At 33.4% G+C, this 141663-nt stretch overlaps 16 protein-coding genes across 21 annotated transcripts in view; 6 read left to right on the top strand and 10 right to left on the bottom strand.

Moving 5' to 3' along the window:
* Positions 1-791, top strand: part of LOC129884610 (protein TIFY 3-like) — a 1481-nt gene extending 690 nt beyond the window's left edge. The window contains exons 4-5 of the mRNA XM_055958894.1: positions 267-324; positions 563-791. Coding sequence (XP_055814869.1) covers positions 267-324; positions 563-662 — 158 coding nt within the window. The 3' untranslated portion in view covers positions 663-791. The remainder of the gene's footprint in view (positions 1-266; positions 325-562) is intronic.
* Positions 792-1206: 415 nt separating this feature from the next.
* LOC129888012 (probable sodium/metabolite cotransporter BASS1, chloroplastic) lies at positions 1207-5357 on the bottom strand. Its single transcript, XM_055963269.1, has 7 exons — positions 5328-5357; positions 4269-4409; positions 3425-3580; positions 3181-3302; positions 2931-3092; positions 2784-2844; positions 1207-2317 (listed from the first exon to the last, which is right to left on the bottom strand). The coding sequence occupies exons 1-7, from the start codon at positions 5355-5357 to the stop codon at positions 2111-2113; spliced, it is 879 nt and encodes a 292-aa protein (XP_055819244.1). The 3' UTR covers positions 1207-2110.
* An 868-nt stretch (positions 5358-6225) lies between these two features.
* LOC129884609 (glyoxylase I 4-like) lies at positions 6226-7695 on the bottom strand. Its single transcript, XM_055958893.1, has 3 exons — positions 7461-7695; positions 7039-7373; positions 6226-6491 (listed from the first exon to the last, which is right to left on the bottom strand). The coding sequence occupies exons 1-3, from the start codon at positions 7655-7657 to the stop codon at positions 6400-6402; spliced, it is 624 nt and encodes a 207-aa protein (XP_055814868.1). The 5' UTR covers positions 7658-7695; the 3' UTR covers positions 6226-6399.
* An 835-nt stretch (positions 7696-8530) lies between these two features.
* On the bottom strand, positions 8531-10371 carry LOC129884608 (glyoxylase I 4-like). Its single transcript, XM_055958892.1, has 3 exons — positions 10112-10371; positions 9592-9923; positions 8531-8788 (listed from the first exon to the last, which is right to left on the bottom strand). Exons 1-3 carry the CDS (start codon positions 10303-10305, stop codon positions 8697-8699), a joined length of 618 nt encoding a protein of 205 aa, XP_055814867.1. The 5' UTR covers positions 10306-10371; the 3' UTR covers positions 8531-8696.
* A 12401-nt stretch (positions 10372-22772) lies between these two features.
* LOC129884607 (uncharacterized) lies at positions 22773-24258 on the bottom strand. Its single transcript, XM_055958891.1, has 2 exons — positions 24161-24258; positions 22773-24047 (listed from the first exon to the last, which is right to left on the bottom strand). Exon 2 carries the CDS (start codon positions 24011-24013, stop codon positions 22940-22942), a length of 1074 nt encoding a protein of 357 aa, XP_055814866.1. The 5' UTR covers positions 24014-24047; positions 24161-24258; the 3' UTR covers positions 22773-22939.
* Positions 24259-25289: 1031 nt separating this feature from the next.
* Positions 25290-27959, bottom strand: LOC129885890 (F-box protein At1g30790-like). 2 transcript variants are annotated; one of them, XM_055960357.1, is made up of 2 exons: positions 27828-27959; positions 25290-26771 (listed from the first exon to the last, which is right to left on the bottom strand). In XM_055960357.1, exons 1-2 carry the CDS (start codon positions 27957-27959, stop codon positions 25650-25652), a joined length of 1254 nt encoding a protein of 417 aa, XP_055816332.1. In that variant the 3' UTR covers positions 25290-25649. The 2 variants fall into 2 exon arrangements, with proteins under 2 accessions (XP_055816332.1, XP_055816333.1); XM_055960358.1 differs by lacking the exon at positions 27828-27959 and adding an exon at positions 26956-27194.
* Positions 27960-28058: 99 nt separating this feature from the next.
* Positions 28059-29350, bottom strand: LOC129885891 (protein WHAT'S THIS FACTOR 9, mitochondrial). Its single transcript, XM_055960360.1, has one exon. The coding sequence runs from the start codon at positions 29271-29273 to the stop codon at positions 28059-28061; it is 1215 nt and encodes a 404-aa protein (XP_055816335.1). The 5' UTR covers positions 29274-29350.
* An 881-nt stretch (positions 29351-30231) lies between these two features.
* On the top strand, positions 30232-37900 carry LOC129885889 (uncharacterized). The gene is given in 15 exon segments (XM_055960356.1): positions 30232-30647; positions 30768-30857; positions 30992-31053; positions 32517-32617; positions 32899-32988; positions 33935-34057; positions 34545-34622; positions 34996-35081; positions 35220-35268; positions 35762-35818; positions 35906-36036; positions 36986-37069; positions 37398-37464; positions 37641-37701; positions 37704-37900. Coding segments are annotated over 15 exon segments (1383 nt in total). The 5' UTR covers positions 30232-30396; the 3' UTR covers positions 37757-37900.
* A 5971-nt stretch (positions 37901-43871) lies between these two features.
* Positions 43872-60927, top strand: LOC129885887 (embryogenesis-associated protein EMB8-like). Its single transcript, XM_055960355.1, has 14 exons — positions 43872-44240; positions 44335-44424; positions 44559-44620; positions 45988-46088; positions 46367-46456; positions 56102-56224; positions 56763-56840; positions 57197-57282; positions 57421-57469; positions 58495-58551; positions 58638-58768; positions 59560-59643; positions 59993-60059; positions 60252-60927. The coding sequence occupies exons 1-14, from the start codon at positions 43990-43992 to the stop codon at positions 60642-60644; spliced, it is 1662 nt and encodes a 553-aa protein (XP_055816330.1). The 5' UTR covers positions 43872-43989; the 3' UTR covers positions 60645-60927.
* Positions 60928-63298: 2371 nt separating this feature from the next.
* Positions 63299-71607, top strand: LOC129885885 (embryogenesis-associated protein EMB8). 3 transcript variants are annotated; one of them, XM_055960352.1, is made up of 14 exons: positions 63299-63722; positions 64379-64468; positions 64711-64772; positions 65983-66083; positions 66410-66499; positions 67066-67188; positions 67765-67842; positions 68242-68327; positions 68508-68556; positions 69607-69663; positions 69746-69876; positions 70293-70376; positions 70723-70789; positions 71001-71607. In XM_055960352.1, the coding sequence occupies exons 1-14, from the start codon at positions 63472-63474 to the stop codon at positions 71409-71411; spliced, it is 1680 nt and encodes a 559-aa protein (XP_055816327.1). In that variant the 5' UTR covers positions 63299-63471; the 3' UTR covers positions 71412-71607. The 3 variants fall into 3 exon arrangements, with proteins under 3 accessions (XP_055816327.1, XP_055816326.1, XP_055816328.1); XM_055960351.1 differs by having other exon boundaries at positions 63300-63722; positions 70995-71607; XM_055960353.1 differs by having other exon boundaries at positions 63584-63722; positions 64715-64772; positions 70995-71607.
* Positions 71608-72149: 542 nt separating this feature from the next.
* Positions 72150-77384, bottom strand: LOC129885886 (uncharacterized protein At5g49945-like). Its single transcript, XM_055960354.1, has 3 exons — positions 76249-77384; positions 72752-72955; positions 72150-72669 (listed from the first exon to the last, which is right to left on the bottom strand). The coding sequence occupies exons 1-3, from the start codon at positions 77311-77313 to the stop codon at positions 72439-72441; spliced, it is 1500 nt and encodes a 499-aa protein (XP_055816329.1). The 5' UTR covers positions 77314-77384; the 3' UTR covers positions 72150-72438.
* An 844-nt stretch (positions 77385-78228) lies between these two features.
* LOC129885884 (DExH-box ATP-dependent RNA helicase DExH7, chloroplastic-like) lies at positions 78229-107281 on the bottom strand. Of its 2 annotated transcripts, XM_055960349.1 has the most exons (34): positions 106941-107281; positions 106310-106412; positions 106014-106207; positions 105313-105366; positions 104727-104880; positions 104269-104657; positions 103306-103524; positions 101100-101211; positions 100387-100569; positions 99079-99158; positions 98240-98362; positions 97731-97817; positions 96456-96556; positions 95667-95724; positions 95428-95493; positions 93983-94065; positions 93686-93869; positions 93203-93349; positions 93003-93104; positions 92745-92897; positions 91302-91406; positions 90327-90467; positions 90128-90217; positions 89976-90032; positions 88876-88959; positions 88487-88585; positions 88271-88411; positions 86593-86663; positions 85740-85809; positions 84199-84291; positions 82001-82213; positions 80908-81000; positions 79749-79871; positions 78229-78814 (listed from the first exon to the last, which is right to left on the bottom strand). In XM_055960349.1, exons 1-34 carry the CDS (start codon positions 107208-107210, stop codon positions 78737-78739), a joined length of 4320 nt encoding a protein of 1439 aa, XP_055816324.1. In that variant the 5' UTR covers positions 107211-107281; the 3' UTR covers positions 78229-78736. The 2 variants fall into 2 exon arrangements, with proteins under 2 accessions (XP_055816324.1, XP_055816325.1); XM_055960350.1 differs by lacking the exons at positions 78229-78814; positions 79749-79871; positions 80908-81000 and having other exon boundaries at positions 82005-82197.
* A 6799-nt stretch (positions 107282-114080) lies between these two features.
* On the top strand, positions 114081-115542 carry LOC129885883 (WEB family protein At3g51220). 2 transcript variants are annotated; one of them, XM_055960348.1, is made up of 2 exons: positions 114081-114754; positions 115165-115542. In XM_055960348.1, exons 1-2 carry the CDS (start codon positions 114238-114240, stop codon positions 115425-115427), a joined length of 780 nt encoding a protein of 259 aa, XP_055816323.1. In that variant the 5' UTR covers positions 114081-114237; the 3' UTR covers positions 115428-115542. The 2 variants fall into 2 exon arrangements, with proteins under 2 accessions (XP_055816323.1, XP_055816322.1); XM_055960347.1 differs by having other exon boundaries at positions 115153-115542.
* Positions 115543-116661: 1119 nt separating this feature from the next.
* On the top strand, positions 116662-120370 carry LOC129885882 (nifU-like protein 2, chloroplastic). Its single transcript, XM_055960345.1, has 4 exons — positions 116662-116904; positions 116996-117083; positions 117843-118171; positions 119826-120370. The coding sequence occupies exons 1-4, from the start codon at positions 116761-116763 to the stop codon at positions 120015-120017; spliced, it is 753 nt and encodes a 250-aa protein (XP_055816320.1). The 5' UTR covers positions 116662-116760; the 3' UTR covers positions 120018-120370.
* Positions 120371-120736: 366 nt separating this feature from the next.
* LOC129885881 (ribosome biogenesis protein BOP1 homolog) lies at positions 120737-129556 on the bottom strand. The gene is made up of 18 exons (XM_055960344.1): positions 129253-129556; positions 127790-127858; positions 127496-127669; positions 126654-126808; positions 126173-126290; positions 125967-126068; positions 125115-125271; positions 124887-124995; positions 124694-124796; positions 124442-124592; positions 124215-124347; positions 124029-124135; positions 123879-123949; positions 123709-123769; positions 122875-123102; positions 122706-122790; positions 121972-122150; positions 120737-121311 (listed from the first exon to the last, which is right to left on the bottom strand). Exons 1-18 carry the CDS (start codon positions 129424-129426, stop codon positions 121226-121228), a joined length of 2262 nt encoding a protein of 753 aa, XP_055816319.1. The 5' UTR covers positions 129427-129556; the 3' UTR covers positions 120737-121225.
* A 548-nt stretch (positions 129557-130104) lies between these two features.
* LOC129885880 (ATP phosphoribosyltransferase 2, chloroplastic-like) lies at positions 130105-135248 on the bottom strand. Its single transcript, XM_055960343.1, has 11 exons — positions 134823-135248; positions 134649-134708; positions 134082-134195; positions 132673-132738; positions 132463-132570; positions 132279-132362; positions 132034-132135; positions 131814-131927; positions 131662-131742; positions 131183-131302; positions 130105-130510 (listed from the first exon to the last, which is right to left on the bottom strand). The coding sequence occupies exons 1-11, from the start codon at positions 135060-135062 to the stop codon at positions 130415-130417; spliced, it is 1185 nt and encodes a 394-aa protein (XP_055816318.1). The 5' UTR covers positions 135063-135248; the 3' UTR covers positions 130105-130414.
* Between the last annotated feature and the right edge of the window lie 6415 nt (positions 135249-141663).

The following is a 141663-nucleotide window of genomic DNA, read 5'->3' as shown; positions in this document are numbered from 1 at the left end:
AGTTCCCTTTTCAAAATCATGCAATCTGAAATGCATTGATTTGACTAATTTGAATTCACGGCATGTTAGACACACTTATAAAGGGGAGAAAAATTACATTCTTAGGGCTCGAAAGTGAAATCTTTGAATAATAGTAGAAGTGTTTCAATCATTATACCACACTTTTTGCATCTTTAGTTGTTAGACATTGTTTTTTTAAAAAAAAGTTGGATGGACATTAGTTGATGATCTGAAGTTTTGATGGATTTTGTTGTATTCTATTTTAGACTTGCCAATTGCAAGAAGGAAATCCCTCAAGAGATTCTTCGATAAACGCCATAACAGGTGAATTAATTAACTTCCAGCTTTAAAACGCATGCACACTACTAGAAAATAGGAAATTAGTGACGGATAAAATTTCATAGCTAAACAATAAAATTTCATACTAATCTCATTTGGCTATGGATTAGCGATGAATTAGCTAAGAATTGCCAACAAATTCTATAACTAATTTCATATTTTCTAATAGTAATGCTTAATTTTTTCTCTTGGATATTAATTAATATAGTTGTTGAATTTTCAGGATTATTAGTAAACATCCTTATGCCTCTCCTGAATGTGATGATCAGAGTGGAAATGATAATTTGAAGGGGGAAAAAAAGTTGTTTCCTAGCTCTATGTGAAACAAATTAAACAAGGGCTAGGTTTTATTGATGTCCACAAGGGTAAAATTGTGTTTCTCCTTGAACGTATTTTACTCTCTAATTTAAACTTTAAGAATTATGCGAATTCAAACTACTGAAATATCTTAATGATCTGTCTAACAATGTTGACATACCTGCGAAATACAATCAAAAGAATATCAATTATTTATATTGTCGATGTATATAAGTTAATTTTTCGAAAAAAATATATAGAAAAAATAACCTGCCGGCAAATTCAATATTTTTCCCCAGCCAATATACTACATAAATTATATATTGATTATACACGGTACTTATATACATATTATACGTATATTGTATATATGTCGATTATTTAAGCTGGTAGACGAATGGCTATTAAAAGTTAGGGGAACTTTCAAAAATAGCAAAGACTTGAAATATAATGAGGCTCCTTAACTACAGTTTGCAAAATTACTTACTGTAGCCATAATTTCAGTTACTATGGATATTTCCGTTTGTATATTTCACTTGCATTTAATATTTTATGCAATTCCGTTTTCAATTTTTTTTAATGAAAATGGGCGTTAATTTCAATTGAAAAAAAGAAAAAACAATTCCATGAATTACAGTATTGTCAAATGCATTGATTCATGGTTGGTACAGACACCATATTGTCCAATTTGTCGAACAATTGCCCTGAAACAGTCCTGCTAAGCGTCTTGGTGGAAAAAGATTGGATTCTTTAGCATATAATATGAATATTTCAGGCCAATCAATCTCATTTGCTGCTCCTCTGCAACCTAATATCCAGAAATGCACACTCATTTTGACATTTCTAGCATTCATCTTCTTTGACTTATCACGAAATTTCGTTCATTGAATTAAGCTCGCTACATATAATGTAACTAGAAGATCATACTTAATGGGGGTAAAAGTACCTTCACAAACTGTCTCTACTCTATTGTGTATTTTGTGCATTAGACATGCTTTCACTTCTTCAAGGGGAGTCTTCACGCGAGCAGCCAGCGTTTGACCATGAGGTTAAAGGTTCAAGCTATGGAAACAACCTCTTGCATTTATGCAAGGTAAGGCCGGAGACAACAGCCTTAATATGGTCCGGCCTTCTTCAGGTGCTTACCTGATGACCTCTCCCTCCCTGACAAAGTAAGATTGGAGAAGAACTGGAATCCAGTAGCCAGAATAAAAGGCTAAGTTAGGGAGAATTTGTCGATCATGGAAGTTCAAATGTGAATTCCGGCACTTTATGAAGGTTCTATAATTGCAGACCTTAGTTATAAAACCATAGTTAGGTGAGTTACAAAGACTTGTCCAGTATGCAATTGATGAGTTTTCAACATTGCTACTTGCTAGGGCCTCAAAAGTGAACTCAGAGAATGACAAAAGCAAAAATTTATGATAGTTGTACAAATAGGAAGAAACAGAATACTATAGTTCAACATGGATATTCAAGATTTATCAGTCACTTCAAGACTACTTTTTGGTTGAGTAGGGTTAATACATCTCCAAAAGAAACCTAAGCAACTACCCATTATGCTCATAATGATAGCTGAAGTTGCAGCAGGTAATGCAACTGCTGGTGAAGAGAAATGGGAGGTCGCTAAAACAACACCCAAGGCGGAATTTTGCATGCCAACCGGCAAAAAATACAGAAACTTTAACATCATTCGCTGCCTATATCAGTGGAAAGAACAAGCGGACAGAGAGGGAGAAGCTGTTCTTCTGTTTAAGGCTCCATTTGGCTGGATGTAACAACTAGTTCAATATAAAATACATTTCATAAGATTTGATGTACAAGGAATGATAATTATCTAAACCATTAGTTGAAATTGTACAAGGTTGTGGAATAGGGAGGCAATCTTCCATTCCGTTGGGTAAAATATTTTTGAATCAAAAAAATCAGTTCTTAACTTTAGAAATTAGAGCTAACAAAAGTGGAAATCATATCCGGGAATATATTGGCTTAATCCATGAGTGTGTCATTCAGAAGATCGAACAAAGCACTTATTAAAAGGTCTCGGGCTACTAAGAACATAATAGGAACTTGTTATTACCAATGTGATCTTTTCCATGCTTGACAAAGTAGTAAGTGTGGAAGTCTTACTCCCGTCAAGAATGTACCTCGATGGATACAGCTCGTCTTTGAGGTTCGCTAAAACCGGCCAAAGAAGCAGAAAGATACCTGATGAAGATCTCATCATATGACATAATCACTTGGATGCTAAATCTGGCCAATAGATTGAAACAAAGAAACAAAGATAATCTTACCCAACAAAGAAACCAGCAAAATGAAGCGATGTGACAGACACCGCAACAAGTCCAAATTCGCTAGTTAGCACATTCTGAGCACGACTGATTAGAGGCAAATCAGAAGAGAATGACATGCCAACCACGGAAGATCTTAGACGACCAACATTTTCAGAGAATATACTGAGCAGAAAAGAAAAGAAAAGATAGTGTGAGAAAGGGCAGTTGAGGAAACAATCAATCGAAAGTGATTTAGGATCAACAATTAAACCTGGCAGAAACAAGAGATGTAGCTAAGACAGCGAGAAGGGGAGCAAATGGTGTAAAAAATTTCACAGCTTTCGGAAATTTGTGCTGCATATAAGAACCCAGGAGAATTGGAGCAACCACAACCTAAAAATGAAGCAACAAAAGAAAAAACAAATTATTAAAATCAGTAAACACATACAGATAATACGATGAGTCAAAAACTCAAAAATATCATTATATTACACATAATAGTGAAATAACATAACCTGGAGCGTGCTGATAGAAAGTTTAACAGCATCCACAGGAACATAAGTTTCTGCTAGAATCGTTGTCAAGAAGGGAGTCAGAACCACTGCACCAATTGTAGTGCATGCTGTCATCACTATTGATAACGGGACATCTCCTTGTGCAATTAAGGTTACCTGTAAATCAATTAGAAAGCAAAAAGGAGGCTTTGCATTGAGCTTTATGCTATAAGATCATATATATTCATGATATCAAGAAGCTGGTATCCGAGTACAAGAGAGTGCATTCAATAAAAGCAGATATTTCATTAAAATCTTTTGTTCCAATCAGTAGAAAGAAACTGGCAGACAGGAAATATTGCAACAGAAGTGGACTTCTAGTCGGATGTGAAGGATACACAGAATTAACCAACTTTGAATGCTTGCTAAAAGCCTTGGCGAAAGTGAGAATTACACCTTTCTGTAAAGCATGATAATTGTATGATTCGCCCAAATTACTTGCATTCCTCAATAATGAAAAGGAGGACAAAATCTTTGTAAGGGATTGCTTCCAACATACAACTATTTTCTCCTCGCAATACCATACCTTTCTGTTTTATTCTCCTATTTGGGCTTGTCAATTTGAATTTGTAATTTGACAATGAAGACCATAAATAACATATACATGTATCCTAAAAACACCAAAAGAATTTCAACTAAAATTCAGCGGAGAAACCACAAGAAAAGCAAACCTACCGTGGGTTCATAACATTGTTGAAATATGATGCAAAGATTGGACCTCTACAATCTAAACATGTCAATTTGGAAGTTAAACCTGATTAACTAGCTCCACTAAGAAGAAAAATATAGAAGAAAGTCATCTTACCACGTTAGACGTTGTACCTCCAGGGAAACAAGCAAGCAATATTAGACCAACTGAAATTGAAGGAGGCAGACCCAAGATTTTGCTGAGAATCATTCCCAAGGCTGGCATAATAGTACATTGAGCAGTACAACCAAACAGAATCTAGAAAGATGAGGGAAAACCAAAGATTTTGTCCTATAAGAGTTTACCTTATATGCAAATATATTGTCCAATTAAAACTTAAGTAACAAAGTTAAAATACTCGTTCTCTTCATTAAATCAAGAAATCAAGCAGTCACTATATCTTTAAACCAAATGTTTGGACCAAATGGACACATATACATTCTTTCTTTCAAAGCTTAAATTGAATGTTATAGCTTGTGCATGTTATATTTGTAGTCCAAATGTGGGACCAAGTGGATATGCCTATGCTTCTTTCCTGTGGATATACCTACATTTCTTTCTTTTGAAAGCTCAAATTCAATGTTCCATGATGCGAGTCCTACATATGTTCGAACGAGGGGAAAAGGTAATCATGTTAGTAGTGAATAACACACATGTTGCTATCCTATTGCTTGAACTTTCCCAGAGAGCTAATGAAGTTGGCTATGGAAGATTAGGTAACATCTCTTATGAAAAGATTAGAGAATAAAGACAATCTGTTAGCAATTGGCATCATTTAAGTACAGATTATGGCCTGACCCATGAAAACATTCAGAAAGAAAAATACAATATTTTTGGGAGTTAGATTCAGTTATATTTACAGTTAGTAAGAAAATAAAAGCCAGGGCAAGGAAATTGTGGCCATCTTTCAAAAGAAGTGTTTTACTCCGCCCTTTCCAATTTATTTGTCTTACTTTCCTTTTTTTAGTTTGTTTCAAAAAGAATGTATTTTCTTTTCGGAGAACTCTTTAATTCTAACTTTCCACATAATATGTTTAATACCACAAGATTAAAAAAAAAATTGGTACATTCTACGTATCGTTAGTTTAAGATCACAAGCTTCAAAAGTATTTCTTTATTTTCTTAAAGATTGAGTCTTTTTCACTAATCACATAATAACCATGACCTATAACATACATTCCACTCTAAACAGCAATTGACAATCATTAACCATTCAGACTCCGTGCCCCGAAGGCCTAGACATGAAATCTCCCGTTAATCTACATTATATTAAGCAATGAGAACGAATTTATAACTACTCAATTGAGAAAATCTATCCTAGTGGACTCTAAGCGGTTGTAAAAGATTATTACACGATCCTTGACTTCCAGAAGGAGGAACTATGGAGACGGGCGTGAAATCCATGGGTTGTAGCCTTCAACGCGTTAGAATTCCCTTTCTCCCTTCTCTCCAAGCCTAGAACAACATTTTAGGGGTTTTTAGGATAATCCTCATCTATTTTGCAACTTAAGGGAAGAAGAAGATAATAAAAATTCGCCACTTTTAAGTTCTGGCCCGTCAGAGCCCTCCACAACGGCTTAAATCCCGCTCTGGCAGCCCAGCACGGATAGTGCTTAGTAAAATAGGCATAACTTTTTACTTCGAACTCCAAATGAGGCAATTTCGATGGCGTTGGAAAGAAGACCCATAGACCTTTAATTTAATAGGTCATGGACCACCTAATTCATTATAGTCTGAGAGATATTGTCATTTGAAGTTGTCACTAGTTTGAACTCAAGTCCAAAACTAAATCGGAAAGACACTTTCAACTCAACCTTGAGATAGGAGCATATTATGACCTTAATTCACAACTAATGCACTCACATACCAAGGTATTTATCTTAACCTTATGATGAATGAGATTCGTATATCTTTAACGCAAATATTTTTTAGACAACGTCGGGCTAGATCGTTACAATTGCACGCACCTCTTATCTTATATTATTCTTCAATCTTGAGCTTTATATTGTTATTCTTGATCTTGATTTTAAAACACAACGGACCATTTTGTATATGCACATAGTTTGCAAGAAATAATAGTAATAGAAACATTCGACCCCTTGTATCCTCTAGAAAAAACTGAAGTGGCAATAGTACACATGAGCCTCTATGATGTAAACATATGAAAATTCTGTATTTTTTTTCCAGTAAATAATTAGATTAAAAAAAAAAAGACTCGTTTTTTAGTACAAGATAGTATATTTTATATTCAAAATAAAATGTCTATCATGTTCATGGCTAAGTTCTTCATCATTAGATATTCCATTTCTCCTAAGCAATTCTTCTTATTGCTTTCTTTCCCTGCATTTTTCAAACACGCAAAATTAGAATAATATAATATATATTAATTGTACTACGACAATATTACGTTGAATTAATCAAATTTAATTGGTCGTTTGGAAAAGGGAAACAAAACTTGTCGTCATTTTAAAGTTAAAGTTTCTTAAAGGACATAACATATATACATTGATAGTGAAAGAATTTTCACATTATATATCAATGAAATTTAAAGTATTTCAGCATGTACTTTTTCCAGTGACTGATTCAATTTATTATGCATCATATATATTGCCTGCAATTATATATATTTTGGGCGACTTAACTATGAATATATAAAAATTCATTTATATTGATTTAAAGTGTATGAAATTAATTATGTTTAAAAAATATAAATAGGATCATATCATGCGAGGGCGAAGCTAGGTAGATGTTAATCAACCCCTTTTAACTTTTCCATGTATTTTTTTCTTCATATTTCAAACCCGATTAGTGAAAATCACTCAATGTCATGGATTCGAATCAACCACAAAAGTAGGAATGTGAAACAAGAAGATGTAAACGTGCGTACCGTAAGAAGAATTAGTCATTGCTGTTTGGTTAAAGGTTGGAAGATTGTTGATAGGGCAAGAGGAAAGTGGAATAATTGGTATATTTTGGCAATTGCATATCTCAATCATGTTGCCATCCGGATCATGAAAGAATAGTTGATCCACTGTGATTCCACCATCTTTTACTGTAGCAGTGACATATTCAATTTCCATCTCATTCAATCTATGAATAATAAGGTCCATATCTGTGCATTGAAATGAAATGTGATTGTCTTTTGGATTTATTTTTTTCCCCTTCTTTGATTGGACATCTTCTTTTCCTAACAAATGTATTCCAATTCCATGGTTGAACAACCTGTAAAATATAATAATAATTATATATATATATATATATATATGTAGAATATTGATATAGTAGATTATGAATGCAAGAATATAATACCAAGCTCCTTGAAATTGAAAAGAAGAGGGCCTCTGAATGAGAGCAAAGCCAAGAAGTTGCTGGTAGAATTGGACACTTTTTGGAACAGATTTACAAATATAAGAAACATGGTTCAGTGCCAACAAAGGCATCCTATTATCATTTGAAGAAGACCAGTTGAAGCTTGATGGTTCTGCTCTCACTATCTCTTTTCCCATTCCTTATATTCTGATTACTTCTTTTAGTTGTGTATGGAGTGGAGTGCACAAAAATATATATAAGCGCTCTTTCAAACTTGTATATAGGCCGGGTCAGCCTCTCTTGTGTGTTGGGTGGGAACGTACGGTAGGTACTCTTAATTTATCCACCGAACAACAAACGTAGACTTTATCCCCCTCAAAATATACAATATTCTTTCTCTTCTAACTTGGGCTTGTTTTGAATTTAAATTGATTTATTTTAAGTGTTTTTAAATTAAAATAATTTTTAAATAGTTTTATACTGCGGTATAGGTTTTCATTCTATGACTATTTAGTATTATGTTATGTATAATTAATATATGATAATTTATGATATGTTAGATCACAATTGCTCATTGTTCTCTATCTCAAGCATTTTCTTCGATGAATCCAAGTTTACCTTTGCACATAAGAAATTATTGATAAATCAGCTAGCTAGCGCTCTAGTCTTTCATTAATCTTTTCTATCTCCCACTTTGTGAGGATGTGTGCCTATCCCTTTTTTTTTTTTTTATCCATTGTTGAATTTGAAATATTAAAAGTAACAAGCATTATAATTATTTTTTAAAAAAATACCGGACATTCTATAGATGTGTACACAGGATACTGTTCACAACTGTACCCCATCAAATAACACGTTTTTAATTTGTGAAAGCACATGGACTCATGTCATGCCTCCCTATATTTCTCTACTTGTAGACGCTTCAAAAAAAGATAAAAGTTATCTTATATTATACATTCCTCTTATCTTATATTATTCTTCAATCTTCAGCTTTATATTGTTATTCTTGATCTTGATTTTGCAACACAACAAACCATTTGTATATACACATAGTTTGCAAGAAATAAAAGTAATAGAAGCATTCGAACCGTTGTATTCTCTAGAAACAACTGAAGTGGCAATAGTACACATGAACCTCTATGATGTAAACAAATGAAAATTCTATATATTTTTTTCAGTGAATAATTAGATAGAAAAAAAGACTCGTTCTTTAGTACAAGATGGTATATTTTATACTCAAAATGAAATGTCTATCATGTTCATGGCTAAGTTCTCCATCATTAGATATTCCATTTCTCCTAAGCAATTCTTCTTACTGCTTCCTTTCCCTGCATTTTTTCAAACACTCAATATTAGAATAATACAATATATATATATATATATTAATTGTACTACGACAATATTACGTTGAATTAATCAAACTTAATTGGTCGTTTGGAAAAGGAAAAAAGAAACTTGTCCTCATTTTAAAGTTAACAGTTTCTTAAAGGACATAACATATATACTTTTATAGTGAAAGAATTTTCACATTATATATCAATGGAATTTAAAGTATTTCAGCATTTACTTGTCAAGTGACTGATTCAATTTATTATGAATCATATATATTACCTGCAATTATATATATTTTGGGTGACTTAACTATGTATACATAAAAATTCATTTATATTGATTTATAGTGTATACAATTATTATTTTTAAAATATAAATAGGATCACATCATGCAAGGGTGATTTCGCGGATTCTTGCCATCACTGCTGGAAAATCCAATTTTCTGTAGGCATCTATCGGGTCCGAGATTATATACTGGGTGGAGCTAGGTAGGGCCAATTTTTTTTAACAGTTTATGTATATACACTACACCAAAAATGATCTTTAGCGGCAATTAATTAATGAAAATAGCTTAATTGCCACTAAAAATATCTTTTTAGAGATAATTAATACTCTTTGTAAATATCGCTAAAGCCTATAGCGACATTAGATCTAATGAAAATTAACTAATGCGATAAAAGTTTTAGTATTTTTTATTAATGTGCATAGTTATTACCGCTAAAAATTATTTTTGTTGTAGTGATATAGTAGATGTTAATCAAAGTAGGAATGTGAACCAAGAAGATCTAAACGTGCGTACCGTAAAAAGAATTAGTCATTGCTGTTTGGTGAAAGGTTGGAAGATTGTTGATAGGGCAAGAGGAAAGTGGAATAATTGGTATGTTTTGGCAATTGCAAATCTCAATCATGTTGCCATCTGGGTCATGAAAGAATAGTTGATCTACAGTAACTCCACCTTCTTTTACAGTAGCAGTAACATATTCAATTTCCATGTCATTCAATCTCTGAATAATAAGGTCCATATCTGTGCATTGGAACGAAATGTGATTGTCTTTTGGATTAATTTTCCCCTTGTTTGATTGCACATCCTCTTTTCCTAACAAATGGATTCCAATTCCGTGGTTGAACAGCCTATAATTAAAAAAAGTATAACAAGATGAAGAAATTAATTAGATATGTACAATATTAACTGTTTTGTCATAATTAAGTCAAATAACATAATTAGCTAGCTTGATGAACTATATAATTTATAGAGTATGAATGCACAAGGAGAGGAGGGATGATATATATTATAAGTAATAATTAATAGACATATATACCAAGCTCCTTCAAATTGGAAAGAAGATGGCCTCTGTATGAGAGCAAATCCAAGAACTTGCTCATAGAATTCGACACTTTTGGGAACAGACTTGCAGACATAGGAAACATGGTTCAAAGCCAACAGAGGCATTCTATTATCATCTGAAGACCAGTTGAAGGTTGATGATTCTGCTCTCACTATCTCTTTTCCCATTCTGTATTTTCCTTACTCTTAAGTAATTAATGAGCTAAGTAGATGGATATGAATGTAATGAATGAATACTCCTTTAATTTTATTTGTGTGTGGAGCTTTACACACATATATATAAGCACGAGTGAGCTTGTATATGGGCTGCATTCACTTGTGTTAGGTGGGAACGTACGCCGGTCCTTTAATTCCTCTTAATTATAGTAATCCTCAAAAATAATATAACATTTTATGTATTCGTACATTCAAATTTACCTTCGCAAATAAAAAATCAAGAACCAGTCGATTGATCAGTTAGCTAGTGCTCTAATCTTTCATTGATTTTTTCTGTCTCCCACTCTCTGAGTATGTGTGCCTACCCCTTATCCATTGTTGAATTTGAAATTAAAAATAACAAGCATTAAGAAAAAAAAAAGTTAAAAATAATAAATACTCCTTTGTTTAGAAAATACCGGACATTCAATAGATGTATACACATTGAGAGATACTGTTCACGACAGTACGTTCCTTCAAATAACACGTTTTTCTTCTTCTTCTTTTTCTGTTCTTGTGAGAAACTAAATTAATTTGTGAAAGCACGTGGACTCATGTCATGCCTCTCTATTTGACTATTCAGTGTCACGTGTCATGGGTCCTATAACAAACCTTACTCGGTTTCACACTTAGGATTATTTTTGTTGTTAATTGTTCAGAGCTTATCTTAAGTAATAATGTGGAATTGAGGATCAAAGTGGTGACACTCACTCCATGATAATAAAAGACCTATTTTGTTGCAGAATAAAACAAAATAAAAAGTAAATGAGTTAATGAGAAATGTGGCACATATTAATAAATGACATTAAAAAAATAGACAGAAGTCTGAATTAAAGTCTCGCTGTTGAAAATTATTAGAGACCATGTTACACTCTTCGTATTAAGCTCACAGCCTAAAGTGTAACTCAACACGTAGTAAAGCCAAAAAAATTAACCAGGAAACGGTCAAATTTATAGATATTGAGCAATTTTATGTTCTGATAGACTAATTTTGATCTAAATTAGATTAATGTACATGTTTTGCACATTTGTAAATATTAATTAATAAAAAACTAAGTGTACAAAGAAGAAAATTATGATCAAATTATTTATCCGGTCGTTAAGAAAAAAGTCTCATTTTTGCTCTGAGTCTAATGAACCTTCAACTTGAAGGTAATTTAAACGCTAATCAAAGGTTTTGACGGGTAAACTTATAAAACCTTTTTTATCAGAAAATTTCGGTATCTAAAGTCCACTTATTTCACGTTGGAATCCGTCAATAGCAAGGACAAACAAGAGTAAATTATATTTGTCATATAAAATGCGTGTATTTACTTATTTAATTTGATGGAATTCGTCAATAGCAAGGACAAACAAAAGCAAATTATATTTGTCATATAAGATGTGTGTATTTACTTATTTAATTTGATGATTATTTTGATGTTTACTTGTACACATTAAAAATTAAAGTGTATTTAAATTAAATTAAATGACACGTTTATATATTATGCCTTTTATATTCTCGGATAATACACCAATTAAGTTTTACTAGATGAGAAGCAACTTAATTAGTACTCCTTTAACGTGTAGTATAACTATCTTATATATGTTGCTTTGGGACGTCTGTGTGGGGTCCCTTCATAAGCAAACGATAATAATATAAAATTTAATAAAACGATAGAGTACTTGAAACAACTTGGTGCATTTTATAATTTCTTCCTTTGACTCGTTTGATTATTTCTGTCTTTTTCTCTTGAAAAGAAAGCTAAAGCATTACTCTATTATGGATGCATGGATTAGGGTAAGAAGGACGCAAGATTAGAAATTGTCAAACAATGACTAATTCTGATTTAAGTTTAAATTTAGACATCCATAATTTCGTAGTTAGATATATCCAACAATGTGCACAAATAAATTAAGTACTTATATTTTATATTGACGTTGAGATTTTGGATCCTACGAAGCTGACTTAATAAATTTAAAATTAATTGAAATTCAAAGTAAGGATGGACGAAAGATTAAAAGAAGTCCCTTAAACTCTTTATCCTATGTTTCTTCACAAGTTCTTACAAAAAGAAGTGAAAAATATTACCTCTAATTGTATTACTTAATTAACATTTTTTTGCAATGATGAGACTATGAAATTTCAATTACTTGAGCTTTACAGTACTTGTAGACTTGTAGTGATGTGTTAATTAGTCCATCAGGCAATTTTAATTTCCACCTAAACCGTACTTGTTATCTATAAATATGTTGGATTCTTAAAATAATAATAATAAAAAAGCTATAGTTAAAGTCTCTCAAGGGTCAAGTATCCAATTATTTAATTTGGTTCTCACACATGAGTTAACGACTGTGATATAATTATAATATTTTTTAATATTTTTATATTGGAGAGTTAGGTTAGTTGGCAATTGAATGGCCAACTATTTTGAAGAAATATTTTGTGTAATGAATAATTAGTACGTACTTGCAAATAGCCTTGTTTAATACTTCAGAGAAAATATACAATTAATTGTAGGTCAGCATTGTGAAAGGGATTAGTCTTCAATTTTTGTCCACGTTTTTTTTCTTTCTCAATATACATTAATTAACGGCGATGTTCCTACTGCACTTTGCAGAGAAGAAGAAAGCAAGTAGATAATGAGTCAATGACGTTTGTCCAGCTAGTTAATTAATGACATGATAATAATCTAATTATAACAACCCTATATATATATATATATATGTGGGGAGGGGGGGGGGATATCCGAATTAAAGTGATTGATTGGTAGATGATAAACACTTAGCTAATGTTTGGCTCCAAATTCTCAAATATTATTGACAAATTATTTTTTGGTGAAGTTTTACCATGCGTTCGGCCATAAATTTTTTCAAAAATATTTGACTGTTTTAGAAAATATTATTTTGTATCCGTAAGTTCTAAAAATTATTTAAAATATTCATAAGTTTATGTTATCATTTTATAATAAACATGTTCCGTTAAAAAGAACCTTATAACATAATTGATAATAATCAACAACGGGCAGGAACAATATATTAATCGAATTAAAAATAAATTGATCTTGTTTTTCAATCTTATCACTCAAAAATATATAGAGATGTTATTTAATGATGTTGATTAGCCACGTTAATTTAGTAAGTTGGTAGATAAATATTAGCTGTAATTAATAAATGATGAATATTTTTATAAAATATAAAAATTTGAGATAATTTTTAAATTTTTTAAATTTCTTTTTTCTAGAATTTGAAAACTTGAGATATTTATTAAATATATTGCTAAGTAATAGCCACAAGTTTCCAAAAATTATTTGGGTGAAACGGCACCTTAATTTGTTGTCTTGTGGGTACTTGTTAATTATCCAATTTAAAATTATCCAGGTGTCACACTCTAAACACACTGGAAGAATAGCTATTTCTGAACGTTCCAAACAAACAAAACAAAAAGTTAGTTGCCCTGCTCTTATTTACTTATTAAATATTTTTTAAGTGATTTTTCTTTTTATTTATTAATTTAGATAAATTTAAAATAAATAATTTTTTTTATTATATTTTTAATTTATTAATTTTGAGTTAATATCTTTGAAAAATGTAATGAGTAAATATATTTAAAACTCTATCAATTAATAAGAATAAAATAATAAACTCACTATACCAATTATTGTTATCTAAATGTATCAATTATTTTTTTTTTAATAGGTGTGCCAAATTAAAATTTGATAATTAAAAAAAACAAAGGCAGTAACAATCTTCCTTTACATTTTGAATCTTTCTAACGAATGTACGGGGAAGTTTCTATTTACAGATTAGAGATTTTTTGTTCTTTATTTGCATAAGAGCTAAAAAAATTGAAGTGGAGTGAAAAGGTGGAAGTTGACATCCACACACCCTTGCATAATACTCCTCCTTTGATGTCCACGTGTAATGTGGCTCATTAAAAATTTTACAAAAAATAATATATATAGTTATCGTAAACATCCATAAATATTGTGCCTCATTAAAACCTTACTAAGAAAAATCTAATAAGAAAAAGCCTAGTGAAGAAAAAAAAGTACACATATTTGTTTATACACCTTGAGTGTTGCCTTATTAAAAACCTTACCAAGAAAATTCAGTGGAAAAAAACCTTGGTTAAGGAAAAAAGAGTGCAATGCGTAATTTACTCCCCCTGATGAAAACTTTATTTGATATTTTGGAGACGGCGCAATCCAATTTTATATCTTAACTTCTCAAAAGTTGATGTCGATAATTCTTTTGTGAATAAATCTGCAAGATTATCACTTGAACGAACTTGTTGTACATTAATATCACCATTCTTCTGAAGATCATGTGTGAAGAATAATTTTAGTGAAATATGTTCGTTATGTCTCCTTTTATTAAGTTACCTTTCAATTGAGCTATGCACGTGACATTGTCTTCGAATATATTGTGGGTACTTTGACATCATTTTCTAGGCCTCATCTTTCTTTAATGAACCGTATCATCGATCTCAACCACACACATTCTCTTCTTGCTTCATGAATTGATATTATTTCAGCATGATTTGTAAAAGTAGCAACAATAGACTGCTTTGTAGATCGCCATGATATAGTAGTTCCTCCGTGTGTAAATAGATAGCCTGTCTGAGATCGAGCTTTATGTGGGTCTGATAAATAATCTGTATCTGCATAACCAATAAGGTTTGCACAACCTTTGTTAGAATAAAACAAATTTATATCAATAGTACCATTTAGGTATCGTAAAATATGTTTGATACCGTTTCAATGCCTTCGCGTTGGGGATGAATTATACCTTGCTAACAAATTAACAGAAAATGTTATATCAAGTCTGGTCGTGTTAGCAAGATATATAAGTTCACCAATAGCACTGAGATATGGTACTTCAGGACCAAGAAGTTCTTTATTCTCTTCTGGAGGTCGAAATGGATTTTTTTTCATTTCAAGTGATCGAACTCGCTTTAGGATATTTTAATCCTTCTGAATTTTCATGTAAATTTCATTATCAAGTGAACCATAAAGGTAAGCTGTAACTACGTCCATTAGATGTATTTCAAGATTTTTATGTACAGCTAAATTGATGAGATATCGAAAAGTTATTCCATCCATAACAGGTGATTATGTTTCTTCATAGTTGACCCAAGGTTTTAAAAAAAAATCCTTATGTAACAAGGCGTGCCTTGTATCTTACAATTTCATTTCTCTAATTTAGTTTTCGCACAAAAATTCATTTATAGCCAACTTGTTTTACACCTTCAGGGATTTGGACTACATGTCCAAAAACCTCACGTTTAGCAAGTGAGTCTAATTCTAATTGAATTGCCCTTTTTCATTATGGACAATCACATCTACGTCGATATTTCGATGGATTTAGTCTCAAAACTTTCACTATATTGTATGATGTTAAGTGCAACATTATATGCAAAAACATTATCCACCATAATTTTCAATCGATCTAAATTTACCTTATCACCGGTAGAACTTATTGACAGTTCTTCATTCACTTGAGTCTCGGGTTCACTGATTTCTTTAGGTATATCAATATTACTCAAATTTTGACCTTCTTTAGGGTTTCTTTTGTAGTATCATTTTTGTTATTCCTTACGCTTCTCTTTCTAAGATTTTTATCCCTTGAACTCAATGGTCTATCACGCTTCAGGCGTGTTTGATATTTAGAAGCTATGATACTAGTAGATAGTCTTTTTGGGACATCAATCTGGATATGCACATTCACTACAGGGATATGTAACATAGTTATCCGTTTCAAATCAGTAAATGCATCTCGCATTTGATTTGCTATATTTTGTAAGTTGATGATCTTTTGGACCTCCTACTCATATGTGCGGGTACGTAAATCAAAATGAGATATTGATGAAACCTTCTACGTAATTTCTCTTATGGGGTCCTTTTTCTTTTTCCTTAATGACGAGAAAATTATTCATCAAATCGACAATCTGCAAATCGAGCAGTAAATAAGTCTCTTGTCAATGGTTCAAGATAGCGAATTATGGAGGGTGAGTCAAACCCAACATATATGCCCAATCTTCGTTGAGGGCCCATCTTTATACGTTGTGGTGGTGCTACAGGCACATATACCGCACAATCAAAACTTCGCAGATGGACTATATTTGGCTCATGACCAAAACTAATTGTGACGGAGAGTATTTATTATAATATATCGGTCTGACACGTACAAGGGCTACTACATGTAAGATAGCATGACCCCAAATAGTAATTGACAATTTTATTTTCATTAGTAGAGGTCTGGCTATCAATTGTAGGCGCTTAATAAGTGACTCTGCAAGGACATTTTGAGTATGAACATGAGCAACACGATGCTCAATTTTTATCCCAATTGATAAGCAATAATCATCAAAAGCTTGAGATGTAAATTCTCCAACATTATCAAAGTGAATAGCCTTAATTGGATAATCTAGGAATTGCGCCCTTAATCTTATTATTTGTGCCAACAACTTCGCAAATACCAGGTTGCGAGATGATAAGAGGCACGAATGAGACCATCTAGATGATGCATCTATTAGAACCATAAAATATCGAAACAATCCATTTGGTGGATGAATATATGTCCACATATATCTACATGTATCGCTCTAAAAAGCTAGGAGATTCGATGCCAACCTTCAGGATCGATGGTCTGGCAATTAATTTGCCTTGATAACAAGCAGCACATGAAAATTCATCATTCATAAGAATCTTTTGATTCTTTAATGGATGTCCAGTTGAATTTTCAAAGATTCATCTCATCATTATTGATCCAGGATGACTTATTCGATCATGTCATAGCACAAATTTACGATCATATGTGCTTCAATTGCACTAATTTTTGCATAATATAGGTCAGACGATAAAGTTGGTAATTTTTTCAAAATATATTTCTCACCTGAGACACTTTTGGTTATACCAAGGTATTCAGTATTCATTTCATATAATGTCTCAATATGATATCCATTTCTGTGGATATCTTTAAAACTTAATAAGTTTTTTGGGAATTTAGAACAGAATAGTTCATCTTCTATAACAATTTTGTCCCCTTAGGCAGAAATATAGAGCTCTTCCAGAGACTTCAATCATTTTCGAATTACCAGAAATTGTAGTAACATTTGCTTTTCTTCTAAGCAAGTTGGAAAAATATTTCTCATCTTTAAAAATGACATGAGTTATTCCACTATCAATTACACAAATATCCTCATGATTGATCATTGATCCAAATAAAATTTTAGGCATATCCATATTTTTCTTCAAAAAGAAATAAGGTAAATATTATAATTAATACATGACTCATTATTCAACTTTTATTTATTTACGTAGACTAGAAATACAAATAAAAAGGGAATTATTTAAATATTATTAAGTTTATCAATATTCATATTTTCTTCTGGAAAATTAAAAAAAATCAGTTACATTCATATGCATAAGCTCAATATTATCTTTAGAGATAAAGTTTGTCTTTGAATTATTTTCTTTCCTCTTCAAGGATGCCTGATATAGTTGAACGAGACGTTTTGATGACCGTCATGTGTGTGACCAGTGCCCCATACCTCTACATTTATGACATATACTTTCTGAATTTTTCTTTGGTAAAGCTTTTGGCTTTTCATTTTCTTTTTGTAGTCCTGATCATTTCTCGGTGTCAGCCGAGTATCTTGATTATAATTTCTTTTTCGACCATGATCACGATCACGATCATGACTGGGGCCATGACCTCTTTTTCATTGGTTATAATTTATCTGATTTACTTCATGGAGTGGCAAAGAACCAACATGTCAACTATCATGATTTTTCATTAATAATTCATTATGACGTTCAGCAATCAGAAGGTGATAAAGTATTCAGAATATTTCTTAAAACCTTTTTCGCGATATTGCTGCTACATGAGCATATTCGCGGGTGGAAATGTGGAGTATATTTTTTCAAGTTTATCTTGCTTAGTGATTTTTTCTCCGCATAAATTTAACTGAGCTATAATTCTAAACAAGGCAGAATTATATTCAGTTATATTTTTAAAATCCATTAATCTCAAATTTAGCCAATCATGACTTGCATGTGGAAGGATGACCAACTTCAGGTGGTCATATCTATCATTGAGATTCTTCCACAGTTTAAGAGAGTCTTTTAATGTGAGGTATTGTAATTTTAATCTCTCGTCAAGATGGCGGCGGAGAAATATAATGGCTTTGGCACAGTCTTGACTAGATGCCGTATTGTTATCTTTGATGGTGTCTGTCAGACCCATCGATTCTAGATGTATTTCGGCATCTAGTGCCCATGATGAGTAGCATTTTCCAGATATGTCAAGAGCAACAAATTCAAGTTTAAAAATATTAGGCATTTTTAGAAAATAAAATCCTTTTTAAGAAAATAAAATCCTTACCCCTTTTGTTACCTTCTTAAAAATATAGCTCAAAGCGATGGAAGCTCATGCTGATAACGTGTTATAAATAAACTAATTTAGTAAAATAAGAAACAGATAGTAAAAGAAAATAAGGAGCAGATCAGAGATTTCTTGTCCTCTATTTGCATAATAGCAGTGGCTGCAAATGATGAAATAACAAGTTGGTTGGGGACTAATAAAAGATAAATTGAACTGGAGTGAAAAGGTCGAAGTTGACATCCACACATCCACTTGCATAACATCTGTCTAATATTCTTTTAAATCTTTTTGCTTTATCTAATCATCAATGCAAACATATTCATGATGTACCAATTCAGTGTGCTAATTGTGGCTTCATGTTTCCACACTATAAAATTGTCGTTGCATAGGGACATTTTATGTTTAAACACTACTCCACGATTGAATCCGATTTTGAAACGGACTAAAAAAAAAAGAATGTTACGATAAAATGAGACAGATAAAATATATCATAAATATATCAGTTAAACTCGATTTAAAAATATTGGGTTCTACCAAAGCTGTCCATGATTTGAATCCGACTTTTTCTATGAGTCTAACGTTGCTATTATCAGTGGGGCTACTAACTCCTTGATATAAATGGGAAAGAAAGAAAAAAGCTAAGACAGATTATCGTGTCCTTTTCAATTTCAAACAATCAGCTGTGATTACTGATTATTGTTTTCTTTTTCTTTTAAAATTGTTACTTTAATAATTTAGTTTAGCGTTTGGGTCAATGCTTTCACATGGAACTTTTGTACTTGGGAACTCTCTTTAGACCAACATAAAAAAATAAATTCACACCATGCTGCAAGTAATTAGACACTTTTTCTTTTTGTTGTGGTGTCAAAGCCATGTTTTCATTTTTACTTCTCGCAATATAAACCAAATGAAAATTTACAATTTTTACATTACATATTTAAATCTTAATTTTAAATTTTAAATTAATCATTGTCCAATTTTAATTTGAAATCTGATCAAATTTTTATAAGGAAATGAGATGGTTTGAAATGAAACAGCATGAAAAATATGTAGTCGAGTTCAACTAATTTGAAATTGTAGTGTAATATCAGTTATTTTGATCAAACTGCTACACACAAAAAGTGTCTAGATCAAGCATCTGTCATCTATTCATTTTATATAATTACACATTATTGTTTATTTTCAGCTGTAGCATTTTTTTCCATCTAAAATGGTATTTACCTGAACAAAAGTAAAATATTTGTCACACATTAAAATTAATTTACATGCATGTCCATTTGGAAAAAGTTTAATTAGTTTTTAAAAAAAGGAATTTGAAAAATATTAAAAGATTTTGAAAAAGGTCCAAATGAAGAATAACTAGTTGTCTTTTCTTGGGAAATTTTAATAGATCAGTAAGTTGATTATGAACTTTGTTGATTTCCCACCTTGTAAATGTCTTGTTAATGTTTGTGCAAGCTCTCTCTTTCTGCAATCATCTACTATAATGTTTCACTATTGTTACTGAGACAACCTCAGTTCATATTATGTCTTCTCTAAAGAATAATAAAAAACCTCATATACTATTGCTTTCCATATTTTCCCTTTAATATTGTACTATTTTATATAATGGAGGAGTATGGATGAAGCACCTAGATATGATTTTTATAATAAATCCTCCATCAGAGAAAATTCTTGGGAGTCATCAACATTTACAGCCCTTAATAATTTTGAATCCATCTTATAATTTGGCCACAGCTTCAACAACCATCACATTTCCCATTGAAGAATTTAAAGCAGGATTTTAAAGCATAAATGGGAAAAGAATCTCTCCACTTTCACACAGCTACCCAGGAGCTCCCCTTTTTTTATTTCTTAGTACTCGAACTCACAACCTCAAAGTTACAACGTGCAAACTTTAATTATCTAAAAAAATATGTCAATAATCTCATAAAACAATCAACATCACATATATTGAATTGATGAAAAGTTTAGCTCGACATAAGAAATAATTTTGAAATGAAAGGGGAATTAAACATTGTAATTACTGACTAGACGACGACTGCATTCATTCCTTTGAAAGTCACCAGGCAAGCCCGCCTGAAGACATAGTTGGAAAGTTTATTATAGTTGGAGTTGTGGCTGGAATTAACTAGAGAGTATTTTACCTTCCCATCGTAATGTCATAAAAGCAGTTGAGTGAATCCTTGTCCTTAAACCAAAACCACAACTTAGAGTGGTCAACTATTATAGCCGAGAGCTCTCTCATGAATAGTAGCTTAACGATTAGTTTTCAATCAGTCCATTTCATCTGCTTCTTGTAATCGAATCTAACATCAAGACATGAAGCTCCTCTTTTACTATTTTAACGAATGACAACTTTCCATTCCAAAGTGTGCAATCATTCTTCTTGTAGAAATTACTCATAGGAAATTGTAGAAATTACTCATAGGAAAGAAAAGTAGTATGACCAATGTAGCTATCATTCACCACATTGCAACCATAACGTTTATGTTCTTGTAACAATTTCCCTCGGAAGGAATATTGGACTGTTGATATTTAATATGGTCATTATTGTATAGTCTTTTTTCTCTCCACTAACAAGACATAACACAAACAGATTTCAAGTTTTATACCGATAAACAACTTTAGATTATGATTTCCCTTGTGTTATTGAAACCTAGCTCCAATTAAAATAAATGTGCCATTTTAGTCCTGACGTTAACTTTTCCGTCCATGTTTATGTTCTTTTCTATGTCGCCCTTGTGTTATTTTGCCTTCAATTGCAGTAGTATAAGGACACCTAAACTCCCAAGTCCAAGACTTCAATGGCATCATAATTCAACAATATAACTATTTCAATGTTTCAAACCCAAACAATTCTCTCTTTTTAATGTTTAAAATCAACCATATACCAATTTTGCTCCATTAATTGGATAAAGTTGATTTCATAATTACTTATTACATCATATGTTCCCTAACGATTAACATGAAGAGGAACAACAATAACATATCCAGTGGAATCCTACTAAATGGGGTAGGAGGATGATAGAGTGTACACACACCTTACCACTACTTTGAGGAGGAGGTAGAGAGGTTGTTTCCGAAATAAGCTCGGCTCAAGAAGAAATTATAAAAAAAATTGGAAGAAAGATGGGTAAAAGACATACCTCAAACTTTTAGGCTTGAGAAGGTTGAATCGATGTTAGAGTAGACACTAGAAACGGAACATATTTAGGAATCCAAAATCATAAACACAAACACTAAGAATATCAATTACGACGACTTTTTTGGTAAACAAACGCCAAAAAAACCCTTCAATTTGGACTGCACTGGTCTAAAAAAAGCCCAATCTGGAGTTCTATGTTTAATATGAACTTACATATAACTCAGATATGTCAAACTACTAATATTTCTTTCTTTTTATAAGAAAAAGTTTACTAATAGAACTCCAAATATGTCAAACTTCTTCTAATAATTCTTTCCTTTTATACGAAAAAGTTTACTAATAGAACTCCAAATATGTCAAACTTCTTCTAATAATTTTTTCCTTTTATATGAAAAGTTGCTTTTTATACGAATAGTACTAAATACTTTTTCTATATAAAAAAAACTATAATCTATATTAGTAAAAAAAAATGGGGCTTAAGGCACTTTTCATAAAAATAATTATGTTTAACCACTTTAAAATTGATTTCATTTATACACAAAATTACAAATTTGATGTGAATTTGACAAATTGTTTCTGAAGTTTGGCCCGCCTGAACTTAGCTTTTTGTTTGACAACTTAGGACATATATTGTCTTGCTGCACTTACTTGGTTGACTTGTTAATTGAGTATTCAGTGTACTGAAATAAGAAAAAAAATGGGAACTCGGAGAATTTAATTATTCAGTAAACAGATTAGTCTAGTTAATTAATTTTTCAAATTTCAAGTTAACTTCCTCAATCCTCATCTCTAAAAAATGGTGAAAGCTAACAGAGAGATACAGGGGCGGACAATATTGAACCATGTGTTCCATATCAACAAGGGTTCGTTGGTTATATATGGATTGTTTTAAATAGAGAGAAATGGAACCATTGATCTCAATGTTGAACTATGACTGGCACAAACAAAAGTATATATAAGAATAAAGTTTACATTACGTCCTAAAGTAATACATAAATTACCCAAGTGTAATGAAATAGAATTGGAAGGAAAAGGAAATTTAACAGGGCTGCCATGAATCATTCATTCTCCTCCATGAACAAGCTGCAAGCATTATTGACTAGATGAGGACTGCATTCCTCTGAAAGTGAAGAGGCAAGGCCTAGTGATATATAGAATTTGAGATTCCTTGTAGCTGGACACTAGAGTTGTTAACTTCCCCGTCGTAATGTCAAAACTGCAGATTGATTCCTTGTCCCGCCATAAAAAGTACAACTTATTAGTGATATAAACGTATAAAAGCTTTATCTGTGGCACAACTGAGAGCTCTTTCAGGAATGGTAGCTTAATGATTAGTTTTCCATGATCAGCCCATTTGATCTGCTTCTTGTAAACGTCTAACACTAAAACATGAAGCTCCTCTTCTACTATTTTAGCTAATGACAGTTTTCCATTCCAAAGTATGCCGTCATCCTTGGTGTAGAAATTACCCGTAGGAAAAATAGTATGACCAATGTAGCTATCATTCACCATATCCAGAATATCAATTTCTAGATGGGAATATGCTTCGGCGTCCCATATGATGTAAGCAGTTCCCACTGCAATGACAACTTTAATTTGGTTGGTATGTTTTTTAACTAGTTTGCACATTCTAGTTCCTCCTCTGCTCTGCTGAGGCAAGTTAACGGATCGCCAAGAATAGATACTTTCTTCATTCCGAAGATCAAGAACCTCATAACCTATCACTTGGTGATCTCCAATTAATTCATCATCAGAAACAACAGAGAGTAACTTCAAAACTTGATTATCTGGATCAAACACCATGCACATGTTCAAGATAGGCTTCTCTGAATCCGGAATTTCTAGAATTTGATGATGCACTGCAGGGTTCCTTATGCGGTATCTCAGATTAGGTGAAGAAGGGATCAAATGGCTAGGCCTAATAGCGTACTCCAATATTAAACCTTTTGAAGATAAGAGTTTAAATTCATCTATTGCCTTTTTGCTAATTAAGAAACGGGCATGATTATAATGATGACATATAAAGCGAAAATCTTGAGTTATGCTATTCCAATGTTTGCGCACACATTTAAATCTTAGCAATGATTTGACTGACAAATAGCTCAACATCTCAAATATGATTTCCCTTGGAAGGAATGTTGGACTGCTGCTACTTAATGTGTTCATTATTTATTCAACTTCTCTTCCACACTCTTAGCCCCTAAAACAAGACATAACATAAACAGATTTCAAGTTGTATATATACATATAATAAAGTACTTAGATTATTATCCAGAAATTTTGTTTTGAGAAGTTGAGAATTTATGCACTAACCAAGCCAGCCAACTTCAATTCTGTTCACTAACGATTAAGATCAGTAAAAGACATACCTCAAACTTTTAGCCTTGTTCAATCTGAGAAGATTGGAGCAAAAAAAAAATGTTAAGAGAGGAACCTGATTTAATATAAATCTATATATTTAGGAATTCCAAATCGACACAAATTAAATAAGGAGCAACAACAGAGGGTTTAGGAATCTAATTCCAACAGGATTAGACAGAAGATACAGAATCCTTCGAATTTGGGAGTCTTGTTTAAGGTATTGCCGAAGATTATAAATTTAGCCCTTTTATTAAATTTCGATATTTAGTAGGCGTTTGGCAACAAATTTTCACTTTATTTGGACTTTATAGAGTTGGAGATAGAATTGTGTTTGATTATACTCTTCGTAAAGAATATTTGAAATAATGTTAATGGTTGAATGTACTTAATTAAATACAATTTCAAAAGTCAAAATTGAGTTTGAAAGATAGGTTATAAGTTGTTTTGCAATTTTAAAATATTACCTCAAGTTGAATTTGAAATTTTTATGATCATACACTAATTTTCAAATAAGCAATAAATTATTCCAGAAAAGGTAAATAATATTTGTGGCAAACGAGTCCTTAATTTTGATCGAAATCAACAATTTAAACTTCAAAAGCTCTAAAACAGAAAAACTTGCCTAAAAACCAAAGATCCGATGACCTAATTAAACTGGTGGATAACCGATTGAGAATTGTAGATCGCCACTCGCAGGAATGTGTTGCAAAAAATATATGTCTAAAGCAATGCAATATTGAGTCTTCTCCTTTTTAGAGTATATCCACTAATTAACTAGTAACCCAAATCCGACTCTCTTGGACTAACTTTATTAGTCTCGTACATACATAAGGGGACCTTTCTTATCTTCGATGCGGCAAAATAATCTTATTTACGTACGTTCATATTCGGACGCTGATATAGTGGAACTAACTTCTATATCTAACACTCGTTCATGAACTCATACTTCCTCCCACTCAAGAGGCAATATGGTGAAACCCCTTGCTCATTTTTATTTATGATCGACAACCAAGTAACACGTGTCTAGGTGGGCACATCCCAACAGTATCTGTATTTTGAAGATTAATCATGAATTGACAAGTTTTAAGTTGGTACCCTTACATCAGTAGGCGCGCTAAGCCAATACTTGTAGCAATAGATGATCACTTGTTTGTTAACTTCCCTGTCAAGCTGACAGAGAGATACAGGGGCGGACAATATTGTTTATATATATGGCTTGTTTTCTATAGACAAGATGAAGGTATAGAAAAATAAAGTATTATGCGAGCTTGACCTGTTGAAAAGCTAAACACAAATTAAGAAATACATTAACTAATTGGAAGGAAAGGGAAATTAAACAGGGCCCCAATGAATCATTCATTCTCCCACTCATATTTCCCTAAAGAGACCTGATTTAATTTGAGACGTAAACGAATACTCCTCCACGAGCAAGCTGCAAGCATTATTGACTAGATGAGGACTGCATTCCTTTGATAGTGAAGAGGCAAGGCCTAGTGATATATTGAACTTGAGATTCAACGTAGCTGGACACGAGAGTTGTTAACTTCCCCGTCGTAATGTCAAAACTGCAGATTGATTCCTTGTCCCGCCATATAAAGTACAACTTATCAGTTTTAGAAACGTATAAAAGCTTTATCTGTGGCACAACTGAGAGCTCTTTCAAGAATGGTAGCTTAATGATTAGTTTTCCATGATCAGCCCATTTGATCTGCTTCTTGTAAACGTCTAACACCAAAACATGAAGCTCCTCTTTTACTATTTTAGCTAATGCCAGCTTTTCATTCCAAAGTATACCATCATTCTTGGTGTAGAAATCACTCGTAGGAAAAGTAGTATGACCAATGTAGCTATCATTCACCATATCCAGAATATCAATTCCTAAATGGGAATATGCTTCGGCATTCCATATGCTGTAAGCAGTTCCAGATGCAAAGACAAGTTTAATTTGGTTGGTATGTTTTTTAACTAGTTTGCATATTCTAGTTTCTCCTCTGCTCTGCTGAGGCAAGTTAAGGGGTCGCCAAGAATAGCTACTATCTTCATTCAGAAGATCAAGAACCTCATAACCAATCACTTGGTCTCCAACTAATTCATCATCATAAACAACAGAGAGTAACTTCAAAATTTGGTTATCTGTATCAAACACCATGCGCATGTTCAAGATAGGCTTTTCTGAATCCGGAATTTCAAGAATTTGATGATGCACTTCAGGGTTCCTTATGCGGTATCTCAGATTAGGTGAAGAAGGGGTCAAATGGCTAGGCCTAATAGCGTACTCCAATATTAAACCTTTTGAAGATAAGAGTTTAAATTCATCTGTCGTCGTGTTACTCTGTGGTGCCATTTTGCCAATGTAATAAGGGCTACGTTTATAATGAAGGCATATAAAGCGAAAATCTTGAGTTATGTCATTCCAATGCTTGCATACACATTTAAATCTTAACAATGACTTGACTGGCAAGTAGCTCAACATCTCAAATATGATTTCCCCTGGAAAGAATATTGGACTCCTGCTACTTAATATGCTCATTATATAGTCTTCTTCCCTTCCACTCTTGAGACCCTAAAACAAGACATAATACAAACAGATTTCAAGTTTTATATATACTAATAAAGTACTTTAATTATTTTTTCAGAAAATTCGTTTTGAATATTTTTTCTTCAGGAAGTTGAGAATCTATGCACTAGCCAAGCCAGCCAACTTCAATTCTTTTCCCTACAACGATTAAGATCAGTAAAACACATACCTCAAACTTTTAGCCTTGTTCAATCTGAGAAGGTTGGAGCATTAAAAAAAAATGTTAAGAGTAAACACAAGAAACGGCAAATAAGGTGTAGGTTTTTTTTTGGGTAAAGAAACGGCACAAAGCCCTTTCAATATTTCTTATTTAAGGCATGGTTCAATTTTATACTATATTTTTTGTTAGTTTGGTCACCTTAAAATTGAAACTAGTTTTTTTTTTAATTATACGCACAAAATCATACATTACCTAGGGTTTTAAAAGAAGTTTAAATTATTTATCGTGTTAGACCATTTTTTTAGAAAAACACAATTTTTAGTATTAAATATAACCAAAAATATCAAAGTTCAATTAAGAATTAATTAATATTACTTAAATATAGAAATAGTTTTAAATATTCCAACTCATTATGCCCTCTTTCTCAGTTTCGCATTGTAAAAAACAGTGAGAATAGTTTTTCTCTCAAGGAAGTATTGCAATCCCCTTGTTTCTCTTTCATAATTTCAAACTGTTTTAACTTTTCTTCTTCCCATTCTATTTCTTTGTGACGATTAGAACACAATATTTTCATATTCTTGTTAGTAGGAACGAAATTCCACGTTGAACGTTATGTATAAAATGTTACAATGGACGTGTCACCATACAAAATTAAACAAGATTAGAAGTGATCGGATAGAAGATGCAAGTAGCACAAAGGTGTGTAAAATGATGGATGTTCACTTGAGATGATTAGACCTTACTCGATATAGACCTCCCAACCTGCATCCTTTTGGCTAGGAGGATCGCCATCACAATAACAACATGAACATTTTTGAAGGACACGAGTCTCCCTCAACTTCAGAAGAGGCACATAGAGAAAGTAATTTTGAAAATAGTACCTGGCGAAAGGCCAATTCATCAAATGTAAAGATAGTTTCAGCAGCAGTTGCCAGCTTCTCATGCATTCTAAGGTTTCCTTCCTTGCTTTCCCCTGTATATCCCTGTAAGCATTGCCAAGTTTCCACCAACATTTAGTGAATCACCGATACACAAATCCATCAATACACAAGCCTTTATAGCATAATGCATGATCATGAAGTCATCATTCACATCATCTCCTGTTTCTATTATCAATCTTCTTTAGTCTCTACACTTTTAACATGTTTTATCCTCTTGCTGTTGGCTGCTTTTAAAGAAGCCAGCCGCTCCCTGTGCCTAAGAGCTCCAGCATTGATTGGAATTCCCCTTCTCAACACTTTGTTCATGAGACTGATATACTTGTACCTCATTCTCATCAATGGATGTTTTTCAACCAATATGTTCTTGTTAAACGCCTCCCTCAAAACTATAGTATGCGTCCTGATTTTATTTGACAAGTAAAATATACCAGGATGATGCTCTAAAGCTTTTCTAAACCTTATTCCAAATCCCAAATAATCCCCCAAGCAATAAATATTCTCCCTCTCCGTCTTCTTCGATACAAGTAAGCTTAACAGTTCATGAATCACCCCTACTGTCCATTTCTCTGCTTGATCACTATTAGGAGCCAAATGAAATGCATCCTCATAAGGTGAAATGTAAGGCAAATTCTGCCACTCCTCAGCCCAATTTTTCACCTTCTTCTGCAAATCAAACCCTCTTGGTAAATTCATCGAATACCTAATATACACTCTTTTCCCACCCCCAAAATCCTCACATTTTACCCCTTTCTCCAAAACAGAAACAGCTAAATCCTTCCTCCATTTAACCAACTCCAATCCAAAAACCTCACAACCATTCGAATCCTTAAAACCCATTCGACAAATCTGAAAATACTCAGGAAATTCAGGTAAAAAACTCAACAAATAATCATGAGGCAAACCCAAATCAAATTTGAATCTTTTGATAACATAAAAAGGAAGTCTTTTAGCTCTTGTGAGCATCAATAATTTCGCTAATCTTTGCGCTAAATCTTTTCGATAATGTGAAAGATTAAGCAAAAGGGTCTCATCATTGTGTACAGATTCTGCATTTGGAGTGAGCTTTACGTGTAGTGTGGATAAGGGTATTGGAGGCCTGAAGGTTTTGAAAACAAAAGGGTAATTTTGAATGAATTTGAGGGCGGTTGTGGGAAGATTCAGTTTGGGTTTTAGAGGAGAAATAGTGCGAAGGGGTGGAGATTTTGATGGGTGTGAGAGGATTAAGTTCTTGAGAGAAAGTAATGGCTTGAGGTTTTTCTCCTTCTCTACTGATGTATCCAGGTATGGATCTCGTACCCATTTTACCCTTGCGTTCACAAAAGTGCGAATTTGTCGCCGGAAATGATGGTGGATGGCGGTGGTTATAGTGGCCGTGAAGCGAACCATGGTGGTCAATTCGGTTAACAATGTTCAATGACCCCCTTTCACCATTATGCTGCCGTTGACCAGTATTTGACCATAATTAAATTTTATATTTAAAAAAATATAAACTTTTTCTTTTATGGTGTCCGCATGGACTCAACTAAATTCGAATTCATGCCAAAATATCTTATATGGTGTTCAGTATGGGCTCGACTAAATTCGAATTCATGCCAAAATATCTTATATGATGTCCAGTATGGGCTCAACTAAATTCGAATTCACCTCAGAATATCTTATATTAGAGGTGAAATACTCCTTATAAAGAAATACTTTATATCCAGACAGACTCGAACTCGATGCTTTTTTTTTAGTCATTCAAAAAAAAGTTAAAGAAATTTTTTGTAAGGAGTGTACTAACTTTATTAATAATGTTTTGTAAATTTAAATTTAATTATTATTATTTTATGAAAATTATTTAACATATTATGTTAATATGAGGAAAAAAAATAAAAGATTTGTTAAATTAGACAATTAAAAAAATATCTTATATTTTTAATTTTAATATAGAGGTGAGTAAAATGAAACAAGATGACGAGGGAATATTAGTTACGCAATTGCACGTTCATACAGAAAAGTCACACACGTGATATTGACTAATAGTTTGTGGATTGAATTTGTTTAGGCATAATTTAATTTAAATCTAAAGATTATACATATGCACAATAGAGTACAAATACTGTGATTTGTCTGTTTAATGTATTGTTTCCAATACCTGATTCGCTTTAATATTGGAATAATATATTTTTATTTCAGTCTCTAGCCATCTTTTCTGATTAGCACTGCCCCTTTCCTCACATAACTAGTACTATATAATATTGTCTTATTATCGTACCAATTTCAATATTAACAATATTATAACTACTATTTGCTAATATAAATATATGATGAGCGTGACATACCAACTTATCATTATTATTGGAGAAGAGTCAATTAGATCAAGAGTGGAGAGTCAAGACTGACGGCTTTTTTTTTTTATACAATTTTCTTGTGCTCAACTTAAACACTCCTCTCCCTCATATAAAAAAATTTAGCCCAACAATATTCCTCTCCATTACTCTTTCTTGATTTCTTTCTTTTTGAGATCCCCATGGATTGCATTGGGTTAAGCTCAGAATCTCCATATGTCCTTATGCTTAAAGCTGCTTTCTTGATACCCATTTCTCATTATGTATTCGGATTTCTGTTTCTACTCCTTGTGTTTATCTATAATTTCGTGGAAATGTACTCCATACAAGAATTATTCACTGGACTTAGGGGACAGCCTGTCTCTTTAACCTTTAATTCTTGCTCTGACCTGTATCAACAAGTTGTTTCCAAGTGTAAAATTCTTCATGGCAGGTAAAAACTGAATAAGGGGGTGAAGAAAAAATGAAATCTTGATATAGTTCTCTGCTTTCTTACTCTTGATCATTTTGGAAAAATATGTGATAGTGATTTGTAATCTGTTGCTTAATGCAGGTTTTCTTCTACTCCATGGCTTTGCAGTCCTCATCTTCAGACTATTTTCTTGCAGCTCTTTGAAAGAGTACCTGCTTGCAATTATCAAAGGTGAAAATTGTGTACGGATTCACGTGTTAAGTTTACTCTAGAAATGGTGAAAAGAGAATATTCTTATATACCTATATATCTTTTACATAGTGAAGAACTGATTTTTCGTACCCTCATGCATTCTTTGACTCCAGGCAGATATTTAAAACATCTGATGGTGGGACAATTGCTCTGGATTGGTTACGGAATGTGGATGGTAAAGTACATTTATATCTACATATAAGTGTTCATCGTGGACTGTTACAACTCGTAATATATAGAACAGCCTTTTATTTTAAAGTTTATAGACCTCTATAGAAAAAGAAATCAAGAACTGGAATATTTATCAAAATATAGTTTTTGCTAATTTCTGTACAAGATTGAAGGACTTAATGGAGTTTCATGGTACATATGTTGCTCTGTCACGGAGAACTTACCAACTATGTTGGCTAACCAGTTCTAAAGGGTTTAAAATTAAGAAAACTTGGCACACAATTCTAGTAGTTCATCTCGATGATGAAGGACAGTGTATAAGATTGATTTGAGGACAGATTAATAATTTTTTTGTTTTTCAAGAAGAAAATTTAGGGGAAGAAAGAAGGTGGTATTATATTTTACTTTGTCCATTAGTTTTTTTGAAACAAACAGTCCTCAAAAAGGTTCTAGAGGTAAGACCAAAAATGCTCGAAAAAGTAGAAATATAAAGGTAATGAAAGAACCTCTTTTCCACCTCCATCTTTTAGCCTTTTGAATTATTAGAAGGAGCCATATAATTCCCATTTTTGGTGCGTTTGAACGGAAAGAGATATAAGGGTGTCGGAAGTAATCAGAGTGATTCTAAATAGATTCAAATTATTTGTCCATTTTCCCTCAGTTTTGGAGCTTATCCCATCATTCTATCAAAACGTGGTTTTCCACACTTAGGTAACTTAGCTTTCTATGATCTTTTTTTTCCAGACATCCTTGTGCTTTGAGGTAGCTTATTCAAGCACTTTATCAAGTCTATATCATAAATGAATTCATTGTATTACTCTCTCCGCTTCAATTTGTTTGTATGGTACTTGAAGCGGAGTTTAACAATTAAAAAAGACTTTTGAATATTGTGGTCTTAAACTAAAGATATGTAGAATGTACCAAAATGTCCTTTAACCTTGTGATCTTAAGCATTCTATGTGGAAAGTTGAAATTAAAGAGTTGTCAAAAAAGGAAAGAGGCATTCTTTTTTAAATGGACTAATAAGGAAAGTAAGACAAACAAATTGAAATAGAGGGAGTAATTAAATTCTGATATAATGAAATAATAAAATAAATGATTTGATCGACTAACGTCTACTTGTTAGCTTGCTGAAATAGTTATGTTTAAGGGCGGATTTGTTATTTTTGTTGTAGATGTTAGTCCACTGAAGTAATTATGTTTAAGGGTGGATTGTTATTTTATTGTTGATTGCCTTTTGATAGCACTTGATGTTATTCTGATATATACCTGCTGAATATACTAGCCACTAGTTGTAAAATTATTTACTTAAACAAGTACCTATCTTAAGTTACAAGCTTATAACAGATCAAGTGAGTATTTTTGCACAACTAGACGAATGTTGTGGTTCTTGACTATCCTCTGTTGCTTTATATATGTTATTTAGAGGAGTAAATTGACGCCAATCTCTACTTCTTAATTTATTAGATAAAAAACCATCTATCGAAAGTTTTGGTGGAGTTCAGAGTGATGATAAAACCCCCATCGTTGTGGTGATTCCTGGTTTAACAAGCGACTCTAATTCTGCTGTAAGCTTTCTTCCACTCTTTTTGTATTCCTCCGAATGTTGAGTTTTCTGTTAGCTTTTGTCTCTTTCTCTCGTGGAGATTTTTTTTTTTGTGCTACAATAGTTCTTTGTTTCCTTGAGTTATTATTCCTCTTCCTTCTCTAGTGTAAGCATTTTTCTTCACTTTTTGTCTCTTATCATTTCCACTGTATACTGGTATTGGTTGAGCTCTATTATATGATTACTTGATAATATGTGTTTTCGGTGGCAAATTTTAGCTTTAACTCTGCTTTAATTTAACAGTACGTCAAGCATCTTGCTTTCAAGATGGTTAAATCTGGATGGAATGTCGTTGTGAGCAATCATCGGGGTCTCGGGGGAGTGGCAGTAACTGTGAGTACTCCTACCTTAAGCAAGGATTTAAATCTCTTCCAGTTTTGTTGCTTTTGATAAGAGAAGATATGGTCTAGATTTTCTTCAGTTGAACTGCCTTTGAGAGGAGCAATGCTGTGAACTTTGTAATTTTGTGTTGCTGTTGCATCAGATTGTTTTTTGATCTGAAACTGTCTTCTTATTATTTGACAAGCACAAAACCATAAGATTAGGTGCATAACTGCACAGTGTTTAATCTGACATCATGCGCCAAGTAAATCTTATATGTGCTCGACTACATGTTAGCAACCTAGAGATACAGATATTCTGTGCATTTATACATTTGCAGAATCCTGCAGAAGTAATTGGTAATAAGGAATAAATTAAGCGATACATACTTGGCTTAGTATATCATATATTCTGTTAAATAGAATATCACAGCAGCAATTGTGTATTCAGATGAGATCATCAGTAATAAGTATTGTACTCGCTCCCCTGGTCAAAGTGACACTTATGAATGAAGTTTCCTGTATGTGGATTTTATACTTTGCTCAAGTAAGATGCTCATTTTTTAGTAGAGTCATCTCTTAGGAAATACAATAGTCCTCTATAGTCCCCAGGAGAGTCGTCATCCTGGAAAGTTAAAGTCTTTAGGTTTTTCCATTATTCATGATTCTGTTGGTAGATTGCATTTTTTGCATTTAGGCTAGAAGCCTGTCCCTGAGGACATTTAGGAAATTGAGAATTCATTGATGTATATGGTGCCTCTCATCTCTGAAGTTTCTTATTGCTCCTCTTGAAATCTGTGCCTGTATTATTTCTCAATGTAATATGAATAAGACTTGTGAAAGTTTAGTACTGATTTTAATAAAGTAGTCTACGATGCATAACTTTGCTAGTAATATGTTTAACAGTATGTGTAATATTGACCAATGAAAGTTAAAGATTCATGATATCTTGATGGCAGTCTGATCGCCTCTATAATGCCGGATGCACGGAAGACGCCCGCAAAGTCATTGACCATCTCCACACCCAATACCCTCAAGCTCCTTTATTTGCTGTTGGCACTAGCATTGGTTCTAATGTTCTGGTACAAAATTACTTTCTTTGTTATTGAATATTTTGTTGGCTTATGAGCACAAAAATGTGCATCACTACTGTGCTAAATAATCTTCTTTATGGTTACCTGAAAACTGAAACTAAATTTGAAAGATAAGGGAAGAGAATTATCATAGGTTCTTACAGTAAATATCTTCAGAGAAGTTATTGTTGTCAGGATGGTTCGTATACACAAGCATATGATAACTGTCTATAAGGCTATCATAATGCTTTAGTTGTCAGTTCTTCAAAGTTATATAGTAATTATCTAGTGTATATTGTCAACATTTTGACCATTTCAAAAAAAATATATCATAATTTAGTATCAAATTTACATCTAAACAAGATTATTCTCAGTTTACTAGGTGGTCCATCTGCTTAAGTTTGATATTCTGATGATTCAACTTCAAAGGCTTTATGTAACAACTGTTCTGGACGAAACCAAGAATTACTTTATTGACAATATTAATTATTTCCAGGTAAAATATCTTGGTGAGGAAGGAGTTAATACTGCGCTTGTTGGGGCGGCTGCAATCTGTTCTCCTTGGGACCTTTTGGTTAGTAACTGGACTAACTATGGATACTTTTGACTTTTTTCTATGGTATTGGTGGATTGCCAACTTCTTTGGGTTCATACATGTCATTCTTTATCTGGTATATCTTCCCGCTAAGTTGGATTCAGTTACATTTTGTTTATTTCTTGAGTTAAGGGTTGCTTTGGATGGTATGATCTGTTGGATTATCACGATCCGGAAAGAGTTTGTCTAGTCTGAAACAATTCAGTGGAAGTGCTAGATGAAGATAGTGATGGCAGCATCATAGTTTAATAAAGTCAAATTAGTCATTTCTTAAGTTGATTCTGTACCACAAGGACTTATGCTCATTTTTCGTGACAAGGTTTATCTGTCTTTGCTTCTTTATTTTCTCCAGATTGGTGACAGGTTTATTAAGCGCAGGCTTTTGCAGAGATTCTATGACCGAGTTTTAGGAATTGGATTAAAAGATTATGTCGAGCTGTAAGTAATGGCTTTGTTGCTGTCTGTAATGGCATTAATCCTAAACTAATATTATGTCAAAACTAGTGTACTTCTAGTTGAGTTGACCTTAATTCAGGTGTCCTAATTCTTTTGTGTGGTGAAATCTGAGTTCTGCAGGCATCGGAGCGTTTTGCCTAGTCTGACTGATTGGGACAGCATTTCTAAGGTCATCTATTTCTCTTACTGATCTCTGTCAGAGCTTTAACTTCTCTGTCAATCACTTAAATCAATCAACCAACCAACTAATCCTCAATTCCAAACTAGTTTTGATTATATGAATCTTCTATATCCATTCAGTGCTCGCACTGGTTTCATTCATGGAACCCCCTTCCATTTAAATCTAAACCCTGGTGCAGATATAGCACGTGCCTAGGGGAGCATGTTGTAGCAAATCCAATGTTAGGAGGGTTTGCAATATTTTGACTATTTAACTGATAAAAAAAATGATATTAGGACTATTTATATGCTGCGACCAGCTATGTAGGAACTCACATATATGGAGTTCCCTAATTAAAACATATCGTGTTCTTCTGATTTTTGAGGTTTCTAGCATGCGCCCAAATTATAGGTGTCCCTGTAAAGCAATTCATGGAGATTCTAGGATTTCTTTCGAGTATTGCTAATTCTGATGGTCTTTTTTTCTTTTGGTTCTCTTGCAGATAGGTTGTATCAGAGATTATGACAAACATGTTGTTTGTGTTCTTGGTAATTTTGAGGTAACACAACTTAACCTCCTTTTTCAATACGTCTGTCCAATTCCTAATTAATTAATCAGCATTTATTTCTGTCCCCTCTCCCCCAAGACTGTTGATACGTATTACAGGAAAGTTAGCTGTAGCAGTTATATAGGAAAGGTGGGGATTCCCCTCCTCTGCATTAGTGCCTTGGATGATCCAGTCTGTACAAGGGAAACAATTCCATGGGATGAATGTCGGTATGTCATCCTTTGTGTTGCAAAGTCTCTCCTTTTAGCTTCATTTTCAAATTTCTAGATAGAATAAAAGGTCGGTACCAATGTGAAGTAGTACAATTGAAAGATTATATGGTTGTATGGAAAAAGATGTTACTGTATGGTTACTAACTAGGCTTACTACATATTTCACATCCTGACCTTGTAGCCAAATCTCTTTTACATACTTGGATCCTTTTACACACCAACTGTTTATACACACCACTTTCATTTTAAAGCTTTTTTTTTTCTTCTCTTTTTTCACTTCAATCTCTGTTTATAGCTAGTTATAATAGGAATAAGCAGAAGAAATTGAAAATTAACTACCAGGAAAAGTTTCACTTCAATTACCATGACACCACCAATGACAGCTTCAAAGTCTTGAAATCTTGCCCTAGCAAAGAGAACTCAAGCTCCAAGATGATGAGGGGAGGAGATTTATTGACCTAGTGGAGACAGGAGGAGGCGGGAAGTGGTGGGGAGAAGGTGTTTATGGCTTCCGGAGGTAAAAAGAGTAGAAGTAGAAGAAGGTGCATTTTTGACTTCTTTGGGCAAAGTGGAGGAGAGGGAAAGAATTCACTCGCCTCTTTTGTGTGTTAAACATGCCAGTGCCATATAGTAAAAGTGGTTTGTTTAAGGCGCACTCAGTGAAATGTTTGGTGTGTAAAAGGATTTGGCTACTTGCTAGGGAGTGTAACTATTTCCAACGCTAGCTGGGTGTTAAGTGAAGTAATTATTACATGAAAACACATAATCACCTAATGGAAGTTGAGGCTTGCTTATACTGAAGTTTCTTTTACTAGTTCAAAGTCATCCTCATATCATCACTCTATGCCCCTGAGGCCTGAGAATCATAATCGTTTTGCCTTTGATACATATATATGTGTTCTTCTACTGTAAATATATATAGCATGACAACATGATTCTCTTTCAGGGCAAACAAAAATGTCATACTAGCTACCACACAGCATGGGGGACACTTGGGATATCTTGAAGGGATGACGGCAAAAAGCGTCTGGTAATATATGTTCCCCTAATCACAGATACGGTTTTTGTCCTCCTAATTTGTTTTACTCTCTGCATTTCTCTATTATTCAGTCATCTCAATTCTTTTAGCATTCGAAAATGCTCTAAAAACCAACGATCCAGAAAAGAAATGAGTTTTCTGTGAGATACACTTTGTGATTGTAGGGGACCTGAATTAGAGAATTGAGTAATCTCTGTGTCATTAGTATTAAGATGTATAGCTCGTACCCCTTTAAGTTTTGTATTGAAGTGTCTGGTGACTAATTTAGTAGTATGATATCCATGATGAGAACAAGTTATCATGTCCTCCTTATGCGCAGGTGGGTTAGGGCCGTTGATGAATTCCTTTGTGCTTTGAACTCCAGCTCATTGAACCTTAGAGAAAAGGTATGCTGTGTAACACTCCCACTCGCCTTTAAATTGCTCATGATTTTAAAGACAAGCTTACCTAGTTATAGTTAATTGGCTATATTGATAGATAGCTCTACTAGCACTTAAGTCATCGTGAAGGCCTTATGATGATATTTTGGGAACCTTGAAAGTTATGTCATTATATTATGCAGATACAGAATACCACAACGGAGAGTCCCCTGAAATCAATTGATGAGGCACAATTTGTGGATATAAAGAAGACGGTTTAGTGATTGCATTTAGCAACGAGGCATCAGGTCGAAGATGACAAGGCTGGAGATAGTATTAGTGTTGACAACAAGAACCAAATGCAATGGAACTAGCTAGTGACCAGTATTAAATTTAAAACTCAACAAGAACCGGAAAGTTTGAACTTTTAATTTTACTCTTAATAAAAAAGAAGATTTTGCTATGTCTCCTCAATTTTCTTCTCCATTAATCTCTCCCCCATCTTTTCTTCTTCCATAATCCTTCACCCAAATTGTTGCACTGGATTGTATTGCTTAAATGTTTGGCTTGGCTTCTCTCTTTTTAGATGATTTAGAATTAAATTTTTCGTGTGTGAAAGAGGAGATGAACGAATCTGAGAAAATTAGTGAAGGAGGAGGGTGAAATATATTTTGAAAGTTAAAAATAAAAAAAGAGGAAAGAAAATAGCTTAAATTAAGTTATTCATGTGCGAACTCATGTATAAGAGTAAAAAACACAAGTTGTCATGTTAAGTATAAAAGTTTATCATGTCAGCATAAGGTATTCACCAAATAAAAGTATTTGTATGATCTTACTTATTTTTTTTAAAAAAGAAAATATCCATCTTACAAATTATGTCCAAGTTTAAGAAGCTATTTAACCTTTGGAGAATTTGGTGCTAATTATTCCGGCTTGAGTTTTTTTAGGCATAATTTAATTGATAAATCTAAAGATTATTTATGCACAATAAGGGAACAACTTCTGTAATTTGTCTGTTTATATGTTTGGTTTATTGTTTTTCAGCATACGTGATTGGTTTTTATATTTATTTCAGTCTCTACCCATCTTTCTGACCAGCACTGTCCATTTCCTCACATGTGTACTCTCAAGCATTTATCTGCGCGGTTTGTGATATATTTATATACAATGTCAATATGCCATATGATTTTATACCGCGTGAATTCAGAATTTTTAAAATATTAGTGCACCACTAACAAAAAAAGGAAAATATTAAATGAGAATTAATCTCAATATTTTTAAGTAAATAGCTTAACATTCATCTTCTAGCAATATAGATGTCAACATATAATATTATACTATTAATTTTTAAAAATAAATTTTACGAAGAGGCCACGAATTTACATTCCTCATATCAAGAAAACAAATTCGCTCAAGAGAGTTCTTCTGCATATGACAATTATTATAGTTCCCTTGTGGTTATAAACTAAATCTTGTTAACAAGAAATAAATGTTCAATCTTAGACCTAACTAATTTAAAAACAAAAAAGTAAAGGACGGATAGTAGGATACATATTCGTAACTGTTATAAAATAAACTGAACTTACCAAATTAACAAGAAGGAGAGATAATAAGAGAAAGAGAGAATTTAGAGAATTTTTCTATCTTTTATTATCTCTTTTTTTTGTTAATTTGCTAAGTTCAGTTTATTTTATAACACGTTATTAACACGAAATTCTAATTTTCTCCAAATATATTAACTCTTATATCAGGTATATCTGTAAAAAAATTTAATTTTAGGTGTCTTTATTTTTTCTAAATTAATTTCTATCTCAGTTTTATCATATCAAATTTATCAAAACTTGAGTTTGTGGCACTTGATATTTTTGGAAAAAATTATTTATCATGGATCCTTAATGCTGAAATTCACCTTGACGCTAAAGGTCTTGGTGATACTATTAAACAAGATAATAAAGCATCAAGCCAAGATAAAACAAATGCCATGATTTTTCTCCGTCGTCATATTCATGAAGGATTAAAAATTGAATATTTAACTGTGAAAGACCCTCTTGAATTATGGACTAATTTAAAGGATCGATATCACCACCTAAAACTTACGGTGTTACCAAAAGTCCGCTATGACTGGATAATCTTCGATTTCAAGATTTTAAAACTGTGACAGAGTATAATTTTGTTATCCACAAGGCAAGTTCTTGTTAAAATTATGTGGAGATTCTATCAATGATGATGACTTACTTGAGAAAACTCTTTCCACTTTGCACGCTTCAAATGTGTTGCTACAACAACAATATCGTGAAAAAGGATTCAAGAAGTATTCTGAATTAATTACATGCCTACTTATGGCTGAGCAAAATAATACTTTGTTGATGAAAAATCATAAAGTTTGTCCCACTTGGCCTGCTCCATTCCCTGAAGCGAATGTTGTAGTAGCGCATAATCAATCTGAATCAAGATAAAATAATTATCGCGGCCACGACCATGGTCGTGGGCGAGGATGTGGTAGAGGACGAAACAATTATCGTCATCATGTTGGAAATAAACATGAGAACAATAAAGTTCTTCAAAATAATCTTTCCAGAGGTAAATTCAATATTTGTCACTAGTGTGGTATGAAGGGTCATTGGGCACGTGAATGTCGTACGCTCGATCATTTTGTGAAACTTTATCAAGCCTCTCTCAAAAGAAGAGATAATAATGTAGAGGCACACTTGAATTTTCGGAATGATGATAATGAAGCAACTCATACAAATAAAGATGAAGATATTGAGGCAAATATTACTTATAAAGATGATGCTTTCGAAGATCTACCAAATATTACTCATTTGAAAGCTGAAGATTTTATGAATGTTGACTAAAGAATTGATCATCTAACTGGGATAAAAATAGTTATTATTTTTTTTAATTATGTTTGATATTATGTTGTCCTTCATAAAATATTTTTTAAGGCAGTGCAATTTCTTAAAAGTTTCTTATGTTGTTAGTTTTTCGTGTTCTTATAATGTATTTTTTTGTTTATGAAGAATATGAAAATTTTCTAATCATCAGTTGGATCCAATATCAATTATGATAATATGTGTCTTATTGATAGTGCCACAAGACACACTATTTTAAGAGATAAGAAATATTTCTCTTATTTGATTATGAAATAAGCTAATGTTAATACATTATTCGATTGTACAAGATTAATTGAAGAATTCAAAAAAGCTAAAGTTGTACTTGTCGGAGGAACAAATTTAACAATTAATGAAGCATTATATTGTAGTTTGTCTCAAAGAAACTTATTAAGTTTCAAAGACATTCATCAAAATGGTTATCATATTGAGACTACAAATGATGAAAAGAATGAATATCTTTACATTACTATAATGATGTCGGACAAAAAGTTTATACTTGAAAAATTATCCGCTCTTTCATCCGGCTTATACTTCACAAGTATTAGCATGATTGAAACACATGTCTTAAATAATTTTATTATTTGGCATGACCGGTTGGGCTATCCCAATTCTAATATGATGCGTAAAATAATTGAGAGTTCACATGGACACTCTTTCAAGAACCAAAAGATTCTTCAATTTAAAGAATTCTCTTGTGCTGCATGTTCTCAAGGCAAATTAATTACTAGACCATCAGTAATCAAAGTGAGAATTGAATCCCCAATATTTCTGAAACGTATACAGGGTGATATATGTGGGCTCATTCACCCATCATGTACACCATTTAAATATTATATGGTTTTAATAGATACATCTATAAGATGGTCACATGTGTCCCTATTATCAACTCGTAATATGACATTTGCGAGATTATTTGCTCAAATAATCAAGTTAAAAGCACAATTTCTAGATTATGCAATAAAAATAATTCGTCTTGATAATGCTGGTGAGTTCACATCTCAGGCATGTGATGATTATTGTTTGTCCACTGGGATAACAGTTGAGCATTCAGTTGCCCATGTTCATACTCAAAATGGTCTAACAGAATCATTAATTAAAAGTCTCCAATTAATTGTCATACCAATGCTTATGAGAACAAAACTTCTCATTTCATTATAGGGTCATGCTATTTTGCATGCAGCAAGTTTTGTGCGGATCAGACCCACAAGTTATCATAAAGTCTCCCCATTACAATTGACTTTTTGTCAGGAGCCGAACATTTCTCATCTTAAAATATTTGGATGTGCAGTATATGTTCCAATTGCTCCACCATAATGCAAAAAAATAGAACCCCAAAGAAGATTGGAGATATATGTTGGGTATGAATCTCCTTCTATCATAAAATATTTAGAATATATGACTCGAGATTTATTTATTGCAAGATTTGTTGATTGTCATTTTGATGAATCAATATACCCAACATTAGGGGGAGAAAATAAATAGCTGAGAAGAGAAATAAATTGGAATGCATTATCACTATCTCATTTAGATCCTCGTATAAATAAATGTGAATTCGAAGTTCAAAAGATAATTCACTTGCAAAATATTGCAAATCAACTGTCAGATGCATTCACTAACCTATCAAAAGTTACTAAATCTCATATTCCAACTGTTAATGCTCCAATTCGAGTTGATGTCCTAGTAGGACAATTAATTAATGCAAATGAGTCTAAACCACATTTAAAACGTGATAGACCGATCGGTTCCAAAGATAAAAATCCTCGAAAAAGAAAAGGAGCAAACAATCAAGATGGTCATGATATGAAGGAACCTGCTCAAGAAGAGCGAAGAGACATAACAATTGATAAAACCTTGAAAGAGGTTAAGACGCCTGAAAATGATAATGAAATTCCAATAAATTATGTCTCATCAGGAAAAATATAGAACCAAAATAATGTAATTGTCGACAATAGTTTTATTTATAATGTTGCTATTGAAATAATGCAACAAAATGGGGATCTTGAACCAAGATTTGTCGATGAATGTATACAGAGGAATTTAACTTTCCTTTTAACTTATATAAGGATTTAAGTTTTAATTGATTGGAATTTAACACTTTCACATATTTAAGACCGGACATTAAATGTGAATAGTATAACGTGTATTAATATTGAGTAAATTTAAAATAAAAAATGAATTTTTATTTTGACATTATGATTTTTTTTAAAAAGATCTTAGGCCTGGTCCATTCTAACAAATGTTCCTATTTCAATATTATCAATGGTAGAGGGGGTGTTTTATTTACCAACAAAGAGCAAATTAAACTTTCAAATATGACAAGAGAAAAGAAATAAGAAAATACAACTAAACCAAATTTGGCACATTGAACCAAAAAAAAATTGGCACACTATATAATGTTGTTAGTTGCCACGTGTAATTAATTCCCAAATTAACTCGGGGCTTGGAATTAAAAGAAACTTTTGAGTTGTCTATTTGAGGATTTAGGACACAAGTTTTAAAAATTAGGTAAAAGGGACATTTCATTAATTAGTGATAATGATACATATTTTAAGAACCCACGTGTTTTAGTAATTTACAAAATACCCCCTCTTTTTTTCCCCCTGTTCCTCATCCACCCCTCAGCCCCATCCTCCCCCAAACTCCCCTCCTCCACGTCATCATCACCTCCAAACAAATGTTTAAACATTTATCTAAACAACTACCAAATATTTTCATATCTCGATCTCCAAAACAATTAGCAAATATTTTCATATTTCTCCAAACAACTAGCTGATATTTAAAATATTCTCATTGTTTTAACTAAAGAATCGTAAAAAACACCTAAACAACTTAGAGTTGTTTAAATATCTTCTGGTTGTTTGAACTAAACAACTTTTGATTGTTTAAACAATTTTTGGTTGTTTAAACAACTTCTGTTGTTTGAACTAAACAACTTAGGGTTGTTTAAACAACATCTCTTAGTTGCTTGAATAACTCATGTTTATATAAACAACATATCCTCTCTTCTCTTTTCATCAATTTTTTTTATAATTTTCACAATCAAATCGAAGTGAAGAAAAAAATTAGAATGACAACATCCGAAGAAGAAGAAGATGAAAACACAAAAAGTTTGAAAAGAAAGAGAAAAACGGAGAAGAAAAAAGGTAAAGAAGTTAAGGAAGAAGAAGATGAAAGGAAGAAGGAAGAACAACGTTTAAAAAAATGGAGAAAAGAAAAGAGAAGAGAGGAGGAAAATAGAGAATATAAGTTTAAAGGAAAAAGGAAGAACAACGTTTAAAAAAAATAGAGAAAAGAAAAGAGAAGAGAAGAGAAGAGAGGAGGAAAATGGAGAACAAAAATTTTTAAAAATACAATAAATGAATGGAATTTAAGGTTTAATTAAAAGTTTTTGATCTTTTAATTTTTATCCTAATTTTTTAAATATTTTAATTCAACCCTATATTTTCATAATTAACCTTTAATTAAATATTTATAACAAAAAAAAAAGAAATAGAAATAGAAATTCCCTATGCTTGGTTCTACCCTCAAAGATACCTTTTACCTCATTTTCCCAATTAAGTCAGCTAACTAATTTTCTCCACTTGCCCAACAATTTTTTTTCTTGGTTTCTTGATTTATTTCATTCTTTCTTTCTTTCTTTCTTCTATTTTAGATCCCCATGGATTGCATTGGGTTAAGCTCAGAATCCCCATATGTTCTTATGCTTAAAGCTGCTTTCTTGATACCCATTTCTCATTATTTAATCGGATTTCTGTTTTTACTCCTTGTATATCTCTATAATTTCATGGAAATGTACTTCATACAAGATTTATTCACTGGATTTAGGGGACAGCCTGTATCTTTGACCTTTAATTCTTGCTGTGACCTGTATCATGAGGTTGTTTCCAAGTGTAAAATTCTTCATGGCAGGTAAAAATTGAATAAGGGGGTGAAGAAGAAAAAATGAAATCTTGATCATTTTGGACATATGTGATGGTGATTTGTAATCTATTGCTTAATGCAGGTTTTCTTCTACTCCGTGGCTTTGCAGTCCTCATCTTCAGACTATTTTTTTGCAGTTCTTTGAAAGAGAATCTGCTTGCAATTATCAAAGGTGACAATTCACGTCTTAATTTTACTCTTCAGTTAGGACTTGGAATTGTGAAAAGAGAACATATTCTCATACCTATATATTTTTTACATAGTGAAGAACTGATTTTTGGTCACTGATGCATTCTTTGCCTCCAGACAGATATTTAAAACATCTGATGGTGGGACAATAGCTCTGGATTGGCTATGGAATGTGAATGGTAAAGTACATTTATGTCTACATATATTTGTCCATCGTGTACTGTTATAACGAGTAATATGATAGAACAACCTTTCATTTTAAAGCTTATAAGCCCCTAATTAAAAAGAAATAAAGAACTGGAATATGTATCAAAATATAGTTTTTGCTAATTTCTTTACAAGATTGAACACCTTTATGGAGTCGCATGGTAGATGTGTTGCTTCGTCATGGTGAACTTCCCAAATATGTTAGCTAATCGGTTCTAAAGGGTTTGAATTTAAGAAAACTTGGCACATAGTTCTAGTAGTTCATCTCAAAGATGAAGGATTAGTTAAACAGATTGCCCAACTTGGCCAGTGTATAAGATTAATTTAAGGAGGACAGATTAATAATTTCTTTGTTTTTTGAGGAGAAAATTTATGGGAAGAAAAAAGGGCGTATTATATTCTACTTTTTCCATTAATTTTTTTTATTGCAACAAACAGTCCTCGAAAAGGTTTTAGAAGTAAGACCTAAAATGCTCGAAAAAGTAAAAATAAAAATATAGTGGAAGAACCTCTCTTCCACCTCCATCTTTTAGGATGTGGAACCTTTTGAATTATTAAAATGAGCCATATAAGATTGAATTCCTAATTTTTGGTGCATTTGAATGGATAGAAATATAAGGGTTGTCTGAAGTAATCAGAGTGGTTCTAAATAGATTCAAATTATTTCTCCATTTTTCCTCATTATTGGATCTTATCCCATCATTCTATCAAAAAGTGGTTTTCCGTGCTTAGGTAACTTAGCTTTCTATTTTTTTTTCTCCAGACATCCTTGTGCTTTGATGTAGCTTATTCACGCACTTTATCAAGCCTATATCATAAATGACGTCATTGTATTAATTAAATTCTGATATAATGAAATAATATAATAAATGATTTAATTGACTAACGTCTACTTGTTAGCTTGCTAGCCAGGGTGGATTTGTTATATTGTTGTCGGCGTTAGCTCGTTGAAGTAGTTATGTTTAAGGGTCGAGTTGTTATTTTGTTGTTGGTGTTAGCTTGTTGATTTAGTTTTATTTAAGGGTGGCTTTGATATTTTGTTGTTGGTGTTAGCTCGTTGAAGTAGTTTTGTTTAAGGGTGGATTTGTTATTTTATTGTTGGTTGCCTTTAAATAGCACTTGATTTTATTCTGATATATATCTGCTAAATATGCGAGCTACTAGTTGTATAATCATTTGCTTTAAGAAGTACCTATCTTAAGTTACAAGCTTACACTAGACCGACTGAGTATTTTTGCACAACTAGATGAATGTTCTGGTTCTTTACTATCCCCTATTGTTTTATATATGCTATTTACAGGAGTAAATTGATGCCAATTTCTGCTTTTTAATTTGTTAGTTAAAATACCATCCATCAAAGTTTTTGATGGAGTTCAGAGTGATGATAAAACTCCCATCGTTCTGGTGATTCCTGGTTTAACAAGTGACTCTAATTCTGCTGTAAGCTTTCTTCCACTCTTTTTATATTCCTCTGAAATATTGAGTTTACATCTAGCTTTTGTCTCTTTCTCTCATGGAGATTTTTTTGTGCTTAAATAGTTCTTTGTTTCCTTGAATTATTATTCCTCTTCCTTCTCTTTTGTAAGCATGTTTCTTCTCTTTTCGTCTCTTGTCATTACCACTGTATACTGGTATCAGTTGAGTTCTATTATATGATTACTTAAGATTATGTGCTTTCGGTGGCAAATTTTAGCTTTAACTCTGCTTTAATTTAACAGTACGTCAAGCATCTTGCTTTCAAGATGGCTAAATCTGGATGGAATGTTGTCGTGAGCAATCATCGGGGTCTCGGGGAAGTGTCAATAACTGTGAGTACTCCTTCCTTAAGAAAGGATTTAATCTATTCCAGTTTAGTTTGCTTTGATAAGAGAAGATATGGTCTAGATTTTCTTCAGTTGAACTGCCTTTGAGAGGAGCAATGCTGTGAACTTTCTAATTTTGTGTTGCCGTTGCGTCAGCTTGTATTTTGATCTGAAACTGCCTTATTATTATTTCACAAGCACAAAACCATAAGATAGGTGCATATCTGCACAGCATTTAAGAATTATTTTTCCAGCTTCGTGCACCAATTTTCAATCTTATATGTGCTAGACTTCATGTTAGCAACCTAGAGATACAGATATTCTGTGCATCAATACATTTGCAGAATCCTGCAGAAGTAATCGGTCATAAGGAATAAACTAAGCGATACATACTTGGTTTAGTATTTCATATCTTGGGTTAAATAGAATATCACAGCAGCAATTGTGTATTCACATAGGATATCAGTAATAAGTATTGTACTTGCTCCCCGATCTAAGTGACACTTATGAATGAAGTTTCCTGTAGGTGGATTTAATACTTTGCTCCAGGAAGATGCTTATTTTTCAGTTGTCATCTCTAAGGGAATAAATTAGTCCTCTATATGTTGACCCAATTTTGACCATTCACAACGTATTTTTTTTTAAAAAAAAATTAAAAAAAATTAAAATAAAACTATGCATATATATTATTATTTTAAAATAATTTCGGTATATATATAATTATTGAACATTAATATTTTTATTATATATTCGAAAGTTATCTCAAAAAAGATTTTTTATTTTTAAACTTAATATTTTGTTAATTAGCTTGACTTAATTAATAGACTCACCTTTTTAAGTTAATTATTTTAATTCTAGCCTTTCTCAATTTTAAACAAATTAAAATAATTAGCTTTTATAAAATCATGCATATTTCAAGTTTTATTTTTAAATAATTTTGTCATCTTCATAATATATACAATCTCTATTATTTTAGTATCTTTTAGTAATATTCAAAATTGACCCGTAAAAGATTTTATTTATTTCTAATAATTATTTCATAAATTAATTAATTAATTTTACGTTTTCATTTCTTCCCCTAAATAACACATAATTAATTTTATCTTAACAACATTTTTAATTCTTCCATTAATACTATAACATGCAAATAATATATATCTTTCCCTTCATATTCCAACACTATTACTATTCTAATATACTCACCCCTTTCTATAAAACAATAAAATAAAAAATATATATAATAATAATAATAATAATAAAAAAAAATACTGCCCACCACACTTTGTCTCTTTAAAATTAAAAGTAATTAATTATATATATGTATATTCCGAAATTCAAAAATAAAAAATAAAAAATATTAATTAATAAATAAATAATTAGTTTTATTCTTCCGATAAAATAAATATAATATATGTATATATAATAAAAAATCCAAGCGTGCACCCCCTTCCCCATATATATTCTTCTGAAATATTAATAAAAAAAAAAAAATAATAAAAAATAAAAAAAACTGACACGCGTGCCCCCTCCCCATACCCTATATTAATATTATATTAATTAATCCATAATCTTTTGTCCCCTCTTCAATATATATATATATATATATATATATATTAATCCGAATTCCTTCTTTTTTTTTTAAAAAAATAAATAATAATAATAATAAAAAAATAAAAAAAATAAAAAATGTGTATTCTTCATCCGAAAAATAAATAAATAATAAATATATTAATTTCCCATCAATATATATATATATATATATATATATATATATATATATATATATATATATATATATATATATATATATTTCTTTCAGTATTTTTTCTTCTATTCATCCCGCATTATTTTAATATTTCGCCCCATTCCGCATTATTTTAATATTCTGTCGCATTATTTTAATAAACCTCCCATTAATTATATATTTCCACCGTTTCGCATTATTTTATCTTTTCGTTCCATATTATTTTATATTTTCGTTCCGCATTATTTTATTAATTTATCCACTCCGCATTATTTTAATCATCCACCATTTTCTATCATTCCCCTCTCCTGTCCGTGTCAGCCCCTTTTTTTTAGAGTGAGCACTTGGATAATGCGGAACGAAAATATAAAATAATATGGAACGAAAATATAAAATAATGCGGAATGGTGGAAATATATAATTAATGGGCGGTTTATTAAAATAATGCGACAGAATATTAAAATAATGCGGAATGAGGCGAAATATTAAAATAATGCGGGATGAATAAAAGAAAAAAAACTGAAATATATATATATATATATATATATATATATATATATATATATATATATATATATATATATTGATGGGAAATTAATATATTTATTATTTATTTATTTTTCGGATGAAGAATACACATTTTTTATTTTATTTTATTTTTTAAATATATTTTTATTATTATTTTTATTTTTTTTTAAAAAAAGAAGGAATTCGGATGAATATATATATATATATATATATATATATATATATATATATTGAAGAAGGGACAAAAGATTATGGGTTAATTAATATAATATTAATATAGGGTATGGGGAGGGGGAACGCGTATCAATTTTTTTTAATTTTTTATTATTATTATTTTTTTATTAATATTTCAGAAGAATATATATGGGGAAGGGGGTGCACGCTTGGATTTTTTCTTATATATACATATATTATATTTATTTTATCGGAAGAATAAAACTAATTATTTATTTATTTATTAATATTTTTTATTTTTTTTTGAATTTCGGAATATACATATATATAATTAATTACTTTTAATTTTAAAGAGACAAAGTGTGGTGGGCAGTATTTTTTATTATTATTATATATTTTTTATTTTATTGTTTTATAGAAAGGGGTGAGTATATTAGAATAGTAATAGTGTTGGAATATGAAGGGAAAGATATATATTATTTGCATGTTGTAGTATTAATGGAAGAATTAAAAATGTTGTTAAGATAAAATTAATTATGTGTTATTTAGGGAAAGAAATGAAAACGTAAAATTAATTAATTAATTTATGAAATAATTATTAGAAATAAATAAAATCTTTTACGGGTCAATTTTGAATATTACTAAAAGATAATAAAATAATAGAGATTGTATATATTATGAAGATGACAAAATTATTTAAAAATAAAACTTGAAAATATGCATGATTTTATAAAAGCTAATTATTTTAATTTGTTTAAAATTGAGAAAGGCTAGAATTAAAATAATTAACTTAAAAAGGTGAGTCTATTAATTAAGTCAAGCTAATTAACAAAATATTAAGTTTAAAAATAAAAAATCTTTTTTGAGATAACTTTCGAATATATAATAAAAATATTAATGTTCAATAATTATATATATATATATATGTATATATATATACCGAAATTATTTTAAAATAATAATATATATGCATAGTTTTATTTTTATTTTTTTAATTTTTTTTTAAAAAAAATTACGTTGTGGATGGTCAAAATTGGGTGTCAACAGCTGTCTCTCTTTGACTGAAGACGATGAAAGAGTTTTTGGACAAAGAAGTTGACATAATAGCCAATTTTGTCCCGATCATCAACGTTGAAATGACGTTTATGAAAAATAAATTAAAAAATTGTGAAAAATTGTGGGTGCATTTTGTTTCTGAGTTTCTAACAAGTCTCGAGTTTGCACAAGAAGTAAGCTAAATGCAGCTCTGGAGTTATGCCAGAATAATGTGGAGTGAGTTGAAAACACCGTCAATCATAAGATTGTGTCGGTATCAGTGAATGAGGAAAATGTTGACAGAGGTGGCTAAGGAAGAGAATAAGATTGAATAAATTAAGAATTATTTAAAAAAATGAGGTAAATAAAAAGATAGATAGTGACAATATAAAGAGATAAAAGTAAAATTAAAAATCTGGACTCGACAAAGGGCGAGAATATTATGAAGAACGAAGTAAAGGCTAGCCAAAAAATTATCTCAGTATCGAGTTATGACGAGACTGGATTTTAAAACCTGAATCATGGACTTAGGCTGAGTAGAGTTCGAGAATAGATTCATGACCGTTGTTGGTGAGTTTAACTTTCCAACAAATATCCCCGTGTACTGCTTAGAAACAGTTCCACGTTATGCTGCATTTTCTGCAAAACTTAAACTTGATAAGACAATTAGTAAATATTAAATATAAAGAAATGTGCAATAAGCTCATTGGAATGACACCTCTAGGGTGCGAGTATATGAAAATGCGGCCTTGCACGCCGTAATGATTTAATAAAATAAAGCATATGAAAAATAGAGTTTTAAGGCCGATGATTCATGATAATGGTGCCTTTCAGCAATGATTAATGAAATGAGGCCTTAACCCAAATGATTTATAAAGAATGCGACTTTAATGAAGATTGCAACTTCTCAAGTCAATGATTAATGAAAATGATGTCTTTGCAAATATTATAACTTTTGCAAGCGTTTTATACAATTGTATTTAAAGCATTTTTGCAAAGCAGTAGAAAGCAATTGAAAGCCATGTGGAGCACAATAAAGCATTTGAATATATCGAAAAGTATTAGTGCAGTGCATTTGATAATATTTGAAAGTATTAGTGCAGTGCATTTGATAATATATGAAAGCATTTGTGCAATACGTTTGAATATATCGAAAGCATTTGTGCAATGCGTTTGAATATATCGAAAGCATTTGTGCAGTGCATTTGAATATATTGAAAGCATTTGTGCAGTGCATTTGAATATACTGAAAAGCATTAGTGCAGTGCATTTGATAATGTTTGAAAGCATTTGTGCAGTGCATTTGATAATATTTGAAAGCATTTATGCAGTGCATTTGATAATATTTGAAAGCATTTGTGTAGTGCATTTGATAATATTTGAAAGTATTAGTGTAGTGCATTTGATAATATTTGAAAAGGATTAGTGCAGTGCATTTGATAATAATTGAAAGTATTTGTGCAATGCATTTGATAATAATTGAAAGCATTTGTGCAGTGCATTTAATAATAATTGAAAGCATTTGTGCAGTGCATTTGATAATATTTGAAAGCATTTGTGCAGTGCATTTGATAATAATTGAAAACATTTGTGCAGTGCATTTGATAATAATTAAAAGCATTTGTGCAGTGCATTTGATAATAATTGAAAACATTTGTGCAGTGCATTTGATAATAATTGAAAGCATTTGTGCAGTACATTTGATAATAATTGAAAGCATTTATGCAGTGCATTAGAAAGCATTTGTGCAGTGCATTTGAATATATCAGGAAGTATTAGTGCAGTGCATTTGAATATATTAGAAAGCATTAGTGCAGTGCATTTGATAATATTTGAAAGCATTTTTGCAGTGCATTTGAATATATCGGAAAGCATTATGATAATATTGTAAAACATTTGTGCAGTGCATTTGAATATATTGGAAAACATTAGTGTAGTACATTTGATAATAATTAAAAGCATTTGTGCAGTGCATTTGGTAATAATTGAAAGCATTTATGCAGTGCATTTGAATATATTAGAAAAGCATTTGGGCATGCATTTGAAGAAATTTCAAGATATTATATACTGCAATACCCGCATTAGAAAGGTGAGAGCCTATGAAATGTGCTGCAATACCCGCATTAGAAGGTGGGTGCCTATGAAAAGTGCTGCAATACCCGCATTAGAAGGTGAGTGCCTATGCAATGTGCTGAAATACCCGCATTAAAAGGTGGGTACCTTTGCAATGTGCTGCAATACCCGCATTAGAAGGTGAGTGCCTATGCAATGTGCTGAAATACCCGCATTAAAAGGTGGGTACCTTTGCAATGTGCTGAAATACCCGCATTAGAAGGTGGGTGCCTATGAAATGTGCTGCAATACCCGCATTAGAAGGTGGGTGCCTATGAAATGTGCTGCAATACTCGCATTAGAAGGTGGGTGCCTATGAAAAGTGCTGCAATACCCGCATTAGAAGGTGAGTGCCTATGCAATGTGCTGAAATATCCGCATTAGAAGGTGGGTGCCTATGAAATTTGTTGCAATACCCGCATTAAAAGGTGGGTGCCTATGAAATGTGCTGCAATACCTGCATTAGAAGGTGGGTGCCTATGAAATGTGCTGCAATACCCACATTAGAAGGTGGGTGCCTATGAATGTGCTGAAATACCTGTTGTATCCTATTAGAGGGTGGATGAACCCATATCCTATTTTAAGGTGGATGAACCCATATCCTATTAGAGGGTGGATAAACCCATATCCTATTTTAAGATGGATGAACCCATATCCTATTTTAGGGTGGACTAACCCAATATATGGTGCAAACTTGTAAATATGAATTTTGGTGCAATGCATTGAGATTGGTGCAATTTGTTTGTAGTAGAAAACATTGATAATCTAATATGGAAGGCCTGTTGCAATGTCTTTGCAGTACTTAATATTCCAAATGCAGTGCAGAGCTCGGTGTACTATCTTCATGAAAGCAAAATTCATAATATAGTCTTTGCAAGCTTGATGCAATGCCTTGTAGTAGCAATTATCCCACGTATAATGCCTCTTGTATTAGCAAACATTAACAGTGCAGTGTAGCATTAACAAAAATCCCTGGTGTGCTGCTCATAATTTAGGAACCTTCCACCTTGGTGACATTGATTTCCAAGAGATTCCTATGCTCAGAGAAAATTGTGAATTTCATATTTCATTCTTGATGATATTGCACCATTTGAATCTTGCGAATTCTGGTTTGATGTTGGGCTTCATGGTGCTGTCGTTCAAGAATAAATAAAAAATAGCCTCTGCATTACTCAAAGAAAATTTGTTAGTATAAAATAAAATGGTTGCCTTGCATTGAACCACGAAGTTTTGGCTTTGAATCTGCATTTCTTGTTGCTATGGCTTTGAAGCAATTTTGGCGTGAATATGGCTCGTAATCATAACCTTTGTATTTTCGAAGGATTATAGATCCTCTGCAAAGCTGTCCCAGTTTTTCTTTTGGGGAAAATGAATTTTTTATTTTATCTAGACCGAACCAACATGGGCGCCTACGTATCCCGCTTCCAATGGGAATCAGGTCATATGTAGTTCATTCAAAAGTCTAGAAAGGATAGCAAAAGAGTAGGTAGAAGATGAGAGAGAAGGCATGGTTAAACAAATATTTTGAGTTGAGCCGGAAGCCTTAGTGGTGGTAGGAAGAAGGCTAAAGGTATTTGTCAGATTGACTAATACATTTCTTCGAACCACATTCTTCTCGTTATCATCATTTTGTGCTTGCACTAATCCTATATTGTTGTTGAATGCTTTCAATTCTTCTGTCATTATATTTTCCCTTAATGCAGATTTGCAGCCAAAACAATATTCAATGCTAGACAAAAATAAAATAAAATTTTAGAAACGAAATAAAGTGTTAGCGCATGAGAATATACAAATGAAGATAAAGTAAAAAAAATCATGATTTCATAGAATAAGAGCTCTAGACTAGAGAAGATGATCTAAGTTTAGAACAAATTGACGAGAAAGGTTGACTTATGTCAAACAAAAAAAAATGTAATATTTGGGTAAGCGCAGAGTAGGTATGCAGCAGGTCAAGAATAAAGCATTTAAGAGTGTGGCTAACAACTAATTAATGGATCTAATAAGGAAGGTTTTTTAATAGAAAATATGTCAATACGAATTTGTTGAAACGCTTGAGATTAAGATAATTGATAAGGAAATTATGATCAATCAAGCGCACAAGGATTGGACTTGCTAAATTGAAGGATTGCGAAAAAAAATAAATCTATTTTAGTATAGGCGTATTAAAAATTATCGAGGATGGAAACAATGTCAATTGTAGACCTATGATATTCTCCTCGACTTGCATGCCAAAACTTGGAATTAGCAGATGCATAAAAGATAAATCTTGAAAATCCGTTATAGGAAAGACGCAAATATTTTGAATTAAGCTAATGAAAAATTGATAAAGTATTGCACTTGGACAATTTTTAAAATTGTGCAAAATAGATTTGGACATCTACTAATTTAAGAAGCAACAAATGGCCTGAAGATCACTAATAAATTGGAAGAGTTTGAGAGCATAAGCAAAACCTCCATGACTAGATTGAGTGCTAAATTATTTCTACAAAATATGAAACTAAAGAAAAATAGTTTGTTGTTAAAAAAAAAATTATATCCATAAAAGAGGAATTTGAAAGAGAAAAATAATAATAATCTAGAAAGGTAAAATTTGGCATCAGATTAGAAAAATTAGTAGTGAATCAACGTGCAAAACTATCACACCTAATGATGAACAATTAAGCCCATTTCAAAAGACTAAAAAATAATTTAAAAGTAAGTCGCGAACAGCCTTACCTTGCATTTCTGCCAGAGGCTGTTTCCAAAAAATTCTATCCCAAAATTAAATACAAAAAATAGAATTAAGCTTTATTACATGCCAAAAATAATAATAATAAAATTCTCCATCGCATCTAAGAATCTTCATTCCATTTACATGCTCATGGTTCAATCTCCGCAAGATAAAAGTTTGTGATCTTCATAGCTATCTACATCACAAAAGGATTAGTAATACCCTACCTCTTAAAGTTTAATTAATTTAGACAGATGGTCCATATTCTGGCACAACTATTTTTCAAATAATGCATATACAAATGATAAAAGTCACTTGGGATCGTGAACCCACCTAGACATTAGGATAAAGTTGACTAATCGACTTAATATACCAAGAATATTAAGCCTCCTAAGTTTGAATGATGCATGTCCTAAAAGGTGTTGGTCTAGCTCTATTCTAGGTGAATTAAGAGTGGGTTTACTAGACACAAGGTTCCCGAGCGGACAACTCGAGTGAGAAAGCTGCGCGGCCACACGGAAAAAGATCCGGACACTCCGCGCATATGCCAACTCTCCTAAATTTTGGATTTTGAAGAAAAATTTGTGGGTGCGCAAAACACACCTCACGTGTACGTGTGATCGTGTCAATTTTCCAGAATTGGAGGAAGTATGAACGAAATGACAATTTATATAAAGCAATAACAAATAAACAATTTATATAAAGCAATAACAAATAAGTAATTTATATAAAACAATAACAAATAAATTATATCACATGAGCAGGATAAACACAGATTAAGCAATTTAAATAAAATAAGCAAATAAGCAAATAAAAAAAATTTATTAACCTAAGTCAGTTGTGGTTTAGAACTTAAGTCCCCAGCGGAGTCGCCAAACTGTTATACCCCATTTTAACACGAGGTCAAACGGTGTACAACATATTGGCGACTCCTTAAAATTAAATAATTTAGGAATTATCAATATGTTGTACACCGTTTGACCTCGTGTTAAAATGGGGTATAACACTATATGCCCTAGGAGGGTGGTCATTCTTCATGATTCTGTTACTAGATTGCATTTTTTGCAGCATGGCTAGAAGCTGTCCCTGAGGAAATTTAAGAAATTGAGAATTCATTGATGTTATATGGTGTCTCTCATCTCTGTAGTTTCTTATTGCTCCTCTTGAAATCTATTCTGTATTTTTTCTCAATGGAATATTCATAAGACTTGTGAAACTTTAGTATTGATTTTAATGCAGCAGTCTAAGGTGCATAACTTTGCTAGTAATATGTTTATTGTGTTAAAAATATAGAGTATGTACATTATTGACCAATGAAAGTTAAAGATTCATGATATCTTGATGGCAGTCTGATCGCCTCTATAATGCCGGATGGACGGAAGACGCCCGCAAAGTCATTGACCATCTCCACACCCAATACCCTCAAGCTCCTTTATTTGCTGTTGGCACTAGCATTGGTGCTAATGTTCTGGTACAAAATTAATTTGTTATTGAATATTTTGTTAGCTTTCCTAATATGAGCACAAAATTGTGTGTCACTGCTGTGCTAAATGATATGCTTACCTGAAAACTGAAACTAAATTTGAAAGATAAGGGAAGAGTATTATCATAGGTTCTTAAAGTAAATATCTTATTGTTGTCAGGATGGTGCATATAAACAAGCATATGATAACTGTCTATATGGCTATCATAATACTTTAGTTGTCAGTTCTTCAAAGTTATGTAGTAATTACCTAGTGTATAGCAACATTTTGACCATTACAAAAAAAATTCCTAATTTAGTAACAAAGTTGCATCAAAACAAGATTATTCTCAGTTTACTGGTTGGTCCATCTTCTTTAGTTTGATATGTTACAAGCCTTGACCGTGAATGGATGTGCTGAAGATTCAAAGGCTTTAAGTAAATGCTTCTAAATTTTGAGCAACCAATAAGTTCAAGTGTATGCAATGTGGCAATCGTTCAGTACGAAGCCAACAACTATATTATTGACATTATTAATAATTTCCAGGTAAAATATCTTGGTGAGGAAGGTGTTAATACTGCTATTGTTGGGGCAGTTGCAATCTGTTCTCCTTGGGACCTTTTGGTTAGTAACTGGATTAACTAATATGCATGCTTTGAATTTTTGTATGGTATTGGTGGATTGTCAACTTCCTTGATTTCATACATGTCATTCTTTATCTGGTATATCTACCCGCTAAGTTGGATTCTTTCTTGGGTTAAGGGTTGTTTTGGATGGTATGATCTGTTAGATTATCAATCCCGAAAGAGTTTGTCTAGTCTGAAACAATTCAGTGGAAGTTCTAGATGAAGATAGTGATAGCAGCAACATGGTTTAATAAAGTCAAATTAGTCATTTCTTAAGTTGATTCTGTACCACAAGGACCTATGCTCATTTTTCATGACAAGATTTATCTGTCTTTGGTTCTTTATTTTCTCCAGATTGGTGACAGGTTTATTAAGCGCAGGTTTGTACAGACATCCTATGACAAAGCTTTAGGAATTGGATTAAAAGTTTATGCCGAGCTGTAAGTGATGGCTTTGTTGTTGTCTGTGACTGCATTAACACTAAACTCATTCTATGTCAAAACTAGTGTACTTCTATTTGAGTTGGCCTTAATTCAGGTGTCCTAATTCTTTTGTATGGTGAAATCTGAGTTTTGCAGGCATCGGAGTAGTTTGCCTCGTCTGACAGATTGGGACAGCATTTCTAAGGTCATTTATTTTCTTATTGATCTCATTTCAGTGCTTTAATTTCTCTGTCAACACGTAAATCAATCAACCAACTGAGCCTCAATTCCAAACTAGTTTAAAATACATGTATCTTCTATATCCATTCGGCACTTGGGCTGGTTCCATTCATGGAACCCCTTTCCATTTAAAACTAAATCCGTGTGTATAGCACGTGCCTAGGGGAGCACGTCTTAGCAAATCCAATGTTAGGAGGATTTATAATATTATGACTATTTAACTGCTAAATAAAAATGATATTAGGATTATTTATATGCTGCGATCAGCTATGTAGAACTCGCATATGTGGAGTTCCCTAATTAAAACATATTGTGCTATTCTAATTTTTGAGGTTTGCGCCCAAACTATAGGTGTCCCTGTAAAGAAAGTTATGGAGACTCTAGGAGATAAAGGACCATACTGCTGACTTAACATAGAATGGTGGCTGGTGGGTCATTTAAGCAAATACTAACAAGTGGAAAGACGTGAAATAATATGCTATAGAAGTGCTTTTGTTAAAAGTAAGTAAATATGAAATCTAACTTCTGGTGGGCAAAATGATTTTTTTAGTACCAAGGAAGTATGACAAAAGATCAAATATAAAGTCCAATGGACGTACTATTTTGTATGTGAACACCTATACATTTTATTTTAGTTTCGGGTGTTCCTCTTGAGATGAAACATCTATTACATAGAATATATGAAAGAAAAAGTAGGGTAAAAGTAACCTTTGATGCTCTTTGAACTTTTAAAACCATTGCAGTATCAAGAAGCTAAGTTAACACAGGCGCTCTCTGATAAACGATTGGATAAAATATCCTAATCCTAAGTAACTTAAAGGATGCGATAAAGTCTTCTTTTTCAATGCGTGTATTACTACCACCACATTTCTCTAAGTCCCTTGTAAAAAAGTTACTAATTTCGTTATAATTAATGCAACTAACAAATAGATGATCTATTTTTCGTGTATTGCTTATTCTGATGGCTTATTTTTTTTGTTTCTCATGTAGATATGTTGTATCAGAGACTATGACAAGCATGTCACTTGTGTTCTTAATGCTTTTGAGGTAACACAAGTTATCCTCCATTTTCAATACGTTTGTCCAATGCCTAATTAAATGATCAGCATTTTCGCCGTCCCCTCTCCCCCAAGACTGTTGATACATATTACAGGAAAGTTAGCTGTAGCAGTTATATAGGAAATGTGAGGGTTCCCCTCCTCTGCATTACTGCCTTGGATGATCCAGTCTGTTCAAGGGAAACAATTCCATGGGATGAATGTCGGTATGTCGTCGTTTGTGTTGCAAAGTCTCTCGTTTTAGCTTCATTTTCAAATTTCTAGATAGGATAAAAATGTCGTTACCAATGTGAAGCAGTACAACTGAAAGATTATATGGTTGTCTGGAAGACGATGTTACTGTATGGTTACTAACTACATCATTCACCCCTGACCTTGTAGCCAAATCTCTTTTACACACCAGTTCTACATGAACCTTTTACATACCAAACGTTTCTCCGAGTGTTCTTAATACACACCACTTCCATTTTAAAGCTTTTTTTCCCTCTTTTTTCACTTCAGTCACTATTTATAGCTAGTTATAATAGGAAGGGAAAAGGGTCTGATATACCCCTTAACTTTGTTATTTAGAGTTGATACACCCCTCGTTACAAAGAGTGACTCAGATATACTCGTACCGTTGCACATATGAATCACATATACCCTTTTCCTCTAAATGACAAAGTGAGTCATCTTTTGTGTGTAAAACATGTGGGTGCCACACAGTAAAAGTGGTGTGTTTAAGACATACTCGGTGAAATGTTTGGTGTGTAAAAGGATTTGGCTTCTTGCTAGGGAGTGCAACTATTTCTATCGCTAGCTGGATGTTCAGTGAAGTAATTATTCTGAAAATACATAATCTACCTGTTAGTGTAACGTTTAAACCTATTTCAATGTCATCTTCATATCATCTCCATATGCTCATGAGGCCTGAGGATCATATCTTTTTGCTTTAAATACATATCTGTGTGTTCTGCTACTGTAAAATATATAGCATGACAACGTGATTCTCTTTCAGGGCAAACAAAAATGTCGTACTAGCTACCACACAGCATGGGGGACACTTGGGACATCTTGAAGGGATGACCGGCAAAAGCCTCTGGTAATATATGTTCCTCTCGTCGCAGATATCGTTTTTGGCATTCAAATTTATTTTACTTTTTGTTTTTGTTCAATCTAATTATCACTGCATCTCACTATTATTCAGTCATCTCAATTCTTTTAGCATGTGAAAATGTTCTATAACCAAGGATCCAGAAAAGAAATGAGTTCTCTGTGAGATAGACTTTATGATTGTAGGGGACCTGAATTAGTGAATTGAGTAATATCTGTGTCATAAGTATTCAGATGTATCGCTTGTAGCCCTTCAAGTTTTGTATCGAAGTGTCTGGTGACTAATCAGTAGTGACATCCATGATGAGAACAAATTATCATGTCCTCCTTATGTGCAGGTGGGTTAGGGCCGTTGATGAATTCCTTACTGCTTTGAACTCCAGCTCATTGATCCTTAGAGAAAAGGTATGCAGAATTTCAAACTCACTCGCCTTGAAATTGCTCATGATTTTAAAGAAAGCTTATATAGTTAATTGGCTATATTGATTGAATAGGTCTAGTCGTAAGTCATCGTGAAGGCCCTAGGTGAATTCTGATATATCAGCATGATATTTTGGGAACCTTGAAAGTTATGTCTTATGTCATTGTATTATGCAGATACAAAATAACACAGTGGATAGTCCACTGAAATCAATTGATGAGGCACCATATGTGAATATAAGAGAAGACGGTTTAGTGACTGCATTTAGCAACGAGGCATCAGGTGAATCAGGAAATGAGCAACTGGTCAAAGATGACATTAGTGTTAACAATGGCACGGTGCAACAAGAACCAAATGCAACGACTGAATTTGATCCTGTTCGTGGCCCAAATATTAATGCAATGATGGTTCCTGTTAAAAATTGTCTAAATCAGCTTTCTCGGCGAAGTAAGATTTCAATGTGGGTACTTGCATGTGTTGCAATCACAACCACATGGCCAATTCTTGGTTTACTGTTTTACAAGAAAAAGCTGCGCAACAATTTTACTTCATCCTCAATGAAAAGATGACGATGTCATGATACATGTGGCCATATGCCTATGTTATATTCATTATTGTTGTTGATACATTGATCATACAATCCCTGGAGAAGGGAAAAGCTGAGATCCAAAGTCGGAGAATTTTAAGTATCTCATTTATTCTAAAAGTAGTAGAGTTACTAAGGCTGTACTATTTCTTATTTGGTACTTAAAAATGATCATACGTAATGAATAAGAGCTATTTATTTGGCTGCTTTTATGTAAGTCTTTGTAAGAGAAGCTTTAACCATTCTGCTGATTTTACATCTCCGAATCTGATATATCAGACATATATTTCAAGCTATATATACTAACATTGCGCAGATAGTATGTTAGGTTGAACCTGAATCACTTTCTATATATTCACTACTTGTTTATATCAAAAGCAAGATGATGATTGATGATAAATAAGCTAAGGTTGATTACCCTTTTCTTAAGAGAATAAGAGCATCCCATTGATAGTTCTTTTTCTCCTCTTAAAAAGAAGGCGGCATTTACAATGGTATAGTGACAAAAGCTTTGAAAATCTTTTTTTTTTCTATATCCAGACGATAGAAAAAAATCAACAATAATGTCTACGTAATGTATACAATATGATATGAAAAATATGTATTAAAAAATATCTAATCGTATAACTATGTTCCACACTTTATCACTCACACATCTATCATGTGTCACTTCATATTTGCACCATGTGTCTTTATGCATGTCTATCATGTGTCTCATTCAAAAATAATAATACATATCTTGATAATTTGCTAACATTCTACCCCCTTTTGCTTCAATACTTTTTTTGAGATCCCCAATGGATTGCTCTGAATCCCCTTATGAGCTTATGCTTAAAGCTGTTTTCTCCATACCCATTTCTCATTATTTATTGGGATTTCTGTTTTTACTCTTTCTATTTCTTTATTATTTCGTGGAGATGTACTTCATACAACATTTATACACTGGATTTAGGGGACAACCTGTCTCTCTGACATTTAATGCTTGCTCTGACTTGTATCAACAAGTTGTTTCCAAGTGTGAAATTCTTGATCGCAGGTAAATTAGAAAACTTAATAAGGGGGTCAACAAAAATATAGGGTTGTCTTCGGTAGATTAAATCATCTTCGATTTGGTTAAAATATTTCTCTACAAAAATAAATTCCTACTTCCCGTCATAACAAATGACATTTTACCATAATTGTATCTTCTTACACCTTTGAACGTGCCTCATTTTCATCTACTCTAGTAAGTCGAAATTCCACCTCATCTGTCTAGTATTTTTTAGTAAACGTTTCGCCTTAAGTTTTTAAATATTTTTTGGCAAGTTATTATTGAGTGAAATTTTGGTGTAGTTTCATTTTGATCATAAATTTTTTTTTAAATGTTTGATTATTTCAAAAAATATTATATTGTATTGTAAGTTCTAAAAATTATTAAAAATACTTATAAATTTGTGTTATTATTTTATAATGAACATGTGTCTTTAAAAAATGTTTTATAACATAATTGATAACAATCAACAATAACAAAATAACAATATGACAATCAAAAATAAATTATTCTTTTTTCTCAATCTTGTCACTCAAACTATTTTTTTCGGAGGAAGTAATAATAAACTATTTTTTTAATGGTGTCGGTTGGTCATATAAAGTAAATTGGTAGATAAATATTAGTTGGAATTAATAAATGATAGAGTGTTTTTATAAAATATAAAGTTTTGGATAATTTTTAATTTTTTAAAACTTTTCGAGTTGGGGAACTTTCTAGAACATTGAGATGTTTGCAAATATATTTATCAAATAATAATAAATTATATGAATAAACATTAGTTAAAAAATTTTAAAAACTATTTGGGGTCAAACGACATCTTAAATTATACCTATCTGATATTAATTATCTTGATTATATGTGATGTGATATTTTTTACAAAAAAAATTCTCATATTTGATGTTTACACCCACTGTTTTTTTGGGTAGAACTATTATAAAATAAAATAATTAAATTATGGAGTAATAAGTTAGAGCAAGATGACCAAGGGAGAAGGGAAAAAAACGTGGGAGCTTCTAAGAGGATACGAGAAAACAAAATAAGGTAGCGACAAGGAACAATAATTACGTAAAATAATAATTATTCGTCACTATATAATAATAAATTTAATAAGTGAATTCTTAATTATTATTTTTTATAATTCAAAGAAGAGATTTTTTCAAAGAAAAGAATTATGGACTTTTTTTATATTTATCTTTCTTTTTAATAAAAATAATTATCGAAAACAAGAGGAAAAATTACTTAATATTCTATTGTCAGTTTGTCACGTGTTAATGTAGAACACTTGAATTTCCATATTGGCTGGCTGAGGTCCCCAACCATCAGGAATCATTTGGTGCACGAAATAATATGAGATATTTTATGGAGTAATTAAGTTTGAAATAAAATTTATATTATATTTAATTAATAATAAGAATTTATTTGACTAATGATATGTTTTCCTTCCTTTTTACTTATAACGTGCTTTTTAAGAATTAATTTAATTAACTTTTAAAATTAAATTAAATTACATTAATTGATATGGTGGAAATGATGACAAGTAAAAAATTAGGATGGACTATAAATTTATGTATTAAATGCTCGTATTAATTTTATGTGAAACTTAATAATAGTATGCATCTTTATTTCAACTAAAACTTGAGATTATTTGAATCCCATCTTTCAGATGAACTAAATCCAGCCTAATTTAGTCCGCCTGTGGAAGTACCCCTTAAAGCAACTTTTCATCAATCTTTCTTGTTTTATTTTTTTTCAAGAAAAAAACCCCCCTTTTTGAGATTCCATGGATTGTTTTGAGTTAAGCTCAAAATCTCCATATGAGCTTCTGCTTAAAGTTGCTTTCTTGATACCCATTTCTCATTATTTAATGGGTTTTCTGTTTTCTCTCTCTGTTTATCTGTATCATTTCGTGGAGATTCACTTCTTTCAAAATTTATTCACGGCGTTTAGGGGACAGCCCGTGTCTTTAACCTTCAATTCTTGCTGTCACCTCTATCAAGAAGTGGTTTCCAAATGTAAAACTCTTAATGGCAGGTAAAAAAAACTGATTAAGGGGGTGAAAAAAATAGGATCTTGGTACATTCTAATGCTTTTTGGCTCTTGATCGTATGTGTAACTTTGGTATAATATGGATGATGATTTGGAACCATTAAAAAAAAACATTTTATCAGGTGGATTGTTAGTCTAAATCATGTACTAATATATGTTTTTGAGCAATTGTTGTTGTAATCAATTAATTACTCCCTCAGTTGGAATTTCGAGAGTCAATCAAGTTTTCCTTTGATCAGAATTTTTTTTATGTCTGTTTTCCATGAATATGATAGCTATCTTGTGTGATGTTCTTATCGTTGGCGTGGGGAGAGCAGTTTGGTATTTATAGTACTTTTACATAGGCTTTAAATATATGAATTTTATTTTTAAAAAACTTAAAGCTTCGTGTCCAAATTCATGGTCAAACTTTAGAAGTTTGAATGTCAAAATTCCCGTTGTGCCACGTAAATTGGGACAAAAGTGGTATATCTTATAAGTAACAAAAGTATTAATTCTAGACAACATACTTTACTGTGTCTTGCAAGTGATAGGATGGTCGGAAACCTGAGTTTTGAACTGAAGTTTGTATGTCATGAGTATACATGGCTTTTTGTTCATTTTTGTTTATTCATTGGAATTTTTCCTATTGCTTGTTGCAGGTTTTCATCTACTCCATGGCTTTGCAGTCCTCATCTTCAGACTGCTTTTTTGCAGTTTTTTGGAAGGGCACCTGCTTGCAACTACAGAAGGTGACAAATACAGTTAACAGACTTATTTAGTTTCACCTCTTTCTTTTTTCTTCTGCTCATACTATGATACTATCAGTTTTGGTCTCCCTTGTATGTTGGGTAAATATTGGCAGACATTTAACTCAGTGCACTTATTGTCTGCACGGCAGTTATCTTTCAGATTGTAAAAATATCATATTCACATACCTTACTTTTACAGATGAATTTCTACAATATGGTCACTAATGCACTCTTGTCTCCAGACAGATATTTCAATTGTCTGATGGTGGGACAATAGCTTTGGATTGGCTAAGGAACATCGATGGTGAAGTTCATTCTAGTCACTGTCATTTCATGATGGATTGTTTCAACTCATAATTTATTAGATAAGCTTGTATTTTAGAAATTACTGAGCTTCAAAATAAAGAATAAGAATCTGGAATATTACAATGTATGTGGTTAATATCTCTATAAGATTGAAGTCTAGTCTTTAATCTTTATGGAGTTCCAGTAGTGAAAGTGTTTTCTAGTCATAGAGAACTTTTCCCAACTATGTTGGATAACTAGTTCTAATGGCTTTATGTTCTAGACAACTTAGATCTTATGAATGGATGCTTTAGAGAACTTGAAACTTGAAAGGTGGTCCTTAGTAGTTCATATTGAAGATGAGTTACTGAAGCAACTTAAAAAAATGTAAAGAAATTGAGTTAAGGAGGATCGAATAATAACTTTTTGTTGTTCGAGGAGAAAGATCAGGGGAAGAAAGAATATGATATTATATTTTGCTCCACCATTTATTTTGTGTAAGAATAGTCAATGAAGGGTGATAAAAGTACCATAAAGTAGAATAAAAAGTCTATGGAAGAACCTCTTCCAACTCTATATGTTAGGATGTGAAGAAGCCCTTTGAATTTCTAGAATGAACCAATAAAGATTGAATTTATATTTTTTGGGTGCGTGATGGAAAGCGGGTGTTTGATGCTTTATTCTCCTCTTGCTATGAAAGCATGATTTTCTATGCTTAGATAACTTGGAATTTTAGTGTTTTTTTCTCAATCATCATTGTGCCTGCTTTTGAGGTGGCTTATTCAAGCAGTTTATCAGTCTATATCATAAATGACTTTTTTGAAGATATAATTAAGTAAATAAAAGTGTGTTCTATCTAACAGCTTAAACTTTTAGATGAGTTGGTCGCACGCTTTAACAGACTTCATTGTATAAACGAAATTCTGGTTTTTTTTTCTTTATAAAAGAACCATAAATGATTTCTGTTGACTAACAGTTCCTTTAGCTTATTGAAATACCTATGTTTAAGGTGGACTTGGACTATCCAATTGGTTGCATTTTGATAGTACTTGATATCTGTTATGGATCATCCCTGCTAAATATGCAAAGCTACTATCTCTAATCAGTTGCTTTAACAAGTGCTTGTCTTAAGTTCAAGCTCTCACCAGATTAGTCAAATATTGATTCCCTAATGCTTTTATATGCTACTTAATGGAGTAAATTTTTTCTGTTTCTTTTTTATTTGTTAGTTGAAAAGCCATCCACTGAACGTTTTGATGGAGTTCAGAGTGATGATAAAAGTCCCATTATGCTAGTGATTCCTGGTTTAACAAGTGACTCTGATTCTGCTGTAAGCTTTCGTCCACTCTTCTTTTGTTGCCTTCAAAGTAATGATTTTTTTGTTTGTTTGTCTTTTTTTTTGGTGAATCAATTTTGGGGAAAAAATAGTTTCTTCCTCGATCGAGTTTTTATTCTCTTCTGTTCTTTTCTGTTTATAAACATTTTTCTTCCCTTTTCCTCAATAGATATTATCAGGCCTTCTAGCTTTGACAAAATTGTAGTGTTTCAACTTTATACTAGAGTTGATTGGGCTCTGTCATATGATTTTTTGAGATTATGTGCTGTTCACTGCAAATATTCGTTTTATTCTTTCTTAAATCTGCTTTAACTTAGCAGTATATAAAGCATCTTACTTTCAAGATGGCCAAACGTGGATGGAATGTCGTCGTGAGCAATCATCGGGGTCTCGGCGGAGTGTCAGTAACTGTGAGTACTCCATCCTTGAGCAAAAACTTTATCTTTTCCAGTTTAGTTGCTTTTGATAAGAGCAAATATGATCTATATTCCGTTCAGTTGAATTGCTCGGCAGATAAGAGGTTCTATGAACTTCCTAATTTTAAGTTGCTGGTGGATCAGCTTGTTTTTGCACCGAAACTGCCTTGTTACTATTTCACAGGCATAACACCTTGTTACTATTTCACAAACTGCCTTGTATTTGTCACTTCATGAATGAGGTTCTCCCCTTCTTCATTATTCAGTTGCTAGATTACATTTGTCATAACATGCTAGAAGCTATGGCTGAGAAAATATAGGAAACTGAAAATTTTCTTAGTTTCATATTTTCCCTCTTGAACTCTTTGCCTGTAAATTGTCTCTCTAAACATAAATAAATAAAACTAGAAAATAGCAGAAGTTAAATAGTGAATTTAATGCAGTAGTCTAAGCCTCTAAGGTGCATAACTCTGCTAGTAAATTGTTTATTGTGCTGTCATTATATAGTTTGTGGACTATTGAGCAATGAAAGCTCAAGATTCATGATATCTTGATGGCAGTCTGATTGCTTTTATAATGCTGGATGGACGGAAGATGCCCGCAAAGTCATTGACCATCTCCACACCCAATATCCTCAGGCTCCTTTATTTGCTGTTGGCCTTAGCATTGGTGCTAATGTTCTGGTACGGCATTACATATTTTGTAATTGAATATTCTATTAGCTTTCCTTATTTCACCACAAAATTCTGCAACACTTATGTACTAAACAATCTTCTTTATAGTTACCTGAAAACTGAAACTAAATTTAAAGATAATGGAAGCGAATTATCATAGCTTTTTGCAGTAAATATTTTCAGAGAAGTTATTGTCAGAAAGGATCATAGACATGCACACACAACAGGTACACAAGCATATGACAACTGTCTCGATGGATTTCATAAAATTGTCAGTTCTGCATCCTTATATACAAAATCCCTAGTGATTGCAACATTATGACTATTACAAAAATTTCTGCAGTAGTACGGAAATTTTCATCCAAGTAATTTATTCTCCGTTTACTAGTTGGTCCATCTGATTTTGTTTGATATGTTACAAACCTTAAGCATTAATCAATGTTCTAATGATTCAATTTGCAATGCTTTTAAGTAAATGGGCATTCTTCTTCTAAATTTTGAGAATCCAGTTCAGGCATATGCAATATGGCAGATGTTCTTGATGAAGCCAATAACTATTCTATTGACAATATTAGTAATTTCCAGGTAAAATATCTGGGTGAGGAAGGAGTTAATACTGCAATTGTTGGGGCAGCTGCAATATGTTCTCCTTGGGACCTTTTGGTTAGTATCTAGACTAACTAATCTGCATTATCTGACTTTTTTTTAAGGTGCTGATGAATTGCTAATTTCTTTGGTTTCAACATGTCATTCTTTATCTGATAACACTACATTGGATTCTACTACATGTTGTTTGTTTCTTGGGTCAAGGGTTATTCTGGATGGTATGATCTGTTGGATTATCATGATCTGGAAAGATTGTGTAGCCAGAAACAATTCTGTGAAGATGCCAGTGATGATGGAAGCCTAATTCAACAAAAGTCAAATTAGTCATATCTTAAGTTTATTCTGTACCATAAGGACCTGATTTTGTTATTCTGTCCTTTGCTTATGTCGCACAAGAATTTATCCCTGCTTCTCTCTATATATCTGAGTCAAATCCACTTTTCTCTTTCTTTTCAGATTTGTGACAGGTATATTAATCGCAGGCTTGTGCAGAGATTCTATGACAGAGCTCTGACAATTGGATTAAAAGGTTATGCCAAGCTGTAAGTCCCTGTAGTCTCCTTTATCAGTCTGATATTGTATTTCGTTTAATGGCGTTGCTAACTGTGATGATGGTATTACTCCTAAGTTAATTCTATGTTCTTTAATACTCTGGTTTTGTTTTGCCTTGGCCTTCATCAGATGTCCTAATTCTTTTGTGTGTCAAAATCTGAGTTTTGCAGGCATCAGACAGTAATGTCTCGGTTGGCAGATTGGGAAGGCATTGTTAAGGTCATCTATTTCTCTTACTCGTCTCTTGTCAGTAGTTTATCTTCTATGACGATCACTTAAATCAATCAATCAATTGTGCATCAATCCAAGACTAGTTGGGCTGGTTATATAAATCCTCTATGCTCATTCTGCTCTCGGGTTAGTATCATCATGGAACCCTTGCCCATTTAGCACTAAACGCTGTGCAGATGTAGCACGTGCTTTGCAATCGAATTCAATCTTTAAATGATTATTGATACTATGACTATTTCATGGTAGGACCTGCTAAGAAAAACATATGTGGAGTTTCCTTACTTGAAACTTATTGAGTTGTTGTAATCACCAAGGTTCGAGGTTTCTAGCATGCATGATGCAATTAAACTATAGGTTTTCCTATATAAAGGAGCATAGCGCTGACTTTACATAAAATGGTGAAGTCTATATGTTGAAAAAAAGTACATGCTATATCTAACGTCTGATAGAAATTTTAATTATCTTAGTGCGAAGGAAGGACGACATATAATTTATGTTGCTCGGACTCTTCAAAAAAGTCTATGTGTGCGTGTCGGATTCTCCAAAAGTAGTGTATGTTTGGAGAATCCGACACGGTTGCGGAATCGAAAGTGAAGAGTCCATGCAACTTAGCATATAATTATGTAAGCCCCGGCGTAGTAGTACCTTCTCATATATTGATGTTTATCCCTTTTAGTTTAGTTTTGGGTGTTCCTCCTGAGATGAGACATCTACTACAGAGAATACAGGAAATAAAACTAGTATAGAGGACAAGAAACCTTTGATGCTCTTCAAACTTTTAGCACCATTGCGGTATCAAGAAGCTTGTGCAACACAGGTGCCCTCATATAAACGGTTATATATAATATCCTAATCTTAAATTAACTGTAATGATGTGGTCAAGTCCTCTTTTTCGACACCTACCAATGGCACATCTGATTCATTTTTTATGAGTTAATTTAGTTGATAACGTATGCAACTAACTTACTAACAAGTAGATGATCCATCTTTTTCTGTATTGCTTATTCTGATTCCTTATTTTCTTTGTTTCTCTTGCAGGCACGTTCTGTCAGAGATTTTGACCACTATTCTACTCGTGTTCTTGCTGATCTTGAGGTAACACTACTCTGCCTCCTATTTCAGTACATCTATTCGATGGCTAATTAATCAGCATTTATTTCCATCCCCTCTCCCCAAGACTGTTGATACATATTACAGGAAAGCTAGCTGTACCAGTTATATAGGAAATGTGATGGTTCCCCTCCTTTGCATTAGTGCCTTGGATGATCCAGTCTGTACAAGGGAAGCAATTCCATGGGATGAATGTCGGTATGTCATCCTGTGTGTTGCACGGTCTCTTCTTTTAGTTTAAGTTCGAATTGCCAGATAGGATAGAATGCCTCTACTATGTGAATTAATAGATTTGCAAGATTGTATGCTTGTTTGGAGAAAGGATATAACTGTATAGTTATCAAGTAAGACATGAAATAATAATTTAATTCGTCAGCCTGTCACCAAACATAATGGAAACTGAAGGCGTTTGTGCAAGAAACCTTACCTTACCTGTTGCTGGTTGAGGCTTGTTTATATCGAAGTCCCGTTTGTTAGTTCAAAGTCATTCGCATGTCATCTTTGTATGCCCCTGATGATTGTTTTCTTTTTGCTTTTAAATTATTATTTTTTTGGTGTGTGTGTGTGTGTTGTGTGCCTTTAAATATAGGATGATTAACATAATTCTCTTCCAGGGCAAACAAAAATATCGTACTAGCTACCACGCACCATGGAGGGCACTTGGGATATTTTGAAGGGATGACTGCAAAAAGCCTCTGGTAATTTGCCTTACACTCATCAGATATGGTTTTTGGCATTGTAATTTATTTTACTTTGTTTTTGTTAAATATGATTGATTAGTAATGCATCTTGTCATTATTCAACCATCTAGTTCTTTTAGCATGCGAAAATCTCCAAAACGTAAGGATCAAGAAAAAACTGAGTTCTGTGCGAGTATGGGGTTGTGGGAGATCTGAATTAGAGAATTCAGTAATACGTATAAGTATTTAGATGTATTACTTTCCCTTTCGAGTTTTCTATTAAAGTGTGATGACTACTTGGTGGCATGAGCTATGTTAACAATACTTAGTGAGAACAAGTTTAATATGTGCTCCTTATGTGTAGGTGGGTTAGGGCTGTTGATGAATTTCTTTGTGCTTTGAACTCCAGCGAACTGATCCACAGGAAAAAGGTATGCAAATTTGTAAACTCAGCTTGAAACTGCTCATACTTTATAAAGATCATCTCACATACTTAGTTACTTAGCTATGCTGATTGATAGCTCTATTTGTAAGTTGTTATGAAGCCCCCGGACAAACAATGGTGAATTCTTGTATATCAGAATGAGATTTGATGCTAAGAGTGATTGGGAGTCTTTATGTCATTGTATTATGCAGATGCAGATTAGCATAGTGCATAGTCCCCTGGAAACATCCATTGATCAGGCACCATATGTGAATCTTAGAGAAGACGGATTGGTGGCTGCATTTAGCGATGAACCATCAGGTGAAGTAGGAAGTCAGCAGAATGAGCAGCCCGTCGAAGATGACAAGGCTGGAGATAGGATTAGAGGTGTCAGTGGTGCGATGCAGCTAGAAACAAATGCAACAACTCAGTTTGTTCCGACTCCTGAACCAGATTTTGATGCAGTGATGGTTCCTGTTAAAAGATGTCTAAATCAGCTTTCTCGGCGTAGTAAGATTTCAATGTGGGTACTTGCATATATTGCAATCATAACCACTTGGCCAATTCTTGGTTCAGCTTCACCAATGTTCAAGAAAAAGCTGCGTAACATCTTCTCACTGAAAAGATGACCATGCCATGCATGTAGCAGTGCCAAAGTTCTATTCACTAGTACTATTTAAGATACATTTATCGTACAATTGCTGGGGAAGAGGGAAATAATTAAACCCCAAAGTCGGATTCGGGAATGGCTGTACTGTTTCTTACTACTTCAAAATGATCATATAATAACAGCCATTTATTCGAAAGATTTTCATTGTTTCCTGATTCTTTCATGTCTGCTAGACTACAAGATGAAACAGCCCTTTACCTTCCAAGCTAGAGGTAAGGTCTGGATACACTACTCTTTTTAGATTTCATTTGTGGGATTACATTAAATGTGGTGTTGTTGTTGATGATCTTGTAAGGCTACAAGACGAGATTCACAACATTCTTGGGAAAAAAATTGGCCAAGTGGTCAAGATCATGCATTTAGAAAATTGCATTCCTGTAGGTTATTTTACTCCACACCAATTTCCCAATGCCTGAGATGATCCAGATGTTGGATCTCCTGCGGAGCAAGGAAGGTCCTTTCTAGGCCTTAAGACTCACATTTCAGCATTATCTACGGCCATTACTGATACAAGCTCGCATGACTTGTCAAATCTTGTATTGCAAAATAATGTGGGTTAAAATGATAAAAGAACGCAAAGTAAATTTATAAAAAGGTCTGACAATGTGGTGATTGCTTCATCAGCTCTGTAGTAGCCAGATAAACTACGTCAAATTTTGTAGCAAGCAAGCAATTCCAGTCATATAGACCACCAAAATTCAAGTCTAAAATTTTCTACGAAGTGTAATAAGAAACTGTTCTCAATTCTAACAAAGTATTATTTTAACTTAGTGCACCCATTACTTCACAATAGGCACCAGACTAAGGCAAAATCCACAACCTGTGGCCAAAATAAGGAAGAACCCTAGACTGCTTAACTAAGATACAGAACCAACAGAGAGACATCCCCCGTCTACCTAATACAAGAAGCAAACTCAGTGACACTGAGACACACAATGACCATTGACGAGATCTAGAGAAGATTGAGATGGCATATAAACTCAAATCTACCCAGTACGAGTCATCTTCATTTTTGGCATTGCCTTCTTCATCTGCCGAGAACGCTCTTTAGCCTCTTTCTTGCGAAGTGCCTCTGCACTAAGCTTAGCCTCAGCTTCCCCTATCTTCTTTCTGTTTTCAGCCTTTTTCTTCTGCAGTGCTTCTTGCCTGGCATTCTGAAGTTCTTTGTAAATCTCTTGGGCAATCTTCGTTCTTGCTCCTTCAGTTTTAGTGCGGGCCTGAACAATATAAAACAAAAGTTAAAAAAACATGAATGTTTTCAAATTTAATACAGTAAAAGTTTCATCCATAATCACTCACATGCGAGCTCAGCTTGTATCGTCCAATTAAGTCGATGTAATAAGGTACAAGAGCCACAAGCCGGGTCATGTCAGCCATGTTTTTGGCGTCAGGGAGAGCAAACTTGAACACCAGCATCTTCTTGTGTGACCCCAGATATTGATCAGAGAAATGCATCGAGATGAAACCTTTACCAAATTTCTCATATGCTTTGTCACCGAAAACCTGCAGGTATCAACATAAAACTATATTACATATTACACACTTAGCCAGCTATTCAGAGAGACTGTGTGAACCAAAAAGAAGCAAATAGTCTCGCAGAAGAGGAGAGAACAAATGAAAATAACTCTCTGGGCGAGCTATAGAGGACTAGACATGGACAAATAAGCATAATAATGGGGTAGGTTGCAACCACAGTAATGAAAAGTAGTTGCTAAAACTGGATAAATAAGTCCATGCAGCAAAAGAGAGAGGCGTAGAAGCATTCGAACAGTTGTGATTTCAGATGAAGTCAAATTCCTTTTCCACAGAAAAATCTTTCCTCACAACATTTGTAATAGAGTTACCGCTTCTCTTGGCACGGATATTATTACCCTTCAAGTCACACAGTTCAATACTCCTGCCCTATTTACTAGGATTTGTCCTACGTGCCATAACTAATGCTTTTGAACATACTCCACTAGCATCGATTCAAGGGAAAAGATAGAATGCTTCAACTTTTCATAGCACTTTCACCAAAACCTAGAAATAATAAGAATGGTAAATAGCTGGATTACTTTTTGATCAGGTAAAGTATTTCAATAATAATAATTGTGTGGTTTGTTAGCTATTGCATAGAAGCAGAGGTTTTACACTGTGCACACCTAAAAGGTAGCAGCTGCGGGTTTCTCTTGTCATCCAAAAAAAAAGTATTTCATTAATAATAACAAGGCCACCATGGCTGTATACAAGTGTTAAACCAAAATATGAGAAACCTAAAATATATGCTTCTCTCCGAAAGACACTCAATACTCTATACAAACAGGAACTACATGGGAGCACCAAAAGAAAATAAAGGATCAGAGACCACTCATCAAATGAGCAAAGCTCATCTCCACGCCTCCAAAAGCTCTCCTACTCCCCTCTTTCCAAATGACCCACATTAAAGTAAAAAGGGTAACATCCCAAGCCTTGTGCTTTCTTCTCCTAGCTCCATTCTTCCAGCTGAACGTCAACTCTTCCAAATTACAACACATTTATATTTAAGAAAGTCTACCTCTTCAAAATTAGGAATTTCACTTAACCAATCAATCCCAAATTCAAAGGGGAGCCTTGGAGCAACAGTAAAGTTGTTTCCGCGTAACCTATAGTTCATGGGTTCTAGCCGTGGAAGTAGTCATTAATGCTTGCATTGGGATAAGACTATCTACATCACCCCCTTGGGGTGCAGCCCTTCCCCAGTGCAGGATGTTTTGTATACCGTACTGCCCTTAATAAATCCCAAATTCAACAATTAGGAATTCTTAATTTGATCAATCCTAAACAAAATGATGCCTATTTTAGTTTTTTTTTCCTTGTAAACCTATCAAAAAGAAATTTGTATCAAGTTCTTCATCCTTACCTCAATTTGCTTGACCAACTCTCTACTTAGCATGCTCCAGAAAAAGAGTACTATATTTTTTTCATCAAATTTGATGATGATACTACTTTATGCTGTTTGCTAGGGAGAAAAGAGGAAGGACTTGAAGTAAGTGGAGCATAAGGAGCCATTTCAATGTAAAAGGGGAGCAGAGAGAAGCAAATGAGTTGGGTACCCACTCCACCCTCCAATTAGCTTCTATACTGAAATTGGACAAAAAGAACCAAGGAAAGTATCTTCATTCTTTTTATCAATGAAAGGAAAGTATCTTTATTTAGTTTTTGTATTCGATGTATTGATGATTTATTTTCCTAACATTAGAAAACCAGTTAGCCTCTTTTTCCACTCTAGGAACCACATACAGTGCCATATCATTATGACTTTGGGGCAACATTATCATATTACTCTCACCTCTTCTAGCTATTTTAACATATCTCTAGTAAAGTCAATAGAATTATTCGCATACTTTTTCTCTTCATTACAAAAATATCAAACAAAGTATAATGTACCAATAAATACACATCAACCTACTTATACCAATTAGGCCATCTCAATAGTCAATAACAACCTTTTTATTCTTTTCCTATTCTCTAAACTAAATACAACCAAAAGTAACAGGTACACCATTTACAGTAACAACATTTCTTTGGCCAAATACTCGTGCTAGTTAAAACAAGACATACTTGGGATAAATAAAGTATAATCATTATTACTCTCTGGCTCTGCATGTTCTAGGAGGAGTATTATAGTTGAGTCTATTCAAGAATAGAAAGAAATGGCTCGAATCATGCAAGCCTCCAACCTGCCAAGAGGTCACGTAACATATCTCACAGCTTGCTGTTTCTCTTTTCAAACAAAAGATTCAAAAGAATTCCTGTATGATGCTTTCATCCAGGGACTGAACATAACTAATCCTTCACCATAGATATCCTCCTCACAAGATGCACTCTCAGAAGTGGCATGCAGACGAAGAACCATTTTATACTTTGAGTGGCAAGCTCTGACGTACAAATATTCATGAATGTGCCTCACTTTCTACCACACTATATGCCACAAAAGTTCTTCCATTCTCAATCCATTTACAGAACATTTGGTACTCTACCATGGAGCATCAAAGAAGTGCTAAAATTAGCAAAAGAAATGGGATATCAAGAACTGAAACTGGAAAAGGGTTGCCTGCTTGCTATCAAAGCTTATCAAAGAGGGCATACAATGTCACCCTCTTCGGACTATAATTAAAGATTGTAAATACTTGTTGGAAGCAAATAGGGCCAGGGAGGCAAATGAAGGTCACAAACCCGAAGAAAATTTGATAATCTGGAGAATGCACTGAAGAAAATGGAGTTTCTTCTCCTGCTGATATGAGCTGTGTGGCTTACTAACAAATTTAAGAATTTTAATCAGTTTATTTTCCAACGTACCCAAAAAAGAAAGTAATCTACCATCTCTTTCATTAAGAAACTCTACCACACATTGCCCGTCTCTTTCCGATTCAATAAATCACCAGCTTCCACAAGGAGTAATTTACTTTGAGTTCTCATCATAATGCTTTTGACTAATAGCTTCACTGTATAAAAAAATTCTAAAACACCAAAACCTGAAAATTAGTTACATTAAGCACAAGGTTGCAATGCTTCACCAATAATCTCAATTAGAAACTTCCGTGGCTGCCCAAATAAGGGCCACCAAAAACATACAACAGACCAGAATGACAATTGAGTTAGATTCGATGTTTCACAAACATTCCAGTAAAAGAAAAAAATTAATCTAGCACAAATCAGTAACGCAATCAAATTAATATTCGTATGATTTATAACAATATAATATCTGAGAATACTATGTACTATGAAAGCATGACTGAAATAGCACTCAAGCTAGACAAAGCCATTCAGACACAAACCTGATCAAGCACGGTTTCACTGATCATATCCCCTGCCACCTCCTTTGATTCAGCAACAACAGCCAACTCCTCAGCAGTCCACTTCCTACCACTTGGTGAACTCACCAATGATGCAAATCTCTGCAGATCCGTAATCTCTTTTTGCATTGTCTTGGCCAATTTCTTCTTAGCCACAGCAACAACCACATGATCCATTGCATCATCATTCATATACACCTCAAAGGTTATCTCATCTTTGCAAGGCACCACCATATTATACAACCTCGAAATCAAATCGTGCCTACTTTTTAGCTCCATCGTAGCCAACAAACCCTGGCAAAATCTCCTACCACTTGCATAAAACTTGAAAACATTTTGTCCCTCTTTTAACAACAATGGTGAATCATCAGTTTCCCCAACACCCAACAAACTGAAATTCTTATCAAATATAGAGTCTTTTGTTGCAAATTTACTAGCCCAAGCTAAGGCCAATGTCTCATTCTCTTTTTTTCCAGTAAAATAGTTTATTACAAACATAATCAAGAAAGAAACACAAACTATCTCAACAGTATAAGACGATATGGATTTTGGACTTTCAGGCTCAGGCTCTGGTTCAAGTTTCGAACCGGGATCGGATTCAGAAGAAGCGGCAGTGGCAGATTCCGTAATTAAAGGGGAATCAGAGGGTGGAGATTGAGGGATACCTTCGAACTCATCCTCATCCCAGGATTCAAAGGATGTCGAGTCGGGCTTCGGATCGGACGGCTGAGTTGTAGCTTGAGAGACGGGATCAGATGAAGGAGGAGGTCCATGATGGGATTCAATAGGGTCAGATACTGAGAGGGTGGTTGTAGGGGGAGGATGAGGGAGGTGTTTGGCGGCGGAGATGGGTTCGTCGGAGTCCCCAAAGTCGTCGATTTCATCGGCGTCGAAACCCTCGAAGTCTCGGCTCTCGGCGGAGACAGGGGAGAGGTGATGGATGAGAAGGGATAGGATGGAGAAAAGGGCAATAAGGTAGAAGAGAGTGTCGCCTCTAGGGAGAATGAAGGAAGACAGAGGAGACAGGGAAAAGGAGTGCTTCGCCATGAGAGAGAGTTTGGAGTTGATCTCTCTTCAGATAAACCAAATATAAGTGGAAGGAAATAATGTAAGTAGATATGTGTGTCTACTTTTTTGCACTAAATACATGGTTTATCATGTCTTAGCCTAATGATTAGATCCAACTTAGGTTGTTATTTTCACCCCCATATTATTTAATTTTTGCACGTTGTAAAATATAAATATTTACCCCCGAATATTGTAGTTAACTAATTTAATGAAACGAAATTGTATGTTAACTAATCACTATTATTATAAGTAGTTGTGTATCTTGCAACACATGACATGTATTTATTGATTTAATATAAACACCAATTGCACATGAATTTCTTCTATTGTAAAACTCGTGCACGTGGTAACTACTTTTTGATTCTTAACTGTCTTGAGTTCAACGCTACTTGAATATAATCGCTTTTGTTAAAGAGTGTTTTACACTAATTTCGTTTTTTTTTTGCATAAATACCGCCCATATTACATATGGATTTTATGTGAAATATTAATGCATATATTAACTATATTGAAATATCAAGAATTGTTAATAATCAGTTACTAAAGAAAAAATCGTACATTAATGTCAATTAATAGAAATTGATTATTGACGTAGATGTATATCGTGATTACTACATACATCAGTTCTTCTTTTATTATGATGTGAACCCGTTCAAGTCAAAACAAAACACACCAAGATTTGGATTTTTTATTATTATGCAATAAAAGGAGTAATCAGCTTGGTATTTGTTTGATGATGCAACTGTCCCAATCCAGTTCGTTCAAACTTCGACAATTTGGGCCAACTAAACTTTGACACTCGTAAAAGATTAATTGATACATTTATTTTTCAAATGTATCAATCTGCAGTCTTTTCCTCGCAAAGCATGTCCTTGTTCCTTTCCAGCCAAACAGTCCAAAACAGCCAAATATGTCTTGCATTACTTTTTCTATAGGTATCAATCATCTGACCGGTCAGCCAGTCAGATTATTCAAGCTATAATCCATAAGTTAGAAGGTACAAAAGTTGGTCTCAATTCAGCTGTGCAGCACACGAAAACAATAAAGCAGCAGCTGCCGTAACTGCTGCATTTTGGTGCCACATTTAATTTAACATAGTTCCTTCATTTTGCTTTTGGGATAATATAAATATATCCAACTTTAGTAATTCTGTCAATTGCTGAATGATTTTGTGGGATGATCCCATGATCAATTAACCAAAGAACAAATTGTCTCATTCCTTGTATCCACCTGAGATCAGCAACCAGATACTCCATCACCTTACCCAGGAGATATCAGCAACCAGACAGTCCGTCGATAGCAGCAAGTTTCCTTTTTGTAATCGCACAAAAGGTTGAGCTCCTAGGTGTTTCTGCAAGCTATGTCTGGGAATGCAACGATCACCCGATCCAAGGCTTAGTGGTTATTTTCTTTGTTTATCTTCTTCTAACAGCAACTGGATTATAGATCTAAGAACTTCATTATCAGTCACCTTGGAAGCCTGAAAAATCAAGTGTCAGAAAAATTCATCAATCCAAAACAAAGGCTTAAAAGGGTTGAACATTTGAATGGAAACAATATATGAACGCAAACCTTAAAAAGCATTTAGCAGCAGCTATATGGTAAAGTCTAACTAAAGAAAAGAAATTTAATGGCATAAAAAGAAAAAAGGAAAAATGATATGCAAACAAATGCCAAAAACTCAAACAATGAAAAGATTCCCTGTGCCTCTAAAAGTTGATTAGAATCTTGAATCGATGGTTATCATAGTGGTGAGATAGATTGCACCTGCAATCTAATACAAAGAGACCTTTGGGTCATGGAGGAAGGTTGTGCAGAACCTTTTTTCTTTGTTGAAACAGATCTCCTAGCAAGCACCAATGTAATGTGGAGAGAAACATGGACAAGACATTATTTTTTTGTAGGAATAGCCCAAAGGGAGCAGATCAAGTGCCAGAATGGAAGCAGACCATTCCCTCAACAGGGCAGTAATTTGGGATTAAGATTCTTCTTTTTGTGTGGGGGGGGTGGGGGTGGACGCGGGTGTGTGTGTGTGTGTGTGTGTGTGTGTGTGTGTGTGTGTGGAGAACACCAAGAAGCCTCTCAATTAGGTTCCGAAGCTGCTGGCAGTGATTGAAATTTGAAAAGTATCCTTTGTCTCATTAAGTTATGGTGGAAAAATGCAGTGTACATCAACTATTATCTCTTCAGATTTCTTAAAATGGTCTCAGTTGGTGCATCGAAAAATCAGAACTAATGGAATAAAGCATCTATTTCTTATATTTTTATGAAGGCACTGCCCATAAGTATGAAGGTTTCAGGTTGTGTCCCTGACTTATTCATCTATAATTTAGGTGATTGCTGCCAGAAAGAAACAGTAAATGCGAGTACTGAAACAAGTTGAACTATCTGTTAGTATAAGATAAAACATCTACCTGTGGATTACGAATAAGCTCCTTGAGAATATCATGAAGAGTTAGCCGGAGTTCCTTAAATAGCACAGCTGTTTGTGCTGGTGCTGCAACTTCTAGCCATCCATCTATGGTAACTGTTCCAGTCTAGAAAAGAAAAATTACAAACTATTAAGGTAGGAAAAGGGATAAAATCAGGTATAATTGTTCTAGTCCTTCCTTTCTCCCTGTTTTTGTACGAGAAAGACAGGCCTAGGACCCAACAAGAATAAAATATTCCTCAAAAAGGACATAGTTACTAGTACATTGCAAAATACTACAAAAACAGGGAGAAAGACATGACTAGGAACCAGCAAGAAAAAAATATTCCTCAAAAAGACAAATAGTTACAAGTAAATTGCAAACAATTACTGTTGACACATATATGATCCTTTTTTCCTGCATATAACTGCAATAATCAGGAACTGAATTGGTAATTTGCTAACATTTGAGGCTGATCCATACCCAGGGTTAAAGATTGACTTAATTTTCCACAGAATCATGCCTTCGAAATTGAAAAGGCCAAAAGGAAAGCTCTTCAGAGAAAGTATGCTACTTCCACAAATTTATCAGATTTCCCCTGAAGGAACTCAAAGAAAGTATGCTACTTGCATACTAGTACTTGACACCAATTTCCAGAGTACGAAACTGTCCCCAATTCTCCTAGACAATAGTAAAAACAAATTATATTGGTTGCTTTTGGGGTGATGCACCTGTTTTACTTTTTCCGCCTTTATTTTCCTCCTATTAAGAGGGTATAGGGGTTAAACTAAGAAATACCCTACTTCTGCATTGAAAATCATGGAAAGCAAACCAACGTAAAGGAGGGTGTACAGAAGAATACAATAGAGCATGTTTATTTTAGCATCTCATAGCACAAATGCTCAGAATCTTCCTTGCTAAATAAACAACAAAACAAATCATAGTTCTCGACTGTTCGTGTCCTGTTCCTTTTTTCCCACTTTGCCAGGTAAGGCTCCTACCCTTCTTTCACCAGACAGCATAAGGTGGACGACAGATTTGAGAAAATTTGGAAAATGAAATTGACACCTACTACTCATATAGAAATAAGAAACAAGATCTTATTAAGTTGTGGAAAAGAAAAAGTAGGGTATATGCAAGCATGACCATAAACAAAATATACCTGGTGCTGAACGTTTATTGGGCCACCAAAAAGCAGTATAGTATAAGGAGAGACAACAGTAGTGTCTCGCAAAAATACCTTGTTAGTCTCTACCTGAAATAATAGCATAAATAAATTACATCTTTAAAAATGGTGCAACAAAATATACAACTAGAGATTAAACATGTTTATGTAAAATAATTAGTCAATAAACATTTTGGACTACAAAACGTGAGTCAAATAGATAAGGTGAACAATTTAAATACATTTGCTATAGATTCAAACAGAGAAAAAGAACACATCTTTACCCGATTTGAATTCTTAGATACCCTCTCACGAGGGACTCAAAGCCCACAATTCATAAACAAACTAATATTTAGAGAAGTAAACAAAAGAACCTAGGAATTACCAGCCCCATCCTTGAAATATTAGAGTTCCTAAACTAGTACTTGTTTGTCAAAGTGGATTTCAATAGGAACTTATAATTAACTACTCCCTCTGTTTCAATTTGTTTGACCTACTTTCCCTTTTATTCCGTTTCAAAAAGAATGACCCTTTCCTTTTTAGCAATTCTTTAACTTCAACTTTCCATGTGATATGTTTAAGACCACAAGATTAAATGGCATTTTGGTACATTTGACATATCTTTTAGTTTAGACCACAAGAATCAAAAGTCTTCTTTACTTTCTTAAACTCCGTGTCAAGTCAAAATAGGCCAAACAAATTGAAACGGAGGGAGTATAGTTTAGTAATTGTTGAAGTGTCTTGACCATCTCATCTAAAAACTTAGACTGTTGAGAGCACACTTTTATTTACTTATATTTTTTCGCAACACGCTCCCTCGTGTGCGGGCTTGATTCTTTTTTTTTGATGGGCCAAGAACGTGAAAATGGCTGGCTTTTCTTTGTTTTCCCAAGCAAAAGGGAGAACGGTGTTTAGTGAAAACAACGAATTTCATAAAGAAAAGACACCTACAAATTCCCTTCCACACCCACTCCTGACCAAAAGTGACAGAAAGAAGCAACACTTAATGAAAGCATGGAGAACATCCGTAGATACGGTCAGAAAGATCAAACGTTAGTTTTTCAGAGTAAAAGATCATAAAAATGCAAACCTTTTCAAGAAAAACGAGAAATGGATACTGAAAAGCTTTTAAATCAGAGTTGATTGAGGAAGGGTGAATGTGAACTTCTCGTTTTCCATCGTACCACGCAGGGTTGCTCTTTGCTGAAACATTCGCACTCTGTTTTAGGTTCCCAAGAACAGTTGTAGCAATGCCTTCATCTCTCGCAGATATATTGGGATACAGACCTGCACACAATATGGCCTAGACACATTTATAGAGGATCAGTATCCAAACAAGTCAAAGAGGTAAGTAGACCGAAAGAATAACTAGAGTGAAATAACCTCCCTCACTCTATATCTCTTGCCCCCACCCAAACCCTCTATTATATCTACTACGTGAACACATGCATTTAGCTTGCATATGCCCTTAGAGGTGGTTTGAAAGGATGTATAAGAATAGTGATGAATAGGGTGTGTTAGTAATGCCGGGATAACTAATGCAAGGATAAGTTATGCTGGCGTTATTTCTTTTTTTTGGTTTGGTGTATAAAAAATAGCATGCATTGCATAATTTCTAAAAGAAATGTTTGTTTACAAAAATACCCTCCACATGCTTTAGCTTGTACACCACATTCTTTAGTCATGCTAATGCATTTATTTATAACCTTGGTTTGCAATGTATTGGTTATACATAGGATAATACCAAATAGGATGTATAACAACTAATACTTGCATTAGTTATACATAGGTTGAAAAAGTGTACAAAACAAGGGATTAGTAGTACCAAAACTAATACATGCATTATTTTCTCTAATACATTCTACCAAAGGGTAATAATTAATGCCATTATAGCAGACCTGCCTTGGTGACAGCTAGGATATTAAGAAGCAGAAAATCTTTTTGGAAAAAAGTGAAAAATTGATTGTAAAGGACAAAAGGGACAATTTTGATAAGAGTTAGTGCCTGTGTTGGCTTAACTTATTTTAAGTAGCTTATAAGGTTAAAACAGCTTATAAGCTAAAAAAAAAGGTGGGGTACCCAACTTATTTTTTTTGGATTTATAAGTTGTTTTCAGCTTATAAGCTGCTTTAGATAAGCTAAGTCAAACAGACTCAACTATTTTTTTGGGCTTATTTTAAGCACAAAATGGCTTTAAGTTGGCCAGCCAAATACTAAAAAAAACTGAAAACAATTTATAAGCAACTTATAAGTCAATCCAAACGGGCTCTAAATGCCTTATTCTCAAGAAGAGGTTTGGGAAAATCAGTAGATACTAGTCTTGGAACATCTCACCATATGCGTGCTAAACGGTGATCTTGAAACTGTAAATTCTAAGTCAGATCTTTCTCTTCTGCTAAGTGATGGTGATCATGTAAACAATATCCAAAGGGTATAAGAAGTTCCATTATAATACTATGAATGTCGAGTGATCTTAGCATTATTCCGGAACAGAAGTGATTAATTCACACAAATTTACATGGAATTTGAAATACCGTGCAATGATCCTTGGCGTCATTGATTGCACTTTATCTGAACTAAATCGATAGCCCATTGGAGCAAATTGTGCTATTATCTCATTGTTTTTATGAATGGTGGCACATGAGGTAATTTTATTTTATTTTATTTTTTTGATAGGTGTGACACATGTGGTTTATCTTGGAATTAGCCATTAATAAAGCAAATGAACAAACAATTTGGTATGGTGGTACAAATTCTTCTTGGGCGATGACGTTAACAAAATACTTCCTTGATTCACTACTAAAATTTATTACAGGTCCGAGCTAATATATCAAGAGATTGTGACTCAAATTCAAAATTCTCTCTCTCTCTCTCTCTCTCTCTCTCTCTCTCTCTCTCTCTCACACACACACACACACACATATATATATATATATGAAAGTTCTCACCTTTTTGTTCCATGTTAAGCACCAAAATCAATTACATGGTGCTCTTACCAAAGCCCTTTCCCCGTCCCAACTTAAGGGAGATCCACACATCTTAATTAATGATCTCTTTATATCTCTTTCTCTGTAACATGGAAATAAGAGACAACCCCGATATCTTTAAGAGACTAGTATCAGGAGTGGGAAGATTTGACGTTTTAACTGAAGCCCAATTGTAGATTCAAGGGTACATAACAGACATCCTTCTGGCATGAAGGAAACCAACAGATGAGACCTATACCGAGCCATATCCTATCAAGTTTGAGACTCTGAAGTGAAAAGGAACAGCTAAGCTTTAACGTACCTTAAGAATTGAGGAATGATTTGAATGTATATTAAAAGGTTGTGATACATCAGAAAGCCAACTGTCAAGCTTCTCTTTCTTTTTCCAATCAATCTGCATTCAAAAATAATTTCGAAGTTAAGACACCATAATATTGGGTAATATGACTTACAGCAGGGAGAAAGGAGAATGAAACTAAATCGTCTAAATACTTGGTAAATTTTAAGGTTTAACCATTTTGGTAACATGTATAAATCCATTGAAGCTGAAGGAATAAATTGGAATCCACAAATTTAACCAGAGTTGGCACGTAAGTAGGAGGGAAATGATAACCAGTCAAGCCACTCTCAAATCAAGCAGACTGAAATCAAGCAACTCTCTTGCTGTGACAACACAGGTCATACTTTTCCAGACTAAACACGCCAGAAGATATCCCTGCCCCTCAAAGGCCCACCTCGCCCCCCGTAGAAGTTGCAATCATGAAACCAAAATGCAAATTGTTATGAAGATAACAATGAGTTGGCTAGGAATGCGCATATAACTGCAGTTCCTAAGATCCTTAACATCCTAACCTTTTTTGAGGTAAACATGGTCTAACATTGTCCTTGAGATACTTACAGCCATGTTTTTATTATTCTCTTCATTTTAAATGGATAAGTTAAATATATATATATATATATAATAAAGTAATTAGTTTACAACAAATATAGCCAACAGTCAAAAAAAATGTGGTATTCAGCCACGGTTCACATGTGGCTAAATGGTAGAGAAACTGTGGCTATACATCATAAAAATTATACACTAACTATACATTATGTTACACTCAAAAAGCCAAATATAGATTACCTATACATTGACTATACATTATGATACACTCAAAAAGCTGAATCTAGTTTAACTATCCATGAAGTATACAATGACTATTTATCAAATTATTTTTTCCGCATATTTATTAGACTAATTAAAAAAGAAGGAAAAGGATGAGAAATAGTTAAAGGAAAGATTGATTATGAAGAAGAGGTGATTCTGGAAGCAAAAACAATTTTATTGCAAGTAATTTTACTTCTTTCTATTCAATCCCGACCAACTCAAAATCTCCTCTAAACAATTCCAAGTTTTAGATATGAAATCCTCTCGATGTTTCGAGTCTTTTGGTATATAATTCACTCGAAACGATTCACCTTTGCGACATGTCAATTTTTAAGTCAAACTTTGAAACTTTAATAGTTGATTGATCATGGAAGAAGGATGGAAGAAGAAGGAAGGAAGAGTGAAAGCAGCAAAGAGAAAAGGAAGAAGGAGGAGGAGGGGGGAAGAAGCAGGAAGAAGAAACCATTTAATGGCTAAAGTGGAAGGAAGAAGAAGCAGTATGGCCAAATGGCCATTCGGGCCAATTTTCTAGTAAATAAGATGGCCAAGCGGCCAATTCCCATAATTATCCCTTTTAAATATCCAGAAAAAGCAGGTAATTCATAGTTCAATTTTAAGGATGAGACTGCAAATCATTGTTCATAAATTAAGAATGCAAACTTGATAAATATGCATCTTAGAAATAAAAGTACCTCCGACTTTTTTGGGAGGTTGATGAGTCCAATATCAGCTAGCAATGTTCCAAATTGTATTCTCATGTCTCTGGCATAATAAGACATGTATTAGCAGTTGGGGAAACAATTTGAGGTCTACAAAAGGAGGCAACCAGGAAAAGGAGGCAAAATTCTCGCAGCTCAGTGCCTTACTCAGGAAGAGCTAAACTTTGCAAACCTGTATATATCTTGTTTTCAGAGTTTGTTGCATATCGTCTTCCATGGACCTTTTTCAAGGATCATTATAAGTTTAACATGCAGATTGGTGCCAATGGTTATTATGATAAATGGTGATGGTGAGAGTAGGTGTGGAAGGCAACATAAAAATGAATACAAGTAGGTAATATGCTGATGGTGGTAAAAGACTATTCCGGATTAAGAGGTGCTCTTTGCTGAAGAGAAGGTGCATTTGCTCATAACATGTTTAACCTCATATTATATATGCAATTTATTTTTACCGGTACTCACTTCAGAAAATTTAAGAATGGATTCAGGATCAGGTACTTGGCTTACTTTCAAGCATAAAAGATGTGGATAATGGAAACCATAATTCCATTAGTTGAATCCATTCCACAGCCCCAAGGCATAAAACACCACCATCAGTTTTGAATTACAGGAAAACTAAGCTACATAATACTTCTTTCGAAATTAGTCAGGCATTCCAGAGTAGGGAATAGTACCCCCCCCCCCCCCCAAAAGGCCCAAGGGCTACAGGATATTCGTTCCTTGTTAGAGAAGCTTTAACATTGTTAATACAACTGTTAAAACTCACTGCATAATGAGGGATGAATCAATAACAAGGGATGTACTTGGTATGACATAAAAATCACACCTTATCATGTACATGACAGAACTGCTCAAGAAATATGAGCTGCAAAACTGCTTTGCTGCTTTGACTCCATTCTGCCAGAAAGAAAATGAACTGCATCAGTAGCATGGCTTAAAGAACGACAACGCTTAAATTAAATGTTCAGAATGACTTCTTTTATGAGTAAATAGTGTTGAAATATATTTAAGCATTTTAGCAATAGACTGAGAGGGTGTTTGGATTGGCTTATTTTAAGTAGCTTTTAACTTTTAAGCTCTTTTTATTTTTGGAGGTGTTAAGGAAAGACAAAAAGTGTTTTTAAGCACTTTCTTTTAGGCTAAAACGTACAAAAATAAGCTAAAAGCCAAAAGTTGGCTACCCCAACTTTTGCCTTTTAGCTTTTAGTTTATAAGCTACTTAAAAAAAGTCAATCCAAACCCCCCACCCCGAGCATGTTTGGATTGACTTATTTTAAGTCAAATATCTTTTAAGCACTTTTTTAGTGTTGATCTTATAAGTACTTGATTTTAAGCTAAAATGATAAAAATAAGCCATAAGTTAGGATTTCTATATTATGACTTTTGGCTTATAAGCCAAAACCCAAAAGTCAATCTAACAGGCTCTGAGTGTTCACTCATAGAATAATGGCCTATCTGATCCACTAGGGCTCTACTAGTTCTTATTTGACTAACAACGAACAAAGTCGTCACAATTCCACAGGGGAAATATGCTCTTTCTACAGAACACATTATTGTTTGGTCTGTTACCAAAAGAACACCTAACAGAAGAAACAAAAAGGAGCAGAAGAAATATTCTTTGGGAAATCTCTGTGGAGTCGGCAAACATTGAGTAGCCATAGATAGAGAGAAGCTGTTTAGTCAAATTATTCAAGATTAAAGTTGGGTCATATTTCACCCTAACCAGCAGTGATCTATTTCTTATATATGACTGCTGGAAATCAGCTTAGTAATAATTAACAATCTCATGCGAGAAAAAGAACTACTCCTTTGAACCTACAGTAGTAGCCTTGGTCTGACTCAATACAAATATTGAGTAAAGTTAAAAATTGTGAGTTATTTACTAGTTGGTTACTTGGTTATACGGTGACTTCGCAGTTTTTGGGAATAAAAAAAGAAGAAAGTTGCACCAAGAGAAGTAGGGATCCCCCACAACTTGTGTCATATAAAAGGTAGGGGAAGGAGTGGACACGGGCTTTGAAATTGACAAAAAATGGAAGTACAACAAATCTATCTGGGATGGAGGTAGTAATACTTACTATAAATGCTAAGAACCAAGCACTAACCAAAGTATCATGAATAATCATACGTTTTCTTGATAATCGAGAAATCTCTAAGGATATTGGCGCTAAGTTTGAAACTTGGCAGATAACACCCCCCCTCTACGCTTCTCAACTGAAATAGCAAGCTCTTTTTGTGGCAGGGTTCGAAACCCACACATCAAAAGCTACACTCTTTACCAATAGGCTAAAACCCGGGAGGAAAGCTTTCAACTTTTGATGCAGACTAAGAACCCTATCACAAACAAAAAACTAGAATTTAAGTGGGAAGAATAGAGGAATCGGCCTAATATAAACCCAAATTTGTACCTGTGTCACTGCCCTTGGGATTTCTCAGTAGGGCTTCTAAAATGTGATGCACATTCACTTATTTCATAAGCGGTTGCAAGTTAGTAAATCACTAACCTCCCGCAAAATTTTCTCCCACTTTTTATACGCTACCATCATTAGGAGATGGTCAGATTGCCAGTTACCATTGCCAGAGTCAGTTTCACAGCCAAGCTTATCACTCAAAAGTGCCAACTTTGCTCTTTCAACATTTTGCCTCTGCATATGCATGTCATAACATAATTAAATTCCATATGGACATCAACAAAGCTTTTAAGAGATGAAGATACAAACCTCATCGTTTGGATAAACAAATGGAGACTTGTAACTCAGGAAGGCTGAAATAGATAGAATTGGTGACAAGCAGCCAAATACTCCACCATATAACAGCATCTACATATCCACATTTGAAAAATACAAGATAATAGTGGTCAACAAAGCCCAGAGAGCTAGACAATTGGTGCACCCATGAAATTTTAATTCATATTGAAAATTGTCAGTCATAGAGAATCATATGTTTCGGTAAATTTTCTATGTTCTAGTATACAACAGATCTCTTAGAGTATTACTAGAAATCCTAAATAAACTTTTTTACCATTTCAAAAAAAAAAGGCTCATGAATTAGGGTTGTAATAGTGGGAAATATATAAGATGTTGAAGAATAGGGATAATCACATAACTACCTTCCCCACCAACACATCAACAGGAAGTCTCGCCAAATGATACCCGAGAGGAGTTAACTCTTCATCCCCTTCAACGGCACCAACCTGAACATAAATTGAACTATGAGATTATCACCATAAAGCACAGGACTGTGCAGCTCAACTGGCATTTCATGCAACAAACAATATTGCGATTAAGCACATTTTTCATGGAAACGCGGGAATGTATTTTTTATATGCATTAAGAAGAAAGAATGTGGATAAAAGAATATTTAGGAAACGAACGAATGCAAATGCACTGCATGTAACAAACCAAGTTATGCAAGATAGCATACCATCTCGCATGACATGACAACATATACCTCAATACTAATGAAGCATAGTAGAAACTTATATAGAAGTACATGTTGACATATATGAAACAAAAGCAGATGTCTCAAATTATACATGACTTCGTAGAGGTATGGGTCCTGATACATTACACACCCATCCCATTTTATATGACGACATGTGATTAGATAAAGCATAAACACGCTAATATAAGCAATTCATTGTATAAATAAGTATCTTACAAGTGAAGGATTTAAATTTATTCTTAGCTCTTCTCCTAAAAGTATTATATTTTATCAACATTTTTTATGAATTGTTCTTCCTGGGAGAGTAACTCAACTTCCATATCCTGCCATTGACTTATGATGTCTGTTGAACAATGACAAAAGTCCCACATTGGTGGTTGATGAGATGGGTGAACTCTTTATAAGCCTTGGGCAATCCGCAATCCTCTTCCCTTTCAGCTAGCTTTTGGGGTGTGAATTAGGCCCAAAACCTAATTTTACATGGCATCAGAGCGCCCATCCCAATTCTTTGTTCACCGATGTTGGGCCCCCATATTATAGTGTCACGCTCCAGTTGAGGTATGGGTGTGCAGGGGAGTGTTAAGAATTCCTACATCGGTAGAGGGATGGAAAATTGGACTCATTATGGACTTGGACAATCCTCCCCTCATGAGCTAACTTTTGGGGTTGAGTTAGGCCCAGCTACCATATCTTTACAGTTATTATAGCACATGCAGATGTTAATGCTTAGAAACCAAAAGACAGATTAATCACCATGGAGTATACCTCATACAACAAAGAAATTGCTGACATAATAGCCTCATCCTTTGGAGGTTCAAGAGCCTAAAAGGACGCAGATTGGAAGACAAAAATGATTAGAAAATCCATGGAACAAAATGCATTAAATTACATCTGAATAATTTATAAAAAAAAATCACCATAGACAAAAATAGCTTTATGTTTCCAAGTGATAGCAATTTGATTTGTAAGCACAATTCCACCAACGGCATTCGCAGCATCTCCGGGATCTAGCAAGGTCAAACTAAACATCAGTGCGATGTAAGAGAGAGGATTATCTGAAATGGAGAACAGAAGTACCAGATAGAATAATGAGTAAAACCCACTAATGCCCCGCACCTGGTAAGGCCGCATGAGCTTCTCATATCGGTAAGAAGTGTAAAGACAAAAGCAGATTCCTGGCTTTACACGTCCAGCTCTGCCTCGACGTTGCCTTGCATTTGCTTGAGATATCCAATCTTCAACCATGCTTGACAATTTCTAAAACCAAGAAGTTTACACAATAGAAAACATGATTACTGGTGCACCAGACTCTGGAGACAAAAAGCAAAGAAATTGACATTTCTTTAAATGAAACACATAAAAGCAGAGGTCCCAACAAGTAAATCATGTCTTTTAGAGTTCAGCAATAAAAGCCCAACAGGCTGGTTATATATTGCATGCTAAAGGACCAAGGCCTTTCACTTTATTCAAAACTAAACGCCCAATTTAGAAAACCAGATGATATACAAGAGTCAATTATGCCTTAACCTCGTCATCAAGCAAAATTACAATTTTTTCCTCTGTGGTTTCCATGTTGTCAAAACTACTTCATCGGCTAACCAGTTTCCAAAGTCATACATCTACTTGAACGTTTATTTTAACTATCAGAGATGACAATACTTGTGTGCGCTGAAACTTCCCTTCTGATGATGCTTCTGGACCTAGTCATAGCCGATATAGACAAATATTTTTCTATCCAAATTGCAATGCTGAACATATCTCTCAGCCAATTTCTAATTCACAAGCAAAAATCCAAATATGAAAGAGAGAAAACTTAAGATTGAAAATGCCTCCATGGTTACATGCACACATTGTTTATAGCTGTACTGCTAGGCAGCAGCTATTATCTAGATGGAGTTGTTGTAACACTTGTATTGCGGGTCAGAGCTTGAAAAGTCTAAAAAAGTAGATGAAATAAAATATTTCAAATGTAAGATATATTCATGTAGTACAGAACAGCAAACATGCAACATAAGCTGCATTTTGTTGAGACAACAATCCTCTGAGATAATCAGCCTTGTCATTTTCTATGAAAGAAAGCAGAAGAATTACCTTCTTCGGATTGTAGCGATTTTCTTTGTGTTTTCCAGAGTCAACCACATAAACCACATCATCTATGGTTATGCTAGTCTCTGCAATATTTGTAGCTATTATAACCTGGAAGCGGTAAATTACCAAGCAAAAATACAGAACAATAAGTAAATGAATCACTTAAAAGTAGGCAAAATCCGGTGATGACTAAGAAGAGGGTTTTTCATAGACTCTATGTACAACTCTCAATTTGAAGTTGAATACAGTCGAACATGGAGTAAATGATGAGCATGCATATCTAGACAGATATAATAATTTTCTGCATTATCTGAAGTAAGATAAAATAAACAGAGCTTGTTCCATGTCGGACCTTTCCATTCGTCAATATCATACAGGACATAGTTGTATATGCATTCTTACGAATGACTCTTGAGAAGAAAATTGCCGGTGCAGTTTTCAGATTCAAATGTAAGACCCTTCGAAATTTCCTAACATAGTTCTTCATCCTAAACGACATCAAGAAAGGTTTCCCTTTCACAGCTCTCTATGAAGATAGTACTAGCAACAATAAAAGGATGTCATACACTCATACTGGCACTACTTGACAATGACGGATGTGAAGCAGAGTAAAATTAAAGTCTATTATATCGTGTGGCACTTCAGATGCCAGTCACACAAGCAGATGACAAACTTGCCAATCATATCATTTGAAATTATAAATGAATTATGTCAGTAGATAAGGGTTTCGATGCAACTTGAATGGAAGTCGCCAACAAAAGCTGAAAAGTGGTAGTTGCAGGATGAGGCCTCTCTGTAAGGAGTGGAGCAGCAAGTGTTTTGATAATGACATAGCAGTAAGAACATGGGAGAGCTAGGATGAAGACAGTAAGCTTGTTGCTTCATCAACTGGTGAAAGGCAATTTGCAATCCCAAGCAAATTGTTGTTTCCCTCTGTAGTGCAGGGATTCATTTTGATGATTTTTCAGAATGATTTGCCCCCTTGAAAATGCTTGAATGGAACATTTGCTTGGGATTGCAAATTGCCTTTCACCAATTAATTTTTTTTTTTTTGAATGAAGCAAGTAGAATTACATTTGCTGGCATCAAGAAGATGCAAAAGTTACAAAAGTGAGGAATTGTAAGCTCTGATACAAAAAGAAATTAAGATGCTAAAGAGCCGACCAAACTCAAGAAGCCTTCAATGCTAGTTACAGTAGTTAGTTTACACAAGCTATATAAAGATAATAAGCATTTAGCCTTCAGGGAGTAATTACTTGATTTAATTGTGTTTAGACAATGACGCAGATTAATAACACAAGACACAGCACAACCAACACATGAAAGAGAACAGAAAAGCGCAGAGGGGCGAAAGAACCCAAATTGAAGAAGACAGCATGCATACGATGGAATAGATAGCAAAAATGTCTACAATGAAAGAACATGCGATTGAATAAAAAACATTACCTTACGAATGTTTTCTGGAGGTCTCATAAACACTTTTTTCTGATCCTCAGATGCTACAGAAGAATGCAAAGGAAGAATCCATTCAGAAGCCTGTCCACTAAACTGGAAGGAGACAGACAGTCTATCGAGTAAGGTGTGTATTTCTGCAACCCCCTTCAGCAGAACACAATTCACAAATCAACCTTCCTTTCTTATGCAGACATAGAACTTCAAAAGAGAAAATTAAAACATAAATAAGTGTTAAATGGATGAACTTACCGGTAAGAAAACCAGTATAGCACCCTCAGGGTATGTTTCATCAATGTAGCATACCAGATCTTCAAGAAGATCATAATCAATAATGCCTTCATTCAATTTCCTCTGAGATAGTGAGAGATGGTTCATCACAGTATTCTTTCAGTAAAGTTTTTAGGATCTTAATTAGCATCACTGAAGAGGTACTTTTAAGAAACAATTACCAAATTTTTTTGAGTTTGTCCACTGTAGTTTTGATAATTACTGGGATCATAATAGGGATTTATGTACTCTTCAGACAGCAACGATTCATCACCCCAACCAGAGAGGGCAAGGTTCTTTTTCCCCCTACGATTGCCAATAGGAGCATTCTGCACTCACCCAATTGGAAAGATATAAAAAGCTCTTGAGCTACATAAACAAAAAGCTAACACACCAAACTTCAAGTCAATAAGGAAGATCAACTTCAACTGTAAGCCAAAATCAGAGCAACACTCCCGATGGTTTGTCAGGATCTATTCCTTACTAATAATTGATTTTGATCAGAAATTACTTCAGCTAAAAGTAAAGATTGGTATAAGAGAAAACTTTAAAATAGTTCCAAAGCAGAAGCCAGAAATTGCCAACGAGAGCATATCTAGCAAAGAAAGACAATTTCAAATTTCAGTCCATCTAAAATGTCAATCAAGGCAGGTAAACTGAAATACCTTTTCCCTAGTAGATGTCCCATAGTTCAAAGAAGCAGGAGAATCAGATGCAAGGCGGTAATTGATACTCTCATAAATATCTTCGAGAAAATAAGTTGAAACAGGATGTGTTCGGCCTTGAGCAGTAATTACAGGGCAGTTGCCAAAGTAATGAGAAAACAAATGTGAATCTACTGTCGCAGACCTAAATAATGTGTAAAACAAAAAAAAATTGTTCCCGGAGCAGTCAGAAATATAATAAAAGACACAGAACAAGATAATGGCTGCAAGATATTGATAAACGAAACGAAACCATACATGAGTATAACTTTCAGTTTTCCCGTACCAAGGGCAGATTGCTTCTGAATGAGACTCTTCAAGACAATGAGCAGAAAATCACCCTGGTTTTAAAAGAGGTTAGTGTTTCTTCCAACTGGTTTCCAATTATATCCATTAAATATAAAACAAAGTAGAGGAAGAAGCAGAGATTGCCAGTATATAAGTAAACTACAGCAAAAAGTGCTATTTCCCTCTTCAGTTTGATGGTCCTAGTCATCTAGTGAGTAGTGAGCAAATAAAAAGAGGGTCTCATGGAAATGAAAATGAACCATAGCTGATCTCTCCAAGAAGATGAGAACAGTGGCACCTAACTATCATAACACAAAATATCGGGATTTCAGAATTAAATGAATGTGACAGAAGACAAAGAAAGCCATCCTTTCTATTACTAGAATAAAGGGTATATAATGGGGTGTCCAGCAAGAGCATTCTGCATTTGCCTATAGATTCAACAATTTGCAGAACGAGGAGTGTGACGTCAAAGCTAGATTTTCAGAAACAACTAGTATAAGCATCTCGCTGATGTCTGAGAGTCAGACTGAGTGACTGACTGGAGGCTCAGTCACGAAGCAGCTTCTCTGTATGCCTAAATTTGGCAGCACTAGCACCGGTGGTACACCAACCAAATGACGAAAAATGGAAGGGCTTCTGAAAGAATGTGCAGCAAGCAAACAATCCTTTTTTCAATCCTCCTAATGCCCAATGAAGTATAAGTCATTTGATTACTTCTTTCCAGAATTCATAGCCATGTGCAGTTCTTCCAAATTTGTCAAATTAATAATTCTCAGTATGTTTTTTTAATAAGGTAAGTAATGGGCCTTTAGAGATGACGAAGGACATGATATGTTTCCCACCTTATGAAAAGAAAGAAATATGAGAGCATTTAAAAAGAAAATAGACTCTCATTTCTTGTCTCTTTTATTCCTCTCTCAATGCACCCACGAGATTTCAATTTGTAACAAAAATTGGGTGGTTTTTTGGGGAGATCATATTCTACTGTAGGTTCTCCGCCTTTTGGTATATTGTCTGTAAACGAGATATTTTCCCGTCATAACAAAATTATATACGTTATCAGAAAACAAATAGGAGCATGATTTAGTATGGACGTAACCAATTATCATGATGGATACTAATTGAGACTATGTCATGCAACGCATTTCACTGGTTTAGTTTATCTTCTCCTTTTTCCTAAAACTTTTAACATGTCTAACCAACCAGACAGCAATGGTCTTTATCTAGTCGGCCACCATTAGTAGGTACCTAATGTCATCAAAATCAGCATAAGAAAATCTAGACAACATGCTTTCATATTCACGTGGTCAATTTTTGATAGCCTGATCTATTTTACAAGCCAGTAGTGGAAATTAAATATACTTGTCGCCACAATTCATAAACACATGTCATGCAGTGCACAAAAAACTCACCAGAAGTGACCTCTCATGCACTTCATCAACAATAATATGACTAACGCCAGCCAAGTCGTTATTTCCCTGCAAAATAATACATTTAATTGCACCAAAAGATATTGGCCACTACTTTGACATTCTGTTTAAAAAAATAAAAAAAAAGGTAAAATGGGCAAAGTATGTCGTTATGACAGATAAATTCAAAACACAGAACAATGCAGTCAGTAAGCATGCAATATAATTAGTAGGCGACTTACTGAAAACATTCTCAAAAGAATGCCAGTTGTACAAAAAAGGAGCTTTGTTCTCTCATTCCTGAAAGAGGATAAAAAATTAATAGATGATGTTTTGATTTGACAATCACAACTTCACAAGACAATAACAGAATCATTATCATATTTCAGTATTAATGATGATGATAGTTTTTAAAGCACGAATATAAAAGGATACTTATTCTGGGTAGACCACTTATTCTTATGTCCTTATATGATGACAATGAGACCCATAAAAAGCAAAGAGAAAACAGGTTTGCAATGCTTAAGGAAATCTAAGGGAACATGACTCAGCAGGAATATTCAGATCTCTGACTAAACAAAAGCAAATCACAGTGGGAGTTGTAAAAGTAGCAGAGCATTGATGCACAAAATTGGCTATCCATGTGAACCCAAGTATCGTAAAACTCAACACCTAAATCTTTCCATTTCTCAGATCCAATGAGCAATATCTTATTTGTAAGCTCCTCCCATGAGTCATGCATTGTAGACCTGATTAAAACATGTTTAAAGTGATCGAATGAAATGATTATGCACAAACCAAGTGAAATGACGATGCAGAATCCATACATCCAGCCACGCAGAGATAACTGACTGTTTTTTCTAAGCACTGGTAGCTACGCTGGCACTAAAATGGTAATATAAATCAATTTCCAGACAAGCAACTTTTGAGTCAACAGGACATCCAATTTCATGATTTTGTATCCTTTTTCTTGGGAGAAGGGATTATGTATCCATGTATAAATGAAGACTTTGGGAAGCCGGAAGCAATACCTTGCACTATCGAGGCGAACTTGGTAACCAACCAAGGACTCACTTGAACCTGGCGAAGATTCACAACGCTCATCAGCAACTCTTTCAGCCACAGAAGTAGCCTAGCAAAGAGAAAATGACAATCAGCAAATCTTATTGTTAAGTGAGAGAAAACCTAATATGTGGGTGTAAAGAGCAAGACAAAAGAATTGCCTAATGACATCTCAACAAAAGTGAAGAGGAAGAGCCTCCAATCTCAACTAAGCTATTGCAGAAAACCTAAATTAGCAAGAAAAAGATAAAGAAAAAACTATCTAATCAAATTTCTGAATTCCATGCATGTGTTCTTCAAATATGTTTGATTACTTCATATAATATGGTAGGTGATCCAATATACAAGAGTTCGAATAAGCCCTGTCCTTGATGTGATACACTTAACTGGAGTGCTTCACTGAAATCCAACTAATAACTTTGACCTACAATTCAACTAACGACAACATTAATCCTTAATTCTTCATACACAGTAAAACAAGGTTACGGAAAGGTAGGATAACCTAGAAGCAAGAATCTACAAGATGCTATGGAGTTATCTTACAAGGCAACATTTTCAAGGAAATATTGGTGTGAGCATGTATATCTTCAACGGCCGGATGCCAAACCTCCAAAAATATAAAATGGTTTCCGCACCCAATAAAAGTGTCAAATGGAGAAAAAATAGTAATGGAACAAGTCTCAATATTTGTATACTTTACCGAGAGGGACAAGGCCTCATAAAGTATAACTTTTATCATAGTCCACAGGCAACAACCGGAATAATGGCACCACGGAACTTGTTCCACTATTATTGAGCTTAACGGTGGCATCAAGCTACAGAGGAGGAACACTAATGCATCAAATATATTTCTCAAAGGCCGAATATGGCTGCACGTAAATTGTAAAATCTCCATAAGTATTGGAGGGTTCCGCACCCAGTAGAAGTGTCAAACGGAGTAACAATAGTAATGGTACAAGTTCCAATATTCGTAGATTCACCGAAAGGTACAAGGCCTCATCAAGAATAAATTTTATCATAGCCAACAGACAACAACAGAAATAATAGCACAACCAGCTAAAAGCTGCAAAAAAATTGGCAGCTCCGCGGACATCATAGAAGTTGAGAATGTCAGCAGAACAGGTGCGTGGAAAAAATTACATTTTATTTTGAATCAAACAAGCAGATGATTAAAGAAGTGAATTACAGAGCCAATGTTTCAGTCAGTGCAGGCAAATATATGGTTAATGAACATTGGCACTGACCGCAATTCTCCTTGGCTGTGTGCATATAATGTTACAATGTCCCCCACGTCCTGATTCAATCATGTCATCCAGTATAAATTGAGGGACCTATAGAAATCAAAATGTAAGATTTCAATGATTTTAGATACAAATGTGAATTTATAGGATACCCTCCATTGCACACAAAAATCATCTTGGTGACTTCTTAAGTCAATTACATTTATTTGGGACAATTTCTGCCACACTTATTTCTCTAGCAATTGTTTAGGTGAGTTGGATCTTCTCCACAGCTCACTATCTGAAAATTAGAATCACTGATGTGCTATTCCCCTTTGAAAAAAGATTGATTTGACAAAACACTTCAAGCTAGGATCATTGCAATGAAACAAGGGAAAGAAAGTTCTCCAAAGAGTGGAAAAACAGGACCAAAGCACATAACTAGTAGCACCTAAACATAACTGAAAGCTGCACCTCACCACAGTATTGAAGTGATTCGGTACAGATAAAGGCAAAATTTACGAATTCAACACCTGAGTTGTTTTCCCGCAACCTGTTTCCCCACAAATGACCAAAACATCATTCTCCTCCAGTGAATGCAGGATCTCGCCTTTTAAGCCAGCAATAGGAAGGGAAGCCCGTGATTTTAACATTTCCTGCATGGAGAACATAATTAAATATCTTCAGAAATTGAAGCAGACAAAGAGGTAAGTAACATCCATGATAAAAGTAATTAAAAAGAAGATCAAAATTATGAAGAGAAAAGAGGGAAACAAGGAAAGCCACTATGTAATGAATCCTACGGAAATGCATGCTATAAGGCTGGATACACTCTAACCACCATTACAGCGTATGCAGACAACCTGAAACCTCATAATCCCACTGAACAACTGCCCCAGATCAGTTGTTAGTCATGAAAGCTCCAGCAAAATAACATGTAAAAGTGAGAAACCAACCTAGGCTTAGTAAGCTGCAGACAACCTCTACAACAAAACGAAAAAGAGCCTCTTGTGTCAAAACTAAAAATGTAAAGAAACATATAGTAATTGAAACCCTAGCTTGCAACAGAATTCAAATCCCCACCACCCCACCCTCACCCCCACCCCCAAAGTGCAACTGCTAGAGCCCTCTGGTTCTTTTTCTTCTGTCTTTAGGATCTTTTCTACCTTTCGTTCATTGTCCTCTTTCCAGTTCTTTCATCATTCAAATCTATGTTATTCATCTGTGATGCCTATCTATGTGAAAGTGTAACAAGCAGACCAAAATGAATGACAACTCCATAGTAGATGGCCTTAAAGTTACAGCAGCACCAACACAATCTCATCCAGAATGCCACATAATTTTAGTAGTATAGAACTACCAAGGCTCTGACCTGGTACTTCTTCAATTTCTTCCTACCCTCCTGCTCCTTTTTCAGAGAGAGACTTTCTGCTTCTTTACGGAGATTTTTGGCTGCAGAAAAACAAAGAGATTAGTCAGCAAAACAACCATTTACATTCTGAAAGAGCAGTGAACTCCCAAATGCCTCCAAACCAGCAAAAACTAACAGGTATACAAGACGTTGTAACAGCCAATAACTAAAACCCACTGTTTACTCCTCCTTAAGGGCAATGCTGAACCTATAACTAAACAGAAAACATAATCTGTTTGAGATACTTCCATTTTCCACAGCACGAGACAATTAGTTCGCTTATTTTGCTGGAAATTGATTTGGAGGGCACTACCTACAAAGATCATGTGCTTCAGTTGGTTAGCCCTCAATAATGCCAGCCTTACTATAGATAACCTAAACAGGAAAGGATATCAACCGATAAACAGATGCTATCTTAGCAATTGTCAGATGGAAACAGGCGACCACCATTTCCTGCATTGTCCAGAAGCTTTTGGCCTTTGGAACTTGTTTTTCAGCATTTCTGGATTAAGATAGGTAATGCCTCAGGATCTGACAGAGGCATATGTGAGTTGGAGTCGTTGGAAAGTTGATAAGACCATCAAGAGGACCTGGTTGATGATCCCTGCTATTTTTTGGAGCCTTTGGAATGAGAGAAACAGAAGGTTTTTTGATAGCATCTCAACTCCAAGCCGTTATCTTAAAGCTAAATGTTTAGTTCATCTCTTTTGTTGGACAATGTTGTCCCCAGTAACTAGTTCAGTACAATTTTTGGATTTTATTAGCACTTCCGTTCTTGATTGAGACATTGTATTTGGGGCAAACAATGTTCTCCTACTCTTTTGTTATTTTGTAATTAGCCTCCTGTAACTTTGCATCTCCTTGAGGCCTTCCTATGAAACACATTACTTCATCAAAAAAAAGAGTCATATCTTCCCCAAAAGAAGAAACAATGAAAACAATCTACGCTAGGAAGGCACAGATTGAACTGCAATAGAAGTCAGAATAAATCTTTTATTGCCAGCTAATGAACAGAAAAGAAAAAAATGTAGATGGACACAATCACCAAATACTAAAGACTTACTATATCAGCAATTCTTTGAAAACCAGTCTTAATCTAGATCCATAGTTGACACAAAATCAATAAAATAAAGCAAAAGAGAAATTCAAAAACTACCAATACCAGCTGCATAAGAGATGTATACATTTTGCAGTGTTTTAAGAAAATAGGTCACAATTTCAAGTTATTCACTGATGCAAACCAGAAAAGAATCCACAAGCATACTTCACCTGTAAAATCAACAGGCACCGTCTTATCTTCAATGGTGTGAGGCTCTAAAAACTTTTCTTTGCTAGCATTATTGGACACATCAGAAAGAGTTATGGTTTCTGAACCACTAGCACCCAGCAATGAATCCACAAAATAGGCCCTTCTTTCCACTTGATCATCCACAATATCTTTCATGGAATCACCTGTCCCAAAAAAAATAACATGCACATGAAAGAGGTGCCGCTAAGAGATCAGCCGGAAAAAAAATGTAACAGAAGAGAAAGAAGACAAGCAACAAGTTAAAACATGAATAACTATCTCTACACCTTTATGCTGCCTAACATCAGCGAAACCATTTAAGGGTTAAAATAAATTTTGGAGGAATTATTCTTTTCTCGTGGGATTTTCTTTTTTATCAGGTAATAATTTTCATGAGATGCTTTAAATAAATTCCCTCTTTTTCCTTGTCTCCATAGACATTGTAGCATAAGTTTTACCTCTGGACCAAGATTTTTGAGTGAATAGGTACCTCTCTATGAAAACTTTCATCAATTAAAAACAAAACTGTTTATCAATGTAAGGTTTGCAGTAAAAAGATTATATAAACAATTATGGGCTCTATGGCTACAAGAGACCGGTTTGATCAGGGTGAAGTATAAAGTTGAGTTACCAAAATGCTTAATATAATATCAATATTAAACATTTGACTGCACGTGAAGTTAGAAAAAATCACCTTCCTCCCACTGCAAAATAAGTGATGCATATGGCTCGGTAATTGGCATGTGAACTGGGAGATCTGGAAACAAGCGATGGAGAGCATAGGCGGCAACTCTATTTTGGGCATCCTGAGCAAATCACAGTTCAAAAAAGAAAGAACCATGTTTTAGATTCACATTTCAAAACAAAAATCATAGCAAACTAAAAAAGAGTTAATAAGTGTTTTTACAACAAACCTCTGCATATTCCAATTTATTTTATATGAATGATTGTTAATTTTGGATACTTTTGATGCACAAATGATTCTCTAAACAGATATTGATGACTAGACAGACTGACTTGGGGGAAGCAATACCTCATTGTTGGTTTCCTTTGGAGCTTCAGCCCAGAAATTTCCATTTTACCCCTTGTGCTCTATTAAAACTTTACCACTGATCATTTATTTTTTTTTTGGTAACCAAAATAGATTGTGAACCCCCTTTGTCATTGCACTATAATTTTTCCTTATAAGCTTGAACACTGATCACTCCAAACTACCAACTTGAGATTGTATTTTCATCAAAGTTGCAATTACGTGAAATCCCTTCAGATTTAAGTAAGACCTCTTTAGAAAAAAAAATATCGTATGTTTTTTAAAGAGAATGACATCATAGTTATGGCAAGAGTCCAGTCGACCGTTGGAAAGCAAATAGAGAAGAGAAAACAATAGCTCTATGAACTGCCTCTTACCAACATTACGAAACAGGGAGATCCACAAAGGGTTAAGACTGATGTAAAAACACATCATGGTGAAGTCCAATACATACCTATGGCACAGAAAGCAAAAGCTCCTAGAACAGTATTTCTTTTCTTGTCTTGCCAGGATAATGCACTTCAATAGCATCATTAATCTAAATATAAGTGGGGTTGTCACATTACCCTTCATGTTTCTATAATTTCACATTTTCCTTTTCTTTTAATAAGTACATGTTATTCACAAAAATAGTAAAAAGAGAGAGTTCATATATGTGGAGAACACATCATGGTGAAGTCCAATATATACCCATGAGATCTGAGTTAGTTTAGAAATGATCGGATGCTTGTTGTGGAGAAACAGATTTTTGTGTAAAGTTCTCTACTTTTTGTATACCAGGGAAATTCTCCATCACATCAATAAATCTTTACATCACAACACAAAAAAAGAGAGAGAGAGAGAGAGAGAACAAGCAGATTCAAGAGCCGTCCTGGCCCTCTGTAATTAAGTTCACAGTTTCTTAGTGTTCAACAACAGAGAGTTTTTTATTTCTCTGCACACTTCTGAAAGTTGGATGGTAGATTTTGTTTCTTCCTGCCAGTTGAAACTGCAGTTGGACCAGAAGCAAACTCTCTTCTAGCTCAGGCATTTATAAATCCTCCCAGAAAATTAAAGAAGATGAGTGAATTTACAGAGGAGAGAAACAAAGGGAAAAGAGAGAGAATCTAGCAGTGGAAGAGAGAAATCAGAAGAATCTGCCTTTACCATAATTTACTTTAATGTTTAAAGACGGCCTCTGACCATATATGGATATCCCTAAGACCTTCTCCATAATGTCACAAATCTTTGAGGTTATGAACTAACATCTATTCCAGATAAACCTTCCAAGGTGTCTTAAAGGCAAAAAGATAATCTGAAATGCAAAGTCTGGCTTTGGGCAGTATCAAAGTGCAAATTGAACAAGCCTACAGAGAAAACCGGAAAAACTCCAGAGAAATCGATCAAAAGCTTAAACAGAAAAAAGGTCAAATAATAAGTTTGATGGCTTGAACACCAAAGATTTTCAATATTATTTAGTAGTGCCTAGAGGCCCTGACATATGGCGATCTGAACAAAAATTCAGTCCACTAAACTACAGGTACAAACAGAGCTAAGCATGTCTATTTTTTTAATCGTTGCATCTTATTGATGGCAATCAATGAACAACTTACTTTATCAAAAAAGAAAAAACTACAGGGACAAACAATGTAGATATTGATAAAAATATTCAACTGTTATCTTACAAGAAACAAAGGGATAAATAACACACTCCTATTTTGATGTGAATACATGCAACTCTTCCTATTAGGGTATATTTTACACCCACAATCCGAAACTTTGTGTAACGACCAAATAGTAGAACTGCAATTATCACTAACTTCTCTTTCGTTTCTTTTTTATGGACTTGCAACAAATGCAAAAACAGTATCAACAAAGCATTAGACATTACCTCAGCAGTAGAAGAAGCATGATCATGACTAGGAAGCTCGATTGTTACTAGCCCTCCAGCTTTTCTGCTCTTACCTCTCCCACTGGCTTTGCGCATTATACTTATTGAGTAACTTGAAATATTTCCTTTTCCAGGTATTTTCGCATATTTTGGGGCCTCCCACCCTAATCTTTGACAAAGTTGGTGAAGAAAAGCCTTTGGAATCTTTTGTGGATCTCCCTGCAATTATGCCAACAGTTGGAACACTTTTGGGAAAGGAACAACAACTTAAGAACAAAAGTAAGAAGACCTCAAGAAGAAAAGGGACGACACAAGTCTACCATGGTTCACATTTTGCATCACATATTGTTAATGGAGGAAGCGGTTTAACTTCACGCTGCAGACGAAGTCCATACGGACTCATTGTAGATTAACCTTCTTACTAGTATCAGTTTACCTTAATAAAAATGTCCATTGTTTTTTTTTCTGAAATAGTAATTTCTGTACCAACTAACTCGCACTTGACTATTCAAGGGATATCTGCTACCTCCCATTTACACAGGTACCGGATAACTCAGCACACCAAGGCAATAGGCAAATTGGAAGAGATCATCTAGCTTTTTCTGTCTTGGAATTTGAACCTTGGTCTTTTCTACCAACTTCATTAACTGTTAGGCCACACCCTTTGGTGCAATAACACTATCGGTTGTTTCAAAGCTAATAAACATAGAGACAAGTTACACCTTATCCTAACTACATAGCAAAGGAAAACAAAGAAAACATACTTCCTTCACTTAGAAGAGGTTACCATATTTAAGTTACAACTACTGACCAGGCATCTTTATTCTATTATATCCTTCTTTATACCAACAGAGGAGCTCCAAATCGTCTTTGTTTTTTAGGTAACTAAAGAGGTGCTCAAGATTATAGTCTAGAGTGAAAAAATTTACAACTAACTCATAAGATCAGGTACCAAACTTTTACCTTTTTCCATATACCTTCTAACTTCTCTAAGTTTTTCTGACTACATAATTCTCTCATCTTTTCTTTCTTCTGCAGTTCTAGTACAGTAGCCGACACATCAGGGGAGGAATCTTCTTCAAATAAGAAATCACCAAGCTCTACATCTTCTGGTTCTCCTCCTGAAGCTGCCTTGTCATCTAAAGGAACACTGGATGGATTGTTTTCAGTGAACTCATTAGAGCTGTTATTGACAGCCACTTCATCCATTCCTATCTCATGTTCTTGAATATTGGACGTTCTGAAATTATGTGAAGTAACATCATCAACCTCAAGTTTTTCCGAGGACATGTCTAACACGGCATGGTCGGAAGCACTTTCATGTGCAGATTCCAGGATATCATCCGGTAGTCCTATAATAAATGTCATGAGTTAAACATGCTATAGTAATGAAATGAAAGCACAATATCAAAGGTTTCAACCTAGAGAAGATATCTCCTGCTTGATCTTCCGAATGGTTCGGCTGGCTTGTTCATGGCCCTTTTTGTCACCGCGCTCTTTTGCATGAATAGCTTCCAGCCTAGCAGTATGAAAGTCTTGGACAATGGACTCAATACTACTTTTTTTTCGCGGGCCCTGTTGACGAACAGAACATGAATCAAGAACAGTAGCATGCTTTTTAGATTCTTCGAGTAGCAAGTGTCTTTGAGGGATATAGACCTTATATCTACTCTGATAAGACAAAATTCAATTCGCTACAACAGGAAAAAGGGGAAATGATTTAAGGAACTAACTGTTCCAATATCTAGATTCAACTTTACAATAAACATGTTATTCCCGCAAGAGAAATAACCATAGGAGCCTTCCAAGAATGTAAACCATATATCCACTCCATCCACCAACCCAACCTAAATCCTGAACATATTACAATGAACTGGACAGTGGATACCAATAAAAGGAAACCCTACATCATCAGATAGTCATGACTAAAGAGGCAGTGTAACACAAAGCAAATGACCTGATGTTTTATTAGTGTAGAAACATGGAAAAAATTGCCATGAGATTTACCTGCTCTAGGGAACCATCGTTAAGAAAACCAGATTCCCAACTTTCAGCTTCATCCTGCAAATGCATAGTAAAAGAAGAATGTATGGACTCAGCATTACACACTTTGAATTCCAGTGGCTTTTAGATTTTTAATATTGGGCACTTTAAGATTTAAAATAGAGAATTTGTTTGTGATTGAAATGGGATTAAAGATAGATTTTGACGAAGTCTAGTCGCCATAAGTTAGGACTCGTGCCCTAATTCTTTTTTCTTTTTGATGAAGCAAGGTGTTTCATTGATGGCATCAAAGGATGCAAAAGTCACAAAGATAAGTAGATGTAGCTCCAATACATTGTTACAGTACTCAGCTCAGGGAGCTAACCAAAAACAGCAAAAAGTATAAGGATTAAACTAGAGCAAGTGAAATGATGAAATCTAGGAGGGCGACAGCATCATGCCCTAATTCTGTATCATGTATCATAGTTAAGTTTTTCTACGACAACAGCTAGCTGAGCAAAGAAATAAGTTAGAAATGTAAAACATGCAGTAGCTAACTAGGCATATGCACTCCCCTGCAGAACCTTTCTCAGTTACCTTTTAGTTTCACTGTAGACAAATAATTCACAAAAGCTGAAATCAGATACAGTGCAGTAGTTTTGCACCACAGAACCTATGGTACCCACCAGTAAAACTAGAAGTATCAAATAGAACTGTATAAATACCTCTTCCTGTTGTTCCATATACTGACGGATCCAATCAGCTTGTGCGCGTTCAACTGTACGTAGAGATTCACTATCACTTCGACCCTTCGGCAGAACTGAAACTTTAGGTATTTTCTCATCTTTAACTTCTGCCACAGATGAATCTGCTGAAGGAACCCAATCTTCTCGAGCAGTTGATATGATACCAACAGAACCTGCGAAAAATGCATATTCATGAACTTAACTTATTTATCCTAACGCAAAACTCCTCTCTATCGCCGATTCTGGAAATTAAACAGAACTTCTTTCATCAATACCTTCGTTCAATTGGGAAGTACCACTTGAAAACTTCAGAGGAAGCTCATTTCCTCGCAAATTCAAGCATAGCCAATCTAAAGCAGCTTCAAACGTGGCTCTCTCCTTTGTAATATTTTTTTGAAATGGTAAATATTATTAAAAACAATACAGCACAGAGAATGTGTCTCATTATATGTCCAAATAATCAGAAAGGAAACACATTCTATGTGTCAAATACAGTATACGTATACATGACCTTTCTTGAAATTGCCACAATTTTACTTTCTTGAACTTACATGAGTCTGCCTTGTATATATAAGTATATTGTATAATGCATATAACCTGATATGCATATAATACGGCCTTTCTTAAAATTATACAGTTGAATATGAGATAAAAGAAAATCTTGATGAAATTGATTTTAAAAAAGTATATACATGACCTTTCTTGAAATTACCACAATTCTACTTTCTTGAAATTACATGTATATATAATATGTATAAATATAATGCATATAACGTGATATGCAGATATACGGCCTTTCTTGATATTACACAGTTAAATAGGATATAAGTAGTACTTATTTTTCTTTGATGAAATTGATCATTAAATTTTATGATTGGAGATAAAAGGCGGTTTCTTGATTAGTACCTTTAGAGCGGATAAAGCGCGTTCAATTTGATCGTCGGAAAAGCCCTCGCAAGAAAGCTTTTCGTAGATAGAACGAAGTTTCTTGGCCTTCTGTGCTTTTGAGAGAGCATCATCTGCTGGAGTCGGAGTCGTAGCCGGAGACTGAGTGGACCGGCCGGAATTAAGCAACAGCCGTCGGAGCCTATTTTCGTTCTCGGCAGAAATTTGCAATTTGGTACCTGTGGAAGAAGAACCCTTACCTTTGGATTGCGGTTTCTTCTTCGGTGCCATATCTGTTTATATAGAAGTAAATAAAGTGAAAGAAGTAAGAATGGTGATGGAAGATTTAACAGTGACGAGGAGCACAATACCAGAGACAAAAATTCACAGGCGTTGTGAACCCCTATTTATAAGATGCTGTTGGACATGTGATTTTTTAAATCATAAAATTAAAATTAAAATTTTTCATAAAAACTTGATTTTGAAATTGCATATCATAATTTATATTTTTAAAATATAAAAATTGACTCATATAATTAGATTTGATAAAATAAAGAATTCACCATTTTATGTTATAATCATTTATTTGATAGGTAAATAAAATTTATAGTTGATATTATTATTTTTATCACTTTTCTTCTATTATATGGTAATTTTAAATTACACCCTTACTAATTTTAATCGTTTTGGGAATAAATATTACTTGCTTATACAAAGTTATCTCATTTCTCACATGTTTTTTCAAAAAAAATTCTATAAAAATATTACTTTTATTGGTAAATAAATATTATGTTGTTGATGTTCGCATTCAAAATACAAAAGATTTTTTAGGGTTACATTGCAAGTTAGATGGGAAGTGAAGTGAGCATTAAAACACTAAAGAATTGTTTAATTTTAGATATTTATTTATGTGCAATGTAATTGAAAGAACTTTTGAAGCTTGAAAAAATAGATTATGAATAGTAAAATAAGACATGAACTATTATGATATTGACACACAAGTAACAATTGTCATAACTTGTGGACTGCTACATAATTTTTTGTGAGAACATCAAAAGAGTGATGAAATATTTATAAAATATAAACATAATAATATAGATATTAATGACATTGACCAACAAACGGGTCAAAATAATAATGTTGGTTCGTTTTCTTGATCATCCGATCGAGAAATGCATGTTCAACGTGAGAAGATTATTTGTAATGAGCCGGAAGATTATATTAAAGAACAATACACTACAACTCATGTTTATTTTTACTTTTTTATTGAACTAAAGTTTGATCAATAAATTTTGTATTTTTTTTTAGAATAGCTTTGTGATAGTGTTACTACTAATAACAAGGAATTAGCAACATACCAAATTTCGTAGCTAAAATAGCAATTTTTTCATGATAATCTCATTTATCTACGGATTAGCAACAAACTACAAGAAAATTTAATTAGTTACAAGCTTTATAGCGATGGAATAGCTTGGGATTACCAACAAATTCCGTAGCTAAACCATATTTTCTAGCAATTTTTTGTTATGAATTTTTGCATATTCTAGCAAAAAATACAACTTAAAATTTAAATTACATCTCCAAACAAAATTTCATCTCATATGATTTCATATCATGATTTCATCTCACATGGTCAAACGGGCCCTTAGACGTTTGTACCGTTCTTAACTCACGTATTTTCTGTGTGGACATACATATGTCGGACTGATTTAATTTTTTATTAAAAAAATACTAAATTAGTTATGTCGATTTATTAAATATATTAATTAAATAAGCATGAAGTTTGTTATTGTTGATTTTCTCAATTCTTTTGATCTCCTTGATTTGGTACAATTAAACGAAAGTGTACAAGCTTAAAAAAATAGAATATTTTAAAATCAACAAACTACTAGCAAATTAGAGAGCAAATACTAACAAATCTACAAAGCAACAGAATTGCATTAACAACTACACCAAACAGTGGAGAAGACGCACGGTTCCTAGGTTTCATTCGAATTTTCTTTGGTGAAAAATTATATTATTTATACATAATTAAAATAATTTTTTTATGTATAAATAGTAGATGTTGAATCCCTTTTAACTAGTTTATGCGTCTACTTCTTCAGATTTTAAATCTCCTTATTAAAAATTCTGACTCCGCTACTGACGCCAAAGAAAGAATATCAAATAAAAACTTACCAAAAGATAAAGTAAGGAAAATTCTTTTCCCTGGTTAGGTTTTTATTTGGCGTTTTAAATTTGACTTTTTGAATCATGTGCTCATCGAACAGTGAATATTTATAGGTTCAAATAATATATCCAAACATCCAAAATTATAAATTAATTTAAAAAATATTTACTAAGTAAATTATAATTAATATTTTCTTGTTTAGTTTGAGTTTGATTTGATTTTTTTTTGTTAATATCAAATTAAATTAAGAATGTTCGGATTTTTTTTTACGTCAAATCAATCAAATCAAATAACAAGTTTTTTTTATTTGACTTGATTTGTCGATTCGATTTTATTTGATGATTTATCTTATACACCTCTATTTTCGTGTGTCGAAATTAATATTTTGATGTGGCTGATTTATATAATGCCTTTTTTATAAAAAAATCTATTTTAAAAGAATTATATATAATTTTTTATAATTAGAAATAATTTATTGTAAAACTTATTATTTTCTTTTTAAATAAAGTTATTTATAGTCATACAAATATATGAATAGTTTTTAATATAATTTTCAAACATATTTTTTTACTTTTAGATTGTTATACACAAACAATCACATAAATTAAGATGAAGAAAATATTAATTTTAGCATGATAGAAAGTAGAAATCAATGAATTGTTTTTTTCATCTGAAGTGATGATTCTCTGTATTATTATTATTTTCCGTTAACTATAGCTATATGTTGGACAAGACGATTCGTGACTTTATAATCACATAAAATAATTATTTTTGATAATTTAAATAACCTTAATTAACAAAAATATATTTAAGAGATCCAAATATATTCTAGATGTAAGGAATTATATTTGTCATTTTCCCATTATATAGGTGGAGAAGTAGTTAGTATAATTTGAAAACAATCAATCATAAAAATGATGAAATTAGAATTTTGACTATTGTTATGTCGGAAAAAGATGGTTTAAAGTTAATTTCAACTTTATACAGGAAAAAAATAATTTTAGAAAAGAAAAGTTGACAGTTAATTTTAAAGAAATTAAGAAAGTTTAATTTAAAAGACCTTAATAGATTTAAATCTTAAAAATTCAGAGAAAAAGGTACGAAGTTCTTATTTCCACTTTGAAAAGGTGTTAAGCATTCAAAGTGGCCGCTAACGCACGATTATCTGACGATTTGAAAAATTATTTTACTAATTTTTGAAAATGTTAATTTCAAAGGAAATAAAGACTTTAAAATTATTTTTAAAAAATGATCAAACTTAAACATTAAAAACAATATACATGTATATAAAAAGAAAGTAAAAGTTTATCAAGTAACTAAGTAAATGTAGAAAATCATTTAAAGAGTAAATTAACATGAATTGATTTATCTTTAGGGAATCTAATTAAGTCAAAATAAATTAAAATCAATATCTAAGCAAGCATAAATAACATAAGTAATAAATTATTACAATTCGAATCAATATAAATAAATAATAAATAACACATGAAAATATGGCCCGACACTTAGTTTTTGTACGCTTGGACTAAGTTGTTGGGCCATCTGCGTTTTAGACCTTAAGCACAATTTTACTGTATATTGCAGGTGTATATACACTGTATATCGGATAGTATATATACTATATACAGTGTATACAATATTATTTTTGTATATCATCTGTTTGTTTCCTGTATCTTCTGTGTATCACTATATATCAAACTGTATATACACTATATATCGGTGTATACATCATTATTTTCTTGTATATCAGGCTGTAAAGATACTGTATATCAGTGTATAAGACACTGTTTTTTACTTGTATTCCGTGTATACAACCCAATATCAATATTCAAATTATGAATATTAGCTTTCTTTCCATGTATCAATTTTCAGCAATTTGAGCAAGATGATGGAAGACTCAAAACTCAATAATATGCAAGGATGAAGTTCAAAGATGAACTCGAATCGATATCACATGCACCAAAATAAAATTATATAAGCATTTACTCATTTTAAGTTAAACCAAGGAATATATCATGATATGTTAAGGTACCAAATTGATGGGCATCCTAGAAGTGACTAACCAAATATATTATATGTAGATAAAGAAAAGGAAAGAATAAATATATTCAAGTAACTAAAGAACACAGAATTAATATATACGCTACACTAACTCAAATTTAAAGAAAGAATTAAATCAACTAGGTCATGAAAATTCTAACTAAATAATATCTTAAGTATATTTTTATTATCTAAATTATGCTAAAAGAAATTGAAAAACATGAAAATCTATATTGTCAAAGAAAACTACTTGAAAAAGAAATGAACAAAACTAAATGCTTTCATGAAATAATCCTAACACATGCTAACTAATTAATCCTAACACACACTAACTATAAGAAATTTATATCATTAATCTAATTATTCTTAATACATGCTAACTAAAAAAGGCTATGAATCAACTAAATATAAAACATGAAATAATTAAATAAAATAAAGCTGAGAAAATATTTTATCTTATTCCGGGCAGCGAGACTGAAGACAACGAGCGGAAGACGACTTCACCACCATCCAAGAGCTTGACAGAACTCTAATCCATAAAAGGAAAAATTAAAAATTTAGACTCGAACTTTTGTGAGTTCGACGTTATAAGAGCACTGTTCTTAGCCTAAATTTTGACTTCAATTTTCTATTTACTCGAAGGAAAATATAGATTGAAAGCTAAAAAATTTCACAACTTTTAAGCTTGGAACAAGAGTCCAAAATCCTAGCCAAGTTAAGAAAATTTCTAACTTTGGGTGGCTAAAAAAAATACCACATCTTCCTTATTTTTAATGAGAATATGAGCATTTATATAGGCTCCAAAAACCCCAAATTCCTCAAGGATTTTTGATGTGGGAGATTGACAATTTTTAATTTTTTTTTTTTAACCTAACTAATATTGTATTTAGTTTAAAATAAAAACTTTTTGAAATAATTTTTGAATAACTACATAAATAGTAATCAAAGATATAGTTATAGAAATATGTATATTATACTAAAATCTATAAAAAGATAAAAATAGTTAAGAATAACATGAAAATATCTTTGTTTTTAGAAAAACTAATTATTTCAAAAATGTTCAAAATTCAAAGAAACTCGATAGCTAATTTGCGTTGTGGAGGATCAAAATTGAGTGACAACAACCATGTCGTATTTACATCATGTGTTTGCGAAAAAAAGAAGAAGAAACCACACACACACAAGTTAAGTGAGGCTTACTTAAATATTTCTTATCATAATTAGGATCTCATTTGTACGCATTAAGAAATAACATCTCAATGTGAAGATGCTCGCTCAAATATTCATAAAAATATGATAATTTATTATTATTTTATTTATTATAATTACTATAATTAATCTCCACAAATATTATTATGAATAACCTTCATTATAATAATTAGGGACCCTAATAATTATTATTGCAGAGTAACTTCAATAATTATATTCAGAACTAATACAACACGACCAACCACATTAATTGCCAAATCGTATCGTTAATTAGCTGCAACACAAATCTTAGAGTAACTCCTGGTTAAGTTGCTCTTTAAATTAATCTAATTTAAACCTTTAAATTTTATATTGGACAAGCTAAGTGTCATTTATTTATATGTGTACTCGAGCAAATAGAGAAAAAAAATTTAATGAAAAGGAGTCAAATCTCATATATTATATTTTTTGGGTAAATCCGACCTCACAAAAACTGGAGTAATTCTAGTTCGAGTAATAATTAAGATTAAACATCCCTAAAATATAAATGAAGAGAAGAGGAGGTAGGTAAAAACTTGCATTCCATGTTACATTAATATAATATATATATATATGTGTGTCTTTCGTACATATTCATCACTATATTTAACTAATCATAGTCAATTTATATGTATTTTTACTTTGATTATATTTCAAATTGCAAAAGTTTAATTATTTTATTTGGTTAAAAACATCTAAATAGTTATGTATGTAGTTATTTGGCGATCAATTCTTACCTCTGAACGAATGAATTCTACAATTGAAAAAAGAAAGAATTAGGTTACGCTATTAATATTGTATCTTAGCTTGGATGCAAAATTCTTGATGATAAGCAAAACAAAACCACAATTTTATTCGAGCAAATAATGCACTTAATTAGTTTCCAATTTTTGTTAACAAGATCATAATTCATATCTAATCATTTAATTACGTAAACAAGAAACAAAAATCTGCATGTTGCTTATGAAGACAAAAGGCTGCAATATATATGTAACCACCGCAAGCATCTATTTTTTTGGTAAAAAATTATAATGTATGGAGTCATGTCTTTTTATAGACATGCATTTCTTTTAATTTGTTAAGGTACGTATGTACGTAATTGATACCGTTAATATTAATTGCATACCGTTAATATTAATTGCATACTTAAATAGCTTCTTTTATATTAGTATCCACACGACACAAGTTTGATATATAAGTCCTTCTATAAATTTTGTCCTTGACCATAACACAAGCGAGATTAATTTATCTATACCGATAAATTCGTCAATCATTTGTCTATTATAAATGACATATATTCTGAAAAATCAGATAAATAACTTATTACAACATGTTAAAATACATACATTAATATTCTACTAGTAAATTCTTTTTGACATTTGTCTGTATATGAGTTAAATTCTATATAAAATTAATCTTATCAATATTTAAGAGTTGTGTAGAGATCGATGGATATACAAAAATCATTTTGGTTGGTTGAGCTCTGAATATCAAAAAAATTATGATAGAAAGCGTATTTACTCCCTTTAGTAGGTCTTAATTACATGATGCAATTCAAATCAAAAACCTTTATTCATTTGCTTGGTAGTTGAGGAGTCAACTTCAAAATCCCTTGTAACTTAACATTCAAACGACTGTATCTTCCTATATCCATATATATATATATATATATATATATATATCTAATTCACCAGCTAGCCATTAGACTACTTACTGATAATTAGTGTACATGTACACCCCACCCTGCACCACACACTAGACCAATCCCCATTATCAATATCTCTCTTTTAACTGAATATATTTGAAGTAAAAGCAAAGAAAACTCATCAAACCTTCCAACCTTATAGCAATCATGATCCAATCACAATAATATTGTCTCATATGATCTCCCCTTTCAACCTCTCAAACAAATATAATACTATTTCAAACACCATGGAAATAACACCAAAATTATCATCATCAGTCATGGATTATCACTCCAAGGTGGATTCTTCACGCCCTTTTCGCTCCGTCAAAGAAGCCGTAGCTATCTTCGGTGAACGATTCTTGGCTAAAGAAATCTATTCTCCAAAGCCATTCATGTTTCCAAATCAAGAAAGTCCATGGAATAATAACAATTATTCTCCTACAAGTGCTAATTCTCAAGAAAATATTGTTACAAGTGCCACGTCATGGAGATCTTCTTCGTCACCAAGTCCTCCTCCAGATTTGAACAACAATGATGATCCTATTGTTGTGGAAGCACTGAAGAAGCTAGAAACTGAGCTGGAAGAAACAAAGACCGAATTGAAGCTTCTAAAAGCAAGAGAATCCGAAACTGAAATCGCGTTAGCTTCTTTAAACGCGGAGCTTCACAAGAACATGTCCAAATTGGCTCAAGCTGAAGCAACTCATGCAGGTTAGAGGCGGATCCATAATTTTAATTATCTTAGCAAAGTTCAAACATGATGGGACAAAAATTATAAGTGAGTCAGAGTAATTTTGTTTTGATTTTTAACTTGAACATATATATTAACATTATTATTCATCTAAACAATACTCTTTAATTTGAATTGCTAATAATTTTGGAATCTTTTACATGAGTATATATTTATCGTCTAAACAAAAAGGATACCTATAATATCTCGGGAGTCGGGACTTATAAAGTTGACACCATTGTGCATATACTTAAATTATTCTTGGTGATTGTAAAGTTAAGGAAGTCCCAATTGAGATATTTAATTTATCGATGAAAAAATATGAGTTCAGTTGAACACATCCCTAACAACATACATATATTGTGACTAACGCATACAGGTGCAATGGCAGCGGCAAAATCAGTGAAGCTCAACAATAATGAAGATTATGGTAATAAGAAAAAGGAAGTTAGATGGGAATCATCACCAACATTAGCAGAGATGTTAACTATTGGAGAGACAGATCTAGGTTTGCTTGGGAAGAACAAAAAGGAAAAAAAGAAGACAACGAAGAAGAAGCCTATCATTCCACTTGTGGCAGACTTGTTCTCAAGGAAAAAAACATCTTCTACTAGTGTTGATAATCCACTTTTTACTTCTTCTCATCTCTTCTGAATTAGAGGGAAAAAATAAATAAATAAGAACTATCATTACTTGATGTAACTTAATTTTTTTTCCTAGTTTTATTGTTGAGATTCAAGCTTGAGGAAATACCATCATCTTTTTAATTTGTGTGTATGTATATATAGTGATGCTCTTTTTTTGGTTCCATATTTCCGTGTGTGTGAATGATCAAAATTAATTGCCTTGTTCTAGAAGGAATATTTCTAGCTTTGTTATTCCTATGTTTTATGTGTTTCTCAATTGAGCTTATTTGAATTTTATGTGTTGGTAGTCGATGTTGTAAAATATTTAGGCAATTAAATTACTTGAAGCTAAATGCACACAAAATTTTGATCTCAAATCATAAGATGAAATAAGCATTTCAACATGCGATTTCATTTCATAATTTTAATCATGAGACGAAATTTCAAATTCTCCAAAAAACTTAATTTGAAAATTTCATATCATGATTTCTCATTTTTTTTTAAATAAAAAAATGAGCCCACAAGTTTATATTTTATAAAACAATATAAATAAATTTATGTCTTACCATTTATTTCACATGTAAACAAAATTTACAACTGATTATCATTCTTACCAACTCATGTTCAAATTTACTTTTCTTTTTAAGAATGATACACTATAACTCATGTTCAGTTTAATCTTTTTATTGAAACAAAGTTGGATCAATAAATATTATATTTTTCAAGAATAATTTTGTGATAGTGTATTAATATTTTATTACGAACTTTTTTTTTATTTAGTAAAATTGTATAAAAAAATTGAACAATTTTAATAGTTTTAATAACTTATGTATTTTTTATGTCTATAAGTAAAAAAAAAAGTTAAAAATTGTCTAAATAAAACTTCAATTTCTATCTCATATAATTTCATATTATGATTCATCTCACATAGTCGAGGAGATCATTAAACTACTTTTTCAATGTCTAAATAATGTAACGTTGCATCGCAAGTATAAAATTTAGAGCACCAATAAGGATTGTGGTGGAGTGCTAAATATTCCTTCGTCCTTAATCGAAATCTCGGATTTGAGTCTTCTTGGATACAGAGTTGCCTTTGTTAGAGAGCGCTTTAACCCTCAATGTGGACTTCTCGGCGCAAATCTAAACTTAATCAGACTTCAATGTGGATACCGGACACCGAATAAAAAAATAATAATATAAAATTAAGAAGAAGACAAAATAGAGATGGACACAGAAAAAAGAAATAAATTTTCCGGTCCACAAAATACAAATAGAAATCAGTTTTCAGAAACAATCATCAAATTTGTAGGTACTTTTCCAGTTGCTGAATTTGATTGAGTTCGTTAATTTGATACAAAGAGATGCAATCAGCCATGCTATTGAATCCTCCGACTCCTTCTTCTTCATACGGTTCTAGAAGTTTCCAAACCCTAAAATCTTCATCTTCTTCATGCTCTCCTTCTTCTTCCACCGCCACTATCTTTCTTCCTCCTCCTCCTATCAAGGTATATCATTTTGCTTCTTCTTCTAATTCTGTTATTTTATCGTCGGATTTTGTCTTTTTCATTTGCCTTATCATCTGCTTTTGCTTTGCAGATTTCGGGCTTCTTTGGAACTCGAATTTCCTCGTGGACTAGGCGCAATCCATCATGGCGCTACCTGCGTAGAGATTCGCAACATCAAGGTGTGCTTTGTTTACTTTTACCTTCATGAATACAATTTCGTTTATGAGTTAATGAATCGGAATTGAATAATATGGTGCCTATTTAGCTTGTTACCTGTTTTAATTGAAAATTGTGCTTAAATCAGTTCTATTATCAGAACCAGTACCAATAAAGAAATGAACTCTTTTAGCAAATTGTTATTTTGTTGAAATATATTAACTTGTACCCGAAGATATGAGGATTTTTTCGCTTGTTACCTGTTTTAATTGGAAATTTTGCTTAAATCATTTTTATGCTCAGGACCAATATGTTAAATGATTTTAGACCTTTTTAGAAAATAACTATCTGTTATATTATTGAAATTGATTAGTTATTTTCACATAATCACTTATTTAGATGATCAGAAACCAAAAGGCCAGTTGTGCTAACTGGACCTAGGCTTTGTAAATATTTTCCACTTTGGTGATTATGCAAGTTTCAATTACCAAAAAAAAAGGGCCCTTAAATTGATCTCTTCCATAAAGTGGTGATTATGCAAGTTTCAATTATCAAAAAAAAAAAAGGGCCCTAAATTTATCTCTTCCATTTTATATACAGAAAAGGATTACAAAGCTTCTTATTAGCTTAGCCTGTTGGTTTTTAAGCTTAGATCCACAATGTTTCTGTTCTTCATTCCATGGAATACTTAGTGCTAGCTATAGTAGTTATACCCTTGCTAATAAATGCTTGATGACCTTGTTTTGAATCTGAAATGATTTGCTTGTTGGCTCTTGGTGCAGTTGTAAAGGCTGTTGCAACTCCAAATTCAGCAGTAGAGCCAAATTCAGCTACAGAGTTACCACTTACTGCAGAAAACATTGAGAGTGTGCTGGATGAAATTCGACCATATCTGATTTCAGATGGCGGAAACGTTGCATTGCATGAAATTGATGGCAATGTTGTTAAGCTAAAACTACAAGGAGCATGTGGCTCCTGTCCAAGTTCAGTCACGACAATGAAGTTGGGAATTGAGCGTCGTTTGATGGAAAAGATACCAGAAATTGTTGCGGTTGAATCAGTACCAGATGAAGAAACTGGCCTTGAGCTTAACGAAGAAAACATAGAGAAGGTAGATGCTTCTCTCTGTTATTTATTATATGTCTTACATACATCTGGCACAACTCTTTAAAAACTGCAAACCTGAACTAGATGATCTTTAACACTTATTGGACAAAATAAGTCATGTCCTAGATTACTTTGTTGTCATCCAAAGAAATAGTGGATTATCTAGTTATAGATTATTTTGAATGATTTCTCAACTTAGAAATCCATTGAAATAGGACCTTCTAGTTTGTGGCGCTAAGAAATGGAAAGTCTTTAGAGTTATTTCTAGAACAAGTCCATTCTAATTATGTTTTGGTCCCACTGACCTTATATCTATTGGGTAATGTCAGTGGCAGAGTCAGTATTTTCACTAAGATATATTTGGATTATGTAGTTTTCCCAGGGCATGTGGCTCCGCCTCTGGGTGTCTGTGATAAGAATTCAGATATTGAACTAGAAGTGATTCCATATTTGTTATAATAATGATTAATGGGAAGTTATATGACCTGTTGCCTCAGATCCAATTATCTGGGTCTTATAAGCCAGTTAAGTATTCATGTATAGTTAGTTACATAGATCATAATAAGAACATGCCATTTTACCTTCAAAGTTGGCTGAACCAGCAATGATCCCTTCCTAGATAGGCTGACCACATACTTGAGCCTATTTCAATAGTGCCAAGGGCTGACCATATTATTCCATGGTGAGTTGTCTGCTGCATCAGATTGATTGTGTTCCTTCAGTGTTCTCTAGATTGGCTACAGAAGCCTCCACACCAGAGTGCAGCTTCTTTTTTTCATCTATTAGAGGATCCTTAAACTTGAAACTCTTATCGACACTGTGGCAGTCTTCTTGCAACAACTTCAACAATGGGCAATGGCTTCTTGTTATTAGCGAGACTCTAACCACTTCCCTTATGAAATCCAGCACTAAGAGACGGATTGAATTAGGCTGACTCAGTCATGAATTGAGTAGTAGGTTGCACTTCCATTTGCTTCTCATCCTAAATGACTATGGAAAGCCATTGTGGCATGATTATGTTGTTGCTTCTGACTCCAATAAGTATCGGATTTATGTATTTTGTTCGAGAGCTTGTCATGAAGTGTGATTGAATTGTGCAATTCACATCATTTTCATGGATATATTTGGATTATGTAGTTGTCCCAGGGCTTCGATCTGGTGGTAAGAAGGTAGTGCATAATGTTTGGGTTAGGCACACGTCGTGGATAGTCCTCGCCACAGACAAAAGCATGGTTTAAGTGGAGAAAAGGTAGAGGGATGCAGGCCAAATATCCACCAACTTCTGAACATTGTGTCACTGGCCCTCAAAGATTTTTCGATTATCAGGAAAAGGGTTAAAAGTAATGGAGTTGAAAAGAGCAATACGTGCTTCATTGGTGCTGTATGATTTGCTTAATATGTGCACCTAGATGTGGCTACAGTTGTAGCTTAGAAACTTCTCTCTCATAATTGATGCTTGTTCGTCTTGTCTGTGAAAAACAAGAAGTATTTATGGCATCGGCATGTTCACAATGTGATCTTAGACTCATTCAGCACTTCAACAGCCTATACCTATTGCTTAAATTGTCGCTAGCACTAATAAAGGAAATGCGTGCTCAATAATCTCCGTTTCTTCCCGTAAATCTTCTTACTTTATTTTCTTATTGCAACTATTTTAGGTTCTTGAAGAGATTCGGCCATATCTTGTTGGGGCAGCTGGTGGAAGTTTGGAACTTGTGGCAATTGAGGAGCCAATAGTTAAAGTCCGAATCACAGGTCCTGCAGCTGGTGTAATGACTGTTCGTGTGGCTGTAACTCAGAAACTGAGGGAGAAGATCCCATCAATAGCAGCAGTACAACTCTTACAGTAGAATGTGGGCGGCATAAGCAGAGGAAACAGGAGCATGATTGGCTCAGTTATGTTACCTATGTGCCAGCAAAGGAAACAGTACACACACTACTTTGTACAGTTACTCTGCATCTAATTTCAGTCTTTATGTTCTATATTGTATTATTTATTATTTGAATAGGCACACCCTGGGAAGGGATTTGCAATACCCAGTTTGTGTGGATGGAGATGTTCCTGTGATGTGAGCAAATTATTCAGATAAGAACGCTAGGACGCTCCATTATGAGCAAATTGATGATCTGGAATCATAAATATGTATATATGTACCAAGTGCATACCGAAAATTCATTAATTTTGGATGACGATTGATGTACATAGTAACCTTAAGTACCCAGATGGCTAATGCTTTTTACGAAGAAAATCATAGCAGCCGTACCATTCATCATACCAAATAATTGATACTTAACATATCGTAAGAAGTTACGGAGATCAATATCTGCCATCACCAAAAGTAAATACATAAAATTTAATGGATGTGCAAGGGAAAATGTAATTACCGAAAGAACAATCAACATACCAGCACTAAATTATGGAATTTTTTTTAAAACTAAAAAACCATGAACTGTAAAAAAGAGTTCACTATTCCAGTCAAACAGGCTAGGAATTGTCTAACCTAACTCAACCAAAAATATGACACTACCAGATCAAAAATAATTCCAAACAGACCAAGAACAGCAGAGATAATTTCTTCAAAATTCCAGTGATATGTTTGCTAAGATCCTTGCCAATTCTTACATGCATAAATATAACAAGATCACAAAAAGATGAAAACTCAGTTTATGGTAAAGAATAATGGAGCTCCATTGTGCCAAGTACTCGTCAAATGCCCTAGCTCTACAGAAAATGCTGTCATGAGAACAACTTGGACAAGTTCTCCTCTCGAAAAAAAAAGCCTGCTTAGGTTGAATTGCATCGAACACACCCAGAGGCTTATGAGATCATACAAACAAAATAGTGCCAACTTCTCTATTCTCTATATGTGGAATTCATTGTTTGCCTATCTGAGAAAGAACAAGAGATGGCTTAAGACATCTTTATCCTCCCTATGTCCAAGCAGGCAACTTCCCAAATTTCCCCACAGCAATGTATACAGTGCAAATGTATGTACTGTCTTCCTCTTACAAATGCACACGGCAATTACTAGCAGAGTTGCATTTTGGAATAATCTTCTTAGTGACAATAGAGCTTGATCACAGAGTCTGCCCCTGCAGTAAACAACCATGGTTGCCTAGGATGGAACTTGCAGTCCATGACACCTGAAGACAGTGGCAATCAAGAAATGTCAACAAAGTGGTAGCATGTGCAGGTGCCCATTAGCATCAACACCATAAGCCATTTATATCAAATCCTCTTTGGTTAAGTATAGATGCATTGCAAATAAAATGAAGATTCAAGACCCAATTGGTTTAGTTTTTATTTGGCTTCAATTTATAAATGATATTGAAATTTCCATCCCAATTAGTATAACTTGCAAAACACCTTGGGGATCCTTAAATTTAAATCTCGACCCATCAACTTAAAGTGAATTTAGCCCTCTGGCGTATTCCCTCCAAAAAATACCAGGACAGCCATGATTGAGTTGTACCATCCATCTTGCCAGCTGTCTTATTCTATATCAACATTAAGTGTTCCTCTAGATGCTTCTATGGCCTTAACACGGAAAATTTGACCTCAAAAGTGTCCTCTCATCTGATATTCATTACCATCAAAAGCTCCAACCAGACAAAGGTTCGTAATACAATATTGTATAGACAAACATATTGTATCAAAATGTATTTGAGGGTAAGTGAAACTAGACAACACTAATTGTTGCAGCTTCATCAGATTAACATTTCTTTCCTCCAATGTAGGACAGGATGGCAAGTGGGGACTGAAGTAGAATCATCATATGCTGAAAAGATAGGGTAAGGCCATACCTCTTCCATTTTCACTGGCATGACCACGAAGAATCTCCAGAGGTACAATCAATGGATTCTGGTTTAGATCTGAATAAACCATGCCATGGAAAACATATGCCGTACAATCGTCAGAAGATGAAGCAAACAAAGGATAGGAGCGATGAAAGGCCACTCTGTTGATGTCCTTCGGATGGCAACTGTAACATGGAAAAACCTCCAAATAAGGACATTTTTGGGCCAAGTTGAGCAAAGAATGAATATATTGAGCAATCACATTTGTAGAGAGGAACTGGAGGATATTTTCAATAATAGACATCTAAAACCTGCAACTTATCTCAAACAAGATCTTTCCAATAAGCAAATCAAATCAAGATAGCATGAGCGCGAGAACTTGTGCGCACAATTTAACATGTATCAGCACAAGACTCGAAGCCAAAACAGGCACAACATTAATTCACTAGACTGAATTCATAAAAGCAACACAAGACACGTCCAGAAAAAACTTTTTGAAATGACAAAAGCCAATTACAACTTTGAGAACTACTTAAGGTTGAGATAAAAGGAAATGTCAAACAAGCACACATCAAGTAGCATAAATACAAAAATGTGTGCACAACCTGACATGTTTCAGTACAAGACTCAAATCCACAATAGGCGTAATCATTAAGTCACCAGACTGAATCCACAAAAATAACAAAAGACACATGCAGAAAAGCTTTTCAAAATTACAAAAATCAATTTAAAGAACATACTTGAGAACTCTGTAAGGTTGAGATGAAAGGTCCATGTCAAACCAGCACAGTTTCCCATCTTTACTCCCTACAATAAGATTGTCACCTGCAAAAAAAGGTTTAAAAGCGTCTTAACCAGTTGAGTACAGCGACTAGCAGAGAACATTATCAAAGAGCATCCAAGACATACCACCAGGATGTATAGCAATAGACGAGACTTCGCGAACCCCTGTCTCTAGCTTCTTAATGAGCTTTTGTTTCAAGAGATCATAAACACGAATATTTTTCTTCGTTGAAATGAAGAAGGCAGAGCGAGAGGGATGGAAAGCTGTTGAAACTGGAAGTCCATGAAGCTTGAATGGTATTCTTTGAGTCTGCTTCTTTGAGAGCAGGTGAATTAAAACTGCTTTTGATTGGGGTGGACAAGAGTCAAGAAATAACAACAATCAACTAAGCAGAGTCTCAAAAGTTTCATGATAATGAGGCAAGAAACACGCACAAACACCCTCCTGCCTGATCTTTCTGTTTCCACATCTCCTCTTTCAAACAAACAGAACGGTTTACTTCTAAAAAACAAAAGAAGACAGCCCTTACAGGATATGCTAAGGACGGTTTGCCAAAACAATTTCACCAACACATGCACGTTGGTCCCACCACTAGATCATACAGATATAACACAGAACCAACCAAATATGCTTTATTTATCACATCACATGACTATAAAATGTAAGGTAACTTACCAATATGTACAGTTCGGCCAAACTTATTTACCAACATGGACGAAATATACATAACTTATATTTGATTATGTATGGTATATGTATATTTAGTATAAGTATGCACAGCCTTTATATTTTGCACATATTTTGTAAACTAGTTGGCAAAAGTGTTTAGGGCTGTAATTATCCCTAAAATGTATAAGCCTTTATCAGACACTATAAAACATAAAGACGTGGGCAGGGGGTGAGAAACAGGCACTCATGTTGGAAGATCAGGCCAGTAATGTAAAGCAGATGAAGGATATCAGAAGGCATAAGCGTTGAGAAATAGTCGCCCTTCCGATGCCACTCAACTGAAGAAACAGTCTGCATAATCCAATGACAAAAACATTTGAGTCACACAGGAGATTTCATAGTGATAATCACTTTAATACCTGAGTCATCACAAAGTATCAATGGGAAGCATGAAAGGTACCTTAAAGTGCTTCAACCTGATTCCCCCGTTCTTATCATCTTGAACCCAATTCACAGTGGTTTTATCATTATCTAAGCAAAACAACAAGAGTTAGGTAACATTATGAGTAATGAACTCACACAAACTGCAGAGTCTTCAAATGAAACTGACCAGAGTCATCAGGGGTTGATGGCGTTTCAACACGCAAAAGCTCTTCAAGACTCTTCTGTTCTTCTGCATTGCCAAGTCCAGTATTCAAAAGATATACATCTTCTCCCCTGCAACATTTATGTTATAGTCGTTTAAGATCCAACCAATATGATCAACAATAATCATATGCTCCAGTAAATTACTTACACGCAGACTGCCAATATGGGACGTTCAGGCATAGGATTCCATGAGACATGACGTACGGATTCCCCAAGCTCCCAGATCCTGATACACCTTCCAGTTTCAACCTCCCAAATGCGCACCGTTCCATCACTTGAACCTTCACATGTACAAATCAAAAAAACCTAAGCACTTCAATCTGATAGCATTTATCCAACAAAGATGCATAACATCTCCAGGACTAAAGATCATACCAGAAGCAATCCACTGCCCAGTAGATTCTGTAGAAATCGACACAACGGGACCTTTATGACCTTTATACTCGAGATAACACGCCGTTGGATAAGGTCTGAGATCCTTGCGACTTGGCAACTTGGGCTTCAGCGACTCAGGATCAATATTAATCTGCACAAAAATAGAGATTTATTGCGAAAGATATCAGATTATGATCTAAGCCCCAATAGTCAGATGAAATGAAGGGAGAAGGGATCAAATCATTCACGTACACGTTTTTTCCGAGCCCTTGGACATAAATAAAGATCCAAACAGCGGCCAAAATTTTCATTGACTGCTTTCTCGTATGCTGGAACATTTCTCAATGATGTGAACCTAAAGCAGTGACAAGGTTAGCATTAAGACTTTAAAAAATATAACAGCTGTACAGAGCACACTACGAAACAATCAAATAGGCACTAATACCTTTTTGGGATAAACTTTGGTCTGTCTTCCTCATACATAAGCTGATAAGAATTGATCTCTTCTTGTGTAGGAATATATTCTAAAGAAGGGTTATAAGACTCGTCGTGACCTGAAAATTGGAAGGTGTTAGATATGCAGAATGGCAGTATACATAATGCAAAAAGGGTAAACATGAAAGATCCTCCATAACAGGAAAGATAGTATACAAAAGATGGTCAGGTTGTATACCAGGCAGTTTGGGTTTTGGAGCAGGAATATATGCCAATCCTTGTCTATCTATTGCACTGGAATCATCTCCCCATAAGAGATAGGCACTTGGCTCTTCCTTTGGCTTCTCGTCAAATTTTATAAGTCCCTTTCGAATTGCCCGCACATATTGGACAACCTGTAAGTTCAAAAGACACCACCGATCGTAAAAGCCACAAAAAAATGTCAATCCCAATAATAAATCAAACATGCGAAAACCTAGAACGAGTCCCTCAATTTTACAGGTGATTACTTATATTTTAGTGTAACCATAATCCATATGCCATCATTTTGGGATTCCTGGCATGAATGTAACAGCATTAGCAACAATCTTTTGATATTTCAGTATTAGATCCATCTTGGATTATTAGCATCGGAGTTGAGAGAAGACAACTAGAAGAGGAACACTAGACAATAATATCCTATGAATATTTGCACAGTTAGTATATCTGCTGGTACAGGTGCTTGTACACATTGCCTTAATAAGTATAACATTTGATTTGAGCCAAAAGACGAGTTCAATTTTCTCCTAAAAGTCCATTTTAAACCTATATAACAAAGTTCATCTGCCAAGGCTCTTATCAGTGGCATGATTAAGCATAATCAACCAACCATGTACATAGTTGTACAATATATCAAGACATGGACAAGTTGAACCAGAAAAGTGGAAACAGATTCTTTCAAAAACATCCTAGTCAATAATTGGAGGAGAGAACTAACCGTATAAGATCCTACTGATGAGTTATCAAGAAAAAGCAAATTATACACGTCCAACATCACTCCAGACTACTAAGCAAATAAAGCAGATAAAAAAAAAGTATCAAAAGAACTTACCTTTTTACTCTCCCATTTTGAAGGGATAAAACGTCTCTTTGGTTCCGGTGCACTACAAAGAGGATGCTTCGAGTCATCCCAGGAAAACCAGTCAACGTAAGGCTGCAGAACAGAGTGACAAATAAGAGTAAATGAGTTTGATTAAGTCAAGAACAAGTATCCCTGCTAGAAACTCCAGTGCCAAATGGTAATTATAGAGCACGAACCGCATATGGATCAAAATCAGCATGAGGTGCCTTTCCTTTCAGCAATCTTTTGATCACCTTAACTTCTTCTTTTGTGAGTTCAACTTCTTCGTCATTATATTCATCATAAATCTTACGCCTGAATTCAACAGATAGACACATAAGAAACAACCAAAAGAGAATGGATCTACAGATCACCTTATCACAAGTCTCCAAAGAGAAGAGAAACTTAGCAGAGTGATTGCTAATTTGAAAAGTGAAGCAAGCAAAGGAAATGTTGTCTTCTTGATAAAGTGCTACTCTGGTTGCCTTTTGCTAGACCATTCATAAATTAAATAGTTGGGTACAAACTTACAAGCCAGGGTGAATAACGAAAGAGGGCACATGAACTATTGACATTCCCAAAGGAGGATGATACTAGTCTAACACATGCAATGCTTGGGCGATTATCAACAAGATAGTCAGTATTAAAGACTCCTTGTGTTGACAATGATTAACTCACCAATTGTTGGAATCATCAACACTGGCAAGAAATGAGTCCAATTTATCTTGTCTCTCTTTTTTCTTGATCTTCTTCCCTGCAAGATCATATCCAATATGTTCCTCTTCTTTGTACCATTTCAACGGAACATCTCCAACAGTATTACGAGGATCAACCTAACAGGACAAAATGTAATTGAATAGAAAGATAAGAACTACAAAAGTAAGCAGAAAATTCATAGAAGAAGCTATCCTTGTCCCTTGGACCACTCATGCATTAAAGAGCAGGACAGTGTGCAACATTATCTTTTAGGTTCCGGCAAGGAATCATATTATCAACTCTGACAAGTGTTTTCAAAAGCGAAAAATACAAAAAGCGACAAGGTCCATGGGCTTGAAGCGGAAAGTGAGAAGTGAAGCGCACAATTCTTTGAACTGAGCCACACAAGTTAAAGAAATTGGAAATATTGAACATACATGAGTTTAGTACTGCAATAATTAACCAGCAATTATAATTACTAAATTTAGCATCCAATTTACAATAGTGTTGATATTAATTGAACCTCGAAATTGAGGTTCAAACTTCAAAGAACAGACCACTTCTTGTTAGTATTACTCTGCCTGTCATTGGTTGAAATGTACAGTTCTATGAAGTTCATAGTTTTGCCCATAAATAGATAATCCTTGCTTAGCACTGTTTCCTCGCTTTAAGTGATGGATTTAAACAACAATCTTTGGGCCAGTAAAAATAAAGAGAACGGGAAAAAGGAATGGCTACACGAAAATTGATAAAATGGTACTACTGCCACCTATAATGCAATTTATGACTCTTCCATTCTTAGTCCCAGGAAAAAATAAACAGACCTCATCTTCGGACGAATCGCTCTCTTCAACTACTGAGCTGGAGTCATCGCTTTCAGCATCGTCATCTTTACCATGTTCAGTATCATCTCTACCACTGCCACTTGCACCATTACCACTAACATCATCAGTTTTGGCATCAAAGGTATCTTCACCATCACTTGATACAAAAACATCCTGCAAAAATGAGGAACATCTTTGATTAACAAAGTTCCAGTTAATCGCAATCCTATGAATGAGGCAGCATGTATGCCCACTTATCTTACACCAACCTAAAAATTGGAGATTACCACGTACCTCTTCCCCGGATAGATGACTTTCTTCTGATCCCGATTCACTATGTGATCCATCATCATCAGAAAAATCCTGAAACAATAATGACCAACCATCATGCACAGTATCAAAAGCAGGAATGAATAAGTGATTGTTACTCTTTCATCCAATTTTATTTTTGCAGAACTTTTCACGACACACATAACTCATAAGTGTCTATCTTTTTCTGTTCTATTTTTCCTACACATACATAAGTATAGATAATGTGGTGCAGGGAATAAAATTATTCCTCCTTAGTTAGGAGTTTCGTTTTTGAATCTTGAGGATGAAAATTTTTTTGGGTAAAAAACGGCACATCAAATGGAAACTACCCAATGTAAATCGAAATTAGTTTGACTTCAATATGAATATTGTAGATAAAAAAATAAGGTATCAATAAAAAAATTCTAATTTTACAGAAAGACTACATGTTCATGTGCACCATAACCTACTTACTAAATTCGCCCTTGAGTATATGGAGATGTTCTTTCTTTAACTATAATTTCGATTTTGAATCCTGAATATTTAAAAATCTTAGCTCTATCTCAAGAAAAGTACGATGGAATTCAATTTAAATTAATCAAATTCCAATACAAATATCAAATATCGTTCACACTTCCCCTTATCTGTTTTAACTGTTGTGAAACAGAGTTCGAAATTTACCTTTGGAGAGTGGGACCCATCAACCATGTGATCCATCAATACATTTTTGACAGCTCACTTGTACTATAATTATTATGTCGCCACCATTAAGGGTGAAAAGAGAAAAACAAATTCTACTTTCGAATCTTCTAGATTCAAAAACTGCCGAATTGTGTAGAAGACAAACATGCTAGATTTATATAAGGGCATTTCCAACCCAAACACTAAATTTTACACCAAATTTGATGTCAGTATTATTTTTAGTGTAAATCAACTATAATCCACTGCACTAAATTTTAGTGCCAAAAAGAAATCTTTTTTCTCTCTCGTCATTATTATATCAAAAGTTGGAATCATCAATTTATCTGATTTAATTGAGAACAAAACGTCTAGATATATTCGGGAACAATGGAGATTAGTCTCAATTACCAGCACACTTACTAGTTGTTATTCCGATATATGCTAAGAAATCAGATGAAGAAGCTCCACCCAATTCTTACCACTAGACTACAATATAACTAACGGCATTTTCAAACAATTAAGGAAAGGGATGCAATCCCACTATATTTTAAAAGAAAATATATTTTAAAACCAATACTGAGAGAGTCATGCTACAGTAAAGCTTAAGGCATTTTCAAACTAATTAGGGGAAGCAGAAGCAGACAACTTGTTATAGTAACATTGAATCTTTCTAAGTTAAATGTACGTCTAAAAATAGCTTATACAATCAACTAATAAGAACATTAGTCATGGCCCAGGATGGTACTGAATTGGGATTGAGGCCTGATTAGTTAATTTATAATTACCTCGTCATCATCGTCGTCAGAAATAACAGGGGATTCTACAAAAATTTCTTCTACTGCTGCTGCTTCTTCGTTGCTTCTTTCTACCAACTCTTCCGCGTTCTCCTTTTGTTCCGATGAGTTATTTGCTTCTTTCTGCAGGTTTTTCTGACGGGTACTCCTCCTCGGAACTTTCATCTCTATTACAGAAGCTGGAGAAGAAGACGAAGAAGCAGTAAGTTACGAGGGAGGGCTTTAAGAGGAGAAAAAAGAGCGCTAGGGTTTTAATGTCCTCTACTTATCTTTTATTTCTGTCGAAATAACCCCTTCAGTTTTATGTTTTTGAGATGGCTCCTCTTGTTAGCATTTAAATTGCAAGAGACTCCTATTCTTTTGGTATGAAGTAAACAGAGAGTTTTTGATTTTCTCCCTTAATTTGTAAAGGAGTTTTAATACTCGGATAACTTTAAAGGATAGACAAAAATTGACAAAGATAATGTTATATTTATTGTCAATTGTCACAATTTTTTTTATTTCCTCCCATGGATTCTCTGTGATACTTGATCAAAATTGAGTGATTGTTTAGACTTAAAAGTAATTTAATGACTTCTTGTGATAGTTAGTTAAGATTGTGTGACTTATCATTACAAATTATTTTTTTACTGAATTTGATGCAATAAAGTAAAAATAGAATGATGATCGGTATTCAAATATTATAAAATATTTAAAGTATAAGTTGTAGTGCAGTCTATCTATTGTTTTATTTATATGGAAGAAAATGTGGATAAATAATACATGTATTAACACCACATTGTTAAAAACTTTTCACCGTATAACATGCATTATTTATTCTCCATATAACTATTGTATCATTAATTGATCGTATATCAATTCATGTATTATCATTCACTTATAACGAGTTATACATTACAGTCTCCATAACAAGATCACCAAAGGTTATCATGTGAGTTCGTACATTTTTAGTAGGATAACAAGAGCACTTTTCTGTTTATGCAATCTTACAATTGCCATTAGCACCAAAATGAATGACACACTATTGTTACAACAAGAGCTAATGTTAAAGTCTAAGTGGCAATGCAATACAAAATTTAACAATGTCTTCATGTTTGCCTCTCCAAAAAAGGCACTGTGGTTGCAAAAACCAATTGAGGCATTGCTAGATAGATCAAAGTCCCAAAGTAGAAAGGAGTTGACGCCATCTTGGTGTTTCTTCATCAAAAATATAGGTCAACGGAGAAATCAGTACACCACTCCCTCCAATCTGTAGAAGACATTCAATAAGCAACAAGTTATTACTTAAGTCCTGAATTTGGATGCTTTGCAGCATAGAAAGAACAAAAGTACAAAGTAACAGATAAGCTTGTAGAGAGCTAAGATTCAGTCTGACAGAGATCATAGGTTGATCTGATTGAAAAATGCCACTCGAGTATGTTTTAGCCAGAGAATTGGGGAGCAACAACAACAACAACAACAACAACCCAGTGAAATCCCACAACATGGGGTCTGGGGAGGGTAGAATGTACGCAGACCTTACTCCTACCAAGGTAATGGAACATATCCACACGCACATTCATGTGTTTCAGTACAGCCTCTCATTTTCACCTTAAATAGGGACAGAAAGCAAAAAATGGCAAATGGCAAGACTCAGAAAGCAAAGTCTTCCAACCGGTTTAGCATCACGTCCACCCCCACCCCCCAAGCAAACACCCAAAAAACCCAGAAATAGACCACCACATCAAAACAGAACAAAAGAAATATGCTCAAGCTGTTTGTTGAACAACTGAAGAAAGCAAATACAGCATAACAGAACATCCAGAGTCCAATTTCTGGATTTGGTCAGCAAGAGACTGGAAGATTTATTGGAAGACCAATTCAATTTAACACATCACTAGTACAACTGTCAAAATATTATGGGACAGAATTAGCATCTCACCGCCCTAAGCTGCTGAACAGACTTGTAAAGTGCTTTCTTTGGTACACATATGACAATGGCAAAGTAATCAGCTGTAACCCGTCCATCCCGCTTGCAAAAGACTGGACTTATGGTGGGTCCCTGTATAAATAGAAGATAAAAAAATTAATGAGCTGTCAAAAGATTTACGGACAGTATAAGCTATTGAGCTGTAATTGAATTTTAGGTGAAATGGGTTTGAGACCCACTCCAATCCCAGCCATTGATCCCGTGATATAGTGATGAGATCAATGGCTGGATGGTATAGGTATAAAAAACTGTTCCGCCAGAAGAATGATTCAGCCATAAGCATGTTCGCTTGGGACTGTACAGAAGTAAACTATGTTCTCTTATGAATTTTTATTTTCAATCATGTTTCTTAATAGCTGTAACTCAGTAAAATTCTTAGATGTTTTCTTTAAACTACCAATCTTTCTGTGTAAGTCAGGGACTTGAGTAACCTGCAATCCAGATAGTGACATTTGGCTCAATATTCGTTCAGCGACTTCCTCCGCACTGCTTCCTCGCATATTAGCAGTTACCTGCCATAAGATGTATCAGACAACCAATACAGGTATAAAAAAAATCTCAGCATAAAAGAAGTTACACACACCGTAAATTGACCTTCAGCCCTCAGATGTGCTTCCAGTCTTTCTAGCATTTCATGTGTTATATCAAGTACACCTTTTCGCTGCATTAGGGACTTTCTGCTAGCGACAAGGACCGCCTGAAAGGGCAAGATAAGATCAAATAATTGTCAAGAAGGCTACTCAAATTGCAGACCAAAAGAATGTCAAAGATACTGCTACATCGCAACTGGAAGGAATGATCACCTGACTTTGCACGATGACTCCACCTTCTATTTCCTTCAGATTGTTTTCTCTCAGTGTGGTTCCGCTACTCACTAGATCCACAATAGCATCAGCTATTCCCATCTGAAGAATTATTATTATTATTACAGAGAAACAAAGAATAAGAATACAAGAGGAGCATGTTTAAAAAGCAATTAATAGTAACATTATAACATTGGGAGACAGAATAACTATTATTATTGCAGAGAGACAAAGGATAACACTACCGCAGGAGCTGCTTCCAGGGCTCCATCAGCAGTTGAAAAAGTGATATGCTTCAACCCATTTTCTTTCATAAATTTAGGACCCATCTGGAAATGATGATTACTAATGAGCACATCAAAACCCGGAAAAAAGAAAGTAAAAAAGACATGTAAAAAGAAAGCATATGCAAAAGTAATAGCATTATACATATGTGAATCCTGTTGCAACTCTCAGTGGCCTCTCAGGTGTCCACTGTGGCATCTCTGCTAACTCCTTCATTGAGTTCACATTCTCAAAAATCCCATATTTTGGTATCTGCAAAATGTAGATCTTACTGACAAGAAATATAATACATCAAAACAGCAAGAATGGTACAATAAGCGTGTTACAGTTCTCCTGTAAAGTACGATGACTTACAGCCAGAGATAAACGACAATCACCATACTCAAGGGCATCATGGACAATGATGAGATCTTCATCCCCCTGCCAAAGAGAAAGTACTGAGCATCCAATCTAAGGACTTTGCTTGTAAATATGTTAGTAACTAATAGGTTTAGATTTAGTTTGGACAATAAACTGACTCCACAAACTTAGAAATAATTTTTGAACCGATAGCAACATACAAGATTGATGAGAATGGTCTATTTCAAAAAAAAATAAAAAATTGATGAGTATGGTCACTTTTTTAATTTAAAATCAGTTCATACAACACAAACTAAATGTAACCCAAGTAATATAGTAGCTTAGTCAAACTATGAGCTTGTGACATGTTTACTTACAACATAAGCATGCCGCATATAGATAACTGCTCAAAAAAAAAGTCCACATTTCAAGGTTAAGAGAATAGTCACAACATAATGAAAGTGCACATATGAGTTTAATAGGGAAAGTTCCACAAATAAAAAAAGTTATCGCCAATACAAGTGTCTTCTGAAAGTTGATGGTTGATATGTATAGTAAATTCATCTATCCAGCTTATCACAAAATAAACATATATAATCTTATAACTAAAAGATAATCAGCTGTGAGCTGAAACTTTCCAATGAACATCCCAGAAATGAGAATTTTCTAGCTGAGAACCTTTTCTCCTTTTTCATAAGCCGAAAGACTCAAGAAAATTATCTATTGAACTATCAATGCTCGAGGGTATGGGACAGTTGATAAGATGTTCATTTGACATCTAATTTTTTCTATTCTTCTTATCATTTATTTTCTTTACATAATTATTTCTTTCTCATTCATTTAACTTAAACGTGAAGCAAAGATAATTCAACCACAAGAAATAAAAATGAGGTAAACTTTGTTTCCTATTAAGGTGATGATTCAGCAAAACTAACTACTCACTATTAAACTACCAGTGCAGACAGTTTATACAGAATTTCAGTTAACGCCTACTCACATGATGTCTACTTCAATTTTTTCTTTTTATTGTATTTTAACTTACTTAGCTTTAATTCATAAAACATCGCAAACCTTTAACACCAACAGAAGAAGTAAGGATCGTGAAAGTAATAGCAATCTGGAAAGAGAGATGATATGACATGTTATAGTATCTCATAGGAGAAATGGCAACTGGCTAATCTAAAAGACGATAACTATTTCACAGAGCATATTTCACTGACAATATAACAATCTAGAAGACAATAACTATTTAACATTAGAGTTATTACATAAGTTTAGATGCATTACCCAGGAAAGCTAGATTCATTTCATATTTATCTGCTTACATTACATTAAGTTATTTAAACTATTATTCAAATTATAAACGTTTTGACTCTTGTTTATGCTTTCATATGAACGAACAAGCTGAAACACTCAGTTCTTACCTGCCCATATTCACAAACTGTGTCGAGACCAACGATGCCAAGGTCTAAATCTCCAGCTACCAACTTCCGCACAATGTCTTTTGGCCGTTGAAACCACACTTCCAGATTGGATATCTACAACAGAGAGAGAAATTTCCCATGTAACCCAAGTAAATCATGGGTTTACCTGAAATATAAGCTCTAGGTTCCAAAGATTTATCAGAAAAATTCAATGCTCAAATACACAGAGAAGGCAGCACCTACATTCGTCCTAATTACTAAGTGTGAAAACGTCAAACAAAAATCAGAATTAGAGGGGGAAAACACTAATAATGCATGTGAAAGAAATGGAACCTGGATAGGTTGTAAACTTGTAATCACCAAAAAGCTTATGAGTTAAGAGTTCAATTAACTAAAAAGCTTATGAGTTAAGAGTTCAATTAAAGACACATCTATTAGCTAATATATCTATGCACACAAGGAAGGCAGCACCTACATTCTTCCTAATAGCTAACACATCCAAATAGCTAATTCAAAATCCACTTTCTTCTCATTTAACAATTGTTGAAAAGCAGAAATTCTGCAAACCTGTGGAATTTGTGCAACGTACTGCCGCGGATTCACCTGCCTAACTGATAGCTGGCAATCCTGTAATTCACCAACAAGAAGATAAACAAATTAAATTCAGCATTTCATTGTAGTTCCATGTATAAATTAGTTTACAAGAAGATAAAAGACAAATCCACCAGCGAATTCCTATACCTTGAGAAGATCGAGAGTATCAGCAGCCATTCGGCCTTTGCTAGGCAAGCCGAGACGAACTTCGCTTCTATCGGAAGGTCTGTTCTCCACATTACCGTTCACTACGGACAGAGGAGAGGTCGCCGAGCAACATGAGACGGTGAATTTGACGGAAACTTTTCGACAGCTAGTGACTGATGAATGAGGAGAAAGGAGAGTTGAAACGGAGCCTTGAAGGAAAAACGTCTGAATCGCCGACATGTTTTCACTTTTTCCGTCCAATGAAATGCCGGCGGCGGGAATTGAGACGGAGACGGAGCTTTACGGTGGGAAGAGATAAAATCGCCGCCGCGAAGGAGTGATTAGGATGGTGGAGATGCAACTGAGAGTAACAGGCGCGTGTGGTGTAAGGAAGATTCTCTTGGGGCCAAGAGAATTATTCTGAAATTATCCGGGCTCGCGGCTGAGCCCGTTTGGATTAGCTTTAAGTTGATCAAAATTAATTTAAAATTTTTTTTTAATTTTTGGACGTGTTCAGTCTTGTTTGACCATGAAAATTACTTTTATATCCCTTATATTTTAATTAAATTTTCAAACTATCCTTTTTATTTTTTTAACCCTAAAATTCAAACATTTATTTTCAACATAAGCACTTTTATCCAAATACTCAACTGCTTATTTATAAAAATAACTTTCAGCACTTCAAAGTTCTAAAAGCACTTCATACCTAAAAGTTACTTTTTTAATCTCATCCAAACGGACTCTATATTATTATATATGTATAAAATAATTTTTAAATAAATAATTTTTTATTTTAATAAAATAGTATATAATATTTATATTCAGATTAGTGTCAAATATATAAAATAATATTAATATTTCTGTTCATTTGCGACATGATATATTTTTTGCCTTTTTTTAATATACAAATAGAATTTTTTTTGCATCTTTTTAAATGCAAATTATTCATATATGTATAGTAGAAAAAAAATATTTATTGTGATAAAGTAAAGGGAATAAGACGTCAGATTTTGAAATAACAATATACTATTCTACTTTGAAATATTTTTTATATTTTAATTTTCTATCTTTTGTATTAGTACTTAATTCTATATTCAAATTCTGATTTCGTATAAAAATTGAATTTCTTCATTTTGTCTTTATTATTACATTCGCTTATAATAATTTTTAAAATATTAATTAAATAATTTTAAATACCATGAAAATGAAATGGAATAATTATATTAATTGTGCTTCGAAATCAAAAAAAAAGTAGGATAGTAGTAGTATTTTCAATACATCTAGCTAAATTATTAATACAAACCAAAGTTAAAAAAAATTCTAGCAAAAGTAGCTAAGTTACTAATATAAGTCGATGTAAGAAAAAAAATTTAGCAAAAGTAATTCCTAATTAGATCCATCACCATATTCTGTTATGTAGCTATGTCAAACTCTTCATCATATGCTACAAAATGAATAAAAACTTTAAACATAATTATAAATAAATAAAATATTATACCAATTAAAAAATAATCATATCAAAAAAAAGAAATCTAAACTATACAATATATGTACAGATTATTTTTTCAATTGTTCTAACAATAAACAATAATCATGTCTTCAAATCTAACAAATATTGTAATCAAACTACAGTATATGATTATAATGTTAGTGTCAACCGCAAATTGATTGTTAGAGAAAACAATCGCTATGATACTTGCTTGGAGGATAATAATACATAAATTAATAAATTATTATGAAAGCATGAAAGTATATAAAGATTAAAAAAATTGAGAATAAAATATTTCTTAGGCGGAATGACTTAGGAGACCTTTATACTTAGCTCCGTTTGTCAGTTGAACCCTTACACTCACGATTTTGCCAACTAAACCCTTAAACTTACTAAAACACAATATTTTAAACTCTTTTGACCATTGACCGAACTTATGTGACACTAATATTGCTGAGTTGAAAAAATATTTGAATGCACGTGTCCTAAAGCAAGCGAGTAGTTTTTTTTATATTAAAAAATGTTTTAAAAATAAAAAAATAAATAAGAGAAAAATTAACCCTTGAGCCCCCACCCCCACCCCCACCTGCAACTTCCTTCTTCCTTACCCCCCCCCCCCCCGCCCCCCCCCACTCCCCCCCCCCCCCCCTCGTCTCCTTCTTCTTCTTCTTTTTGACCGCCCCCCCCCCTTTACCCCAGCCAATCAAATCTCTTATCTCAAAACTCCATTTTAGTTTCTTTAATTTTAAAATTCAAACTCTTTTTCTATGAATCTTGATCGATTTACACACTTTTGAAATCTGAATTTTCAAATTTTATTGGTAAAAGAATGAAATTTAGATAATCTTCAAATTTTGAGAGTCAAAAATAGAAAATATTTGCAGGAATAGAAGGTGAAAATGAGATATAAGATTGAAAAAATCATCTTCGACTCTAGTTGTATGTAGCGTTTTTCTCAAATAAAATGAAAATTTTCAACTCAAAAATTTCTTTTGTTGCAAACTTCCCAGAATCATTCTGTCACACTCCCATCAATTTCATGAGTATTTTTCGAATCTTTTATGAGTTATTATGAAAAGTACTTGTGTAGATTAAAAAGTTGAAAAGCTTTGTGAAGAAGTTTCAAGAACAATAAATGAATTTTGTGAATTGATGAAATTAATTTAAAATTGTGATGAAAATTTGTTGAGTTTGTGTTGATGAACTTTTAGTGTAAAAAAATTCGAATATAATAGGAAGAATTAGACCAATCTGACGTAAATTTAGTGCTCAATTATGAGCAAATATGAAGAACATGAGATTGAAAATTTTCAGAATGTGCAAACTTATTTATTTAATTTTATTTTTTTATTTTTAATAGTTAATTTCCTATGTGGCATTAAAAATGACATGAAATTCTATAAAATGACATAAAATTCCACGCGTAAGCAATTGTGCTACACGCACATACATGGAATGAGAAAGGAGTTTAAAATATTATATTTTAGTGAATTAAGGGTTTAGTTGGCAAAATTGTGAATGAAATTAATTTAAAATTGTGATGAAAATTTGTTGAGTTTGTGTTGGTGAACTTTTAGTGTGAAAAAAATTGAATATAATAGGAAGAATTAGACCAATCTGACGTAAATTTAGTGCTCAATTATGAGCAAATATGAAGAACATGATATTGAAAATTTCCAGAATGTGCAAACTTATTTATTTAATTGTATTTCTTTATTGTTAATAGTTAATTTCTTATGTGGCATTAAAAATGACATGAAATTCTATAAAATGACATAAAATTCCACGCGTAAGCAATTGTGCTACACGCACATACATGGAACGAGAAAGGAGTTTAAAATATTATATTTTAGTGAGTTTAAGGGTTTAGTTGGCAAAATTGTGAGTGTAAGGGTCCAACTGACAAACGGAATCAAGTATAAGAGCCTCCCAGGTCATTCCGCCTATTTCTTACCTTCATATACTTCTTTTTTGTTATATGTGAATTAAATCACAAATCAATAAATTATATAAGAGAAAAGATAATCTTGAATGTAAATCTCCATGAAATTAAATATGAATTTATGTGAGTAAAATAGAGAAAATCAAAAGAAAGACTTGAAAATAAAACACTTCCTACCTTCATATATTTCTTTTTTGTTACATGTTACCTCATTCATGAATCAATATGATGAAAAGAAGAAAGAATAATCTTGAATGTAAATGCTTATAAAATTAAATATGAATTACTATAGGCAAACAGAGGAATACCATAAGACATCATAAACTCACAAAATAAAATTTTGAGGTTATGGACATGAAAATTATGGGGGTTGTGAATATTACTAAAAATAAAAATATAGGTAATTACTCCTTGTAAATAAATTAAATAATAAAAATATAAATTCTTAAAATATTATCATTTTATGATTAGAAGAAAGAAAAAAAAAGAGAAAAAAGAAAAATGAATTCATTAAGAGAGAAATTAAAGATATATGAGTTATGAATAATTACTTCTTGTAAATTGGCATGTGAAGAGTCTTTGTTGTAAATATTTCTCCATTAATAAAATATTTATTTATAATAACTTAAGTAATTTACTTTTACAATACAATAATTAATTTAAATAAGAAAAAAAGGAGAAAAAAGATAAATGCAAATGGAGGCCATTGAGAAATGCCACATCAACTTGTTTATATAGATTGGGAAAGGAAAAATGTTGATTTTATCCCCGGTGTTCTTTTTTTTTTCCGTTTATAATGATTTTGGTTCTTCTATTATTAGAGTAAGCATATTTAATTTTCAATTTAATAAAATGTGTGATTTTAATTCTTATACTTATCTTGATGTTAACACCATTAACTTTTGGCTCTTCTTTTTTAGTTTTCTTAAACAATCTCCAATGATTCGATCCATTGCCATCATTTAATCTTGTTAAATTTTCTAATCTAAAACATTTTTTAAAAAAAGTGATCAAGGCTTAAAAAAAAAACTCGTAAAAGTTTTAAAACATGAACAAATAGTAAAGTTATGATTCGACTACAAGAAAAAGAGAATTAATATGTTACAATTATCAGTATTCATGGCCTCATATTGATAAAACCATGTCGTCCTTGCATTTATTGCCACTAACATTTCAATATTGATATTAAATATGTTAATGGTAGATATTTTGTGATTTTATTTCTTTTTATACTTTGTTCTTGTACTAATACTTGGATGTATGACTTCAAATTATTTATACAATAGAGGAAAAGAGACGTAAAAAGGAAGTTAGGTATAAGGACTAAATTTACACAATTTATAGTAACACAAGGACCAAAATCCAAATAAATTAATAACACAGGGATTAAAATCATTGTTAAGATATTATTTTTTTCTTTGCATTTGGGCATAGTAAAAGATATATTTTCATAATTTATTCGAGATCAATTTAAAATTTTAAACATGGTCCAAATATTAAATTATGTACTAGTAGAATTGAAAATACCAATTCACACTTAATTGCGCGAAAAACTCTCATAATAAAATATTATTTATTGTAAATCTTGATTATGATGTCCATAATTCACAAGGATGCAACGTATTTTTTTAAAAAATAATCCAATGATACAACTTTTTTACAAAAATAGCATCTTTAACAAGGAAATGTAAGAATATTCTATTATTTTAATTTTAAAAGTTGTCATTGTAAAAAGGGCAGTCCGGTGCACTTAAGCTCCCGCTATGCGCAGGGTCATTGTAACTGATATAAAATATATTGTCCTAATTTTTAGGTCATGCATATTAATATAATATAAAATATATTGTCCTATTTTTAAAAAAGGCATCGTAGGCCGACTAACTAATTTTTAATTCATCTCGCCTTTATAACTCCTCGTAATAATTTGAGAGTAATTCAAGTTGGCAAATAAAACAACATTGAGATTAATAAGTTATGGGTAAGAGATTAATAACTTTTGGATTATTTAGTGCTTAAAATTTATTTGATACAACGTGTTAAACTATATGTTGAATTTTAAATTCATTAAAAAACTTAAATAAACATCTTATTTCATTTATTATGAAAAGGGAATTAGTATGAGAATATTATCAAAATTGCACCACTATTATGTATACCAAAAGTTGAGAGTCAACACTTAAAATTATCCATTCTATTGAGTTTCATATCTAAATTATCGAGAGTGTGAATTTTCTATTTGGACTATCACTCAGTGACTAACGAAACCCATCTAAACGTTGACTAGACCAAACGTTTGTCTCGAAATGCTTCTAGGTGCATTTGCCCATAAAATCTCTGTCCACCTACCTATATAACGACTTTATTAGCTGACCACATTAATTTTTTGATATATTTTTTATTGATTCTTTAATACCCTAAATTCTCCCCTTCAAAGTCGAAGATATCGACATCACGGCAGAGACGAGACCACGGCTAAGAAAGTGGATGTCACGCTTCGAGAGGGTACCCTAGGCATGACTGACACTTGAAAACTATTGTTGGTCCCCAAGCGAACCACTTGGTCCGATCACTCATTCAATCAATCAGCGGAAGACTCAATGCAGTAATAAAAGCCGTTCTAGACGGCTAACTAATTCAACAACTCAAATAAAACAATAGTTTTAATTAGACAATCTTTGAAAATCAACCCAATCTTATAAATAAAAGTTTGAGCAAAACAGACTCAAAAGGAACGTCAACTCCAATCTACTCAGTCTATGTCTATGAAGCCTCTATCAACTATCAAGAAGGTGTTGAGACAAGCGCACAACTACCTCAAAAGAAACTACTCATAAACAATGAATAAAATAATTTTGATTCCTCCGAAAGCAAGGAGGTCTCACTACTATCAAGAAGAAAATGGATCTTCAACGGTACTTCTATCGAGAATCTCTAATACATGTGTCTGCATCATAAAAAGACGCAAGCCAAATTTCGTCAGTATATGAAATGCACGAGTATGTAAAATGACAGAAAAATAATAACCATCAAGATAGAATAATTTCAAATTAGAATAAGAAACTCAATGAGGATATCAAGAGTCCAAAGTAAATATGATTTACACAAGAGCAATCTTATACCAATCAAACTAATCATTTATAGTACTATCAAGACCTGTCTGGAGTTTCTCTTATCTCACAATCATCACTTATAAGCTAGTGAGTTAAAACCAGCCGACGTCATTGCTACATCCGTCCAATATTTTGCTAGGGTAAGGGACGAATCAACCAATCAAGGATCCACGATCAATCAACAAGTCCACTTCATGGACAATAAGGGAGTTCATCCGATTTACGGTATTATCCCCACCTACGTTGGCTACGTAGTTATTGAGTTCGAGTTGTTAGTTACTTTCACTCAATTCAGTGCTC

Source organism: Solanum dulcamara, chromosome 4 (genome assembly GCF_947179165.1).
Source record: "Solanum dulcamara chromosome 4, daSolDulc1.2, whole genome shotgun sequence".
Taxonomy (NCBI): Eukaryota; Viridiplantae; Streptophyta; class Magnoliopsida; order Solanales; family Solanaceae; genus Solanum; species Solanum dulcamara.
The sequence above is the reverse complement of the archived record's forward strand: the minus strand, read 5'-3'. Positions and strand labels throughout refer to the sequence as shown.

What these genes read in the sequence shown, in the direction of transcription:
- LOC129888012 (XM_055963269.1), bottom strand. Translation starts at nt 5,357, where the DNA reads ATGATTGTCAATTGCTGTTTAGAGTGGAAT. An exon ending in TTTGCTGGTTTCTTTGTTGG is followed by an intron (nt 2,845 to 2,930) that starts GTAAGATTATCT and finishes GATCTTCATCAG; the next exon opens with GTATCTTTCTGCTTCTTTGG. An exon ending in GACGAGCTGTATCCATCGAG is followed by an intron (nt 2,318 to 2,783) that starts GTACATTCTTGA and finishes ATGATGTTAAAG; the next exon opens with TTTCTGTATTTTTTGCCGGT.
- LOC129884609 (XM_055958893.1), bottom strand. Translation starts at nt 7,657, where the DNA reads ATGGGAAAAGAGATAGTGAGAGCAGAACCATCAAGCTTCAACTGGTCT. An exon ending in TTTCAATTTCAAGGAGCTTG is followed by an intron (nt 7,374 to 7,460) that starts GTATTATATTCT and finishes TATATTTTACAG; the next exon opens with GTTGTTCAACCATGGAATTG. An exon ending in AATGACTAATTCTTCTTACG is followed by an intron (nt 6,492 to 7,038) that starts GTACGCACGTTT and finishes TGAAAAATGCAG; the next exon opens with GGAAAGAAAGCAATAAGAAG.
- LOC129884608 (XM_055958892.1), bottom strand. Translation starts at nt 10,305, where the DNA reads ATGGGAAAAGAGATAGTGAGAGCAGAATCATCAACCTTCAACTGGTCT. An exon ending in TTCCAATTTGAAGGAGCTTG is followed by an intron (nt 9,924 to 10,111) that starts GTATATATGTCT and finishes TTTTAATTATAG; the next exon opens with GCTGTTCAACCACGGAATTG. An exon ending in AATGACTAATTCTTTTTACG is followed by an intron (nt 8,789 to 9,591) that starts GTACGCACGTTT and finishes GAAAAAATGCAG; the next exon opens with GGAAAGGAAGCAGTAAGAAG.
- LOC129884607 (XM_055958891.1), bottom strand. Translation starts at nt 24,013, where the DNA reads ATGAACACATTAAGTAGCAGCAGTCCAACATTCCTTCCAAGGGAAATC.
- LOC129885890 (XM_055960357.1), bottom strand. Translation starts at nt 27,959, where the DNA reads ATGTTGGTGGAAACTTGGCAATGCTTACAGGGATATACAGGGGAAAGC. An exon ending in ATGAATTGGCCTTTCGCCAG is followed by an intron (nt 26,772 to 27,827) that starts GTACTATTTTCA and finishes GTCTTGTTTTAG; the next exon opens with GGTCTCAAGAGTGGAAGGGA.
- LOC129885891 (XM_055960360.1), bottom strand. Translation starts at nt 29,273, where the DNA reads ATGGTTCGCTTCACGGCCACTATAACCACCGCCATCCACCATCATTTC.
- LOC129885887 (XM_055960355.1), top strand. Translation starts at nt 43,990, where the DNA reads ATGGATTGCATTGGGTTAAGCTCAGAATCCCCATATGTTCTTATGCTT. An exon ending in TTGGCTATGGAATGTGAATG is followed by an intron (nt 44,621 to 45,987) that starts GTAAAGTACATT and finishes TTAATTTGTTAG; the next exon opens with TTAAAATACCATCCATCAAA. An exon ending in TTAAAAGTTTATGCCGAGCT is followed by an intron (nt 57,283 to 57,420) that starts GTAAGTGATGGC and finishes TGAGTTTTGCAG; the next exon opens with GCATCGGAGTAGTTTGCCTC.
- LOC129885885 (XM_055960351.1), top strand. Translation starts at nt 63,472, where the DNA reads ATGGATTGTTTTGAGTTAAGCTCAAAATCTCCATATGAGCTTCTGCTT. An exon ending in TGTAAAACTCTTAATGGCAG is followed by an intron (nt 63,723 to 64,378) that starts GTAAAAAAAACT and finishes TGCTTGTTGCAG; the next exon opens with GTTTTCATCTACTCCATGGC. An exon ending in TCGGCGGAGTGTCAGTAACT is followed by an intron (nt 66,500 to 67,065) that starts GTGAGTACTCCA and finishes TCTTGATGGCAG; the next exon opens with TCTGATTGCTTTTATAATGC.
- LOC129885886 (XM_055960354.1), bottom strand. Translation starts at nt 77,313, where the DNA reads ATGGCGAAGCACTCCTTTTCCCTGTCTCCTCTGTCTTCCTTCATTCTC. An exon ending in GTGAAACCGTGCTTGATCAG is followed by an intron (nt 72,956 to 76,248) that starts GTTTGTGTCTGA and finishes TGATACCTGCAG; the next exon opens with GTTTTCGGTGACAAAGCATA. An exon ending in GATACAAGCTGAGCTCGCAT is followed by an intron (nt 72,670 to 72,751) that starts GTGAGTGATTAT and finishes TATATTGTTCAG; the next exon opens with GCCCGCACTAAAACTGAAGG.
- LOC129885884 (XM_055960349.1), bottom strand. Translation starts at nt 107,210, where the DNA reads ATGGCACCGAAGAAGAAACCGCAATCCAAAGGTAAGGGTTCTTCTTCC. An exon ending in ATATGGAACAACAGGAAGAG is followed by an intron (nt 105,367 to 106,013) that starts GTATTTATACAG and finishes ATGCATTTGCAG; the next exon opens with GATGAAGCTGAAAGTTGGGA. An exon ending in CAATTTCTTTGTTGTATGAG is followed by an intron (nt 88,960 to 89,975) that starts GTATACTCCATG and finishes ATTTATGTTCAG; the next exon opens with GTTGGTGCCGTTGAAGGGGA.
- LOC129885883 (XM_055960347.1), top strand. Translation starts at nt 114,238, where the DNA reads ATGATCTCCCCTTTCAACCTCTCAAACAAATATAATACTATTTCAAAC. An exon ending in AGCTGAAGCAACTCATGCAG is followed by an intron (nt 114,755 to 115,152) that starts GTTAGAGGCGGA and finishes TAACGCATACAG; the next exon opens with GTGCAATGGCAGCGGCAAAA.
- LOC129885882 (XM_055960345.1), top strand. Translation starts at nt 116,761, where the DNA reads ATGCAATCAGCCATGCTATTGAATCCTCCGACTCCTTCTTCTTCATAC. An exon ending in TTCCTCCTCCTCCTATCAAG is followed by an intron (nt 116,905 to 116,995) that starts GTATATCATTTT and finishes TTTGCTTTGCAG; the next exon opens with ATTTCGGGCTTCTTTGGAAC. An exon ending in TAGAGATTCGCAACATCAAG is followed by an intron (nt 117,084 to 117,842) that starts GTGTGCTTTGTT and finishes CTCTTGGTGCAG; the next exon opens with TTGTAAAGGCTGTTGCAACT.
- LOC129885881 (XM_055960344.1), bottom strand. Translation starts at nt 129,426, where the DNA reads ATGAAAGTTCCGAGGAGGAGTACCCGTCAGAAAAACCTGCAGAAAGAA. An exon ending in CTGACGACGATGATGACGAG is followed by an intron (nt 127,859 to 129,252) that starts GTAATTATAAAT and finishes TTATTGTTTCAG; the next exon opens with GATTTTTCTGATGATGATGG. An exon ending in GTTGATGATTCCAACAATTG is followed by an intron (nt 126,291 to 126,653) that starts GTGAGTTAATCA and finishes TGTTGAATTCAG; the next exon opens with GCGTAAGATTTATGATGAAT.
- LOC129885880 (XM_055960343.1), bottom strand. Translation starts at nt 135,062, where the DNA reads ATGTCGGCGATTCAGACGTTTTTCCTTCAAGGCTCCGTTTCAACTCTC. An exon ending in ATTGTCGTTTATCTCTGGCT is followed by an intron (nt 132,571 to 132,672) that starts GTAAGTCATCGT and finishes TACATTTTGCAG; the next exon opens with ATACCAAAATATGGGATTTT. An exon ending in TGTCACTATCTGGATTGCAG is followed by an intron (nt 131,303 to 131,661) that starts GTTACTCAAGTC and finishes CTATTTATACAG; the next exon opens with GGACCCACCATAAGTCCAGT.